At 44.3% G+C, this 143682-nt stretch overlaps 3 protein-coding genes across 6 annotated transcripts in view; 2 read left to right on the top strand and 1 right to left on the bottom strand.

Moving 5' to 3' along the window:
• Nucleotides 1-4996, top strand: part of MDH1 (malate dehydrogenase 1) — a 12041-nt gene extending 7045 nt beyond the window's left edge. The window contains 7 exon segments of the mRNA XM_068425358.1: nt 4-179; nt 1556-1678; nt 1811-1987; nt 3571-3684; nt 3901-3990; nt 4360-4429; nt 4432-4996. Of these exon segments, the coding sequence (XP_068281459.1) occupies nt 4-179; nt 1556-1678; nt 1811-1987; nt 3571-3684; nt 3901-3990; nt 4360-4429; nt 4432-4484 (803 nt within the window). The 3' untranslated portion in view covers nt 4485-4996.
• Nucleotides 4997-54885: 49889 nt separating this feature from the next.
• UGP2 (UDP-glucose pyrophosphorylase 2) lies at nt 54886-82091 on the top strand. Of its 2 annotated transcripts, none has more exons than XM_068404046.1 (10): nt 54886-54958; nt 61250-61377; nt 62379-62486; nt 74765-74950; nt 76683-76816; nt 77488-77785; nt 78858-79055; nt 79242-79484; nt 79969-80073; nt 81072-82091. In XM_068404046.1, the coding sequence occupies exons 2-10, from the start codon at nt 61264-61266 to the stop codon at nt 81177-81179; spliced, it is 1494 nt and encodes a 497-aa protein (XP_068260147.1). In that variant the 5' UTR covers nt 54886-54958; nt 61250-61263; the 3' UTR covers nt 81180-82091. The 2 variants fall into 2 exon arrangements, with proteins under 2 accessions (XP_068260147.1, XP_068260140.1); XM_068404039.1 differs by lacking the exon at nt 54886-54958 and adding an exon at nt 55306-55607.
• A 794-nt stretch (nt 82092-82885) lies between these two features.
• Nucleotides 82886-138808, bottom strand: VPS54 (VPS54 subunit of GARP complex). 3 transcript variants are annotated; one of them, XM_068404010.1, is made up of 25 exons: nt 138728-138808; nt 138139-138247; nt 135841-136009; nt 127966-128035; nt 126866-127107; nt 125355-125433; nt 122273-122307; nt 120801-120932; nt 117733-118118; nt 113116-113242; nt 111946-112053; nt 108704-108759; nt 106784-106880; nt 105963-106300; nt 103941-104070; nt 103319-103500; nt 102409-102521; nt 97499-97562; nt 95638-95743; nt 92161-92248; nt 90447-90568; nt 90255-90335; nt 86496-86603; nt 85456-85550; nt 82886-83503 (listed from the first exon to the last, which is right to left on the bottom strand). In XM_068404010.1, the coding sequence occupies exons 3-25, from the start codon at nt 135940-135942 to the stop codon at nt 83398-83400; spliced, it is 2967 nt and encodes a 988-aa protein (XP_068260111.1). In that variant the 5' UTR covers nt 135943-136009; nt 138139-138247; nt 138728-138808; the 3' UTR covers nt 82886-83397. The 3 variants fall into 3 exon arrangements, with proteins under 3 accessions (XP_068260111.1, XP_068260119.1, XP_068260127.1); XM_068404018.1 differs by lacking the exon at nt 135841-136009 and having other exon boundaries at nt 127966-128127; XM_068404026.1 differs by lacking the exons at nt 138139-138247; nt 138728-138808 and having other exon boundaries at nt 127966-128127; nt 135841-135899.
• Between the last annotated feature and the right edge of the window lie 4874 nt (nt 138809-143682).

Here is a 143682-nt window from a genome sequence, read left to right as displayed (position 1 = left end):
TAGAGGTCATTTCAACAGACAAAGAAGAAGTTGCATTCAAAGACCTTGACATAGCAATTCTGGTTGGCTCCATGCCAAGGAGAGAGGGCATGGAGAGGAAGGATTTACTCAAAGCAAACGTGAAAATTTTCAAGTCTCAGGGTGCGGCCTTGGACAAGTATGCCAAAAAGACTGTCAAGGTGAATATAGAAACTGAGTTTAAAAAGTGAACTCTGAGTTATGTAGAGGTCAAAATACATTGTAGAATGATACTGTGCAAGCAGGAGCCTATTCAGTGCAGGCATGTCTTTCCTTAAGCCCTGGAAAATATACCATAGTCAAGGTTAGATGAGATACAGTATGTTAAATAGGTAGATGATTTAGTCCTTAATTTGTTTGTTGAAAAGGTAAGTCTTACATTGTATTGCTGTAGTCCACACATACTCTGAACTGGTTACCAGCAATTCTAAAAAAAAACCAAAACCAACTATATAAAAAAATAAAAAGCAGTCTTCTGCTCGTTCTGTCTCTTCCTGGGAGGACTAAATTATCTACATGCAGCTGCCTACTTCATATCCATCTGTGGCTTTAACATAATGACCCTTAACTTCAGTATCAATGTGGAATTACAGTTGCACAAAAAAATCTGCTTTATTTGGGTTGTTTGCATCTTGGTCTTTGGAGCATTGGAGGCTTTAATTGTTCTCTCTCAGATTCCTTCAGCACGGTTAATGGGATCATGTGGCTGCTCTCCTACTGCTCTTAATCTCAGACCCAGACTCCGACTGTGCTTTGTAACTGACTTTTTAATGTCTACTTCCTCTGCTGATCAACTTCCTACTGCTTCTAAAGACTTGTTTGCTTCTTTATACAGTTGGAATAAAAACTATCAATAGAATTATTGCATAGTAATGGAAAATTTACTGAACTCACTTTCAAAAGGCAAAATACAAAGGGAGGGTTGCAGATTAGCTTGCGTGATTGAGAGTATATGGAGCTTGACGTTAATCATTTGAGGCACATTAGTAGATGAAGGATGAATAACAATCAGTTTTCCATAGTAATAAATTGATCTAAGTTCAGGCAATATTTTACGTCTAACTGCCTATGATCATTGAGATAAGTAACTGTTTTGGCTTTCTTAGTTATAAAGCAATTATATAAAGCAGTGTCAGCCAGTCTAGGAACCATTTAAAAGGTGATGGTGGATTCACTGTGGCCCAACTAGTGTGTATGTATTGTGCTTTCCCTGTCTCTAGAAGCATGGGGTTTGAAGGTAGGCTGTGGGTCAGTGTGCAGATCTGCCTAGAAGTCTTGTTCTCTTTCACATTTGAATGTCAAATTATAAAGAAGATACCTAGCTAGAAAATATTTTTCTGTGCAGTTATAAAAGATACAGTGACTATGAACGACGCACATATAAAAAAAACTTGTTGAAGACAACAAAGAGATTTAGAAGGCTTTGCCTTCAAAGAAACTATCAAGAAGTTAAGCTATGTATTTCACTTGAGGGAGCTGTTTTGCAGAAACAGCTGCTTCATCTTTCCACATTCCCCTTCCCCTTTTTCGCTTTTAGGTTGTGGTAGTTGGAAATCCAGCAAATACTAACTGCCTGATTGCATCAAAGTCAGCCCCATCAATACCAAAGGAAAACTTCAGCTGCCTAACTCGTTTGGATCACAACAGAGCTAAATCTCAGGTAAAAAGAGCCTATTCAAAGTAGAATGCTTTCTGTCCTCTCTGGTAAATACAAACAAAGCAATGCTTTCAAAGCAGCCTGTGAATTGAGAGGCTGAAGTTAATACAATGGACATCTTTAATTTCCAATTAGATTGCTATGAAACTTGGTGTGACTGCTAATGATGTGAAGAATGTCATCATCTGGGGCAACCACTCCTCCACTCAATATCCAGATGTTAACCACGCGAAGGTGAATGTGAAAGGAAAGGAAGTTGGAGTTTATGAAGCCATAAAAGATGACAGCTGGCTGAAGGGAGACTTTATCCTGGTAAGATCTTGGGGTCATTCTGTGCTTATGTTTTCTTCTAACGTCATGTAAAAATTGGAAACTATGTAAATGACTGACTGACTGAAGCAGCTATTCTTCTCTCACTAGAATAAGTCATCTTCAGATAGCTTGTCTTTATCAGTTATTTGTTTTTGAAAAACTTAAGGCATTATGAAACTTACGTAAGAAAAAGCCATTTGGAGTACTAAAATGATGCAACAAAAATAATTTTGATCATAGGTGCAATTCATCTGGCACACAGGTGCCATTGACAGTTCACTATGGTGATTTTTTTGGGCTGCTTTGTAAGATGATCTTTCATTTGCTTCTCCCCACCCACCAAAAAAAGCCCAGCAGCCCTTCCCCTGCACATGTATGTGCATGCGCGCACGCACACGCTTTCCAAATCTAAATCTGTGGCCTCATCGGCAGTGTTTCTGAACAGTAATCTGAAAAATCTAGAAAACACCTGCAAATGTTTTAATGTAGGGTAGTAATTAATAATAATGTAGGGCAGTAAAACAAAATAATGGTATTAATTGATCAAGAGCACAGGCTACCTAAATGCAATATAAAGTGAAACAAGGATTACCTAAAGCCCTTGGTGAATGTGACTTCAAGTAGCGGCACTTTGCTTGGTATTGCCATGTTACTGGCATGCTGACAGCCAGGTACCGTATCTTAGCCAAGACATCTTTAGCTTGGGACTGAGGATGTGTTTTGTCACACGACCATGCTCTCTCCTGTCTTGTTTTTGGATATAGCTTATTCCAGTTCATGCTTGTTGCTACGGAATAAATGATTGTATACTGGCAACCAAAGTGCGTGAGCCAGAGTGTAAGCAGAAACCTGTCCTTGTCCTTGATGCTGCTGTATCTTACGTGGCCAAAGCAGAATACTGGTTTGGCCTTCTGGGTACATTATAATGCTGGTCTATGCTAGAATGCCTTGCCTAGATAAGGAGATTTCATAATTGCTACTTTCTAGACTGGGATCTCGTTGGCATACAGCTTTACCAAAACTTATTAATAAGAAAAAAAAAGTAAGGTTTAAGAAGCTATTCTAATTCCAAGAAATGCAATTCTTAAGTAAAAAATTTCTAAATATACACTTGACTATAAGGAGGTAGGTTCAGCTATCTTCAGAAATTAAATCAATGTTATGCATTAAATATGGTAGGATTGAGACCAGCAAGTAGTTCACGTTGGTATTCAGCAAAACCCTTAATTCCCAGTGTTTCTCTGAGACATCTGTTACTGTTGACGTACATGAAGTCTCCTGGTGGTAAAAGCTTGAAACATCTGATTGGTGTGAAAGAAGTTAGTGGGCTGCTAGCTGTAAAACAGACACTAAGAAATAAGCCAGCCTCTGAAATATTCCATTATGTTGTTGTCTTGGCAAAACTCTTCTAGATTGTATTTCTGGATTGTTATGCCATGTTCATGTAGTGATATAACTGTATCTTGACTGATGAAGTTAAGTAATGTTTGTAAGGCAGTTTTCCCTTATGGCGTTTACTAACAGTGTTTAGACCAAGCCAAGATTTTGCTGCCTTACAATTTAGGGTATTTTCTTAATTGCAGACTGTTCAGCAACGTGGAGCAGCCGTTATTAAGGCTAGGAAGCTGTCCAGTGCGATGTCAGCTGCCAAAGCTATCTGTGATCATGTGAGGGACATCTGGTTTGGCACTCCAGCGGTAAGATGTTGGTCTTGAGTAAGTGCTTGTTTGCCTAGTGCTTTGATTACATGCCAGTGTCTTTGACCTCAAGTGTGTACGTGTGTTCAAGAGCGGGAAGAATCTGTCTTTTCCTGGAATGAAGTGTGTCATAGGAGATGCAGTATATTGGAAATTAAAATTTTGCTTGCTTCTAGAAGTGAAAAATTTATTTATCCCTTTCTCTTCTGTTTTCAGGGGGAGTTTGTTTCTATGGGAGTAATTTCTGATGGCAATTCTTATGGTGTTCCTGAAGACTTGCTATATTCATTCCCTGTTGTGATCAAGGTAACTAGACTGTATTTAAATCTAAGTATCTTCTGCAAGACCTACTTGAACTGTCATATGAGCTAGTTAACAGCTGTGCTTTTAGTATGGGACTGCAGTTGCTGGGGCACGGAGATTTTAGCAGTCTTTCACACACAGGACCAATATTCACCATTTGTAGTAGTTTGTCAAATAAGTACTGATAGAAAAGTAGAATCTTACATGACTAGCTGGTGCTGGTTGTATTATTTATCTGAAAACAAAATTAACTTCTGTCTGATGTGTTTTTTAAGCCCATAAACTTTGTTTCTTACACTGCAAAGTGTTCCTTCACGCAGACTGAATGAAGCTTGTTCTCATATGGAGGGGCTTTTTGTTGTTTTCAAACAGGACAAGACTTGGAAGTTTGTTGAGGGTCTTCCTATTAATGATTTTTCTCGTGAGAAGATGGATCTGACTGCTAGGAGTTAACTGAAGAGAAGGAGACTGCTGTGGAATTCCTTTCCAGTGCATGACTAGGTGATGAGGAAATACAAAATCATTAAGAGTGGAAGAATCTAAAGTCGTCTCTAAGTCTGCTACCAAACACTATTACTGTATTCAAGTCAACTGTCTTGTGGCAATTGTGCATTTTAAAGTTCATATGCTTATTGGTACTGTTGTGCCTATTGAGTTATTAGCAAAAAAGATTATTAAAGAAGTAAAACTAATTTGTTGACCAACTTTGTCTGTTCAATACTAGTTGCTTTCTGTGTATGATACAGAATAAATTGTTTGCCTTGGCTACTAACGCACAATCTGAGTTTTGGTTAGAATTTTGGCACTATTGGAACATGTCCTAGTTCGTGATCACTTCAGCATCCTATGGCTCAACTGAGAATGAAATTAGAATGCCAGTAGTTCTCCTTGAACCAGTAGTTCAGTGACTCAAGTCTGTCACTGGACATACTCCAAGTATATACTGTTCACTCTGGTTATGCTTACAATGTTTGTCAATAGAAATATTAAAAGATGATTAATCATATAACGGCTAAGAGTAGTCTGTTGCACTTTATTTGCATGTTTTAGTTACGTAACTAGCAGAATTTGATAGTACGACACAAAAAAAAATCCCTGAAGGCCTATTTTAAGGATGTGAGGGAAACTAGTTTTAAGAAGCCTTATTGATGACTAGCACTTCCATTTGTCTTTCCCAGGCAAAACTGCTTTATGTCAACATCAGACACAAAAGCCTAAAGGCAGATTTGTATTCCAGCGCTACAGTTCAAAAGCAGAGTTGGTACTGTAGCTCAGTACTAATTTGATTGTAGGTTCAAAGCCTTTTGTCCCAGGAGTCAAGGATGCACTTGGTTAAGACCAAGTGAGTCTAATATACTTGCTTGAGAATTTTCCTAGTGCAGCCTACAAACATTTTAACTTCAGGAAGCTATTTCAAATATATTGTACTATAATTATTCCTTTGCAAACACACAGGTGAATGTTGCTGTAACTCTTCTCTTAAATTCCTACTTTGTTCCTACTGTAGTAACCCACCTTGCACAGACATAAGGGATTTAGACTAGGTTTGTTGTTCTGGGATTTTCTTAGATGTACTACGTGTTCTGTTTGTTTTCTAAGCTCCTTAAATACTTCCCGCCCTGTTTGCAGAGTGCAAACTCTCACAATAATGGGATTTTTCCCACTTAGCACCATGTCAGTGCTAAGTTATTGTCTGCCCTGTTCCAATATAAGTGTTTCTGCCTTGTACTAAAGTAAATCTTGGGTCTGTTATATCTGGAGTCATTTCCCTTTTTTTGGTTTGCTGTCCTTAAAGAAGGATTCAAGAAGTAAAACTGTTTTGACACAAAAAAAAAAAAAGCACAAACCCAAAACCCCAAAACTTAAACTGAATTCTAAGCAAATTGAATGGTTTCTTTCATGATTTATCAACCAGAATATAAAATAAATCAGCAAACATCGATAAGCTTATCCTTAAAAATAAGTACTGTGACAGTAATGCAGCAAAGACTTACTATACCTAAATAGTTGGGAGACAAACCAAGCATTTCAGAAAATGGAAATTGCTGCAGCACAGGCCAGCTAGAGACAGGGCACAGTAAGTGAGTGCCTTGAATGTTTATGAAGTAGCTGTTGCAAGAACTTAGGCATTCATGCAGCCTTAGGAATAGACAAGAATAATATACACTGTATTTTTTCATTGTTTTTCTCATTCCTCTAAACCCCTTGGAGTTTAGCCGTGGAGAAATGATAAGAAAATTTCCTATGTCTGATTTTCACAACAGTTTGGGAACTTCTGGAGAAAGGAGGGAAGTGAGGAAAGCTTCCAGGGTGATGACTGCCTGCTGGTGTTCCATACAAAGTCAGTAAATCTCTTTTCAACATGAACCCAGGGATCAAAGGAATTAATTCTGTAATTACCATGCTAAGCTTATTTTAAGACAATGCGTTTACAGTGAATGTTACAGGAGATAGCTACAGTGCACACTGTTACTCAGTTTAAAAAGGCTACAGGCTAAGTAAAGGAATGAACACACATCTGTGCCTGAAAACCATAAATATGATACATCCTGCTGGTGTGCAGTATATTTTGTGCCATACCTCCAGAAACATCACAGTGTAGGGAAGAAGCTTTAAAAAAAAATCTGGAAGATCTGGCTCTTCAGGGTTTTTTGATGTTTGTTTTAAAGCAGCAGTCTCCAGGAGACAGCTCACTTCTTGTAAAGTGATGTTTCTAACGCTTGGTGTAGCAGAAAAATTGCATAATTAACCTCAGTACTCAATAGGCTATCTCATGATATATTTACCTCAAGCTAACCCTTGAAATCTACATTGGATTCCTCTCATATTACGAGTTTTAAGCACTGTTTGTATTTTCTACAGACTTCTGTGACACAATTCAACAGGAAATCTCACCTGCTCATTGACCACATACGTAACTGCTACCCCACTACTTGCAAACACTCAGACTAGCAAGTGGTGGATATTCTTTGTATTCATGTTTCTGAACAGTTTTGTCCTCTGTTCTACTTTCCCCAGTTTTTATGTTTCTAGGAGATTCCCTCCTGCTGCAGTTAGCTATCGTGTACTGCAGCTTGTGTTACTTTGGACAGTCTGCACTCTTTTTGCAGGGCGCTTTGCTCTTCTCTTAGTAGGTAGCATATGAAAATATGTACATGAAAGCAAAAAGACTAGCCATCAGCTTTTCCTTCTGCCTTTTAGACTGTTATAGTTTTCTAGTACAAGAGGAAACTTGCACATTGCTTCTCCAAACTTATGGTATTAAGTACTTTGCTCTTCATTGAAATGTTTCTATTCTGTGGTTTTTTTGAGTGTTCATGGGCTGAAGGACATGATGTACCAGATGATGCTGAAAGAGCTGGGAGAGCTCCTTCTTCATCCTGGAGAAGGAAATGCTCATAGGAGATTTTGTCAATGACTACCTAATGGGAGAGCACAGGGAAAGCAGAGCCAGGCTCAGTGGCACATAGTGGAAGGTCAAGAGGCAATGGACACAAGTTGGAACACCAGAAACTGGTTTATCAGATCTGAGGGTGATCATATACTGAAGCAACCAGAGAGGTTGTGGAAGCTCCATCCTTGGACCTGGCCCTGAGCAACCAGATACAGGTCAGCCCTGTGTTGAGCAGGCGTTTGCACTGAACGACTTCTGACCTATGTAATTGAAAGACACTGAATATATTCACACCAACTCCATCTTTTAAACAACTTGAAATACATAAGTATCAAAAGTTATTCTTCCTTTAGTGATGAGCATATTTTCATTACATACTTTCTGTGCAGGAAGGAATTTCACATCCACTTTTTACTAGCCAATTACTTCCCCAAGAGAATAAAAGTTAGGACTCCAAACAGCAACTCCCAAATGTGTACATACAAGCGTTCTTTGAGAAATGAGTCCTGGGGGAAATGAAGATTTGAATTGTCAGATCCACTTCTGGAAGGTTTCTAGATGGAGCAGCTGAGAATATGAGGGCTCCTGGCTGAGTCTGTGTGCTGGCAGAAAGGCTCCCAGGGAAGACTGGAAACGGTTCAGCGTGACTGGCGTGCTTTGTCATGGATGTCTGGAAAATGTAGATCCCAAATCCTCCCTTCGTGCTAGTGAAAGCTGTACAAGGCAGGCTGCTGAGCTTTCTTGAGCTGTCTGTGCTTTCTTGACAGCTTTCCATTCCCAGCAAGAATCCTTATGAGGGAGAGAAGAAATAAAGCTTTTCCCCATATGAACAAAAAATTGATTTCAAGTTTGTCTTGCATTGTCGTTCTCCTACTGCAGTTGTTCCTGCTGTTTTTTACAGTGGCTGCAGGTGAAGCTGGAAACTCTTAGCTCTTACAAATGAATCTAAATCAACAGTATGCTGATGCTCACCACAGACATTTTCACCCTGGGCATATCTATAAGGCATCATGTCATATCAAATCAATAGGATTTGAATCTCACTTTGTGCGAGGGAAGACGAGAACTTCTTGGGCAAGTAAAACAGATGCAGTGTGCTTTCAAGGCACCAGTTTTACAAAACAGGAAAGTTGTCCTGGAAGAGTTTATTAGGATTATGTCTTTTTTTCTTCTTTTTTTTTCCACCCCATTTCCTGTGGTTTGGGGACTTTTTTTACCTTTATAGACACATTTTGCATTCCAAATAGCAAATCCTAGAGGATAACTGCAGCTCAGTTGAAATGAAAGAAGAACTTATGTAAATACAACTATTTGCAACTGAAAATGCTGATACTTTGTGTTCAAATACCAAGTTTTTTTTTAAAAAACATTCCAGCAACTTTTTAAGTGGCAGCTTTGCAGAGGAGCATGACAAATGCTATTATATCAGAACAGAGGCTGAGCAGTCAACTGCTTAAAATAAAATACTGCAGGTAAATAATTTTAGATAGTGATGCAGTCTCCAGCTTAGCCAAAAATAAGCCCATTGTTTTGGTTTTTACAGACTCTTTTATCGTGCATATTAATTTATTACTAAAAATTTAATTGCACGGATGCTTTTCTTTTTCTGAATCTGCTAACCACAATCATCAAGTGGTTTGTAGCTAAATGACAAAGGGTTTGCACAGAGACCTTTGCCTCCTTTCTCTCAAAAAAACATAGTCATCGTACACCCGGGAGTGATTTGTTGCTTAAATGCCTTAAAAGCTCAACTCAAGCCGTCTCGTAGTTGAGGGTCAGAGCATTTGTTGACTCCTGATGAAATATACACTGCATGAACAAATCTGTGGCCACTCAGGACTTCTCAGTCGTGTTGACTTCACACCATAATGACTCCGTTTATCTTGGTTCCTGAAAGCCCTGAGTTCAGGCTATCCTGCATCTGCAGTACCCTCTCCATCTCTTTACCCTTGTATCGCAGCTGAAGAGCAGAGCTGGGACAGAGCAGCTCAGCAGAGGGAAGGGGTGACCGCTGCCTTCCTGGCACATGGCACTGATACATACTTTGTGGGCATCTATACGTGTGCACACACACGCTCCCCTGATCAGACCATGATGGAAAACCTGTCTGGAGTTCAAAGGAGCCACTTGGCTGTCCTTACAAGCCTAGACCTTCATGGCTATCGTTAAGCTGCACAGATCAACCATGCAAGATTTTATTGTAGCAAGCAACTTACTTAAATACTTGGGATGAAGGTGAGCTTCTGTTTATCAGCAGTACAGCAGTCAGGACACACCTGAGTGGGTAATTCCAGCCCAGCAGCTCAGGTTGGCTTCACTGAGCTGCTGGGCGGAGTTGTGCATCCTTTAGCGTTGGGATGTTCAGCAGCAGCAGGGCACACATACACGTGCAAGGGCAAAATACCGAAGCTAAGTCAAAGGCTGAGAAAAATATAAATTTCAGTTTGCTAAACTTTGGGCTCTATCTTTTAAACCAAATCAGCATTTGTAAAGCCACAGAGTTGTGCTTTCCAGATATCCAGCATCACCCTCCGTTGTGAAATCTTCACTGATTTTATTCAAATATTCAGTTTTGCTTTCTCATTCACAAGCGTTTCTCAACAAAGACAGGCGGCTTGAGTCATTTTAAAATGAGACCAACAATACACCTTGGCTGATGTGATCCTAGTTAAAAAAAAAAAAAAGATTATATTTATATGATTATTTCCTGAGCCAGTGGGAACAGAATCCTTTCAAAACTTAAATCAGAAGATTTAGGAAGCCACTAATAAACCAGCATGGGAGTTATTTCAGGAGCAATTTGAACCCCTGCTGAAAGCCCACTGATGGAGACTTAATAGTCTCGCTGAAAACTGGTTTTATAAGAAACCAAACACAGCAACAGAAGTGGATGGTTTTGGGGAAAAAACAGTTAGCTGCAAGTTTTCAGTGCTGCAGTAAATACTGCGTCGCATGGCAAGCCCAGCAAGGTCTCTCCTGCAGACAGTGGTGTTTCTCTTGGTTAGGAAGGTGGCAATAGGAAGCTCTGCTCATACCTTTGCACTTGCACATGCCTCGGAGGGGAAAAAACCCGACATTTGGGCTTTCTGCTTGAAGGAAAGAGTAATAAGTATTTTTAGCTAAATCTCTTCTGCACGCTGAGCTGACAACAGACGTGCTTTTTATATGTGAGGGTGCCTGACCAAGGAGAGCACAGTGTGAACCACTGACACCAGTGGGCTTGAACACCAGCCCAGTTGTAAGCTTGCTGCTCAGCAGGATTTTAAACAGAGGATGTGCCACTTCCTCAGCACCACGAACATGGGCACGTGGTGCTAATTCCCACTCAGACCTCCAGTTCTGGGAAAAAAAACACTTTCTTGAAGGCATTTTCTTCCTAGAAGAGCTCCATGAAGCTAAACTCAGAGGGAATCCAAAAAAGTGAAGAGCCAAGGAAGATGGGAAACAATGAGGTTTATTCCTCAGCAAAGAGGTTGTGGGAGAGAATTAACCCCTCAAAGGATCTTGATGTTTTCTAAGTTAGAAAAAAAAACTTCCTAAAGGGCAATGTTAACATTTCTTTCTGATATTAAAAGAGAGATTGACTCCAAAGTAAACATAAGCCATGAGAGGCATGGCTTTGTTGTGCACATATCCCACAGGGACATGGGGATGTGTATTAGCAATGCCCATCACTCCCAGCCAGATCAAGGATGGAGAACATATTAGACCAGTGAAAATACAGAGGTCTACTGGGGCTAAAAAACAGCGAAGACAGCTCAGGAGGAAGCAAAAGGTGAGAGTCTCCAAAGTTGCTACCTGACCCATTGGAATGTGCTCATCTCACGGATATACGCTTGTTCCAGTGATTCCCATGTTCTTGAGGTGAGGGTCCCAGGAGGGGAGCACGTCTTTGGGCTGATGACTCCTCAGCAGCTGGACAAAGAAATGGCAGCTCCAGCACAACCCAAGCAGCAACCAGCTTCACCATCACACGGAAAGCCTGAGTCCCACAAGGAGAGGCAGGAGGTCAGGAGGGGACGGCTTGCAGTTAGCCTTGGAACAAGGGTCAGGTAGCCAGGGAGAGAGGTGCCATTCCTGGTTACACTCTGCAATTGCAATGTGATAGGGAAAGGTAAAGAAGGCACGTTTGGATGATTTCAAAATAGGATTTTGCCACATCCAAATTTCGCCATCGGACATTTCAGGCGTTTCGTGACTGAAAAAGGGCAGATTGTTTCCTAAAATAGTTTAAACTAGCAGACAGGTCACCACCCAGCTGTGACATAATTTTACAATGCAAGGTTTTTTGGAGCCTCCAGATGGAGCTAGTAGAGAGGGAGTCACACTGGGAGGATTTTTTCCCTTCAACCTGTGAGCCTGGAGAATTTAAATACTGGACCAAGAGAAAACAGACAAATCTTCTTCCAATTCTGCAGTTACAAGGCTGGGGGCCCAGGAAACTCTTGGACAGGAGAGGGAAGGTGTTGGCTAGCCCTTGTCCCCACCAGGGTGGACACTTGCCTCCATCCAGCGGAGGACATGTCTACACAAAAGGCAAGGAGAATAAATGCCAGACACAAATGTCAGACACTTGGCGTTACCCCTGCCAGTGGCCCTGTCTTCCATTCCCAAGCAGGAACAGCACTTGAGATCAAGTTATAAATTCAGGAAACAAGTTCTGCTCCTGGGTCTGCAAAAGACATCCTGGCCAACAGCAGCCAGATAACCCATCTTTGCCCCTCAGCTTCTTTTAGCTGATATTTGCAAAATGAGTTGAAAGCCCCGTCTGGAGGATGCTATTAAGGGCATGGCCAGAGTTTCCTTCCAGTCACTTTGAAGAAGAGAGGGTGGCCATGCACCAGGTGACACTGGCGTGAGAGGCAAGCGGAGCAGGGAAGCTCAGCCACCTCTTAATCAACAAGCAGACCACAAAACAAGTAATCCTGACTTATTAACTTCTCCTCTCCTAACTGGAGAAGTTAAATACAGGTGTGGATTGCTATGCTACTTTTGTGGGCTTTTAAGGTGAAAACTTAAAGACTAGCAACACTCCTAGTTGTGAAATACCTTATTGCAAGAAACCCAAACGCTGTTTGGTAACACCTCTTTGCTGTGGACTGGTGGTGGTGCCCATGTTGATGCCTGCAGAGCAGAGCACCCCGCTCCACGACAAACACCTGCCTCCACTGAGAAACAGCGAAAGCCTCCCTTGAAGCTCTGCCTTCCTGCGGGGAGACAGAGGAGATGAGCTGCATGGAGACCAGCCAGAGGCCATCTCTGTGGGTTTTGGGCTTGTTGACATGGCTGAATGGAAATACCTGGAGGATGGAGGGAGCTGGCCGGAGGGTTACCAGCCATTCCCATTTCTCTCTGCAAAGCCACAGGAGATGAGCTTGCCTTTTTTTTGCAATTGCTGAGCGATTCTTCTGCACGTTGCGCAAATAGAGAATTAATACAGGCTCCACATAATCATATAATCTTAGAATCATGGAATAGTTTGGGCTGGAGCCATACTCCTACCTAGCTGCATGGCTGCAAAAGTGGACATGGGATAAATTAAGTTCCTGTTTAGTGCTCAGGCTGGTAACAGTAAAATGTGAGGAACCGTATGGTCTCAGCTGCTACAAACCAACTCCCCATAACCAAACCCCTGGCAGCAACTCCCCAGCGCCGTCCCTGCCTCCCCTGCAGGGTTGGACTGGTGTTAATGGGACTTGCCCATCCTGGCTGTCAGGAGGGAGCAGTGGCCGAGAACTGCTGTTTAAGGGCATGGTGGAGCACCTGAAAGTTTTGGGGTTTCTAACTCAGCCATTTACAATTTTCCTAGGAAGGTTTCTGTCACATATGCAACCTGTATTTATTCTGATTTAAATCCCATATCTGATGTCCATGCAGAATCCACCTGAAATTTATGTACTCCCTACGCCAAATCCATGTGAATACCTAAAAAAAGAGATTAGGATTTTATTCTGCCAGATTATCACAAGTTTCCTGAGGGGGAAAGAGCTCTGCATCAATATTTCTGAATTTTTGCATGAGCTTTCTATTACAAAAATACAATAAGGCTTTGTCATCTTGTCAGCAGCCAATTGTTCGCTCAAGTGTGTAATCATAGCACGTTTGTTTCTATTTCTCCATCTCTGTCTGTATGTGGACACCTTCCCAGCACCCCTGCAGTTGTGTGCTGTGTCGTGAAGAGGATGTTGTCCTTCTGTAGAGCAGAACCGATGTCTGCCTCTGCTGTCTTTCCATGTACAATGAGAAGTTTACAAAATGCCAGCCCTTCCTCCCTTTTTTATATCCCCCTTTCCCATGGTGAAGCAAAAGAAGGAAACCTATTTCACCATCTCCCAGGCACACATGCTCTTCACTGAAGCAGAATCAGCTGAACTGCTCCAGTTTACGCCTGGCAGCAGAATTTAGGCAAGCCTGGTACCACAACCGTGGGGACACTGATGCTTAAAGGTCTCCAAGGTTTTGATAGCTGATCTGTGAGTAAATGGACCACATCATACATCTCCTGGGGACCAGCATTGTACTGGGCAGACAGGGTGAGGGTTAGATGGAGGTAGGAGGTACAAAACACGAGGCTGGATGATATCTGAGAGTGTTTCACTGCTCCTGCCTTTGCCCTGCCGATCTGCCTGCTCAGAGCAGGGGAAGGCAACCGAGGTCCTCGACAAAGCCCTGCCACGACTAGTCCCATCTGACAGAGCAGAGCATGCCCTAATAAAACATAAAATAATATATAAATATATTAAAAATATAAAATAAGTTGCTAATGAAATATTAAAAACCAAAATGCTCTTCATAGCCTACTTAGTGTGTTTATTAACAAGCCTGAGATGGGCCAGATGTCCGAGTAGGGGGATGCTCAGCAGCTTTGCCATGCCATCGTTGGGCTCTCACAACCACTGTGAGAGTCTAGGACAGACTGGTGGACTAAGCTTTGGCACTTCAGGATCTTATCTCCACTATTTTCATCTGTTTTCTGCTTGTGTTGGAGCTTCCCACTCCTTGGCCGATTAAAGCAGGTTTGCACTAAAATGCAGACTGTGAAATGCAGTGGCCAACCTGTAAATGGAGCTGGCTGCCCTTGAAGGAGGTGTGAGGCAGACAGAGAAAGCCTCCAGGGCTGCTCAGGCTTAGCTGTCAGCACTCAGAGAGTTTTGGGTGTACGCTGATTGCTGAATAATTAATTACCTGCTCATTTCTTCCTCACGCTCCGGCTCCTGGGGCTGTCTACCAGCAACACTGCTGAGGCTGTGTAAGCATATGAGCAGATATGTGTACATGTATATGAGTGTCTCTGTGTATCAGACGACTTTTGGCAGCATCCAAGCAAGATCGTTATCATGAGTCCTGTTTGATGGAGCTCGTTCATGGTTGTCTGGGTGAACGTTTTCACCGCAGCTGCAAAACGCAACATTTCCCCTATTTTCTAGTCTGTGACATTTTGTAATGAATGAGAAACACCTACTTAGCTGCAAATAGTGGTAGAAGTCAACACATTTTGCTCATGTTCAGCTTCTCTGCTTGGGAAAATAGAAAATTTTGCACAAAGTGTCACTCACTGGGGTTGCTTTTGACTCTCCCCCTGGGAAGGGAACACTTTCCTAGTATGCCGTTATCGGTTTTGTATGAGGAGCTGGCTGTCCACTAGACCTCCTTCTGCTGAGAAGAAATCCTCTTTGATTTGCAGCCCCTTGGGAAAGCAGCTCATCAGGATAGCTTTTTCAAGGCTTTCTTCTTCTCCCTCCCCAGCCTCCCATCCCTTTGCTCTCAATCAGACTTCCAAGGTCTTGCTCTCAGAGCTTTGTTTTCTTTAATAGCAGGGTGCTGTCTGTCTGCTTGTCTTTCCGTCATCCCACACACTCTCCTGGCTCTGTTTCTGCATCGCTTCCCACATATGTGGGTCTGGCACTCAGGTCTTCTGCATTGTGCACCAGCAGAGTTATCTGAGTCAACAAAGACCAAGTTTCTCCCCCTAGATCCTTGCTGGCATCCTGGGACTCACTTGGGTTGTGTCACTCCTTGCTCCCTGCTTTTGAGTCATCTTGAGGGCTTTGCCACTTGAACAGGGTGTTGCTGTGGCCAACATGCCTGGATCCAGGTCCTTCCACATCTCCTCCACCTTCTTAGGTGCCACTTTCTCATGTGGGGAGGTGGGGTGCAGAACAACCTGCACCCCTCCTTTTGTTCCTCCATCCCTTTTCAGTTTCCCTCCTTTCAGCTGGTGAGCAGTAGATCAGAAGAAACCACATCCTCTACTAATCCCATGGAGGTTTCTTAGCGTGCTGGCAACTTGTGGCAACTTCACAGGGCTGCAAGGGGCCCTAAAGGCCTGCAGAACATGGGAGGTGTAGGAGAAGGAGCCTTGTGGTTTCCAGCTGTATGCCTGCACTGATGTGGTGCACGTGTCACTCTGTTCGAATGTGCATGGAGACCATCATGCAAGCACTTGATGATTTATTTAACTAAGCTAGAAATGCTGGAAGTTGCTTTGAGTGGAGAGGACACTGTCAGGTTGGATGTGATGGATAAAGACTTGAAATCTATGTTTTTTAGCTGCACCATGCTGTTGACATCCAGGTCTTCGCACTCATTGTACCTCTACCACAATAGCATTGTGCTAATGGTGAAAGCTGAAAAGCCATGTGCTTGAAGAGTTTCTAGTCACAAAACAAGAGGAAAACAGGACAGCACCCATGTACTGAGGTCAGGCAGCCAGTGCCTCCAGCGCTGGGGTGCACAGGGAGTAGGGAACCCCGCAGTCCAGCCATGGTGAGACACCTGCCCTCTCCACAGTGGTGATAACCAATGTGTGTGTGTTGCCACTTGGTCTTTGCGCTGAACATGGTGATCTGTCCTGTTGTCATGCCCACAATGAAAGCAGCAAAAAGCAAGGGTAGCATGGGAGGGTGGTGAGGCCCAAGGTGCAGACAAGCTCCTTGTCCTTTTGCCATCACTGCATGTCTGCTGGAGCTTGTCTTCATTCAGCAAAAAAGACACAAGCTGCTTTACAGCATGGGAGGGAAGCTAGTCCTTGTTGCACGCTGCTTTTGCCTTTTCTGAGCCTTTCTTACTCTGAGGCCACCTGGGCACCTTGGTGAGGAGGTCATTTCTGGATGTTCCTGTAGAAGCACTCAGTTAAATTACTTATGCATTACAAACAGGCATAAGAACCAAAGTAAACAATGACAAAAATAGTTGCTGTTTTTCTATTTGGGTGTCCAGCAGTCCAGGCAGTATCTAAGGCTGTAGGTGAAGCAAAATCTGCAAGAAGGGACAACATCTTTTATTATACCCACTGATGCATTTGGGAAAATCAGATTCACATGCAGGTCTTCGCAGAAAAGAAGAAATCCTTGTTTTTTCCAATAAATCACTTGGTTTAATTAAAAAAAAAAAGTAAATCTTTGAGGAAGAAACAGCAAGAACAGAAAAACTTTGAGGTCATGCAGAGGGAGGGAATGCAACCTCCCCTGCAAAGGCTGGGTTTACACGTACATCACCTGGCTAGGCCACCTCCTTGACTAGTGCTGATGCTCTTGATGTGTATAACAGATCAACTGCAGATGTGTGGGTTGACTACTCTGGTCCTCATCATCAGAAGGTTAGTTTATGAGCAAGATGGTTCCTTAATGCCTTGGATGATCACAGACTGCACTTCTGGTTGACTCAGGTTAAGGTCCATCAGACACCTGCGACCTGCCTTGGACCCGTCTGTCTTCTCTGAAGCCAGTAAGGAGCCTCACACTGCACCTAACTTGATCATGCGATGCTATGCCCATGAGAAAAATGGCTGTGAAGGCTTAGCTGTTAAAGAGGTTTTGTGAAGGGAGCAGAGACATCTTATAAAAACGTGTGGTCCCATATGATTAGTCTCTCTCATGCTAAAGAAAGCAGTGAGAAGAGTTCGGACAGATGGGCTTTCCACTAGGAGGTCAGCATGACAAACACACCAGAAATGAATAGCATGTCACCTCTCTTCAGTGTAAAAAATAAACTGGATTTCTTTCCTGTAGGTCATCCCAACCTTTTCTTCATACTCAGCATGACAACAGTGAGTCTTTCACAGGTCTTCATCCTGATTGTATCATACCCTTGTCCACAGTCAGCCAGCAACAAACACTTGTGCCATTGCTATGGGGTATTTTACAGAGACAAGACATTACTGCAGAACATGGCTCCTGTTGCTGCTACCATCTCAGGAAAAGGAGAGTCTGCTGTTAGAAGCAGGACCTTTCTGTGTTAGAGGCCAGCCTTTATCACAAACACATGGCAGGCACAGCTCCAGGGAAGGAAAAATGTCTATAGACACGCACACGCATCGGTGGTGCTGGAGGGACTAGTGCCTTCTGTAAACCCTTGAAGGAAGGGAATGTGTTTTGCAGGAAGAATACCGAGGGTTGTTCTTCCAGAAGGACAAAATGAGCACTGGGAGAGCTGGGATACGAGTTTTAAACACATGCAGCAAGGGGATAAGAAAGCAAAAATATTTTCCCCTCAGTGCCTAATAGACAGGTGTTAGACTAATTAACTTCATTTTCAAATTTCCATCAGTGAAGAGCCCATGTCCTGGTCTGTTTTTGATTCTCTCTGTCCTAATTGCCCATTTCTCAAAGATGTGTGTTTTAAAACCTCAGGAATTTGAAAATAATGGGTTCATGGCCTTATTATCCAGCACTGGGCCCATTTGCCATGTAGCTGTAAATCACCCATGTTGGAAGGAACCTTGGGAGGTCCCTTGTCTAATCCCTGCTCAGAGCAAGGCTGACAGCAAGATCAGACCTGTCAGGTCTTAAAACCAAGAACGGACACTGAACAGCCTTTCTGAGCAACCTGCTCTGGTACTTACTTAACTTAATTGTGATTTTTTTTCCTCTAATACCTAGTGAGAAACTCCCCTCTTTCAATTCATGTCTGTAATCTCTCATCTGCTGTGCACCAGTGTGAAAAGCCTGGCTCTGTCTTCTCAGCAACCTCCTTGTAGGTGTTGGAAGACCATATTTAGGTTCCCCTGAAGCCTCCTCTTCTCCATGCTGAAGAAGCCTCAGTCCCTCAGTCTCTCCTCGTACACCATCTTGGTGGTATCCTCTGAGCTCTCTCCAGTTTATCAACATTGCTGTTGTACTGGGGGCCCCAAAATTGGGTGCAGTATCCAGATGTGGGCTAACGAGTGCCAAGCAAAGGGAAAGCATCGCTTCCTCAATCTACTGGTTGTTGGTTTGATCTGAAAGTGATGAATACTCAGGTAGACCAAATCTCTCGTGCAACATTTTGGGTTTTATCTGAAATGGGCACTAGCTGCTAGAAAAATCATTAGGAGAAGAGTGAGTACTTGATGGAAATTATAGACTAGATTTATCCTCTTTAGCTCCCACCTTCAAATTTGACTTCATGTTTCACCTCCCAGCTGGCACACCGGCAGTTAAAATATTTCGCACAGATCATAGTGCAATGAAGAAGTGCTGTTTCCCTGAAGGCAGCCACCAGCACCCAAACCAAAGGTGCCACCTGAACCACGAGGTGTCCCCACAGGGCAGCTGCACGGGCTTGGGGAGGACTTGGAGGGAAGCCACAGGAGAAGACACAAACTTGCCGTGCTGGACATGAAGATCTGCCTCTTGATATTTCATACTTTTTTTTTTTTAAATGGTAAATGTTTACTCTTTGGCTTATGGCAGAAACAGTACTTCCCTTTCATTTGGAGAGAAAAAGACTCAATCTTTCCCAGTCTCCCTTGAATCCCTAACTGGAGTAGGTGCAATGTAGGTGCAGGAGAAAACAAAGTGCCATTTACCTTATCCTCCCCTATTCCCACTGCCCTGCTGTCTCAGGGTGCCTGCCAGATGGAGGCAGAGAAGTGATCTAGAGAAATTATGCTTCTTGGCCAAACAGTAACTTTACAAAAAGTGATCATTTTGGTGCAGAAAGTTTCCATGCTAGTTCCTGGTCTTTTGATCCAGAGAGCAAAAGGGTGGTGTAAGGCTATTTAAGTCCTCATGGAGATTACAGCAAATGGGTCTCGAGGGTATTGGTTCCTGCTGCCGTATGATTATTTCTACAAGGTGAGATTAGGACAAGTTCCCTTTGTGTCCCAAAATATGCAGGAGTCTGGGCATTTTTCTGAGCAGTTCAAATCCTCTCAGGCAAAGAGAACAGCAGAAGCCATAGCTCTTTGTGAAGCTCTGAGCTACTTGATAGACACAACCAAAAGCGCAACTGTGATGTGAAACTAGCCTGTCCTTTCTTCTCCTTTTCACTCAAGCATGGAAACAAAATGCTTCATTTTGGTTCACAGAGAAACATTTGATGACAGAAGAAAACCCCAGAGATTTAATTTCTTTTTGGTGAGTGGGGAAAAAAAAGGTGTCTCAGAGTTTCTACATTTACATTTCTACACTTCTACACTTCACTATCAGGACTCCCACACTTACTGCTATTAATTGAAGGAAGCTGTTATTCTAAAATATAATACAGGGTTTGGCTGATGTTGATGCTCTTCAGCACTGATTGTTTTCCCTTCCAGACTAGAGAAGTCAACAGAAGGAAAGACCTGACTGAAAAATATATGCTCAAGGGTCTCTCCAAACCTGTAAACTAGCTGATAGGGTGAGAGGAAACGGCCCCAAGTTGTGCCAGAGGAGGTTTAGATTTGATATCAGGAAAAATGTCTTCACCAAAAGGGTTATCAAACATTGGAACAGGCTGCCCAGGGAAGTGGTGGAGTCACCATCCCTGGAGGTATTTAAAAGATGTGTAGATGTGGTGCTTAGGGACATGGTTTAGTGGTGGACTTGGCAGTGCTAGGTTGATGGGTGGACCTGATGATCTTAAAGGTCCTTTCCAACCAAAACGATTCTATGATTCTATGATTTTATCATAGAATGGTTTGCGTTGGAAGGGACCTTAAAGATCATCTAGTTCCAACCCCCCTGCAATGGGCAGGGACACCTTTCCACTAGACCAGGTTGCTCAAAGCCCCATCCAACCTGGCCTTCAACACTGCCAGGGAGGGGGCATCCACAGCTTCTCTGGACAACCTGGGCCAGTGTCTCACCACCCTCACTGTCAAGAATTTCTTCCTAATATCTATTCTAAATCTCCCCTCTTTCAGTTTAAAACCGTTACCCCTCATCCTATCACTACATGCCCTTGTGAAAAGTCCCTCTCCACCTTTCCTGTAGGCCCCCTTCAGGTACTGGAAGGCTGCTATAAGGTGTCCCTGGAGCCTTCTCTTCTCCAGGCTGAACAGCCACAACTTTCTCAGCCTATCTTCATAGGAGAGGTTCTCCAGCCCTCTGATCATCCTCGTGGCCCTCCTCTGGACTCGTTCCAACAGCTCCATGTCCTTCTTATGTTGGGGCCCCCAGAGCTGGACACAGTACTCCAGGTGGGGTCTCACGAGAGCGGAGTACAGGGGCAGAATCACCTCCCTCAACCTGCTGGCCATGCTGCTTTTGATGCAGCCCAGGATACGGCTGGCCTTCTGGGCTGCAAGCACGCACTGCCGGCTCATGTTGAGCTTCTCATCAACCATCACCCCCAAGTCCTTCTTCTCAGGGCTGCTCTCAATCCATTCTCCACCCAGCCTGTATTTGTGCTTGGGATTGCCCTGACCCACGTGCAGGACCTTGCACTTGGCCTTGTTGAACTTCACACGGTTTGCACAGGCCCAGCTCTCCAGCCTGTCAAGCTCCCTCTGGATGGCATCCCTTCCCTCCAGTGTGTCAACAACACCACACAGCTTGGTGTTGTCAGCAAACTTGATGAGGGTGCACTTGATCCCACTGTCCATGTCGCTGACAAAGATGTTAAACAGGACCGGTCCCAATACCGACCCCTGAGGAATGCCACTTGTCACTGGTATCCACTTGGACATCGAGCCGTTGACTGCTACTCTTTGAGTGTGACCATCCAGCCAATTCCTTACCCACTGAGTGGTCCATCCATCAAGTCCCTGTCTCTCCAATTTAGAGACAAGGATGTCATACGGGACAGTATCAAATGCTTTGCACAAGTCCAGGTAGATGACATCAGTCACTCTTCCCCTATCCACCAGTGCTGTAACCCTGTCATAGAAGGCCACCAAATTTATCAGGCATGATTTGCCCTTAGTGAAGCCATGTTGGCTGTCACTAATCACCTCCTTGATTTCCATGTGCCTCAGTATAGTTTCCAGGAGGATCTGCTCCATGATCTTGCCAGGCACAGAGGTGAGACTCACTGGCCTGTAGTTCCCCGGGTCTTCCTTTTTTCCCTTCTTGAAAATGGGGGTTATGTTTCCCCTTTTCCAGTCGGTGGGAACTTCACCAGACTGCCATGACTTTTCAAAAATGATGGATAGCGGCTTAGCAACTTCATCCGCCAGTTCCCTCAGGACCCGTGGTTGCACCTCATCAGGTCCCATGGACTTGTGCACCTTCAGGTTCCTTAGATGGTCTCAAACCTGATCTTCTCCTACAGTGGGCAGTTATTCATCCTCCCAGTCCCTGCCTCTGCCTTCTGCGACTTGGGTGGTGAGGCTAGAGCACTTGCTGGTGAAAAATTGAGGCAAAAACCGTCATTGAGTACCTCAGCCTTCCCATATCCTGGGTACCAGGTCTGCCGTTTCCTTCTGGAGAGGGCCCACATTTTCCCTAGTCTTCCTTTTATCACTGACATACCTATAGAAGCATTTCTTGTTGCCCTTGACATCCCTGGCCAGATTTAATTCTGTCAGGGTTTTAGCTTTCTGAACATGCTCTCTGGCTGCTTGGACAATTTGCCTGTATTCCTCCCAGGCTACCTGCCCTTGCTTCCACCCTCTGTAGGCTTCCTTCTTGTGCCTGAGTTTATCCAGGAGCTCCTTGTTCATCCATGCAGGCCTCCTGGCATTTTTGCCTGCCTTCCTCTTTGTTGGGATGCATCGCTCCTGGGCCTGGAAGACCTCGACTTACTAACCAGCTTTCTTGGGCCCCTCTTCCCTCCAGGACTTTATCCCAAGGGACTCTCCCAAGCAGGTCCCTGAAGAGGCCAAAGTCTGCTCTCCTGAAGTCCAGGGTGGTGAGCTAGCTGCATGCCCTCCTTGCTGCCCTATGGATCTTGAACCCCACCATTTCATGGTCGCTGCAGCCAAGGCTGCTCTTGAGCTTCACATCCCCCTCCAGCCTCTCCTTGTTGGTAAGGTCCAGCATGGCATCTCTCCTTATCAGCTCCTCTGTCACTTGGAGAAGGAAATTATCATCAATGCATTCCAGGAACCTCCTGGATTGCTTGTGCCCAGCTGTGTTGTCCTTCCAACAGATATCGGGGTGGCTGAAGTCCCCCACGAGGACCGGGGCCTGTGAATGTGAGGCTACGTCTATCTGTCTGTAGAGGGCCTCATCCACTTGGTCTTCCTGGTCAGGTGGCCTTTAGCAGACACCTACTATAATGTCTCTCATCCCTGCCTTGCCTTTAATCCCGACCCATGAGCTCTCCATCGGCTCCTCCTCCATCCCCAGGCAGAGCTCCATGCACTTGAACTGGTCATTGACATAGAGTGCAACATCCCCTCCTCGTCTCCCCTGCCTGTCCTTCCTAAAAAGCCTGTATCCCTCCATTCCAATGCTCCAGTCATCGGAGCCATCCCACCACATCTCTGTGATGCCAATAAGGTCATAGCCTTGTAGGTATGCACACGTCTCTAGCTCCTCTTGTTTGTTCCCCATGCTCCATGAGTTTGCATAGAGGCATTTCAGTTGGGCCCCTGATGAAGCAGACTTACTGCCTGAAATTCCTTTCTGCTGCTCTTCCAGTGCTCTCCTGCTGACCTGCCATCCTTCTCCAATCTCTGGGCGCCTATTGCTGGCCCTGGCATCAGACTGGCTGAATTGGGATGGACTGAGGTTCCCCTCCCCCGTCAACTCTAGTTTAAAGCCCTCTTTACCAGCTTGGCAAGCCTATGACCCAAGATGCTCTTACCCTTCTCTGACAGATGGACCCCATCAGCTGCCAGTAGACCAGGTTTCTCAAATCGAGTCCCATGATCTAAGTAGCCAAACCCTTGGCTGTGGCACCAGTCCTGTAGCCATGTGTTGATTTGCCTAATTCGACTGTCCCTTTTAATCCCCTTCCCTTGACTGGGAGGATTGATGAGAAAACTACCTGGGCCCCAGAGTCCTTTACCACTGCTCCCAGGGCTCTGTAGTCCTCCTTGATATGCCTTGGACTGCTCTTGACTGTATCACTGGTGCCCACATGAAACAGCAGCAGTGGGCTGTACTAGGCTCGGTAGTCTCTCTGTGACATCCCTGATGCGAGCCCCCAGTAAGCAGCACAGCCCCCAGTAAGCAGCATATATGGCTCAGAGTAACCTGCTCTGAAAGTCCTTGGTCTTTCAGCCAAGTCTTTTAAGCTGGATTATGACCTTGGCCATGCGATAAGTGGGGAGTAACCTCTTATCTTGGCTTTTGGCATGGAAATCGCTGACGATGTGTTCAGTGAATGCAGGGAGCTGGACAGTGTACGCAGGGTAACTGCCTTCCCATATCGGCTGTAGGGAGGACAGAGGTACCCCAGAGCTGAAGGGTTACTGCAGCTCCTCTTCCAAATCCCAGGCTGTCTTGCTACAAGCTACCAAAGACACCACTAAAACTCTGGGAGCTGACACTTGTTCCTCTTGAAGCATCCAAGCAATATGCTTTGTTGACACATTTGTCAACACAAATAATCTTGGAAAAACTGCTTGAATTCTGTGGAAAAAAAAAGTCAGAAATATTGCCTACAAAGTTTACCTTACTATGTATCTTCATCAAAAATACCAATCATAAAAAAACCAAATACTTCATCAGTGACAGAAGGGCTGCCATGTTCTGGACCCTTACTGCAAACACCATAGTCTTTCTTCATGTCAAGAGCCATCTGGTTCCTGGTATGTCCACAAAGGAGGTGATGAAGCCCACACCTACCCAGAGATAAAATTTCTCTTGGCAATGGGAGTGATACCTGAGCAAATAAATTGTCGCCTGACTCACAGTGCCCCTACGTGGTGTTCCTTCACCCGTGACGTGGGCAGCGCTGCTGGGCTGCAGAGGCAGAGAGGGAAAGGTCAGGGAAGTGACTTCAAAAGAGCCATCCATCCACATATATCCTCAGGCACACAGTTCAACAAACAGAAGAGTGGTAAAAGAAGTAATCAATGATTACTCAAAGTTTACTTTGGTTTTTTTTTTAATTGCTCTGGAAATGTAAACATTGGGGTATCATGGCACAAAGGGGCTCCTGGATATTTTTTTAAGAATGTTGAACTGAAAAAGGTCAAGAAACGGAGTTTGAGTGACCTCAAACTGAAAATCAAAGCCACAGAGATGCAACCTGATCAAAGCTGTCTTGTGGTTTCCCAACCACTTTTGCTATTGATTTTGACTGGGGTTTGGTTATGGACTTTGATAAAAGCAGGGCCAGGCACAAAATCAATGCTGCTTCTCACCCTTATTTTCGGTCCATTATATACTATTGATAGCACCCGGTATTTTTCATCATGACAAATTTTTATCTTCCCCTGGTTAGTTCACGAGCTTTATCTTAAGATACTTTTTGCCTGTCCAGTAGGTAGACACTTATCCAGACAACTTATCTGTAACGAGATCCCTCATTTTCAGTTTTAGCATCCTTCTTTTTCTTTTTGTATCGTGTGCCATCATCTTCTGTTTACTTCAGATAAAAGGTCTGTTCTTTTTTTTTTTCCATTTTAGAATGGGTTGAGAATAATCTTTTTTGTCTGTGCTTAATAAGAAAAAGAGCTTTCCTGTTTTCTTCTCTCAACAGAAGGTGAAGTTACCCTACTTTTTGAAAGCGAAGTGAAGGAAGCTAGTCAGGAATCGCGATTAATGGTATGAATTTCAAGAGACAGGGGAAAACAAGCAGATGGGTCAAAGGAACCAGTAGCCTGAAGCTCACAAAACCATTGGCTGAACCCCAAAGAGAGGGGACAGAAAAAGGGAACGTGTGACACTGGTAGAAAGACAACCAGGCCAGGAGGACGAGGAGGTCACCCCAACTTAGGAGGAGATGATTAAGTGGAAACAAGACAAGTAGGAAGAGAGCCAGGCTGGTCTGAGGGATAATTGCAAAAGCTACCAAGTCCGGGATAAGGGGAATGCGGGCAGAAAGAGAGAGAATTTAGGGCAATGAAGAAGGAAGGATGGATTAGCCCTGAGGTAAGGAGAAAGTGGGTGAGGAGACAGGACAGAATGTGCCAGTGCGAGCTGGAAGTAGGATGGAGAAGAGGTCGGTGTGTGGAGACGTTGGGTGGATGGTATCTGTCTCAGGACCAGACCCACGGCTTGGGCAGGCGTGAGACAAGTGGCAGCACCATAACACCTGGCTCATCTTTGAAGGAAGCTGGAGGGCCACCAAGCTCCAGCAAAGGCGGCGAGGAGATAGCTGTGAGAGCACGTGGCAGGAGAAGTGTCTGTGCCGCGCGGTGCCTCTGCTGTGTTTGCTTTGGCGTTGGCGAGGCAAATGAGATTAACTGGAAAAAAAGCAGAGCACAGATGGCAGCCAGTGTGGCTCGGTGAGGTGTGTGGGGTGGGTTATCTTGCCCCACTGGTGTCACAGCATGGGAGCAGAGACAGAGGGGAAAATATTGCTCAGGCAACTCTGATCGTCACCGCCATGAAGAAGTCTGGGCAAAAGCCAGCAATCGAGGTTGCAGGAAAGGCTCAGGAGGAAATCATGTGGGTCAAAAATTAAGACCGAGGCAGCAACAGCAGGAGAGCCTGCTTGGAAATGACCCTGGGTGCATAGCTGGGGCAGGGCTTGCGAAATTTTCCAGAAGTCCCATGAAAGAGGGTATTCCTCTCACGACCTCTGAGCCAACACTTTTGGTTCAGTCAGGAGCATGGGGGGTCTGTAGTGCCCCTCTGTGCTGGAGCAGGCTCTTGTCCCTGTCCCCACTCAGACCTCGCTGCAGCAGGATCCCTCTATGGACCTAGCAGGGGTTCAACACAGCTCAAGTTGAGGGTCTGGAGGGGCAGAGGACAGTCATTTCTTCCATTTCTGGGCATAGTTTCAACAGTCAGCTGGCTTTATCTAATGGCCAATTTCACCCAGGTGTGCAGTGGCACTGAAGGCGAGCAGCAGCCAGCTGGCTCCTTCTCCAAGGAGCAAATGCATGGTGCGTCCTGCAGCAACCCCTGGAGCTGTGGCTTGTTGGAAATTCAGCCGAACACCTACCTGCAGCAAAAAGACAATGCAAGGAGAGGCAAGAGTCAAAGCTGGAGAAAATAGCATCAGGCCGATTGTGCTGCTCCCACACAATTTTCTACTAGTGCTTTTCTAAGACAGCTCGTGTCCTTGAACACCTCAGTAACTCAGAGAAATCAGGACACGCCTCACCTTTTCTCCTGACTCATATCCTGCTGTGCAATTAGGTACGTAAAAGGAAAAAGTTGCAATATTTTTCAAGTCACCGTCATTTAAACAGTTTCATCCGAGCCCATGAGCTCTCCTGCCAGAAGTCTGGAAAGCAGGTGGCTCCCAGGGTACCACGTTTCCCGAAAACGTGTGCTCATTATATCAAATGGAGGCAGCACTTTGGTACTTAGACTTAAAGGCTTTTCTTCCATTTATGCTACTTTGACAGAATCAATATTATAAAGATGAATTGTTTGGCCAAACTACTGTTTCCCTTCCAGACTCCCTGGGGTGAACATATTTGTGTTAGCTTTTGTACACGAGCACAGGTTTTTCAGAGATTTATTACATTTTTTGTGAGAGGGAGGGAAAAAAAGCAAATCGTTAATCCACATCATACCCACCTCTGTCTAGCTGTGCCACAGCAGATATGATGGGGCTGGGAGGTGAATTTGCACAATCCTATTCTGTTTGTTCTCTCTCTCTATAACTATTTTAACATCCTCCCTGTGTAGCTGTGTAATCACTACTAAATTTGAGCTCTTGATGCGGTCATCAATTTTCAACAGAGCAGAGAAATATAACGAAGGTAGAAAGGCCTTAGCTATGATTGCATCCAGTATCTACCAGCGCTGCGTATTGTCAGTGCAGCCCTCCCTTTCCAAGTGTTTTTTTCTCCTCTGTTTTTTATGACTTGATCCCAAATTTGCTTCATTTAAGAACTGACTGTTTCACAGGTGATCCAAGATTTTCTTTGCTATACATAAAACTGCAAGTGATGCTTTGGTGAAGCACATTAAAAGTGATGTAAGGGAAATCATGCCAACTGGGGAAAAAGGAGTTTCATTTAAAGGCACGTAAAAACTTTTCCCAAGCAGTCACAGAGCAGACAGAAAAGAAGAACTGCAATTACAAAAAGCATACAAATCAATCTCAAAGAGTTAAATCAGAACTGGAAGGCTAGATTAGATGTTGTTATGTTATTTATGTACCTATTCACTCTACCCAAAATGTGAGTATGGCATCAGCTTCACTGAGGGCTTTATTCATCACCAGTACTGAGCATAATAACGGAGCTCCCATGTCGTTCAGCTTACCATGACCACCGCATTCCTGGGAGAAAGAGCTTGCGTTAGATCTAGAACAAAGTGGGTGCACTGCAATGAATGTAAATATTTATTCACCTGGAGTTTGCCAGCCCTCCAGCACACGCAACGGCAGAAGCTGGAACAAGGGAGCAGCTCCTCCATTCACAGTGTGCACACACTGCCCTACTGATGCCAAGGACAAAACCTTAAACTTATCAAAGTCCCTTTGATAAGATGAACTGAGTCAGTCAACCTAGGAGATGTTGGAGCGAGCTGGAGCTGTTGGAGCGAGTCCAGAGGAGGGCCAGGCAGATGATCAGAGGACTGGAGCACCTCTCCTATGAAGACAGGCTGAGGAACTGGGGCTGTTCAGTCTGGAGAAGAGAAGGCTCCGAGGAGACCTTATAACAGCCTTCCAGTACCTGAGGGGGCCTACAGGAAAGCGGGAGAGGGACTTTTTACAAGGGCATGTAGCAATAGGATGAGGGGAAATGGTTTTAAACTGAAAGAGGGGAGATTTAGATTAGATATTAGGAAGAAATTCTATTCTGTGAGGGTGGTGAGACACTGGAACAGGTTGCCCAGAGAAGTTCTGGATGCCCGCTCCTTGGAGGTGTTCAAGGCCAGATTGGACGGGGCTTTGAGCAACCTGGTCTAGTGGAAGGTGTCCCTGCCCATTGCAGGGGGTTTGGAATTAGATGATCTTTAAGGTCCCTTCCAACCCAAACCATTCTATGATTCTATGTTGTCACCAAAAAAGCATTAAAAAAAGCATATTTTGCTTTTTGTGCAATAGTGCCACTTGATATCGAGCTGGACTCAAAGACAAAACAGGGATTTTCCCGGTTACGAAGAGCAGAAAACCTATTCCCGTGTGGGGCAGAGAGCCCAGGAGGGCAGAGGGTCCCAGCCTTGCCGCGCTCAGCTGCTGGTGCTGGGTGGCAACTTGCTGGTGGCCCTTTCTGCTGCGGGGCTGCTCTCTAAGCACAGCCTGGTTCTTGCAGGATGATCCCAAGCAAGGGCCTCTGACGGCCCCATCTGGAAATGGAGGGGGACTTTGCCGCTCACCAGGTGAGTTCTGGAAGGAAAGGCAGCCTCCTGCAAGCAGTTGAGCTGTGCTCACTTGTCCCTTGAGTGTCTCCATGCAGGTTGGGCAGCCCAAGGGAGGACATCAGCTGGAGGAGCAAGGACACGCGCTGGGCAGTGGCCTCTGGACGTGGTTCTGCGGGGACTCGGAGCCCGTGCTGCTGCCCACGGCTTGGAGGAGAGGACAGGGGCTGGGACACGCTGTCCCGGTGGCACACCGGCTCTCCGGAGCCTCTGAGCCGGAGCTGCTGAGCCTCAGCCGCGGTTCCAGCTGACGGCTCCCTGCCCATCCTGCCGCACCGCTCAGCACCTTGCTGCAGGCAGGGCAGGGCAGGCTCCGGGAGCGCTGGCCTGGCCATCTCCATTGACGGCCTCTTGCTCTGTTTTCCTTTGCAGCACGAAGGAACAGCAGCAGCAGCAGGAGGAGGAGGAGGAGGGGGCTGCCCTGGTCCTTTGCTGTGCGGCGGAGCCCGGCCGCTGCCCCGGCGCCAGGGCAGGCAGGCTCCGGCAGCGGCAGGGCACTCTTTGGGCAGCCCCTGGCAGCCCTCTGTGGGGAGGAGGGCACGCTGCCCCGGCCCATCCAGGTGAGCCAGCCTGGACAGGGGGTCCCCAGCCCTCCCTCTGAGTGCTCCAGAGAGGCGGTGGGTGTCCCCAGGAGCTCTGGGGCCGGGGGATTGGGCTCTTCACCCCCAGCAAGGAGCCAGGGCTGGGGCAGCGCTCTGGCCAGTGCTGTTGGAAGGCAGTTCCTCGGCCAAGCAAGTGTCCTCCTGCCTCTCCTGCAGGAGCTGCTGGCTGTCCTGCAGCGGTAAGGACCATCGATGGAGGGGATCTTCTGCCTAGCTGTGACCGGGACCAAGCTTCAGGAGCTGCGGGAGGCCCTGGACCGCGGGACGGACGTCGAGCTGGGCAGCCAGCCTGCGCTGCTGCTGGCCGTCATCCTGAAGGTGAACGCTCCTGACCTGCAGCTGGAGGAGCTCCTGGCTGGGCTGGGGTGTTGAGAGGCTCATCTGGAGCCCTTGGCATTGCAGGACTTCCTGCGAAGCATCCCTGCCAAGCTCTTCGTGAACAACCTGCACGAGGAGTGGATGGCAGTGATGGAGAGGCCCAGCAAGGAGGAGAAGATGGAAGAGCTGAAAGTATAAGTGTGGGCAGCAGCCTGCCCGTTGAGCAGGAGCCCTGAGCGCTGGCTGGGAGCACCTGGGAAGCTGCGCAAGGCAGCTGCTGGCTCGCGCCTGCCCTGGGCAAGCCTGGGAGATGGCCGTGGGCAACATGTGCTTTGTTAACCCTGTGTTGCTGTTCCCTCAGGGTGGCCGAGAAGTTGCCTGCGTCCAACCTCCTCCTCCTGAAGCAGCTGCTGTCCCTCCTGCAGCACATTGGCCACAGCACAGACACCAGCAGGATGAGCTGCAGCAACCTGGCCATCTGCGTTGGGCCAAACTTGCTGAGCCCACCCAACGAGGACCTTTTTGCCTTTGAGGCCATGCTGGAGGCCACTGAGAAGGTAATGCTGTATTGAGCAGCTGGCTGTAGCCTTGCCAGCCCATCAGAGCTTGGCTGCTCAGAGGTCTCTGGCTGCCTCCTCCCTTGAGCAAATGCTGGTGGGGTGGCTGCCTGGCAGAGCAGCCGCACAGCCACAGCCTTGTGCACAGAGGCAAGGCTCAGGAGTGGGAGAGGCTGCTTGGTCCATTTTCTGGCAGCTGGGTTTGAGAGCAAGGCTTTGATGTGTGCAGGTGAAGGTGCTGGTGGAGTTCCTGATTGAGAACTGCAGGGAACTCTTTGAGGAGGAGGCAAGAGACCTTTGCAGCCCAGCAGCTGAGGAGCGTCCAGCTTCCGCGGAGACATCCAGAGGTAAGAGGGGGGCCTGAGGGTTGTCACAGGCTGGGGACACCAGAAACGTCAGCGTGGTTTCTGGTGGGGCTGGGCATTGGGTGTTGTCTTCTCTGCCCCTCTTGTCCCGTGGCCTCTGTTTGGCCACTGGCTCTCGGGGCAGGAAGGGTTTGCTGTGCAAGGTGAGCTGAAGCCTGCAGACAGGGCATCAGAGGGCTGAAAGTGTCAGTGGTGTGGGGCTTCGTGTGGGTTTTGCTTGAGCTGTTTTTTACTGCCCAGAAGTGGCTTTGCTGCATGTGCTTTTTCTTTCTAGATCTGCATTTGGAAGAGCCGAGTGTCCCTGAAGAGAGAGCCGAGAGCGAGCATCAGGCAGAAGCCTTGGCGCAGGCACCCCCCTCTCTGCTCAGTGTCGACCAAGATGCTGGGGGAGATGTGGTGGGAGAGGTATGTCAGGTCCCCAAGCACCGTGACAGCGTGTCTGGTGGAGGAGGAGGGGAGTTTGTGATGAGGCCAAGTGGCTGCTGTGCCTCTCCCTGGCCGTAGAGCTGGTGTGTGTCTGGGTTACTGCTCCACCCGCCGGGATGATACATAGTGAGGAAAAGTGGAGAGGTGGTTTCTGCAATGCACTAGGCACGTGCTTAATGAAAGAGAATGTCCCCAACATGCTTACAAAGAGACGGAGGGGAGGAGCTGTCAACCCCAGAGGGGTTTTGCTCAGGTCACCTTCATTAGAGCTTCACCAAGTCCATTTTTGGGGGCGAGGGGACTGTGCGAAATGTGGCTGATGCAAAGCAGCCAAAGGGATCTCCTCTGGAGAGCTGAGGTAGCAATTTGGCAAACAAAGAGTCACTTACAGCTCCAGGTGGTCTCTTACCACCTGCCAACTCCAACATTTCTGTTGTAGGCACCTCCAGCTTTGCCTCCATGCATCCTGAGAGCGTGGCAGAGTCCCTGGGGCGCCCGGAAGAGCTGGCGAGGCTCTCGGAGGACAGAAGGTAACATGAGCTCGCTGGGGCTGAACTCAGAAGTGACTCCAGTGGGTGGTGGCTTTCCCTGACTAATCCCACTGTGGGATGGGAAGGTTTTTAGGCTTTCCCAAGGACGAGGAAGAGAGAAGACAGCGGAAGAGAAAAGAAGAAGCCTCAGAGTGAAAGCGACGTGGAGAAAGAAGAGGACTAAGAGAGGAAGAGCTTTTGGGAATGGAGCAGTGAGAAGATGCAGGATGGTGCAGAGGGTCAGGAAGCCCAGGTGTGTACCAGGCTCTGCTGCCCATCTTTCTCTATTCTCAATGCTGCTCTAAGGAGTCCAGCTCGCTGGCAAGGGATGGCGAGGGATGGTGCTGTGCAGGGTTAGGAGAGAACTCCATGGCAGCTCCCCAGGGGCTCCCCATGGAGCCCTGCTGCGTGGCACAGGGGCGCTGTGCATCTCTGTGCACACACAGGTCTCTGAGGGCATTACCCATGGGGACAAGGTGCCAGAGCCATCCCGTAGCCTATGCCAGCCATAGCTCTCTCTTCTGGGCCCTGAACAATTCCTCATAAACGGTGTTCCTCAAAGAAAGGGGAACAAAATCCTGCCTCTTCCTGCCTTGATGCATTTCTCAGAGCTTTCTGACTCTGTTGTTGCAGGTGCTGAACCAGTTTTCACCAGCTGAACCAGTGTGATTCCTGGGCCCCCCTCCACAGTTGATGTCCATAATATAAAATGCTGGTTTCTTTGTTCTGATTTCATCTGCCATAGGCTGTTGTGGAGTGGGGAGGTGTTGTTTTGGGATGAATCCTTGGGGAGGAGTTTGGGATCATCCCTTATCCCAGCATCCTTTCCAGCAGGCATGAGGGCTGAGTTGAGGTGCTTTAGGAGGGAAACCAAAGCCCAGAGTGACACAGGAGGGTGGAGGTTGGAAGAGACCTGTGGAGGTCATGTGGTCCAAGCCCTCTGCTCAAGCAGGCTCAGCTGGAGCAGGTTGCCCAGGCCCATGTCCTGGTGAGTTTTGGGTATGTGCTGGGAACAGCACCATGAGGTCAGAGCGAGGGCAAGATGTAGGCAGGGCACAGTGGCCAGGAAGGGCTGCAGGTCCTTATGCAGCTTGCTGTCCCCTGCAGCCTGCTGTCCCCTGCAGCCATCCTCCTTGTACGCTGGTTGTCAGGCAGTTTCCTCAGACCCCCCCTAACTGCTGGCAATGGGAGAGGTTCACTTCCACGCTGGGTGGGATAAATGCCTCAGCTCACCCAAAAAGCTTTTGGAGCTTCTCCAACAGCAGCCAGAGTGCTGAGGCTGTTGTGTGTCCCGGTGCAATAGAGGGGACACTGCACTGTGAGGGAGGAGGAAGGAGGAGTGCTGTCACTGTGGGCAGGTAACTCTTCTGCTTCCAGGTGGTTGTGGTTTAACCCTGGCCAGCAGCTCAGCACCACACAGCTGAGAAAACTCATGAGTTCAAGTAAAGCTGGTTTTATAACCTTGTTTGGTGTGAGTGAGCTCAGAGGAGGGCCAGGCAGATGATCAGAGGGCTGGAGCACCTCTCCTATGAAGACAGGCTGAGAGAGTTGGGGCTGTTTAGCCTGGGGAAGAGAAGGCTCCGGGGAGACCTTCTAGCAGCCTTCCTGTACCTGAGGGGGCCTCCAGGAAAGGTGGAGAGGGGCTTTTTACAAGGGCATGTAGTGACAGGATGAGGGGTGTCCTGGTTTCATGGGGATAAAATTTATAGAATCACTTTTCTGTTTCAGTTTGTGGCCAGCCATGGTATGGTGATCAAGGCCATTAGCAGTAAGCCAGGGCAGCTGAGCCAGGCTGGCCCCCAGGTGTGTTCTATAGCGTTAACATCAGGTTCCCTATAAATGGGAAAGCTTGGTAGGGATGGGGGGCTCTTTGCTCTCCTCTCTTCTCACTCCTTCTCTTCTGTTCTCAATGCTTACTGTCCCTGGAGGGACTTGCCACCACTCTATGGGCTCAGTATAATTTTGTGTATTTTGTATTAGTATCGATATTGGTTTTCTTATTTTATTAAATCTGTTTAGATTTCAACCCATGAGTCTTCTTCCTTTTCCCAATTTCCTTTCTTGATTGGGGAGGGGAGATTGTGTGAGAGAACAACTGCTTGTTGTCTAGCCCTGGGTGTGGGTTAAACAGAGAAATGGTCACAGGATGGGGTGTTGCTTTTAGGGGGTTTAGGCTGTTTTGCCAGCTCTTGTTGAGTGAATAGCTGCTGGAGTTTCTTATAGGGCTTTTTCAAGAAGATGGTGAAAGTCACAAAACAATTTTGTCATCCCATCCCCCCGCTGCAAAGCCCCTGTCTTTTCTCCTTTGCATTTACCAGCATGTGAGGATCTTTCAAGGTCTTCGTGTCTAACCTGATGCATGGCCACAGCTGCTCCCCCTTATCCCTTTTGCTCTGTTTGAGAGAGTAAAGTCAGAAAATGATTTTTTTTCCAGTGTTAGCTCTGGAAACCCCCTCTGACAGGGCTGCTCTGCATACCTGTCTCACCTGGGAACCAGCAACTAGCAGGTGTTGCACTAGAGCTGCTTACACTGGCTCAGCCGCACCAACTCAGCCCTATTTTTAGCTGGGGCTGAGTTCACAGCCAGGGCTGCAGGGCTGTGCAAAGTGATGGACGTGCTATGGGACATCAACCCCCAAGGTTTCTTACAAATCCTTGCGGTCCTCCAAAAGTCATTGAACTGCGTAAGCACAAGCAAATGCAGCCTTAGGACCTCGAATTATTGCTCTTGGCGCTCTCACAAAACCACCATGCTTTGCCTTAGGTAATACCAGGACATCTTTGGGTTTTCTCCCTGGTGGGTAGAAAGACTGTGCCAACCCATCTGAGACTCCTGCACACAGCCCAGGGGTCCCCAAGCCTGCATGATGGAGAGGTGGTCGGAGGCAATCACTAGCCCAACATGAGCCAAGCAGGATGGGCGCAAGCGAGGGCGGGTTCAGAGCTGACAGCACCCATCGGGATGTTATATACGCATCCGTATGGGGCATATCTTATTTTAGGAGAGGTGGCAGGGCTCGTTGCCACATGTCCTGGGAGCCAAGTAAAAGTCACGCCAACAAACAAGGATCTATTTTAATCGCAACCCTGACAACTGTCCCTCCTCTACAGGGGTTTGAAATGTCACCTTAATGACAGGGGTCTTGGTACGTGCTGTACAGTTTAATGAAAAAAGCCACGTGGAGCCTCGTGGATAGTGGTTTGCTGAGTTATACTACGAAAATTAGACATGAGTCACGCTCCAGCTAGGTTTTGCACCACCACGTTTATCATATTAAAATCGTTCTTCATGTGATGGTGGTGGAAGGCCAAATTCTGTCTTTGCATATCCAAGCACGTGTGCTGTCGTTGAACTGGGACTCAGGACACCAGAGATGGGTTCACTTACCTCTGCAGGAACTGCTGCTCCTTCATAGCAGAGCATGGTTCCTGAAAACAAGCTGGATGTGCTCCTCTGTGGAGCAGGTTTTGGTTAGCGTCCCTTGCACTTTTCTGTGGGTATTTGTAAATCTGGACTTGCTTAGTCCCCTAATTTCCCAGCGAAATGGCAAATCTCTCAGTGGGTCTCATTATAGTCTGCATTTACAAGCCAGTCTTGGAAAAAATATTGTATTTTACAGGAAAAATTCCGTAGAATTGTTACTAGGAAACGTACAATTCAGAGAGGCAACGAAGAGTTATGTAACTACAGCATTTTAAAACTTAAATTCCTCTTGGTGTTCAGTTTTTTTCCTTGTTTTATGCCATTTAACACCTAGGTGGCAAATGCTTATAGACAGAATTAATTATAAAGGATTTGCTTTTACAGCAGGACACAGGTTCAGTCCTAGAAGTTGCTGATATAAATACAGTTACTTGCTTATACCCTTGTTTGAAGAATTAGGAAACAAGTTGTCTCCAACGGGATAGCACTGGCCGTCTAATTTACATTTCTCAAGCAAGACTTCACAAAAACTTTACAACTGCTAAATATCAGAAGAACAATATATGGTAAGAATGAATGACATATATTTAGCATCTGCTCCCAATAAAGCGTTTGGGGAATGGTCAACTGGATAAAAAAGGAGGTCAGGGACCGCATATAATAATAGTGCTTCTTCAGAGCTGATGACAACAGATGCTCTGTCTCCTGTACTAGTGTTTTATTGCCATGTTTATTATTTAACCGCAGGACGACTCACAGCCACCGAAAATATTTCACTGAAGGCCTAGCATGCCACTGAGTCCAACAAGGGTATTTTTTAAGGGGAAAAAAAGCACAGAATTGGCTTCTCCTCTCCATCTGAAAGGGGTACAAGAAGACCAGTGCCACCGGAGCCGTGGAACTGGGAGGAGGAATGGTCGATGACCCTCCCATGTCTCTCCACAGCAGTGAGCGATGAAAAGTGCACTCGGTGTGCGGTGCTGTCAATGCAGGGATTGTAATGTGACTTTCCCTCCCTTCCCGAGGTCCATCTGCAGCCTTCCCGGCACAGGGCTGCCTTTTCAACAGCCCCTGCTATTTTCGGTGCCTTTTAATCAGCTTGGCCTCAAAACACCATGGGGGACACAGCCAGGGGCTGCTCCAGGAGAGCAAAATGGGAACGCTGGATTGACCTGGAAGATGTGGAAAGCCATGCGCAGGGAATTACAAACCATTACCTTATTGCATGTTTGAAAAAAGGTACGGAGTTCAGCTGGCCGGAGCTCCCCCCAAAACACATACAGGAAAGATTTAATGGGAGCGATGCACTGCCAAATTCCTCCCTAGCCAGCATCCCTCCTCCCTAGCCCAGTTTTTTCTAACAGCAGGGCATTAACTTCCCTTCCCACCAAGCATTATTGCCTTGTCCGGCATTTAGCTCTTAAGCATCCCATGCACTCGCAAAGGCTGCGCTCCCATGTGTGCGCCCTGAGCTAATTTATATTTGCTGTTTATGCTGGAACATTAATTTGCCTAGCAACCACAGATATTTTTTCCATGCTGGTTTACTATTATTTACGTGCATTCACGGTGAGAGCTCTGTTATATACAGGTTCTCTTAGGGTAGCGTTTTTCTTGGTTTTCCTCCACGCTGGGTCCTCCACGGCGGCTCAGCCAGGTCCTGGTGCATTTGCAGGAGCAGATGCAAATGTACAAAACCAAGCCACCTGTAAGCTCAGCACCTTGTTTGCAGTAATGAGCTGTTTGGCCCTAAAATATCAGGCAGGCAGAGGGGGATTTTGTTGGGCTGCAGATGTCTGCTCTAGGCTACAGCCCAGGTAAAAGGGTTTCTAGGAAGCATTATGCTGCAGTGCCTGGCTGCTGGTGTCCCACCAGTTCCTGGTGCATATGGGATGTGTGACTCAATTCCCCTTGAAGCCCTGCCAATGAGCCAGAGAGAGAAATGACTCTTTTCTCACTTTGCTTCTGCTCCACCTTGGCACTTGCAGGTGGGTATTTTTAAAGCATGTTTCTCTCTCTATGGCAGTCCTGGTCAGGTTCACCTTTCTCTTTAGGTGCCCCCACCGAAGGCAGAGAAGACCTTTTCTGCATGCAAGATCCCCACTCTGCTCAGACACTTCTTTGCCCATCACAGAGCTAGAAGTGGTGCTTGGGAAATGGTTTGGGACAGGGCTGGTTGGCTTGGCCAAAACTGCCCAGGGATGTGCTAACGATTTACCCACAGACAGGATCAAGATCCTTCACTTGGGAATATCCCTGGCCACCTATGCAGTGCACACACTAGTGTAAAACCAGGCTGTGAGTTCAGGGTAGAGGTTTTGGACCTTTCCCTCCTGGGATTTTGGGTCCAGACTGGGCTGACAGAACACTTCCTCCTGCAAACACATTTTCTTGTCGAGAGAGCTGGCAGCCCACATCTCCTTCCCTTGGGAAACATAAAGCTGCTGGAACATATATTTCTGTAGCTCTTTTTCTTAAGGCTTTTGTTAGACACAGCTTCACAATCATCCTGCCCAAGCTGGGAACATGCATTTGAGATGGTTTTTGGCACTGGGAGCCAACTGGCAAAGAGCAGGTTGTATGCACACTCTTAAACTCTCTTACCCCCTGACCATATCCAAACTGCCTCGGAGGAAGGTCACCAGCCAAGTGTAGACTGGGATGCTCTGAAAGGTTGGGATGAATTCACAGGGGATCAATGTCCTGTGCTGTTGAGATAATCACTGCAGAACTGCAGGATTTACAGCAGTGGCAGATACAGCCCTGATATTTTAAATTGTGTTTCCGTGTTTTCTGCTTGATAACTCACACATTGCTAGATGTCTCTGGTTTTGGTTTGGTGCGGAGTCTCCAAATGATCTAAACCCTCCTGAGCTTTGGAGGAGCTGGATCAGAAATGAGCAGTTGTGTCCTTATTTTAGAAGAACCCCAAATCAGGCTCTGAGCACTCCATGTGTGGGAAAAGTGTGGATTTGAATTTAGATGGCAACTTTGCAGCTCTGGCATTTGTCTGACCCTGCAGTTGCCATGCTGCAGAGGCTGGTATAGCTTCTGTCCTCTGCGGGGCATAATCCAGCCAGCACGAGGACTACAAGGGAGGCTTTTCTGCTTTTCCCAAAAACATTGTGCTTCCCAGAGGACTGTAGCTGTGGCAAACACTGAGACCACAGCCCACACGCTGATGCAACAGGGCTGGTGTTGAAAGCCAAGCACACTGCCGCTCATAAAGTGGAGGAGCAGATCTCCCGAGCTGAGGTCCATCTTGCTAGCGACAGCCTTCGTAGCAAAGCTGCAGCATGTCTGGAAGTACCCCCTGAGCTGCTCACGGTCCAAAATGCTCCTCTTGCATCTGGGACATGGGACAGGTTCAGGACTCTTCTCCTTCTAGCTGGTCCAGAGGAAATAGAAAGGGAAAAGGCATTGCTGCTGAAATGGATAGAGCTACCTGGGGGAACCAGAGAAGGAAAGTGGGAGAAAAAACATCAGGGCAGAAGACAGTGGTTGGGGAAAAAGCAGGTTAAGAGTGGGAAATGTCTGCAGAGAGAAGTCCTAGAAGGAAAAGTGAGGGAAGAATGAGAGAAAGTATGAAATCACATGCCACCAAAGTGATGGCAGGACGGTCTGCCGATGTGCTTTTTTTTAATATTTGCTGTGATCAGGACATGATCCAAAAGTGTTTCGAGCTCCAGCTGTGCCAGTCCTTTGCCCCACTCTGCCTCTCTATATCCTGGCACAGTATCTCTTCTGGATCACACATTTAGACAGGTGGGTGCAGCAGGAAGGTTTCAGGACATGAAGAAACCTTTACATCTTTTTATTTGTTTTAATATGAGATTGCAAAGCTTTGTGAACATGTATTTTTCTTTAAATCAGAAAATGCTTGTATACATACATACATATATTTATTTATACACAAGCATCTTTTCCCCATGCAGACACAGGTTGCTTCTTGGTTCTTCATCCTACTTAACCCACAATTTCTCCTAAAAGAGCCATGGCAGCAATCCAAGCCCTAGTTTTGCTGACGGAAGGATCCACGCTGATCCCATCCCCTCCACTAACCCGCTAGGTGTGAGGCTGCCACTGTGTTATCCCACAGCTCGTGCCTGTTCCCCAGTAAAACCTCCCATTGCAGGAGAAAGTTCCTTCCTAAGATCTCTAATCTGCCAACGAGCAAAGGTGACCACAGAGGTTTTCTGCACTCCCCCTTGCTCGAAGTGCTAGTGCTGGGGAAGGGGAGGACACTTGGGCTGAAGGAGATCCCAGTTTCCACCAGGCAGGGTCGAGCTGTTCTCCCCGATACTGCCAGCGGGGCATACTGGTTTGGCTAGATTTTCACGTTCTTTTTATGTATCACAGGTTACCATCGAGCAGCAGCGCTGCCTCTGCACAAGAGGGCTGATCTGCCCTGGGAAGTGAGTGGGAGGGAACCTGTAGTATTTTGGCTTCTCCGCATAAACTCCCGTGCGCACCCAGGTGCTGGTACCCAGGACCTTGCGGTGCCCAGGGCGAATAGAGGTGTCACTCCCGTGAGCTCAAACGCATGAGCCACCTCCCTACCTCTCTGCCCTGCAGGCTCGGGGAGCTGCTGGGGCTGGATGGAGCACGCTTGCTGGCAAAACTCTCTTCCTGCATTATTTTACTCGCAGGGAAACCTAAACCCTTGGCTGCACGTATCTGCTGACTGAAAGCCGTGACAGATGATGCTGTAAATCCAAATGTCACCGTGGCAGTAACCTTACACCGGGTGACCGGGGTCGCAGGTCTCATGACTATTGTCATATTTTTGGAGCTGTGCTTAGCCTAGAGATAAGGCTTCCCTTTGCAACTTCCTTCCTCGGCCAAGATTATTGCCATGCGTATGGGTTCCTCTGCCCTGGGACACATCACTGGTGGCTTCTGTCACCCTTTGGGTGGGGAAAGAGCAGCTCTTGGGCTGCTGGGGATGGCAGGGTGCTCTCCATTTTGGGGAGGGTGGTTCTTCCCTGTTTGGGGCAAGCACTGGCACCTTGTCTCCACATGGTCACCTCCAGGCCATGGGACCATCGTGCATCCTGGCGCTTTTGGTTCAGACGTTGTTCTGTGGATAGTGGGCTTATATCTATTGCTTTGAGTTATTTTGAAACAACACAGGAAGCTCTTTTCCTTTCTCTGTATCACTCATATGGAAAAGTTGAGCTCTCTCTTTCAGGTTTGTATTGAGTTTAAAATACGCATGAAGTTTAGGAAGAGTCCATCCATGGAAGTGCTGGCAGAATCGACCCAGAGGGGAGTTTCACTGACTTGTTAAGGTCTTAAGATACCGCTAAAGGCACCCACAAATGGACAGGGCAAGGTTTTGTTCTGCTTTTATTGGATCGATATCAGTCAGCTATTCAGGTAGTTGCCTGAATATATTTCTTTTTATTATTATTTGTTGTGAAAGACCTGTCTCTCTGTGACCAGAAAGATGCTTTCATCTCACTTAGGGGCAGATGGGGCCTTTGAGAGTCCCATCAGCCTCAGATGCTGGTGCCAGTGATGTGTGCCGGTCCCTCCAAATGCAGATGGACTCATCCCATTTGCTCTAAGAGCACTTTACATTGTCCTGGGATATTTTAAGGCCAGGTCAGTGTAAAGTGGATTTTGTATTAAAGAGTATCAGGCTCAGAGATTTTGTAACTCCACTTATTGCTATCCTCATAATCAGTTTGAAGTCTCTAAGAAGCTGCAATAATAACAGACCTGTAGACAAAGTTCAAAGCTGAAGGGTGACACGCTATAGTTGCTCCTTTTCTGGGAAAGGCTGAGATGTATTGTGCATTTTTTTTTTAAAGGAAAGACGAGCAGCTAAGAAATTTACCCTCTCCCCAGGTTTCATTAACAGCATTAAAAAGCCATTCGATATGTTCAAAAGCCATATCTGCCTCTCTTCTGATGAGATCAGGAGTCTCTCTAAATCAGCTTTAAAAGATCCAGTTGCCAAGCAGTTGGGGTCTCTGGAGGCTACCTGTTTAGTCACCCTTTCGGACACACCAGGTGAGGTCTCATTTTGCTGACAATTGTGGTTTTCCTAGGGAACTGTGATGCCCAGTGCTCAGCACGTGATCCAGGATCCCTGCCCGACTGAATCCAGCTCTGGGCTGGGCCGTGGAGGAGTGGCTTGGGAAGGAAAATATGCCCATCCTGGGCAAATTTAATTAAAACCTGACAAGAGAAAGGAGGAAGTTCTTGACAAAGGGGATTATGAAATTTGAAGGGAAGGCTGCTCCACCAGCTCTCGTTGAGTGAATAGCTGCTGGAGTTGCTTGAGTCCCCATAAATGGCTATAATTTGCTTTTCAACAGCTTCTACTAATGGTTTTGCAGAAGTCTCTCACTAAAGTTTATGGGAACTTCCAATATTCCAGGCCTCTCAAAAAGGCAAAAGTTACTCTGCACCTTCAGCTGAATTCATGAGCGGATCTCACCAAACTTCTGTCTCCAGGAAAAGTCCTGTGCTTATTTCCTGACAAGCTGTCATATTCCCAGCTGTGTGGCTTTGTGTCCCTACCTCCCAGCTGTTTGGGTGAAATCTGCTGTCCCACAGGGTTGCAACCAACAGAGAGTGATGGGGATGTTGGGAGAGACCCACGATGCTGATAAAGTACAGCACAGTCCTTGAGGTGTTGGTCACTTGGGTATTTAGCATTTTAACACCCACTGCAAGTTCCTCTGCTGCTGGGTCCTATGCCGAGCAGGTAAAAAAGGATCTGCAGCAGCAAAGGTGTTGCTGTGCTCAGCCCTGCTTGGGCTTCGGTCCTGCAGCACCATGTAAAACATCAACAGGGCAGCTCTGCGGGGCTGCAGGCAGCTTGTAGGGGCCGCAAGCTCTCACTTCCCATAAATAATGCACTTGCTATAATAGCTGCAGTCCTCATGGGAGACCCCTAAAAGAGGGACCTCAGCCAAACAGGAGCACAGGGTGGTGCTCCAGCAGCCCTGCAGGCTGCTTTTACCACCTCTTGATTTGCTGTGCCAGCTTTTGAGGCCTCTCTCCCTTGGGGACGAGCTCTCTGAAGGATCTGACATGTGGATCTCTGCAGGCTGGGGGACCGCAGCACCCTGCTGCATTCCCACGTGGTCGGAACCGGCAAAGGGTGAGCGGCCTGAAAGCAGGGAGCCGGTGGCTGTGAGGAAGCAGGGTGGTGGCTCTGCAGCTGGAGGCAGGGTTTGGCCATGCTGTGCGGCTGCTGGAGCGGAGCCACCTTTGCATTGCTACCGGGACAGAGGGCGAGGAGGACAAACTGGAATCTGCGCTAGGCTGGGAGGAGGTGCCACCAGCCGAGCAGCCGGCGGGATGTGGAGCAGCCCCTGGAGCTCCAGGCTCAGCAGGAACAGCACTGGGCAAAAATGGCACATCCTCTGGAGAGGCAGCACCTGCAGTTTAACCTCTTGCATGGCCATGTGGCTTTCTGGTCTTGATTTTTTCAGCCTATTTCCCTTTAAATGAAAAAATGCCTTTTATTTTCCCCACTTTCTTTCAGTCCCAAGCTTCCCAAAGGGGCAGAATGGAAGCCCTGCCTTAAAGCCCAGTGTGGCGATGAGTGGACAAGAGATGCCAAAGGTCAGGCTAGCTTGGTCATACTATGCATGTAGCCCATATAAAGCACTTTCAGCTGCTGCCTGGCCCAGCATGGGGTCAAATCTGCGTGGCTGACAAATACAACAGCATCGTCCCCTCGCTGCTGACACAGGAATGCGGCCCAGCATGTTCACCATTGCAGTAAATCAACTTGTTACTTTCCTTATTAGAGGCTTCCAGCTGGCAATCCCACAAACCCTGCAGTTTGCCCTTCCTAACGAATCATTTTCCAAGCTTTTTTACTGAAGGCTGCAGGATTTGGCGCCTCCGAGCAATTTGCAACCAGTGAGAGCCTCTCACTCCCGCCTGCTCCTTGCCACCCTGGGATGCGGTGGTCCCGTTGCAGTCTCTCCGGAGCCTGATCTTGGCATGTGAGGTCATTTCCCACAGCTACAGATAAAGCTCGGGGACCCAGAAGGGAGAACCTGCTCATGTTGTAAAGCTAGTCCTCCACCCGTATAGCCAAACTCCTGTGAAAGCGTCTTCACTCAAGCAGAGAACATTTATTGCCCTTGATAAGCCTGTAAAACATTTCTGGTTGTTTCTGGATTTATCTGGCGAAGTTATGTAGTAGAAGATTAAACTCGCTCACGTTTCACCACACAGCTTAAGGAAACTAGGGCAAAAAAAAAGAAAGTGCTCGGACAGATCAGGTGTGTATGAAGTGGGAAGCCTGGCTTTGAAGCAACCACTCTCATATGATCAAGACCCAATTGCAGAACAGCAAATGCTGTTGGCTTTTATCAGCTGTTGATGGGGCAAAACACAGCTCTTGGAGCACATTGCACTATATGCTCCCAGTTATAAGTGTAGCCCAAGGCAGTGGAGGCACCCCAGTACTCCTGTGCTTCGGTAGCTCTGGCTCTCTCTGATGGCCAGCATGAGGTTGTTCGCTCAGGCTGCTCACTGGCCCCATGTTGTCCAGAAGTCACATGTTCAGAGACCTGGTTTCCAATCCTGCACTCTATTTCTGAGGTACTGAGTGATGATCCTTAGCAATCATTGATTGCGCTTACCTTGACAAGGGGCTTTTTGGGGTAAGGAATGCTGCTTCTGGGCTTGTTGTGTGCCTACACCAGGCAAGGTTTACATTGGATATTAGGGAAAATTTATTCACCGAAAGGGTTATTAAGCACTGGAACACGCTGCCCAGAGAAGTGGTTGGGTCACCATCCCTAGAGGTATTTAAAAGACATGTAGACGTGGTGCTTAGGGACATGGTTTAGTGGTGGACCTGGCAGTGCTGGGTTAACGGTTGGACTTGATGATCTTAAAGGTCCTTTCCAACCAAAATGATTTTATGATTCTACCCCAATAGCAACTTGATCAGGATTGAAAATTTTAGGAGCCTCCATGAAAATGTACTGGGAACAAAAAGGTCTGCCTTTATGTTTGTGATGTTTCATTCTTCACAGCTGCAATCAAAGCACAGTTTCACTGCTGGGTAAGAAGCTTAGCCAGGACCCCAGGATTTAGCTGTTGTTGCTGCTCCTGCAAATACAGCCTCCATTAGGACTTCCTCGTGGACACCCACTCCCGAATTTGGGCCATGGAGGTGTGGATGGCTTTGGAGAGGACGCTTACAATGCTTCCTACAAGCTGCTAGAGGTCTGCTATGGCCAGATGAGGAAGATCTTCCTGAGACAATTCTTCCCCCGCCAAGGAGGACACAGACTGGAGCGCAAACCTAATCTGTGTCTGGCTGGGTTTTAGAGTCTCTTACTCACACGCTATGTTAGGCAGCAAATCAGTCGGGAGTCCTGCGGAAAACCAAAACATGTGTGCACTGGGACCATCCACTTCTGCAGAAGAAAACATCGCTGTGCAGTAAGTGATTAATGGAAAAAATATTGCACCGCTCCCCTCCCAGCCTCCTCCAGCAGTGCTGATGCCCTCCCAGACATGATGCTGCTCAGCAAACAGGGCGCAGACGTCGTTCCCTTCCTTGCTGCCCACCGTGCAGGCAGCCCAGACAAGCATGGGAGGGACTCACAAGCCTTGGAGTCACTATTTCTGATGAAGAAATGGAAAATCCTTTCTCTGGGGAGGTGCTGTCATGTCTTCTCCAGAAGTTTCAAGGTGCAGCCATGGCTCAGTCTCACCCATTTTTGCTGGACACCTCCTGTACGGCTTTGGTCTGGAGAAGAGACTCCCCTCTGTGGAGTGAGGCTGTTCGCTGGTCCCTCCACAGTCCTTTTCTCTGCTGGTGCTGTGTCCTACAGCCATCGCCTGGCCCACCAGGAGGGACCATGATTGCCCTCAGGAAGCCTCCAGGACCTTGCCGAAGGCATGGTTTGTACTTCAGTAAGCGTCTCCTTGAAAACAGCTAAAACACAAGTAAATGTGATGTATAATCAACAGACAGATTTATCACCCAACAGATTTATAATCCAACGTTTAAAGAACAGTACTGCGGGCAAATTTTAACCCACTCCACCCTGAGCTTGGGTGGAAAGGACGGCGGCTGATGGTGCTCCAAAACGCTTTGTGCTGCCACTAGTAAAGCCTAAGCAGCTGTAACATGTCATCCAAATGCATCTGAGACTCCATGTTTACCACCAAAATGAGATTATGGTGGTAACATGTGGTGTGGGCACTAGAAATAAATTGTTTGCTAACTTTTTGTCTGGCTTCTCCATGACTATTTAGTACCGTGAAGAAAAGATTTTAGCAGGGATTCCAGCTGAAGTCTTTTGTTCCTCTGTAACTAGGGGATGCAAACAAGGCCTTAATTAAAAGGATTTACTAAGCACTCTTTCTAGGGAGAGTCTGTGAAACAGGATTCTTTCAGTGGAAACAGAGCAGGGAAGTCTGGTGTGGAGCAAGTGAGAACTAAAAGGATGAAATCCACTGATTTCCATCAGAGAAGGGGGAAAAGAGCAGGGCAGGCTTTGTGGGGAGTCACTGTCCCACCACAAAGATCCTCATGAGCATGCCCCAGGGGCTCCCAGGAGCTTGCCTGGTGACAGACAACTTGGCTAAAAAATGCAAGACATGGAAGAGATGAGAAACGTGCTCATTTATAGCAATAAATACATGATTTTCTCCTTTTTATTATAGACTTCATTTTCAGAGAACGCGCCCAAACCCAGCAGATCTAAAATTAAAATGAAACAAAAGCAGTAAGTCAATGATAACATTACTATTACTTGAAATGTGTTAGCAGCTGGCATTTCTTGCTTTCCTCCTATATCTCCTCAAATATAAGTACCCGAAGGGACATTGGGGACCCAAAGGGACAACACATTCTTTGCAGATTTCTCCCAGGGGTAGGACGTCCTCGTCGAGCCGTGGCTCCAGGCTTGAGGCCATCCTGACTTCTGGTCCGGCAAGAGCCTGCCAAATCTCTGCAAGGATGCCTCATTCCTCCGCTGTGAAATTACTGCAGCGTGACCTCATGAAGGCGGTATTTACACCATGTGTTATGTCTATGAGAAGCAGCTGTGGAGAGGCGTTCGGCTGTCAGGAAGCTTCGTGTCGCCAATGAAGTTTTGGGATGCAGTGGCTTCGGTCATATCTTTCTGTTGGATCTTCCTGATCCTGTCACCCCAACCTGCAGCCCACTAATACAAAGCAAACCAGTGGGTCCAGGGTTTCTCAGCTGGCTCCCCCAAAGGCAGCACTGAGGACATGGCACATCTACAAACCTGGAGCTCAGCACTGGCCCTTTGGGCTGCTCCATCCCCTGGGTGCTCAGCAGCACCACCACCATGGGATACGCTTCCTTCAGTCAAACCGCAGGGGCCCAGAAAAGATCAGGTGGCCTGGAGAATTTATTTTATGCTTGAGAATGGGTGATACTTGGTTCCTTACCCCAACAGTGATGTATATACTCCTGCACATGTCAGGGAACAAGGGTGGTGATCTGTCAGTAAGGTACTGGCTTGGCACAACCATTGCAAGAAATAAAATGCAAATGGATTTATTTTATGCATTTCAGGGGAAAAAAGGGTCACTTGGACAAACAGGGGTTGGTCTTCTAGTTGGTTTTGCAGCGCTGCAGGACTAGGAGTTGGCTGATGAGCATCGTTCCCTCTCTGGGACACACTCCATTGTGCTTCTGCATGTGGGCTTGTGAGCACAGGCTTTGTTTTCCCTCAGAAACCAGCTGCTTGGGTAAACATGCAAAAAAAAAAATTTTAAAAATGTGCAGATTTGGAAAAAAAATGGTCACCTCTTTGGAAGGGACATTTGGTGGGAAGCCAGTTGTGCAGAGCCAGGGCTGGTGCAGAAGCCCAGGTCACGGTCCCTGGTACGCTGGAGGGCAGGGCTGCTGCGCAGGTGTGGGCTGCTAGACAAACACAGTGTTAAATGATGCAAGTAGGTCTTTCCTGTGTGTGTCTTTTCCTTATTTAACTCAAGGATTATTGTGTGTGTTATGAAACTCGGCAGCAGTTGGAAGGAAGCTAAGATTTTGTTTTGTGGGGTTTTTTTTCCCTCTTTAAATTTGACAGCACGTGGTTAATACGGTATTGCTGATGGAAGAAATAGATACAGAAGTGGTTGTTAAGCAAGTATACAGCAGATTATTTTTTTTATGGTGGGTGGGGATAAGAGATGGACGTTTTTAGCATAGATAAATTTACTGTTCTAATTTGTGCTTAAATTTCCCTATAACTAAGGATTATCCCTCTGTTTCACCTTAAGCCTCTGCTTCTGTCCACCTCCGTTAGAATATTGTGTATTCCCCTTCTCGTTCAGATTCTGCTACCTTAAATTAAACTTATCTTTAAAATAAATACTCAAATTCTATGAATCTTATTGCACGAAGCATAAACTACTGTATTTAGGCATATATCTCTTAACTACTTGAAGGCATTCCATGTTGTCATAGCCTGGGATTTTGTGTTAAAACATGTCAGTAGTTTCAGTATCTCCCACATGAATGAGAGAACAGGAGCTATCCAGAGAGGAGATCAGATGACTTCAGACCTAAGAAATGGCCCGTCAGGAACATCACGAAGCCCAGCAAAGGCAAATGCCGTAGCAGAGATGGAGATGGAGCCTGGCTCCTCTCAGAGGTTGCACAGGGGAAGGATGAGGCGCAATGGGCACAAGGTGGAAGACAAATGCCAGTTGGATATTAGGAAAAAATGTGTTCTCCATGAGGGTGATCCAACACTGGAGACCAGCAAGGCTGTGGGGTCTCTGTTCTGGGAGATGCAAACCTTGGCCCTGAGCAACTTGATCTAGCAGGGTTTGGAGGAGGAACCTTCAGAGGTTCCAGCTCCAGAGGCCCCCACCAGCCTCTGTTCTTCTACAGATGTATGACTCATCAGGAAAAAAAACACTGTCTATTGGTGGAGAAACTGGAGAAGTTATAATCACTCCTTTATTCTTGTTCTTAATGAACGTGTTTGTTTTTTCATTGCCAAGTTCACCATGCCCCAGTGCACGTCCTTTCTTTCTGCAGGTCCAACATTTAAGACCTAATTACCTGCCAGCAAACGTCTCTTCATGCTCTGCTTGGCCAGGTGGAGCAAAAGAGGACTGGGCAACCATCTCCCTCGCCTTACCTCCAGCTACCAGTCAGTCACCAAAATCCTCCTGAGATGTTTCACCAAACCCACAGGAGGAGTCACCAGCAGGGCTAGTCCTAGTCCTCTAGAAACTTTAATCAAAGTTTCTGCGCTGACCTGATTAAGCCAATGGGCCCAAACAGGGCCCTGAATGGTTCATCATTAAAAAGAATGAGTTGTAGGTTCTGACAATGGGCTACCAGGTCTGATAAAATCACTCATTACGTAGGGGATCCGCGAGGCTACTGTGACCCTACAGATGCGGTTGTGTTGGCCCATGGGGTGTCATGCCGAGCCTTGGGCTGGGTCAGGCCACCCGGGGCTCCGGGACGAGCTGTGCTTGGTAGCACAGCTGTGTAATTTCCCATCCTGGAGGACCGCTGAGGTTTGTGTTCCTTGCTGTACCTCCTGTGTGCCCAGAGTGGGTCTGCTGGTGTGGAGGGAGAAGCTACAGCCATCAAGTGTGGACTCAGGGCAAGGAAGGTTACTGCCTCCTCCATTCCTCCCCATCCTGATACTGGGAGGGATCATGACATCTCTGTTTTACTTCCCTGTTGCATCTCTCTTGTTGGCATGGAAATACCAACTGCCTGGTCTCGATGCCTCTTTGACAGAGCCTCCTCGCCCTCCTGGCTTCACCTACAACCCCAGAGCAGGACATTTTGATGTTAGCATCCCCAGGCAATCTCAACAGGGCAGCCAGGGATCATCAGAGAGACTCACCATCCAGTGGTTCAGCCCCGTCCCTTGCAGACACAAAGCGTTACTATCACCTCCAGACCCACGTTAGCCCCCGCAGCGTCAGCATGATGTCCCCACGCCAAGGTTCACCATGCACCTGGGTGAAGTGGACCTGCCTGATCATAGGGGCAGACACCGGGAGGTGGGTGAGCCCGGCACGGCACTGCGAGGCTCTCCCCACCTGGGATCTCTGGGCGGGCACACAGATGTCCAACCAGAGACATCTTGTCTGAACTAGGTCCTGGGTCCAGCCTTGAGCTCATGGAGGAAAACAGGGAAGGCTCTCACCCTGCTGTGGCCATAACGAGCTGTTTTCCTCCCATCTCTCCAGCGCTTGGCTTCCAGCCCTGAAAGGAAGAGTGCCGTGCCAAGAATTTCTACGGCTGTGTCCAATGAGGCGAGCTGACACCTGATGTGCCCTTAATTACAGCGGTGGGAATAGGCCCCGGAGGCAAATGTGAAAGGGTGACGACTGGGTGGTGATAAGGACAAGGCTCGCCTGTCATTTGCCATAAGGGTTTGTCCCGAGAGCTTTATTTCCTATGAAAAATCAGCAGAAAGATTTCCAGTGTGCAGAGAAGCAGCTCACGGGACAGGACTTATAGAAACCCTCCCTTCTCCTCTGCTGCGTGAACATCTTCAGACCAGAAAAGGCTTTGTTATCCCAAGCGAAGCCCCCTCACAGCCTTGCATCAGGAGCAACGTGCGTGCCGTTTGCGTGCCGACATGCCACGAGGCGCCAGGCGACGCAAAATCACTGCAAGAGGGGAGTTAAAAATAGACGCTGAATTATCCCAGAGCTTTCGTCCAGCCTATTTGTGGCGAAAATAACCCCCATTACCTTGTGACCCCTGAGCAGCTCCAGCCATTCCCACCACCACCAAAACCACCCCCAAACCAGAAGACCCTGCCCTTGCTGCCTCCGTTGTGTTCCTGGGTTGCTACGTTACAAAAACACTTGTGAAGAGTGCCACAGCTCCAAGAGGGAACACCCGAAACCTCCAGACGATCTCCCCTGAAGTTGTTAACAGGGGATTTTTAGGTGCCACCAGGATTGTTTCTGATCCAGTGGCTTTCAGCTGTTGCCCCAAAGGTGTGCTGTGTGTTCTTGCTTTAAACATGTAAAAGAGATAGAGAAAGACACAGAATTAAAAAAAAAAAAAAAAAATTATTATTTTATTTTATTTTAATCTATTTTATTTTATTATTTTATTTTATTTTAATCTATTTTATTTTATTTTATTTTATTGTATTGTATTCTATTTTATTTTATTTTATTTTAATTTTATTTATTTTATTTTAATTCATTTTATTTCATTTTATTTTTTAAAAAAATTAAAAGGAAAAGCCCGCACAACGATGGGCTGAAGCACCTCAACAGTTTGCCTGGGATGCTCAGCCCCGCTTACAGGTCTCTCCCTGCCCCGCACCCTGCTTGCACAGCCCTCGCTCAACTTCACCTGGTTCAACACTGGAGCCGCCTTATGCTGCTGGCCATAGATCATGGATTTTTGTACCTTTTTAAACGCTTGGGAAAGACTTCAGAAGAATGTAGTCGCAGGTTTCTGCACCCCATGTTGGAGTCCTGGGGTATCACAGCCTGGTACCCAAGAGGGATATTTTTTAATGATGCAGTTTGAAAGCTTTGATCTGTTTGGGGCTATTAAATTTGTTAATGCAAAATGCTTTACATCCTCCTGGGCTTATGCCTGAGCACATATCGTTTTAACTCGGCTGCTCTCCAGCCAGCAGAGGCAGTTCAAAGGGGAAACTGGAGTGGGACAGTGCTCGCTGATGAGCCTCTTCTGTTTATGAAATATTAAAAATGGGTGTTGGTCACGGGAAAGGAGTCTCCAGAGCAACCCGGGAATCCGTCAGGTGGGTGTTTGCACTCGCCGGACAAACAGGAGGCGGCGGAGCTCAGGTGGAGTGCGCCCTGCGTGCCCCAGCCAAGGGGGCTGAGAGGGCGATCTTTACTGTTTCCCAGCCACTCACTGTCTCTTCCTGCCAAAAACCTGATTTAAAAAAAAAAATAAATTAATATATAAAATTATATATAGTCTACATATCTTATAGATTTATATAACTTAAATATTTATTTACATATACATATTTACATTATAGATACATATATTTATATAATATATTAAAATCTAGAAAATATATATTCTATATAGAATTATATAAAATTATATAGAATTATATATATAATACATAAAAACGTATTTTATATAGTATAGAATATATTGAATATATCGAATATATATTCTATAATATATATTGTATAATTACATATTATATATAATTATATCTAGAATATATATTTATATGATAAATATATAAATACATGTTTATAGAAAAATATATATACATACATCCTTGGGGATCCATGTGTGTAGCATGTCTGCTTTGCTGGATGCCCGGATGCATCTCCTGGGATTATATGTCTATAATATAAATATACATATATAAATTCCTGGATTTATATATGTATATTTATATTATAAATAAGTATATAAGTATATATTTAAATTATCTAGAAAAATATGTAATCTATATAGAATATATATAATTATATATATTTTTATATACACACACATACATATCCAGGAATATCAAACAGTGCTTTTACTAAGTGCAAGACTCAGGGGCAACAAAAATGGGAGCAGACCATTTCGGAGGAAGGGCAGACCTATAAAATTAGGAAAAATATTAAATTCCGCAACCTTCACCCCTCTTTTCTCAGCCTCAGGTGCACACCAGGCCCTGCCAGGGTGGCCAGGACTTTCTCGTGGCAGAGCCAAGCCCTCAGGCTGTTCCTTACGCTAGAAATAAGGCTCAAGCCCCTGCTCTGAAATGGCCTCGGGAGGGGGTTCCTGGGGAGAAGGGCTTGGGTGTGATGGGGAAGGGGTGTCCCCAATGGGGTTGGGGATGCTGCTTCACCTTGCAGGGCAAAAAAAGAAACATAGCTGGGACATCACCTTTCAGCTTAACAGAGAAATAGATGTAAAACATCTGCGTTACTATTTATATTGTTTGGAGAACAAGAAATAAAGGATTTTTTTCTATTATTCCCTAGTCAGTAAATTAAAATGTTCACACCTTGGCTTTCCAAGTGTCTCATGGCCACATTTCCCTGGCATTCGCGCTGTGTCTTTTCTTCCATAAACACCCAGATTTCCATTATCTGCTGACCCTGCTCAGCTCGGGTGAGTCAGTTAATTGGCAATAAATTAAGTGGCTGAAAACCAGGCAGAGGGTAGAGGGAAAATAAATGTCCTCAGTGGGAAACTTAATAGGGACAGCTAAGGAAGAAAGAAAGGAGAGGGAGAAGAAGGGATGATGCTGGGTACCCAGAAGGGCTTTTTCACCCCCCCTTGCCACCGCCTGCTTGCGTGCCAGAAATGAGCCCATCCAAAAGGCGACTGTCCCAGCCAAAACCCACCGGCGCTGAGCCAAAAGCGAGATGGGGAGAAGGGATGGAGTAAGGTGAGGATGGGACCAGCTCTTTTGGCAGCATCTCGCATTGGCGTCGGCTTCTTAGTTGATTAAACCAAAGCAAATCACTATTATTGTATTTATTTATTTTATTTATGAGGTGTATTTACGAGGCATTTCATTTATGAGGCATAGAATCCAGGCAGTGGTTTGGGTTTGGCGTTTTTTTCCCATTGTTGCTTACTCTTACGTTCGCTACGCGGTCCAGCCCAATGTTCCTGGAAGACGCTGAACGCCCGGGGTGAGACGGTGACATCAGGCACGGGGGGAGCAAAAGCTTATTTCTTATTCGGGCCATTTTGCCCCCCTGTTGTTGGCGTTTCTATGGCTACTCAACCTGAAACGTCGGCGCAGACAGGCTGCTGGCATGTCGCTCCCTGCGCATCCCCGGTTGGTGTTTGTGGGAGCAGCGGCATCGGGAGGCTGTACGCATCAGCTCGCATGCGTCCTGCGAGAAAAACCTCTCATTTTAATCTAGCAATTAAGGATTTTTTTAAATAAGGCCACGGACATGTGCTGTACAGCCTCTGCTTCATCCGTCCTTCAGCTGACAGCCACCGAAGGAATTGGGAGGAATTGCTGGGGGAAGACAAGACAGACAGACCCTATCAGCCTCAACAGCTTAATTTCCTTCATCTTCCTAAAAAGCTGCTGCCAGAGCTCTGGGCACTCAGATTTTTACCAAAATTTGCTGAAAGTGCAAAGGGATGCTCCCAGGTCAAGTGGATCGGGATATAAAACTCATGGAACACATTAAGCCTTTGCATTTTTGGTTTTCTTTAGAGCCGAGAGGCAGAAACGGGCAGATCCAGATGGGAGTCATCTCCACCCCAAAATGAACTGCCTGGCTCATCCTGGGGGTTGCCTGCTTTTTCCCACAGACCTTACAGGGAGCTTCAACCAGGAGGGATGAAGCCCACCCTGCCCGTCCCAGGCACCACTGCCTGTGTCTCCCACCCATCCACCTCTTGAAAGTGGGGTTCAGCAGTACCCTGCCAACTCCCATACCCCTCTCCTTGTGGCAAGGGGGCACTGGTCTTGTTTCCAGATCAACTCGGTGTGGATACAAGGGGCTGTCCAAGCGTGTGCTGGTTTCCTTACTGACACAAAGGGTTGCGCTGAATGATTCCATCATATATTTTGTTTTTATTACAAGCATATACATATAAGCCCATATAGAGCTGGTGCACCCGCCTCCCCAAAACAGGGCAAAGCCAGGCGCAGCGACCCACACCACCAGCAAAGGTGGCCTTAGGCCAACACGTTGGTCTGCAGAGGGGCACGGGAGGCATTTCCCTTCTGCAGGCGCTGCTGTGGGGCGATGCTCCGGCACGGCGCAGCCAGGCCCTATCGCACCTTAGCTTCTGCAGGCGAAGCTGCTGATCCTGGTGTTTGCTGGATCCCAGTTTCTCTTTCTGTTCCTTGAGACCATAGTCGGTATCTGCTCCCACTCGTTCACCTGCTGGACTCTGCACTGTTGGCTTCTGCCCACCGACAAAAAAAAGGTGCTGCTATTTACCCGTGGGGTGCTGGGGAGTGTTTATGGTGTGCAGGTGCACAGGCTTTTCTGCCATAATTGGGAGTCAACACCTTAAAGGTGGAAGCCCAGGCCCTGCCGGGAAGCATGTTCAAGCGAAAATGGGGAAAATACTACACAACGAGGGAAATTACAGGTGAAGCCAGAAGCGACGCTCTGCCTTTGGCACCCCCTTGTTCGCTAAAGACGCTCCACTGGCGCGGGACCTCCCCGGCATTAAATGTTGCAGGGACTGAACAGCCTTTCAGCCATGAGTGAGGGTGCTTAAATTCACGATAAATCACGAACATGACAGACATCTCGCGCTACATTTTCTTTAGTCTCGGCTTCAAGCCCCGTTTTGCCGAAGCTCCCACCCTCGAACCACGGATGTCACGACAGAACAGCAATCGCGATGGATTTCCACGCGCCTCCCGCGAGGCTGAAGGCCCTCAGGGGGAGAGCGGGGCGCGTTACGATCGGCCTTCGCAGGAGAGGCCCCGCGCTACCGCTCCCGCTGCGAACTCCCGCGGGGAAGCGCCCGTGTTCTGCCGCCCCCCGCGGCCTCGCACCGTCCCCCGGGGAAGGCGCTGGCCAGGGTAAGGCGGAGCGCCGCCGCCCGCACCCCTCGAGGGGCCCTGGCCCCTGCCTGAGGCCGCGGGGGAGCCACAGGGTGCCGCGCCGCCATCGCGGCCCTGCGCGCTCCGCCCACGCCGGGCGCCCCGCCCCGCCTCTCCCCGCCCACTTCCGCCGCCGCCGCCGCGAGGGGCCCGCCGGGAAGGCGGCGGGACCCCGCCCTCGCCGGAGGGGGAGGGAATTGGGGGGTGGGCGGGGGCGCGCGCGCGGCACGCGGGTCTCCGCTCCGCCGCCCCGCCCCTTCCCGCCCCCCCCAGCGGTGCCGGTCAGCGACGAGGTGGGTACGGCGGGACAGCTGCCCCCCCCCAGCCCCCCCATCTCCTCCCCGGAGCAGCGGCTGCGGGGAGGCCCCTCGCGGCCCTCCCGCCGCCTGAAGGAGAGGCGGGGCCGCCCTCAGGCCTGACGGCCGCGGGGGGCACGCGGAGCGGGGGGCGGCCGTGCCGGCCTGGCGCGGCCCGGCCTGTCCCGTCCCGTCCGCGGGAGCGGGGAGGAGCCGTGTGGGGAGCCCCGGGGAGGCGGGCGGCCCAGCCCGGCGGGGAGGGGAGAGGAGGGGAGGGTTTGGGGGTGGCGAAAGCCGGGGCGCGGCGGGTCCGCCTCTTTCATTGATGAAATTTAAATTCCTCGGGGTTTGCCTCCCGCCCGCCGGCCCGGGAGGGACTGCTCGGCTGAGGGGGCCAGCGCGGCGGGCGGGCTGCTCCCAGCGGGGCCGGGGCCGCCGTCTCTCTCGCTTCCCCGCCGCCGCCGCGCAGCTTGCTCGCCCGCCGACGGCCAGCCCTCCCTCCGCAGGGCGCGGGGAGGCAGCCTGCTCTCCCGGCCTTTCCCTTCCCAGCCTTGGGGTACAAAAAACCCCAAAACAACTCAGTCTGTATTTATAAGAGAAAAGTATTTATTTTAGTAAAGAGCGAAAATGTCGTCTTTTGTGACAGGTAAGCTGACGTGCTTTGTAATTTTTTTTTCTTGACTTTTCAGCTGTATATGTATGGATCTCTGGGTTTGTGGTTTTTTTTTTTGCCGTTCTCTCCTTTCCAGCAGCCTGGTAGAGCGCAGGCAGCGGTAGGTGTAACAGCCCGATCGGCAGCCGAATTGCGATGTTCAAGGGCTTCCTCAAAAGTGTTATTCGTTATTTGGCAGCGGGGCCTCCGCCGGTTCTGCTCTGCTCGGTTCGCTTCCCTCGGGGACGCGTGGCTCTCCCGTGTGGTACAGGCAGGGCTCCTGTCCACGGCTGATGCACGGGCAGGATCTGGACTGTAACAGGGGGGTCTTGCCAGCACAAATGTCCCCTCTCCGCTAAGCGGTCTGTTAAACTTGGAGGAGGAGGAGTGCTGAGGTCAAACGTCTTACTTTTTTTCAGAGGCTTGAGTGTATTTTGGCATTTTCTGATCCCCATAGGCTCCGGCACTCTCCTTTGCTCTCCACATGTGTGAGCGTGTGTGTACGTGGTCTGAGTTTCAGATTCCTTTATTGCGAAACAGGGAACCAGGCAACAAGAGGTCATTTCGGGAAGAAAAATGACTTTGGTGCATTGCTGTGGCAGTTTTTTTCCCTGTCTCTCTGATATTCCTAATAGTGCGTGTGTGCTTTTTGTAATGAAATCCGTGCCTGTAGGTTTCCTTAACATAAATCCATGCAAGCCTCTCAACAAATGTAACGCTGCCTGTCGAAAGAACATGAGTAGGTTTTTTGCTATATGAACTTGGACGTTGCAGGCAACCGAGAGCCTTCGCAGGCTTTGGGAAATCACTGTTGCTCACCCAGTGGATGTCTAGGACTGTGCAACACTTGCTGTGTAAATGCATCAACTGTCTGTGAATGTCCTGTGGCACCTGGGCAAAATGCAGAGACCTGAAGGGGGGGAAGCGTTACAGCCACGTTGCTCAACCGGCCGCTCTGAAAGTTACCAAGATAAGCCCCCTCTTGCTGTGAAACAAATTACGAAAATAAGTTCTGAATTGTTATTTTTAAATGGTATTGGATTTTCTCAGCCTACTGCTGAAGGTAGCCATCTTGCAGGCAAAGTGATATTATTTATGAAACTGAAAGCTGGAGAAACCAGTGTAAAGATCATAACCAGTTTTTAAAATATTACCACAGAATTGACAATCCTAAAAGCTTTTGAAAAAAGCATGCGCCATTTAAGTACTCTTTTATCGGGCCAATAGTACTAAAACATGTTGCCAATGTCAAGTGATATTTTTAGCCTGAGGATTGGCTGCTAGACTGAGAAATCCAGCTGCGTCTGGCTGTAACACCTGAACTCTTGGTGCGCGCAGCTGGCAAGAGCGGCTTCCTAGGTTGCAAACTTCTGAGTTAGCTCAGGCTAACGTGCTCATCCGTTAAGGAGAGAGCGAGCCTATAGGTTTCGCTTCCTGTATGCTTCAGTCCAGCATACGTTCACAAATTTGCCACAAATTTGTAGGAAAAGAAAAATGTTTGTGAAGGCTGAGTGGGTATGTTCAGTTCGAAAAATCAAACGAAATAATATTTATTAGCATTGCGCATTATAGTGCGAGTATTTAAAGAGATTTTTATCCTTGTCAGGGACAAAAATTGCCTTGAGCTTTCAGCGGAGTTAGTGGAAGTTAAGGCATTCACTCTGTACCCTCAGCACAGGGTTCAAGGGTAGAGCATTTGAAGTTCAGCTGCGTGTTTTAACTTACTGGCCATGCTTCTTGATTTTTATGCAAGTAGTCTGGCTCCAAGGAAACCTAAATAATTTTCTGCTGTAAGTCTTCCTGTATACTTACTTGCATTGCAAAAATGATTACAATTCATAACCCTCAGCCCAAAAGATTTCCAGTTTTTTAATGAGAGAGGGGAGTTCTTGCTTCATTTGTCCCATGACTCCCTTCTGTGCTGGGTCCTTGTATACTAAGTACCAAGGCAGTGAAGTTCTCTTCTGTGTGAATTAATGAACAAAACTAATCAATCTTTATGCATTCTCTGCTTTTAATGTAGAATAAGAGGAGGGACAGCAGAAAGGAAATACGTGCAGACCCCTAAGTAAGGGGTTATTGTGCTGTTCTGTTCTTGTTAAGTTTTCCTGTCCCTTATTTTCTTTCTGATAATGTACAAAGATCTCCTTTTTATTAGCTTGATCTGATTGATCATACTTTGTTTTTTCATATGTCAGTTATAAAGTTATATATCATAAACCTGCAAATAATCTGCTGTATGCTGTAGTTCATGCTGTGAGGGCAGGGGCCAGGTTAGCAGTGAGAAGAGGGCACAAAAGCACGCTAGAAATAGCTGTGGGGGCAGGAGGGTTTGGGTGAAACTCCACGTCAGACGCCACTGCAAACTCTTAAAGAGCTGTCCTTTCTCTACGACTTGAGAGGAAGCGCTTTCTACTGAAGATGTTACAATAAGGTATCCTGGGTGGTCATTTTTGCAAAGCCCGGTGTTTTCTGAAGCGTCAACTATTTAGTCATGCTCTTCTGTTCTGTGCTAATTTCCTGCGTGGGCCGGTCCCCCGAGAGTCTTCTACTACCTTATCCCACCCTTTTCTTCCTTTAGATGAGTGTTCAAGATTGCTGGTCCCGTAAAAAGGGGCTTAGGCTGAAATCTGAGGCATTGGTTGCAAAATAGCTTGGAAGAGGCACTTCTTTTTAAAAATAGTTTGGGATTTTATGGCTACATGTACCCTTGGAAATCTCTTCCTGCAATTATCCAACACCCCTGCCTCCCATCTGATTTTTAGAGGCACAGTAACTACTTTTCATTATAGCCTTAGGAAATTTGACTTGCTTGTAGGAAATAATTGCTTTCAGATATGCAGTTGCACTGGCCTTTCTACTTCCTTGTTGCTGCTAGAGGGTGAAAAGGGAAATCAGCCTTCACCTTGGCTGTTAAATGTAACAGTAGCTCATGTTAAAGGACTGCAGTTGTCTTTCTGCTAGCAGTAGGCTGAGGTGCATAAATAACCAGCTTCTTCCCAAAAACTCTGAGGGGCAGCGACACAGGAACAACTAGTGTTGAGTTCGTTCGTTTGGAGCGGATGCACCGACGCTGCTGTTTTGGTCCTGCTTTGGGGAGCCTTTAGAGAGTGCTGTAGATCCCCATCCAGTCCAAATCCTGGTGGACATCTCTTAAGATAAATGCTTAAAAACCTCTGCTGTGCGATGGCACGTTAAAAGCAGAAAAGCTTTGTGTTGCTGTTTCTCTTGGCTGCTTAGCTACAGTATTCAAATTCTTACAGATGCAGAATAGATACTTTTCCTGCACCAGGCAGACACATGTTTTTATGGACTCCAGCCGTGTCCTTCCTCTCTCTTTTCTGAAACTAATAATAATAGTACTAATAGCACTAATAATGCTCTCCCCAGGCAGCCGTGCCCTGGCATGTTGAATCTGGATGAGACCGAGTGCTTGCAGTAGTTGTTAAATGGTCAACATAAAGGCTAAATGTTCTCTGTTGCCAATGAAGGGTGCAGCCAATAGCACCGGTAGCGTTGGCAGTCTGGGTTTCGGTAAGAGATGTCCCATCTAGCTGGCTGGTCTGCGTGCCTGATGCTTGGTGTTTGGAAAAAGCAACAGGTTTGCTTTGCTTCTCTGCGAGGACATTGGTGATGAAGTGCATTTAGCATTTGCTTATTAAGTTGTGGAGAATTTATAGTATTATTAAAGAAAAAAACAAACTAGGACATTATCATGCATTTACTTTTATGATGCCTTTTTCTTTTGATTTGTTTATGATGTTACTTAATCTCTAAATGCTACTGGCTGGTAGATACAAGTCTTTTGGCTAATATGAGAGAACAAGATTTTCCTACTTACATGGCAGCCCGGGAAAGTTGCTAGCTGGCTTTGCCTTACTTAGCCTCAATGTGTTTAACAGCACAAATGACGGTCTCTGTTGAACACTTGATATTTGCAGAGTTTCTTCCGAGATGCATTGCGTCATATTGGGAGGTTCACATGTTTTACAGGCTGATGAACTGTGAGAAATGGCCACTGTTGTTGTTGCTGTAACAGAAATCATTTATTACAACATGTTGCAGGGAGGATTACAAATGTGGGCAAGTATCTCCTAGCAGTTGTTTCTCTGGAAGTTTTAAACAGTGTTTCAGTAAGCACCAACCCAAAATGTGTGAATGAAAAAACAGTACATGTAGCAGTTCGATAGGAAAGTATTAAGCTGGTATAGACCTCCTTGTTTTTCTGCAGGAGGAGGTGCTTTGTAATGAAGAGGTGTCAGTTTTTTTACATATTTGACCTGGAAAGATACGCTTAACAGGCTTTCAACTATTATTTTTACTATTAAATGAATCATTTGATTAAAAAAAGAACCTATTGTGCCTTGTACTGTTCATCTTGAGCTGGCGTTTCCCCTGTGTTGCACCACACACAGTGTGTGCACTGCAGCACTTGTCTGTCCCTTTTTTTTTTTTTTCCTCCCCTACCTGCAAAACAGTGCAGTCAGGAAAATGGCTTCTGTGGGCTTCAAAGCAAGGATTAGATACTGTCACTGAGTCTGAGGCTGTGGAATACTTTGCTTAAAAAAAATAAAATCAAATCAAAATTGTATTAAAATGAACTGCCTCTGGCTTTCTTAGACATTCTCGATAGAATAGCCTTTTAATGCATGTTCTAAATAAGTAAACTTTAAACGCAGGTTCCTCTTCTAACGATGTTTTCTGGCAGTATCACTCTGTTCGCTTGCAAAGTTTCCTCATGTCCCTTTTTGCACTAGTATTCAGGGTGTTTCTAAAATCCAGCTATATTTGGCAACACATCACACTGTGTTACAGAGAAGTGATTACTCAAGGGATTTGGCAGAAATTAAATTAACTGAGGTCTTTAGAGAACATACTCAGAATGTCTTTTGAGAACGCACTTGCTTCAGATGCTTTCTGTTGGAAATTAAAGTCGTGTTATCTCCCGTTTCTTTCTGCGATGTGGACTTCACTGTATAGAACATTTGTGTATTTACTTTTTTCACATTTATGGAGCTTATCACTTTCAAAAGAAAAACAAATGCTGAAGTGATAGACGGACTAATTTTCTAGGTTGCTTAGTAACTGAAGTGCGTGCTGTAGTGTGAAAATACTCGTATGATAAAGTAAGGGAATATTTACTGGAGCAAACTGAAGATCATGTGAAAGCGCACTGTAAAAATAATTAAAGCATATGTTTTTATTTGCTTGTGTGAACAGAAGAATACCCTCGATCACAATGTTCTACATAAAGAATTTTTTTTAGTGAAAAGCTTTTTCACACTTTTACTTGCTGAAGTATGTTGATGCGGTAGGCTGAGAGTTCTTTGGCTCTCTAGCAAACAAGTGTACTGCTGTGGGTTTTAGGACATCTCTTGAGATGGATCATTGGTCTTTTGGGACTCTTGAGTTTTGGGAGAAGGTCTGTTCTCCAAGTTACTAAACAAAAATGTTTCAGATGCTTCACACACCCCCCCCCCCCCCGCCTCCTATTCCTGGAGCATTAGCACAGTAATAAAATGAGACGAGATTATGAGAGTTTATTAATTTTTCAAAGAAAATTGAAGGCTATTTATAGTCTAATTAAGCTAGTTTTCTTCTTTTCCTTTTAACCCGGGCTTTTGTTTTTATTTAAGATTTCAGCAAAGCAATGTCTCAAGCTGGCACTTCACAGTTTCAGGAAGTCATTCGACAAGAGCTGGAGTATTCAATGAAAGTAGAACTTGATAAGATACTTGCGACTGCATCTTCAAATGAGCTAGAGGTAAGGAGCACAATGTGGACGCAACTCAAAGCATGAGAAATTAGATGCAGGAAACTGAGGCAAATATTATACAGGGAGACAAATCACAGAATACCGCGATCCTTTAGGACGTGCTCTGATCTTGTGTGGAAGAGTAGCCTGGATACACTGTCAGCAGGAGACTTTCAGTTCCGTATAAACTGGGTGGCAGAGTTATTAAGTGTTTAATCATCTTTGGTTATTAAAGTTTCTGTGTAATCTTTAATGGATTATAGAAAGGGAGGGTAAAGCTGTTGTCCTAAAAATTGGGCCAAATTCTAATGGGTATGGTTTTGACTAAAGACTTGTCTTTTAGGTATCCAAGTTGGTTTTGTACCTTGAGTTTTAGTGGAAATGAGCTTTTGGTACCTTTTAGAATTTTATTTAAATTTTAGCGTGTCTCTACTTCAGTGCTGATAAAATTACTCTTGCGAATAGATTGTTGTCTTTTTTTAGCCCACACCCAGGGCTAAACACTAAACAGTTGTTCTCTCACCCAGTGTCGCTTCCCTGACTGAGGAAGGGAATTGGGAAAAGGAGGGAGACTTGTGGGTTACATTTAAACAGATTTAATAAAAGTAAAGAAACCAATATCAATAGTAATACAAAACACACGAAATTATACTTAGCCACAGAGTGCTGGTAGGTTGCTCCAGGGATAGCAATCGTTGAGAAGGAGAAAAAGGGAAGAGAGGAGAACAAAAAGAGCCCCCCCTCCGCAGCAAGCTTTCCCTTTTATATAATGATATAGAACACACCTGTGGGCCAGCCTGGCTCAGCTGCCCTGGATTTAACTGCTAATGGCCTTGATCACCATACCATGGCTGGCCACAGACTGAAACAAAATGGAACAGAAAATTGATTCTGTAAATTTTATCCCTGCAAAACCAGGACAATTGTACATGAAGTTTGTAGAAATGCTTTTGTGATTGAATAGGTATGCATTAAATACCAGCATTAAATAATGCATTTCTTCTTTGTAGCATGCTAAAAAGGACCTGGAAGGATTTAAGAAGCTATTTCATAGATTCCTACAAGAAAAGGGACCATCTGTGGACTGGGGGAAGATTCAGAGACCTCCAGAAGATTCTGTAAGTTGTGATGAAGTGACAGTCTGTAGGAACATAAAACTGATAACTGCTGCCTGTAGCAAATAATGTAGTCGCCCATAGAATGGATGCGGCTGCTGTGGTTCTGTAAAATCACGTAGGACAACACTTTGGGTTCTAACTGAAAAGTAATTATTTATTAACATATGTTGTATGTGTTCCTGAACATCAGGTCCTGCTTAACATATGTATCAAGTTCTTCGCTGTCATTTTGTTAGCTGTTCTTTGAGCAGGAGAACAAAATGGGACAGATGCTATCTTACCATTTGGTACCTTCTCTGGAGTAAATGGTAACTTGTGTTAGAGAAGTAGGTAGGACCCTTGTTCTCCTTTCCTGCCCCTGAAAGAAGGTTGCATATCTCAGATGAGGCTCTTTCCAGCAATCCATTCTGCTAAATAATTTGAAAGGGACATATGGCAAGTGGGCTGCGTTATATAGCTCATTTAGCAACTTCTGTAATCTACAGCAGCTCAATAAAAGCAAGGAATCTGAAACAAGTAATTGACTGTGGGGGTTTTTTGAGCGTAATTTTCTAATGTCATCTATGTTGTTACAACTTATAACCTGCCACTTGATCTGCTGCTGAAAAAGCACTAAATATTTTTTTCAGCATTGTTTAGTACTGAAATAAACACTTCCTATTAAACCTAGCCTCATTTTATTGATTCATCTGTGGCCCTAGGCTGTCTTTTGACTCTTCCGTAACTAACAGTATAGTTGTGCTACGAATTCTTGCTTTTCCCGGTGTAGCAATCTTGGCATATTGCAGGACTTCTGTGTCCTCACACATTTGTGGTTTCTCTTAGCCTCTCTGTGGTGATTCAATCGAGGCTCTGTTTGCAACTGAAAGGCCAGTTACTTCCAGAAGAGATGCAGTACTGCTCTCTAAAGTGTTGAAGAATGACGCTGTTTTAGAGCAAGTCTAGGGTTTTTCCGAGGTTGAGTGTTTTCTTTTAACTTCAAAAACATGTGATGTCTCTCTCTTCTGTATGATATCACTGAAGTGTTGCTTTGGGGAGAAAAATTCATCTTCAATAAAGCAGCCAAGGTGAGAAATTTGAGTTTGAGATTACATGACTTACAAGGAAGGCTGAAGAAAAGGGGGTTGCTTTTAGTCTAGAGGGGGTGAGACTCTGGGGAGTGATATGTCTTTTAAATATGTAAAAGGGTAGTTGCAACAATGAAAGGAATAAACTGTTCTCTGTCTCAAGATAAGGCCTGGGATTAAATGACAGCAATTTGATGCAAGTGAATGGGCTGCTTTGTGGAGAGGGAGAGCTATTGTCTATTTTTAAAGTTTTGCTCACCTTCAGCAGAAAAACTTCCAAGTTCTGTAAAGTACTGAAAATTACTGGGTAGGACATTGTGAGCAACTGTCAAACAGGAGAGTTATGATAAGACACTGAAATAGGCTGATGGGAGATTCCCAGGCAAGGCAAGCTGTTTAAAAAAAAAAAAAAAAAAAAAAAGTTAGCCAAAGGTCTAACTTAAGGTCACAGAGGGCTGGAAGGAGGGCAAGATTAGAAAGAGTCTCTCTCTTCTTCCTTACGGCCTGCACTAGCTCACTTTCATCTGTGTCCCTTAGCTATGTAGTAACTTTTGACCAAAAAGGAAAAAAACAAACCCAAACCAGTAAGATTCCTGCAAAATCAGGTCAGTTTGGCTTAGGTGAGATGCATGCATGATCTTGGAGGAAATTTTGCTTCCTAGCACAAACTCCAAATCAAATAATCATACTTGATAAATGTCACGGAAGAAAACTAGGGAAAAATACCTGCAAACAAACATCCTTCTATACCTTCTTCACTTCATAATAAATCTCTCTTCTTTTAGGATTCCGTGGATAAGTTCATAGAGACCTCCTGATCTGGCAGGAGGTGGGTTGAGCGCTCTTAAAAACTGAGAGCAAACTTAATGTTCTTGAGTATTTTTTTTTTCTTTCTTTTTTTTTGCGGACCATGAGAGTTCCATTTTCCTGCCAACCTCAGACCCTGCTTGTATTTATCCCGCCTCCATCACCTTTTTTTTTATGTCATGTAGGGGACATACCATGGAAAGTGAAAGGTGTCTGACATGAAATGTTTTTCAGGTGACCTGTAGTGTAACTTCTCCCAAATTATACTTTCCTGGGGGGTATGAGTTATGGAATTATTAGACAAAAATTAATTTATTCAGGACCAGAATTCCAGAATTATCAGTGTAACTACTACAGGTAGGAATACTAGGAGGTTTTAGAACGGGTAAAGAGTGATAATTTTAGAAGGGCTTCAGAATAAAAACTGCAGTACTGAGTTCTTTGGGACATCCATCTGTGACTATATGCAGTTTTCCTCTGAGTGCTTTTGTTCAGCTCTATTTGAGCTTTTTCTTTTCCTAGCTATAAAACCTCACAGTGTACTCTCCTGCTGGTCTTGTTAGAACAGCACAGAGGATGGTGCACACAAGACTCGTTTGGAAAGTTGGTTGGTAGTCTTGCAAGTGATGTATAATTGCCTGTTCAGACAACCTTGTTTTATGAGGTGGTGGGGTGCTCGGCTGCTTTTGAGAGTCTTGCACTCCCAAGTGTCATGGCCTAGAAAGCAACGACCTACTCTCCCCAGTGTGAATTTATTTGCGTGTGATTGTTTTGGAGAGTTGATTTGCTGCCTGATCAGTCCAAAGCAGTGAGGATTCTGGCATGTGTGATCTTCAGCTGATATGTAGAGCTCAAAGTATCTATTTAGGTTTTTATGTGTGTATATACATACATACACACAGGTGTGTTTGTCTATATATTTATATATATCTAAAAAAAATAAAAGCACCCAAAAAATGTGACAAAGTTGGCTGTGGGGTTTTTTTTCTTAACAGCTTAAAAATGTTCATGAATAGTTTATTGCACTTATAGGCTTTGTCTTTTTATTTTCTATTTTACATAAGGTACTTCTGAATTTCAGGTTAGGTGGGAAGGGTGTTTCAGGCTTTTGCCCAATGCCATGGGACTGCGCTATGCAGGAGCAGAACTTCTGATCAGACTTCTTTGGGTCATCTGATGTGTTATCCGTTGTACTTGTTCTTTGAATGTAGTTTTCTGCTCTATCCTGAAGCATCTGCTGACAAGTAAAAGCTCCTGTCAATAAATAGAAACAGAAATTATTGTCTTGTAATATTCCTCCATTTTTCTCTGCAATGGGACATTTCATCCCTGACCTCCATGTTTTCAGTGTAACAACTAATACCAATGGGCAAGCAAATTGTAAGCTCCAGACAACGATAACAGAAGATTGAACCCATTTCACACTATATTGATGAACTTCTGACTTGTTTTTTCCTTACAGATGCTTTTGCTTCCATGTGTCCAAAGGCTTACAATGATAGCTGGCATAGTTAGGACCCATTACTGTTAAAGTCTTCAGAGAAGAAAGTTCTTAGAGTGCTGGTTAACAAGGAGATGAGGTAAAGAATGTGGGCATGGCAAGGGTAATGTAATCCAGTTGATGCAGATTGCGGTGATCTGTTTGTTTGAGTTGGAAGCAATAGCAAAGTCCTGCTGGGAGGCCTCTGAGGAAACTGCAGTGATCAAGTTAACCTCAGAATAGCATGCAAAACCTCATCTAGGATGTAGAGAGAGCATCCAAAGCAATGTGAGTGTGAAAGGAGCTTGGTTCTAAGAGGTTTTGTTTCCCCAGCGGTCGGATTCTTGTCTGCAGTTCAAGTTATCGTCTCAATGAACTATATCATGAAAGAAAAGAATGTCATGCTCTTACTCAGAAGCAAAATGTCTTCCTAAGATTCAGGCCTGGAAAAAGGTTGCTAAGGGTTCACTTGGTGCTATTTCTGTAACTGTCCCTTGGTGCTGAGTAAATATTTCCTTGTTCTGTAAGTACATATTGACTAACATGGGTGTATTCCTTTCCAGTCTACTCATGATGACAGCTCTGATACTCATTTTGTCTGTCTCTGACAAACTCTTCCAAACCTTCTTGCAGTAGGAGTATGCTTCTGAAATCTGTTAGTCAAACTCCCAACATTGCCTCATGCAAACTGTTCTGAGAAATCACTTCTGTGACTTTGTCTGCAAAACCAAAAGAAGCTGGATATGTCATCTTAGAACAATCCCAAGCCACAGTTCTGAGACGTGTCTCAAATGAGTAACTCTGTAGTCATGCATCTGTAAGCCATGTCATTCCTGCCCGTTTTTGTTCCTGAAGTATTTCCCCATCAGTGCTTACTTGTCAAGTCCACTGTTCCAAACCCTTAGAGCAAGAATTGATTTTATTACTGTGGAGTACTTCTTATGCTTGTGTGTACGCTCATAGGTGATGAGGTAGTTCTGTGTATTAGTGCCTACACATGACTGGAACTGCTAAGATGACAGCACTGGCATCCAGCAGTCCTGATACTGCAAGGATCCTGCTTGAATTTGAGTTCTTGACATTTATTATTCTCTGAATTAAAGACCCGTCAAGATCCAGGGCTTCATTGCCAAGTTGTCATTTCCGATGCCTATGCCAAAAGAAACTGAAATGTTTAGCGAGGCTGAGTTATAAATTTTGTGTTGCAGCTGATGCAACATGCAATGAACTAAATTCTTGATGGAGGGCCTGGATGGAACCGTTAATTTCATCAGGATTTTACTCTGAGCTTTCTGCATAAGCTAGTTTCAGGCATGGTAGTGAAGGCATAAAAGGGTAGTTGGCACTTTAGCAAAAGATTTCAAGGCAGTCTGGCCCTGAACTGAGCGGCAGACTTTCTTCTCTTTGGAGACCTATATTGTGAGAGATGCAAGAAGAACGTACTGAGACTTGAAAGTTGAAATAATTTTTTTGGCAGTTCAGACAGCGTCTGAACATTGTGGATGTGACTTGCATACCACCCAGCTAAAGCTCAAACCTAAGTGTTTTAAATCCATTTCCAGTCTAATACAGAGTGGTATTGACCTTAGAGTGGATGGGAAGTGATGGCAGGGAGTGAGGATCTAGTCACATTCTCTCCCAAACTGCCCAGCACCAAGTGTAAATCTCTGTAGATCCTGCTGGAGGTGAATCGTTCATTAAGCTTTCTGATGTACCTTCAGTGCATTAAAATCAGTGTTTATCATCTCTTTGTTAATGAGAAGAATGGTTGTTTTTCAGGGTGTCTGCCTAGCCTGAACACGACCTCTGTTCTTGACAAAACACAGCAAGATTCTGCTTGTTGCACACTTCTGTTCCTGAAAAGTTCTAGGCTGCCCTGACCCTTGAGTAACTAATTTCCATATTGACCTTTGGGAAGTAAGGGTCTGTGGGTACGGGGATCATAAGGATCAGTGTAATTACAGAGTAAAAAAAAGTGCTTAGTAGTTCAGGCAACAGTCTCTTAAGAACTGAGAGAACGTGTGCATATGTGTTAATTCTTCTCAGTGTGCACTTGGAATTGGATATCTGCCGTCAGTTCCTACACTCATGACCTCTTGTGCTGTATCAGCTGTCCCTGCCTTTCTGTGACAAATCCATGCTGGTAACCTTCAGGATCTTTTACCTTCTATAGTTTGTTCAGATGCATCCTGCAGCGCTGAAATGCTATATCCATGTCCTGCCCCTCTCATTTATTCTGCATGTTTCCTTTTGAAAATACAGCACAATAAATGAACTGTGGATAGAATAAACTAACTATGAACAGATGGTATTCCTGAACAGATATGCATTTGGAATAAGAGAGGGATTGCAGTAGATCAAAAAGCTCCAGTTCTGTTTGATTTTTTGCATACTAACATTCTGCAAACCTGCTTATATCAAAGATCCTTGCATAGTATCTAGAGGATTGTTAAAGGATTTTCTTGTAAGTAGTCTTCTTTTTAATGGAAAGGAAGGGTAAAAGGAAAGAAAGGGATGCATGAGATGCAAAGGGCTTTGTTCTCCTGCATGAAAATCATTTTACCTCGAGGTTATAGAATGTGCCTCTGTTATTCTTGTCTAGCACGGCCATAGCTGTTGTAAGGTAGTGCTTAAGGTCCTAAATTCTCTTTGTGAGAGCTTGGCATGACTGGTGAAAATGGTGCCATTTCCAGTTGGAACCGGAATAGTGCAATTCTTTGTATCCTTCCTTTCTCCATCCTCCCCCAGCTTCCACTTAGTAATAAATCTCAAATGAAGAAAGTCTCATTCTGTTAAAGGTTCCTTTGACTTGTTCTATTCTCTGGATCTGCAATGAGTAAATGACCAGATCTGACATGCAAACCTGTTGCTACAGCTCAGCTTGAAGCTGTGGTTTTCATCCAGGCGTTACTGGCCACGGTGACCTTCAGATTCTCTCCCTCGCACCTGCTTCATTCCTAATAGCCTCAGAAAATGTTCATGGCAGTCTGTGAGCGTGTGTGGCAGTATAGTGCCCATGCAGCTACCATCCTGTTCAGGATTGCGTGAGGCAATGATCTGTGGGAACAGATGAAGTCGTTTTATTTGCCACACAGTCCTGTTAAGGGAGTGCTAAAGCCTTCACACAGAAAGTGTGGTGGATGCTGTTTTAATAGATGACTTCCTGATAGATGCAGGCAGTGCTGCTGCCCTGGCTTTGGTTTGTGTTATTTCAGTCATGCTGATGTGCTCTGTTGCATGAACACAAACATCTGGGGATGCTAAGGCATCGCTGATGCAAGACCAGTCTAGCGTGTGCCTCTTTTTGGTTGCAGAACCCCTTGCTGATAACTAATTGCTAGAGCTGCTGTTGCTGCTGTCGTTGTGCAGCGTTTTGCTTAGGTCAGTTGCTTCTGTTTTATGGAGGGCACGCTATGCAGGAACTTGGGTTTATTGGCAACAAGCTCCATAAACCTCCAGCGTTTAGTGATATTTTCAGGTCAGCTGTAGCTGATTGGCAATCCCTTGAGGCACGGTTACACGAGTGATAAAGTTTTTATTTGTTTGTCGTGAAGATTGCTATACAAGCTTCCTTTTGAGTAGACTTCATAATCTGGCCTTTTGTCCAACTAAGGAAAGATACTGTATGTATAATCTGTTTTCCCACTTCCTCATACCCGAAGCGGCTGACTTATGTAGTCCTTATTTACTGTCACCTTCTAATATTTTCAAAAGAGCCTGCTCCAGTTCAAAGAGCATGCTTGTGTGTGTACACACAGCACATGCATATATGGTAAGCCCTGTGTGTATATGTTCTGTTTTCTTTTTTTTTTTCCCCCTAAATATTAGTCTCCTAGTTCTCTGCATTGCACTTCCTGGAAGAAATGAGCTTCTCAGCTAAGTTATAAATAAAACAACACTGCAGAATGAAAGCTTTCTCTGTCTTAATTTAGCTGAATAACTCTATTGCCGGTCATAAGTTTCCTGGTGAAGGGCTGTAGTGTTCCTCTGTAACATAAAGTGCTTGTGTGGGCAATCTGAAATGGTCCTTTTTGGTATAGGTAGATGTGAGTATTTAGGAAGTGGCTTCGACACGATGTTTATCTAGTTTGCTATGGCTGCCCCAGCTTAGTAACTTTCTCACCCTGCTATTCTTTCAACAGTTGTTTATGCATGTGGTAGAATTATGTTGGAAACCAGGACAGATGCAAGTGACAAGCATTAGTAGCTTAGTAACCTTTGGATGATGTGAACACAGCTCAGGGCCCTGGAGAGCAAGCTCCACTTGCAGAGGAGGAAGAACAATATTTGAGAATGCCTGGAGAAACGTAGGTGCCTGCCATCACTAAATGGAGAAGAAACAGGAGGGATATTTCCTTCAGACCTCACAGGTGGAGAGGTCCAGTTTCTCACCTTACAGCTAGTCTTGAGTATTAAGCTGCTATTGTTGATTTGACTTTTCCAGTTGTCCACCTGCCACTGCTTCTGGTGGGGTGGAAGGAAGAGTACAAGCCCTGTGGAAATAGGGTAACCATTACTAGGTTGGTCCTGATTTTGTTTCCTCTTCACCCCTTTAAGGAGCAGGAAACATCAAGGCTGATGTGTTGTGCATCTTTGATGCAGAGAACATGCAACTTCAAAACCAAGCAAATCAACAGCTACTGGTTTGTTTCAAGATGTTTTACATCTTCCCCGTGTAACATTACAACTTAATATGAATGTAGATGTTGCTGTTTATTTACCAAAAGTCTGAGTACAGCTAAACTTTTTAAAAATATTGTGAGTTGTTTAGACTTTTATGAATGAATCTTCCGCATTACAAAGAGGCACAACAACAGATAGCTGCCTAAACACCCAAACTCATTTTGTAGATCTCCCAGGATGCTGAGCTCCCACCTTTATAGACACAACCCCCCAAAAAAAAAAATCTCTTAAAAGCCTTACCTCAGAGAGACCTAAGGGCAGATGCTGCTGGAGGAGCTGATGGTTAGGAACTGGTGCCTGCTCCCCAGAGTGCAGCACTGCAGGGCAGGCTTGGCATGGGGCAGACCTGGGTATAGGGCTGGATCCCATCACAGCCCTCCTGGGAGCTGCTGCCAGGCTGTTGCCTTCCAGGGAACTGGGCTGCACCGTGATGGGGCTTTTATCCCCGGGCTCTGTCATAACTGAACTGCTCTGGAGCCACGTTTGGCTGCTCCCAATTTTACTTATCTTGGGTTACGCATCTTTTAAGCCTTTGCCGAAGCAGGACTGTGGAGATGTTTCTGAAATGCTGCTGTTAAATTTAAAATGTGAAGAAGAATGTTTTGATAAGATGTACTGGTTTGACATTTGTGTTACTGGGCATTAACTGTTATCTTCTGCAAAGTCTCACGCCTGAGCCCGGTGGTAGAGTTTTGTACTGGAAAACTGGCAGTTTGCTTGGTGTTTTATTCCCTGTTATTTCAGGTCTGGTTTAGGGTCTTTTGCCCCTCTGCCCTGGGACTCCATTAATTTCTAGCTGTCACCTTATCTTCCACCTTCTTCCCTCTTATCAACCTCGTCTGTCTCTTTCCTTACTTATTTCAACCTTCTGTCATCTTTGAATGATGCAATTGAGCGGAAATGGTGCTGGGCCATCTTGTCTAGACCATGCTTTTGCCAAGAAAGCTTGGACCAGATGATCTTTGAGATCCCTTCCAACCTGGTATTCTATGAATGTATAACCCGGAGGCAGGAAGCTGCGCCAGGGTTTGGGGTAGAAAAGGGAGAGTGGGAAAAGGCTGCAGTTGGTCAGAGATCGTAACCAGCAAATCTGAGGGAAGCCACAGAGAAATAAGCAAGGCAAAAATGGATGAATATTTCCCTTCTGATCACAACATTTTGTACCCTGTCTGTGCTTCTTGAAGGAATATATATGGCACAATCCTGTTATCTCTAGGCACTGTGTGACTAATTGTGAAGACATGTTTGTGATTAGAACAGTTGTTTAATTTCGTGATACTGCTAGATAGAGAACCTTTTTGCCTGAAATGAATGCTGTCACACCCTCACATGAGAAAGCTGGGCTGGGAAGACTTTACCATATTGCTTTGCTAGCAAAGTGGTCCAGCTAAGATACCTTTCAGTAACATATTTGGTCTATAATAGGAATTAGCATAAATTATGCAGGAATCCAGAGCAATCATTTTGATTTAGTATACTTTTTACGTGGGTCACTTGAGCAATGCACTTATGCATTATTGTCATAAGTGTTGTGCTTGATTTCATAATCTTATGATACAAAGTCGAAACTGAGACACTGGCTGTCAAAATGCTGGGACCCCCCGAAACCTTGTTTGAAAACTGTCTCTCTTAGATATGTGACTGAAATTGTGGCGACGCAGGTAAATTTCTAGGGATCAAAGTTCTGGTTGTCCGAAGGTTAGCGTTCAAGTTAAAGCTTTGGCTGGCAAATTTCCACTCCCTGGTCCTTTATTGATCCACACAGATTTTAGTGACAAAACTGTGTGCTTGTCAATGACTAAAATGGCTTGTTGTTTCTATGGCTAGCATTCTCTGCAGATTAAATGGGAAATAGCATGCCAACATCACTGGCTTTTGTTTAATCAATTCATTTCTTTCTCTAAGGAGAACTTATTATTAGCAGATGACTGCAGCAGTGATTGTGTTACTGCTCGCTGCCTGAGCGATAATAACTCCACGTTTACCTTCTAGCCTGCTGAAAAGAGTGAAATAAAAACTGCTTAACTACCATGTCTGTGACTGTGACTTAGCTGGGAAGTGGTAGCTTAAATACGTAAGATTTTCCTTCTAATTCGTACTCTTACAAGCTAAATTGTATTTATCTTGAATGCGACGCTAACTTTACACTTAGGATAGTCTGTGCATTACTCCTAAAGCCCCTTACCTGCATATGCTCGCTGAGGGTTTTTTGGCATAGGGAACCTCTACTGGTTTTGAAACATGAAGTACAGTTAAGTCTGAACTTACTTGGTAGGTAGGAATGCAAGAACTTTGTTAGAAATGTTTCCATCTACATGCTCTTATCTTTGACGTGCTGGTTAGATCTTAGTATAGAGTCACAAGCAAGTCTGGGTGTTACCTCTTCTCCTGGGAACAGTATAGTCTGGGGGTGCCTGTACTGGGGTACCTGCTAGAAACAAGCAGCAAAGTTCCTGGCATTTTTGCAGAATGTAGCTTTAAAAAATTGCATTAAAAAAAAGTAATTACTAGGCTTACTTGTCAAGCCTCATCATTTTAGTTGCGTATCTTTGTTTTGATGGGTACGTATCACAAAACTATCAAAATTTGTCTTGTTCCCCAGTAACATTGCCCACTGAGCCAAAAATCAAGTCACAACATTGACATATATTTTTAATGTTCAACAGCTAGAGTGTTTCAACAAGGAATCTGGTGCTATTTGTATATTTAAAGTTTTCATATTAGTTAAAAATGTTGTAGTGAGAAAGTAGGACTTTCAAGTTAAGTTAATTGCATGCTTTTTTGGGGTACGTATCTTACGCATTGGGAAATTTTTCTAAAGGGTATGAGTTTAAGCAGTTGCATCGAGATGTTCTTCCTGGGCCAGTTTCCACTGTTTGAGTAATAAGAGTTTAGTTAGTCATTATGCTGTAACTTGTGGAGTGATCTTATCTTTAAATACATACCATGAGCTTTCCAGATCCTGTGTAAGGCAGAATTTCCCTAATGTGAGGGATCTGCTCTAATCTGCTGCCTGTGGCGTACTGGAATGCTGGAACTGTGCAAACTCTCCTCTCTACCCCCACACATCCGAGTAAGAAATATGACTCTTGTTCCAGTGCAATGTGAATTTCCATTTGAGCTCCAGCCCGACTTGCCCAAAGCAAACACTGTTCTGAAAACTACTCTGTATGTATTTGTTTTTGGAAATCAGCTGTGGATCTTACACACCCCTTATCAGAACTAAAATCATTTTCTTGCTGCTAGAATACACACAGCACTGAAACACCAAGGCTTTTCTTCAAAAGAAAATCTCTAGAAGGGCAGGCTAAAGGATAATTGTATTGGTTTTGCTCTAACAGTTTTGGCATGATACTTATCGTTGCATTGTTACCTTTGTTTCTTTGATTTAGGTGCTTTGGATGAGGACACAAGCAATGCCTAATGCAAGGCGTACTGTCACTACAAGCCTGATTTTGCTCTCCATCAGTAGCCCCAAATGTAGCCCATAGGATATATCTGTCAGCAAGGTAGAAGACTTTCTGCAGGGTGTAATGTGAGCCAGATGAACACATCCTAGCAGGATAAGAACTGGGAACTCTCTTCCAATTTGTAGCACACTACCGGGAGAGATGAATTATTACATTGGACCAGTAGTTGGAATAAAAATTGGTTTAGACTGAGTCAAAGAACCAACCGTTTGCCAAGAACGTTGCCTCTGACAACCTCAGTGCAAAGTATCAAAAAAATCTGCAAGTTTAAGCTGCTCGGGGAAGAAAAGTTTTATGTCCTGCGTGTAGGGCCTGTGTTCTTAAATTGTGGTCTGGCTAAGGGGGGCATCTTACTGGAGAATTGAGTTAGATGGCTCACAAGGAGACCCCCTCTCCTCCTGCAAGGCAAGAGGAAGATGATAAGTAGCATAACTGGCCTGACTTCTTCCTTACTATTGAGTAAGTTTCCTCTACCTGGAAGAGCAGACAGAGACGTTTTTTCATCTGGACAAAGCTGATTGTGACTGGTGTCACAAAGTCTAGAGAACTTCTCAAGAGAAGAGGTGATTGTAGTAACAAATTGAGTTGTTTGTATTGTAACAAATCAGGTTATGGTAGACTCATTTTGCAGGTATTCTTTAGTGTCATAAATCATACAAACAAATGTGGGTATTTTTTGCTAAATTTTAAGTTTTGCAGGGTTTTTGGAGAAAGCAATTTCCTTCCAAATATGTGACCACTGCGTTTGGTTGTTTGGGGTTTTTTTGACAGATCCAGCCCTATGAGAAGATAAAGGCCAGAGGACTGCCCGATAACATTGCTTCTGTCTTGAACAAGCTGGTGGTCGTGAAGCTAAATGGCGGCTTGGGCACAAGCATGGGTTGTAAAGGCCCAAAAAGTCTTATCGGGGTGCGGAACGAGAACACCTTCTTGGATCTGACAGTTCAGCAGATTGAGGTAACCTTTGGCGGGCTTTGAAGAGTTGTTGTGGACTCTTCAAGGGATCTGGGCACTGGGACCTAATCTGAAATCCACCTAGAGCTGGAATTCTTGCCAATACAGAAACGCTTTCCCTGACTAATCTGAGGGGAAGTTGGGATCCAGATCTTGTTTGGCGTTATATGCTATGGCCACTGAGTATGCTGGGATTCAGAGTTGTACTTTGGAATAAAGCATTCCTTTTCTTTCTACGTCAGAGGAAGTGAGAGACACTGAGCTTCTCCTGTATAACCCTTTAAGAGATGTCACAGCAGAGGCTTGCCAAAAGGTGGAGGAGAGGGAAACGAGGCCTGGTCACAGTGCTAGTCGTGGAGAATTGCTTTGGAAAGAGTGGGCGTTAGTGATGTGCACAGGCGTGGATAAAAGGGATGGAGCAACTGGCGATTGAACTCTGTCCACTCCACGCATGTTAGCACGAGTGTAATTCAGCCTGTGCACACCCACCCGGACAGTGGTGGCTGTGTCCAGAAACACAAGCAATCCCATTGTAGAGCTGGCCTGGTGTGGCTGACTCCTGGGCTTGTTTCCGACTCTTCCAGGTGCAAGTCTTAAGTTTAGCTTTTTAAAAACTTTTTAAATGTGCGTTAGAACAAAGCTCTTCACAGCAGCTCTGAGCTCCTTGTCGAATTAAAACTCATGCTGGAAGTGATTGCTGGCATTTTCCTCTGAAGAAAGAAGAGTAAAAGAAAGTAACAGCTGTTGGTGTTGAGAGAGGACATTTCAGCTTGTGTTTTTAATGCAGAATATTCCTCAGAATATTCCTCTTACAGCAGATAGTTAAGATGGTCATTAGAGTAGGAAATTAGGTATGCCTGTTCCAGAGTTTCTGGAGCTCCAGTGATTTTTGCCTCAGTGTGGTGTTTGTGTGGAGTGACTTTCCCATGTATGTTAGTTCTATAGCAGACTCAAGTTTATATCCAGCTAATGTGGTCCTAATCCTTTGGTGCTGCGAGCGCTTTCTCAAAAGGGTGATTGCGGAAGTCTCCGACGCCACCAGAGGTTAATGATCCCAAACGCTCCCCAGCAGACGAGGGCGATCTGATACACAAAGCTTTGAACTCATTGAAGTATCTTTTTTTTTCTGCACACTCTATTTTTGATGGAACACTGTTGTGTTTTCTGATTCTTGCCTTTGCTGTGCTGTCCACATGGAAATGCCCTTGTGTATTTCAGCTCCACTTTACAGATGCCCAAATAATTAACGTTGTGACATTTCCTTATGTACTCTTGATACCATTGTCCGTCTCGTAGCCTGCCAAAAAGGCTTAAAAGTGCTTACTGTGCAGAAAAGGTTTTGAAACCTTACCCTGACAGACTGTAGTAATTTGGGGAAAAACATGCCTTTTGTAGTCAATGATAGCCTAAATTTAAAATAATCATTTTATGGTGTCATGCTTTTCAAATTTCGAATCTCAGTGTGGATTTAAAAACAAAGATTATATATTAATTAATATATATAATATATTAATTATATATTTATTAATGTGGGCCTTATCTTTACTACTTAGAAGGATTTGTTTTCCTTTACGTGATTTAGTATCCATTCTGTTGGCATAAGCATCTGTCTTTTATCTCATGCATTTATTATTTCCAGTCTGTTTTATTTAATAATCTATTTCTCCCAAAATCTTAGGTGTCAGAGTTAAAGCTAATAATACATGCTGAATTTACCATTTCTTTCCCATCTCAGCATTTAAACAAATCCTACAACACTGACGTTCCTCTTGTTCTCATGAATTCCTTCAACACTGATGACGACACAAAGAAAATCTTGCAGAAATACAGTCACAGCCGGGTGAAGATATATACTTTTAATCAAAGCAGGTATCAAAAAACTTCTCCCCTTGGGGTGAAAGGAAAAACTAGCTTGCATTTCTCTGTATTCTAAATGGTGTAGGGTTTTAGTTTGAGATGGTATTTGAGATGCTGAGGTAGCAATGGTGTCTTCTGTACCCATGTTCAGTCTCTACTTTGGGCCTCTTTGAAAGACTGAAATGTCAGGGTGTTAAGCAGAGTCAAAGGCAATGTATTAAAATTAAGGGGAGAGGTGTGGGAGGGTCCCAAATGTAAGAATAATGGTGTACTGGATGCTGGCTGCTTGATTCCTGAATTTGCTTTTAGGGTACCTGGGCTCTGGAGGAAGACAGAACATGGCTTCCTTATCAAAACCAAACTCTCATCTAAAGTGGCCGATGATGTCAGGGGTGTGCTTGGCATGCTCTGAACCTGTGTGTCAGAGGAAAGCTGTTTTACAGCACAGTCAGAGAACTGTGGCTTTAAATTCTTGAATGAGAGACTGCATTCTGCAGCTTCTCAGTGATAGCTCAGTATTTGGATGGGTCTTCCCATTCAGAGTGCCTACACTAACCTAGAAAGCAGAGCTTCAAAAGCTGTATGAAAAAGCCCACGTGGTTGCACCTTTACTGTTGTGTTTTGTTTTTCTTTACACGAGTCTGACATCGGTGAGAACTTAACATAATCCGTTATCTTCCCAGGTATCCTAGAATTAACAAGGAAACTCTGCTGCCAATAGCCAAGGACGTGTCTCACTCAGGAGAGAATACGGAGTGCTGGTATCCCCCAGGCCACGGAGATATCTACGCCAGTTTCTACAACTCTGGTCTGCTGGATAACCTGATCGGAGAGGGGAAGGAATATATTTTTGTATCCAATATAGATAACTTGGGTGCCACTGTGGACCTTTACATTCTTAATCATCTTATGAACCCACCCAATGGAAAACGCTGTGAATTTGTCATGGAAGTCACAAACAAAACCAGGGCGGACGTGAAGGTAAAGGGAAATAGTTGTGCAAGGCTGTCCGAATGCCTGGCGTGTTGGTGAAAATCTCAGCCTCTTGTCTCTTCTGTATGCCTGAATTCAGACATACATTAAATCATCTTATAGCTATTTCAGGCACCGTTTAACACATCAGCTGTGATCTAATTTGAGATGCACAAAATCAGCAAGTTTATGAAGATCTAATTCATGGAACAAATTGGATCTAGGTTCTGGGCAACAACGGACAAGGACAGCTTGGATTTAACTGATCCCTGAAAACACAAGTGATTGCTGCAGGGTGCAGGTCACAACCTTCTCCAGACTGTCACACAGGGGTGAAGTTCAGGGATGGTAAAAGCAGAGCACTGAGGGGTGGGATACAGCAGTTGTAGCTCTGCTGACTGAAACTGCCCGAGCTGCTTACCCAGCTGTCGAGGTGTGCCTCGCACAACTCAGCTGGGCACGGCTGCCAGTCTGCTCCTGCCCTAACTGCTGGACTTTGTATAAAGTCCAGGTTTGACAACTTGTCAGATGTTTATGGCACTATCAAACATTTCCATCATGCAGTAATTTGTCACGTAACTGTACTTTGCCTTTATTCTTTTTAAATATGAGGAGGGGGAGGAAACGTGATTTTCCTTGTGTGCATTAGATAGATACTAAGAAAGCTCTGACTATCCTGTAAAACCACAGAAATGCACTGTAAGAACACAGTTCAGGTTACCGAAGTACCACTTGTTTCTCCAGTAAGTGCCACAAATACGGAACTATTAGATTCAATTTAGATTTTTCTCTGTAATCTAGCAAAGTGCTGCTGAAGGTGATTTTTTGACAACAGCAGCACTTGTAAAAGATTCTCCACAAAAAGAGTTAACTGTCTTGGAGTGCTGAAACGTGATCGTTTGACAGTTCTGACTGTACTTTAAACATACTCTATAATTAGTAACCTGGTAGCTGAATGCAAGCAACGTGTTTTCACTGAGGTTCAACTTTAAATGCCCACAAAACAGTGCGCCTGTTTGAGGGGAGGGTTTCTCTGGCATCTCATGAAGAGGACTTAAAACTTCTTCTTTGACCCTTGCAGGGTGGCACGCTTACGCAATATGAAAACAAGCTGAGGCTGGTGGAGATAGCTCAGGTCCCCAAAGCACACGTGGATGAATTCAAGTCCGTGTCAAAATTCAAAATATTCAATACCAACAATTTGTGGATTGCTCTGTCTGCGATTAAAAGGCTGCAAGAGAAAAACGCTATTGACATGGAGATCATTGTTAACCCAAAGGTAATCAGCTAGGAAGAGTTTAGAGGAAACGGGCTCAAAAGAAACTGTTCGTTTCTAAGTAACTAGACAGACTGCTGCCTTCAAAAAGGAGCCAGTCTGTTGGTAAATACAGAGCTCTGACTTCCACTCGTCTCTAGTTCCGAGTGCCATTACCTGTCGGTTGTGTTTATGTGTTTTCTCTTCCAGACTCTGGATGGAGGCTTGAATGTTATCCAGTTGGAGACTGCAGTTGGTGCTGCTATTAAGAGTTTTGAGAACTCTCTAGGGATAAACGTACCTCGTAGTCGCTTTCTGCCTGTTAAGACCACGTCAGATCTCTTGCTTGTGATGTCTAATTTGTATAGCCTTAACGCTGGATCTCTAACGATGAGTGAGAAGCGTGAATTTCCAACAGTGCCTCTTGTCAAACTGGGAAGTTCTTTCACAAAGGTAAACTCCTATAATTATACTTTGTTTTTATCTCTTTGAATGACAATACAGTCCCTAGCAATAGATAAGTAAGTTAAAAGGGAGGTTTACTTTATCTGCCTCTGCCCATCTGGGCATTCCCTTTTGCTCTTTGTGAAGAACTATTAGGCTGTTAGGATACAAACTACTTAACCTGTGTATGGTGTCATACTGCTGTTGGGTGCTCCTTTACTCTGTCAGCTGAGGAGACAGAAGGTGAATTGGGGGGTGTGTGTGTGTGCTCTCTAGAGCTCGCCCAACTTCAGTAGGATGCTGCCCTTACTGTTTCTCATAGTTATCACTGATGGAAATGACAATACTATGTTGCTTTCCAAGTAGCAACTCTTATGTTTGTCAGATGTTGATTCCAGAAAGATCCCTGGAAGGAGTTTTCAAGAAGCTCCCACACTTGTCTTAATCCACACATGGATTTAAAACTGTCTCTGTTCTTTCCTCTCTCCAAAAGGTTCAAGATTACCTGCGGAGGTTTGAAAGTATTCCAGATATGCTGGAGCTGGATCATCTCACGGTTTCCGGTGATGTGACATTTGGGAAGAATGTTTCATTAAAGGTGAGTGTGTAATTGGGATGCTCCTGCAATCAACATGACTGATCTCTGTTCCTCAGTAATTGATCCTGCTTAAATCAGTGCCTTTACGCACAGAAGCACTCCTAGGAATTAAGTAACTGGCCCAAGGATTGCAAGGCTGAACAGCGACCCATATGAATGAGTGCAAGGTGTTACCGCTATAGCTGCTTCTCTGTGCAGCCCCAGCGAGAGCTGAGGTTTGTCTATCAATCTTGAAAATACCCCAGACCTCACAACTCAAACGACCTGTTCAAAACAACACTTACATCTTTGTCCTTTACAAGGCATGTACCACCTCGCCTCCCAGGCTGGCACAACAGCCACAGGCTGTTTCTCATCATTTTTGGGATTCTTGATTTATTAGTAAATGTTGGAGCTGAGCAAATCAGTTTCTCCCTCAAATTCTTCCTTAGGACCTGGCCAATCCTGGCAGAACACTGTCGTGCTCCTGTAACAGTCCAGGCCTGTTTAGCTGCTGACACAGATCGGTGCAAGGTGGGGGCTGCAACAACCAGCACCTGACCTGGCTTAGGCTGTTACAGCCTGCACACTCACACATGTGTAGCTGTTCCCAGCTCCTTCTGTGTATTCACCTGATAGCTGTAATGGGGAGCTGTGCCGTGACACACTGATGTGGGTAATGTTTTTCCACCTAAAAGCAAACAGAGGTGATAAGAGTGCTTAACAGCAAGCACCTGTCTTCAAAGAAGGCATCAGCTCTGCTTGTAAGCTGATAGTATCTATATAGTATGCTGGTAATTACAGTGTTTCCAATATTGCTTGTTTAAAACCTTTGTTGTGGGGCCAAAAAATAAAAAAACAACCAAAACCCCAAACCAATTCAGTCTAAATGCATCCAGGACCTGGCTGTGTTACAGCTGACACCTAACTGGTCCTCCAGCACACACTACTCTTGCTCATTCCAAGCCAACAGGAAATATAAAGTTTCTAATCACTCGCTTTCTTTTCTGTAAATCCAGGGAACAGTTATCATCATTGCAAATCACGGTGACAGAATTGACATCCCAGCTGGAGCTCTACTAGAAAACAAAATTGTATCTGGCAATCTTCGCATCCTGGACCACTGAGTGGGTGAAAGGGCACGGTCGGTCCCGTAGGCTGCTGTACTAAACCAGCCTCGCGAGGGAAGAACCTTTTAAGCATTAGCTATACAAGTACAGAGAGGGCCTATGCTTTGTAATCTTCACAGTACCCTGCAGTATTAATTTAAAATTAATTTCTCTTGCTTATCTTTTTTAAGCAGACACATAGCGCAATGGATGTGCGTAAGTAATGCTTCAGTCCTTAAAGAGATTCTGTAACTCAGTTACTATAACCTTGAAGTGCAATACTGTTTGTCTTGAGGTAAGATGGACAGATCTTCTTCGATAAGAAGGTGAGAGGCTTGCCTCTAACACTTAGGAGTTTTGAATTGCTTGTAACTGCAGAAGTAAAAGCTGTGAAGCAATACATGTGGGACAACACAGTTAGTTAGCTACTCATGGGCCTTTTTAATGAAGTATAAGTTGAAAACCAAAAGTTTCACTACTGCTAAATGGGCTGTTAAAACCCTGTATTATTTCATGTGCTCACACACATTGCAACCTCGAGCCCGCTTTGACCCCCCCCCCCCCAAATGACAACTGGGATGTCCTGTCTCAACTGTATGTTGAGACACGGGGGTCGGGCTGTCAATACCTCCATTTCTGTCTTGTGAGAGTGGGAAGCGTTGGTGTTCCAAACTCGCCCAAAGAATCGAATACCTGAGGTAATGCCTTGGTATCCACGTGTGGTGTTTGCTTTTTCACATCCCATTTAAGACTGGATCTCCTGTTACTATCTGAATCCTTGATCTGCCCTCTTTTTTTTTTTTTTTTTCAATAAATGGATCATGTTGACTACACCTGTGTTCATGTTGTCACAGCCATGTATGTTAATTTATCTTCTCTTGAGTCATTTCTAAATTTGTACAGGAAATAAAATCCCTGTCTTAATCACTATTGATTTCTTAATGTTTCTCTTGTATTTACATGCAGACAACTTTATTTTATAAGCTTAGTATAACACTGGTATGTATCATTAAAGAAGTTGGTCTTTAAAAAAAACAACTGTGATTTTATAGCTTTATTTTGACTGACAATTAATGACATCTGTTGTGGTACCAGATAAGCATGCCTGTCTGAAGCAACCGTAGGCACACACACGCTGTAGACCATTCCATTGTACATCATCGTCACAGGGTTAGGCACTCAGACTAGGGTTAGGTAAAGAGGTGTGAGGTGAAATACACAGGCACTTTTACTTAGTACTAGCAGCCTCCAGTCTTAAAAGGTAGTATTAAAAATTCTTCAATAAATTAAGTTGCAGTTGCACTGTCTTAGCCGTGCAACTTTGTATAAGCAGCCTAAAAGCTTTAAAATTCTTCCTGTCCTGTTTTCTGTGTCCTGCTCTGACTTCAGACACACAGCTTTGTGTCTTTAGAAGTGTGGAGCAATTGGCAAAGTCCTGAAACAGTCCCTCTCCTTACCCCCCTGTCAGGGGCTCTGCCTAGCCCAGGGTTGGGGAGCTGCAGGAAACCATCCCCACACCAGCCTTTCTCCCACCTTCAAATTCCACCCGAAGCCCATGGTTACGTTGTCACTGCTAACGCTGGTTCTTTCACAACTCTGTTCTGTAGGTAACGCTTCAGTGAACTGACAGGTTGTTAAAGTCGTCTCTTCAGATGGCCAGTTAGAGCCCACCTGTGAGAAATCCCCTGAAACAGGACTGCTCCCTAACAAATGTGAATCCTATATGCAAGCAATCAAAAGACATTTATTTATATAAAGTTCTGTAAAAAAATAAATTTTAGAACAGCATAGTTTCATCGAGAAAAAAACATTTTCTACAGAGTTCCAACTGCAAGATTTTTATGTTGTACCGTCATTAAATAAGGTGGGACACCATGTGAATTTCATTGCACTAGAAGAAATGCAAAGCATCTTTTTTTTTTTTTTAATATAAAGATATACAGAGCAGTCTAGACAACTACAGCTGTGTTACAGCTATGTGTTCTTTTGGATTTGGTCCAAAGAAACCTGAGTCTGTTTCCAGAGAGAATGAAAAAAAAAACATTGCACAGACAGCTTGATCACGTGTTTCTTGCTGAAGGATCACTCCCTGCAGCTCACTCCCAGTCTAGTTTCCCCGACTATCAATAACGTCCTTTCTTGGACTCCGGTCTTAAGTATTCACCTCACAGTCGACACACCGCTTCGAAGAAAGTCGGTCTGTTGTCAGAGCCATGTGACTGCTCCCAGGGGATTATCACCTCTTCTGCTCCCAAATTTCAGTCATGTTTAGGTCTAAGTTGTTAAGGCCTTTCAGAGCTTGAAGGTTTCCAGTGTAAAAAGCTACATCTGAAGTAACCAGGCTGCAGGGAAACATACGGTAAGATCAGCATCAGAAAACCAACCAGGGTTATTTACAAACAATGACAACAATGCATGTTCAAATATGATGCCTGGATGAGACATTTTAAATATCAGTTCAAAACTCAATGCTACGGAGGTGGTTTATGTTACAGAAGTGACAGTACCTGATCACTGCTAGGTGTAAAACTAGTTATAGGGAAGGGAGATGAAACGACGAGTTCAGAACTGAGCAGGAATTGAGCATTAAAACTTCTATTCTCTTGCTGTAATCCCAGGTTTATCTTGACTTAAACCCCCAATTCCATTGCAACTTAGAATATTAATTATTGCAACAGCTTCTGTATTCTAGAAGGTTAATGTAAAAGCAACCAAACAGCACTATTGTTTGTAAGTTTATACAGAGTTAAAATCCCTCATACGTTGTTGAAACGTATGCAGGGCGTGACAGAAACATGATCATGGTGTTTCCAGTTAGAAAGCAGCAAGATGTAGGCATAAAAATTGTGTTTGCTTAGTAAGAAATTAACCAGGATTCACAGACCTCGATTTTTACTATTATTACAGAAATGAGCAGTTTAAAATAGGATGAGGATCAGAAACGCATGTTGAAAACTAGGTCAAGGAAAACTGCTGGAACAGCAGCAAGTGAAATCCAGCATTTGGTGTTTCCCTTTGAGAAGGGCCCAGACGACACGCTCCCAGAGAGCTGCATTCTACAGTAAGTAACCGCTGCCCTGAAAGAAACAGACTCAGGGCATTACTGTTTCCAGCTGCAGCTGAGTGCCCCCTCTGCCAGTAAGGATGACTGTGCTGGGAAATAACACCACCAGTATGTCACCAGGAACACCTGCCCCGACCCTCTTGTCAAAAAGGGATCCATTTAGGGACGTCCAACCACAACCATCAAACAAAACCCAGAAGAGCAGGATGACAACAGCACAGCACACCGTTTAGGACTAGAAACCCCAGTGGGAAACACGGACACGCTCTGGGTGCTCTCAGTTCAGCTGGGGCTGCTGCAGCCTCGCTCCCATTCAGTAAGCTTGTTGGCTTACAAATGCCTTACTAAGTACCCAAGGCAACTGGGTGTTACCTTGCGAATACACCACAAGTACAGAAAACTATTTCAGATCAACTCTTTCACAGAGTCCAAGGATGAATAAATAAGCAGGACAAGTAAGAAGAAATTGGGCAGGACCAAAACTCTTCTTCAGTCCAGCAACATTTGAAACATTTATAAACTGCCTTCTCTGGCTTCTTCAACCCCAGACAATGCTTTCTTGCATGTGGGTAGGCCGACTGAATTTCACCCTTACTACACCACAAATAAACACCCTCAGGTCATTAAGAATGATTATAAAACCCACCGTTTCAGGGGACAATCCAATTTACAATAGGATTCAGCCTGCAAGAGGCTGTACGCTTTCCTGGGAGGTGTGGGACAGCAGGCACAGCCTGACCTGTTTTGATGATGGAGGGTTAGGCTGGAGCAGGACAGGGGAAAAGCTCTGTGAGCATAATCTCATTTCAAATCTAGTTCTGCCATAAAAACCATTTCTGTACAGAATCTGCCCGTTGCACAGATGAAATACCACTTTTTCCTATTTTTACTTCGCTAGCGCCATGAGTCACCATCCGCGTTTCAAAACTGCTTCACGAATCACGCCAAATCTTGGGAATTAAACTGTGGCTACTGCTGTCACATGAGGAGAAAAACTGAGGAACACCTACAGCAGAGTTTCAGTAGGACAATGCCCAACTATTACCAAGCTGATTGCACTCCTAGTTCCCACAGAAAGCCACAAGTCATGTCCTTTACTGTAAGAAAGCTCCAAACGGGACATACTAAAGCCCAGAGCGTGGCTGCATGCTGAAATCACAACTTTCTTGCAGAAGACAAAGCCTGCTTATTTAAATTAAGCAGTAAAAAAAAAAAAGTGCCCAAACATACCCATTCAGAGGTCCTCCATCATTGACTACGTTTAGGTGGGCCAGCTGCCTCTTCAGGTGAAGTTTGTAGCTTGCGTTAATTCGCAAGAACAACGTCTAGAAGAAACCACAGAACCAGAGTAAGGACCCGTCCCCTTGCTCGTGTCACTGCCTACAGTGAGGAAATACATTGCGAACCCCTTAAACCACTAAATTTCCGTTTTGTTTTCGCAATTCAAGTGATTTTTCCCTTCTGCCAGTCCTTCCACCTCCTAATCTTTCTGGCCACATACAATATATAACATACAGGACAGTACACACCCTCCCTTCTTTGTTACTTGTTGCCCTTAGAGAACACATTCTTTGGAGCATGAATTTTTCTTCCCTGTTGTCTGAAGCATCTAGCAACTTGTATTAAGGCTAGAAGGTAACAAATCTCTTTCCTGTACTATAACCACTTAAGTGTCTTTTTTTTTTTTCCAAAAGAAAGCGTGAAAAAGAGTTGGAAGGGACCGTTTAATTTAGTGGAAAAGAGAAACTACAACTCAGTGTATTCAGTGACTGGATCAGTCCTTCTTGTCTTTAGATTTACAGCTCTGTGGTAGCAATAACTGCAGCAAAATACTGAAAAAGCACATCTGGTACAATTTGGCTGCAAAATACATTTTGGGACCTTCAGAAGCCACTAAGTTTGAGTAGTGTTAGAGAAGAATCCCCTAAAAGGGCCGTACTCAAGCCCCAAAGCATTGCCATTTGTATAGTATTTCAGCACTGACTCCTGAATTGAAGATTCACTTCTCTAGACATTAAAATGCAGCTCAAAATGCTGGAATCAGTCAGTTCTTTTCACGTGTCTCATCATTCCCCCTGCACATCCCAACGCTTACTTCAGTTCAGACCGAGCTGCCTGCATGACTGCTGCCAACCCCTTTAATGTGTGGGCTTCACAAAGACTCAGAAAAGAATTTTTTCCCCCCAAGATAAAACAGAAGTCTCTCTTGTTACCAAGTTCTCGTGCATTTGCAAGGGAGGTATTACATCAATCTCAAAAATAACATTCACCTGAGTTTGCTCCTCGGGCAGGAGATCGTATATAGCTTCGTGCATCTTTGCCATTTGCTTGCAGATATTCCTGAAGCACACTGAAGGAACAGGAGCTTTCACTTCATACTGGAAAGAAAAACACAACCAGTTACTCCTTTCTACCACTTTCAAATGGTTTATACAGGAGAGGTTCCAACAGCCATCTGAAGCCCTGTGTTGCCAATGACGTCATGAATCAAGGTTCATTTAGCATATCACGAATTAAAACGGCTGCTGGGCGTGATCTGATTCAGCCAAGGACTCACATACAATCTTTTAGCACTTCCTGCTTTATAAGCCAACAGTAATATTCAAGGCAGTAGGAAACCTGAGAATTTCCCAACTTCATCTCTTCGTCTGTGTTAGTCTGAATTGCTTCTCTTTGCTCATTACTTTCTTTTGGCTTCCATTACCCCATGAATTACCGATGCAGAGAGAATAATCACAGATTATATCACGGCTACACAGCTGCACACCATGTGGGCTTCTAGCTGGCCCTCTCCTTCAGATTTGTCTGAGTCAATGACAGACAAACAATTCTACCTCTGATGAATACGCCCCTCAAGTACTTCATGAAAGAAAGCTACTTCTCTAAGATCAGATACATCCAAATTTCTGAAGAAACAAGGAAAGGAAAGCGTAAAGAAATGGAAGCTCCTGAAAACTCAACATTGGCCGTAAAAAAACCCAAAACAAACCCCACAAAAATGTTGCAGAAGCGCCCTGGAAAACAAAGTAGCAAATGTCCCTTCTCCCAGTGACTGAAATCCAAGAAACAAGACACTGGAAACCACCAGACGGCAGGAGATTTGCTACAAAGGGAATGAAATTCTTATGTCCTTACCCTGGGCAGGGAAGATCTGAATGGGATTTCAGAAGCACTTTGAAAAAAACTGTCCCAGGAACAGCGAAGCCAGCTCTTCGGTTCCTGGTGGAGAGGCTGTGCTAGCACAGGCCTGGGTTAAACACGGGTAGGTCGCCTTTGGTAGGGTGACACTTCCCCACAGAGCCTTGCACAATTCGGTGGAAGAACTGAATCATTATAACTAAATTATTTAATAAACACGTGAGAACAGATGCTCTCTCTTATGCTAGCCTGAATTGTGAAAGAGACCAAAGCTTGCCTGAGTGCAAGAGGAAAAAAAGAAGTGGGGAGTTTTGAGAAACTCTTCATGGAAAAGCCAAACCAATGACCTAATTCTGATAGGAGAAGTAGCAGCAAAATAGTGCTCACTGCTCCAGAAGCCCTGCTCCCTGCGTGGGGCAACCGCACAGCGTACAGGATTGTGCCTCAAGCCATATGAGTTAGGCAGCTTAGGTAAATTTACAATTTACCAGTATGTTGTAAAGCCAAAGGGAACTGGCAAGCTTCAACAGTGGCTCTTGCATGACTACAGACAAATCAAACTCTACATCGTGACGGGGGAAAAGCAACAGCACCAGAAAGAAACATGAGCTCCAGCCCTGCAAGGTGCTGGCCGTTTTTATCTCCAGCTAAGGTCAACAGCGTGTAATACCACGAGGGATCAGACAAAGATTTACTGCTCTTCTGTCCAAACAGTCACAAGACAGCAAGCTCCAAGAGAAGCTAAGAACTCGAACTGGATTTTTTCCACGAACATGTATCCCTTTTTAAAAACCTACGACTTTTTCACTTGTTAATTACCTCTGTTAAATGCCTCCATTCCCATTTTATCTCCCTGCCAAAGTTCACAGACAGATGCTGCGATCTGTCCGTGCTCTTGTGAAATGCCCCGCTGAGCACGAGGCCTCGTCACGGTGGCACTGTGTGATGCCAGCTCTTGTTCCACAGAGCTCCCAGGGGGAAGGAGAGCCTGGAATCACAAAAGTAACTTGTCCACGTTACCCAAGTGCCAGGTCAAGGTCCCTTCTGCAGGACCAAACCGTTTGTCTCCTACAAAGCAGGTTTGTAGACCGTGCGATACTTGTTTTTAAAGCATGCTCTGCTATGAAACTTGCTTGCTTACTTACTCAGATTTACAGGCTTTAAAGCAGGTGACCACTTTATGCACAAGGCACTGAAATATTTGGACGCTCACAAAAACACGTAAAACAAAGAACACACTGACATGGTTGCACTGACATGCCCATTTGCAAAATTTCCTGGTTTTATGTTCTTCACAGCCTCCAGTGCCAAGATTTCGTTATTTCAGGAACAAGATGAGACAAATTACAGGGTATGTTAGGAACAGAGGCAAATCAACACGGTCTCCTCTTCTCCTGTACTCTGTGGGTTACATCCACGTGAGGCAGACACTTTCACTCAAGCCTTTAAGAGCTCTAAAGGACAGGAATATTCTCAGTTTATCTCTCGTAACAGCTCACAAGGGGAGAATGGGCTGTAAAGATGGAAGGACAGTAAGGGATGGATACATAACTAACTACCATCAAGAACATCAACTGTGTTACTGGTTTGTTGTGGGCTAACTTGTTTAATATCAATAATCAAAATTCTTGCATTTGTCTTTTATTTTCAAGAGATAAGAGGTAAAGTGACCAAAAAGCCATGTTACTTCATAAAACAGGTATTTTTATGCAGGGCAAAAAAACCCAAGAAAGCAGCAGACCGCTATATTTGGATCTTTAGAAAAGGGCATAAACATGTTTTAAAAAGTGTAAAAACAACAGGGGGCGGGGAATCCTAATTTAAACGCTTTGGCTTTTTTTTCCCCCCTAAGTTTAGGTAATATGAAGAAACAAATGAAAAGAAAAAGCACAATATAAAATAAACAATAAAATAATAGAAACAGCAAGGAAGATAGAAATGCTGCCGGTTGCAGCTGCCTCAGTGCAGCCCCATCAGCCTGTTCCCCAACCTGGGCTCCGCCAGAGAGATGCTGTGCTTCTCATGAGCTCCTAACAAGGAAGAGGTTGGACCAGGCAAATCAATCAAATCTCTCAGTAAAGAATTAATTTTTCTCTCTCATGGAACAACAACTTCTTTTTTTTTTTTTTTTAAAGAGCATAAGATCCAAAACAAAACAGTAAGCTTTAAAAGCTCAAGCACTTTTGATCTATGGGCCCAGGAGGTCCCATCTTGGGGCAGTCTCTGTCAGTGTATTCCACCTTGAGGTGAGTCAGTGTGAGTGGATCCAGCCCAGGACCAACCTGTTCTGCTGTACAAACACTAAAAAACACCACGAGCACTTCATGGAACAGCTATTAATGCTGCTACACAGCAGGATCTGCAAAGCGCAGACCTCTAGTCCCCAGGCCTGCAGCCCAGTAGATGGGCTGGTCCTTCCCCTCCAAAAACTCTTCCTCCTCAGCAGTTTTTTGCTGTTTCCTCAGGAAATGACACACTTCCCACTTCCAAAAAGGCACCACCAGGAAGAACAGGAAACGGGAACTGGCTCAGCCTGACTGCAGACAAGACCTGTCAGTGGAGAAAACTGCTGAGGGTAGGAGAGCACTTCAGTTTCTAAACACCAGAGCATCTGCGCCACCCAAAGCATTTCTGTTAGTGCTGAAGGAATAAACGAATAGTATTTTATTTTTTTTTTGTGGAGGTGAGGGCGAATGACACCCCCATGGCAAACGTTACGACAAAACACATTCACAAGTACAGCACTGAGCTTTGTGTTTATACAGTTTAAAGAAGTTCAAACAAGTCCTGATTAGGAAAGTTTAAGACTCCGTTTCAAACGTCTAGACTGTACACAATGAGACTTCCAATTGCAATTTAGAGAATGTATAATTATTTCCATAAATCATTACCTTGGATAATAGTTTGTCAAATAAGCTATCCATTATGGCAACGAGCTTTGCTGAAATTTCAGCTATGTGGTCGTGATAATCCTGTAATGGAAGAAAGCAGGTTTTATTTACTATCTAATAGCATTCATATTCTTCAGAGCATAGTTGAAAAGCAGAACTTCACATTTAATTAGGAAATGCCAAAAGAATTACCTTGGTAATGTGGTCAAAATGCCTGAGCATGCTAAACTGCTTCGGCTGCAGTCGAGCTTCAAAATGAGCCCTGATAATAGGAATGTAGTGTACGATTAGCTGTAGGCAACGTGAAGAAAGGGCTGTAAATCCAGAAGCGAGAGAGGGAAAGAAAAATAACTTAATTACTACACAGAAAGAGTCATTTTGTATAGACTGTATCTCCTTTAACATAAATAACAGATCTGACAATTTAACATGCCTTTTCTTTTTTTTTAAAAAAAAAAGGAGGAAAGCATTTGTTTCCACTGGGAAACCCCACCCAGTGAAGATGCCAGACTGGTACCTGGCTATTCACACCCAGACATGGGATAAGGGACTAATTTTACAAGAGGCTTTAAGTGTCTACTTGACATTTTGAGCCCTGAGCACATGCAGACATCAGAGAGATCTCAAAAGACCTGACTCATCAGCTACCTAACCTCAGCAGCCACATTCTCAAGGCATCAATGTTTCTTCCACAGGAGGTGGACATAAACACCCTGCCCTGCCAGTACTGAGCTGCCCAGAGCCTGCTCCTGCCTGCAGTGCCAGTAGGATTCCCAAAACTGAGCTTCTATGTCCAACAGGGGACAGCCAGCAGCAGGACACATGGTGGTGCCAGCGTGGTCACCACACTGGCCAAGCCTTCTGGAGCAAAGACCCAACCCCGCTTTTCTCTGCTCACTTGTGTCTGCTCCAACACTATATGGCCCATGGCCCCTTGGGGGGAAACCTCTCGACCCATCCTCCTCAAGCTATTCCCTTTTAAAAAGGGAAATGCAGACTGGTAATCAGGACACCCTGAAACATGGGAACTGCAAGTTCAACCCATCAACCAAAGACTCTTAATTTCAAGAGACAGTTTAAAACTGGGGTCTCGAGTAGCATGTCAGACTTTTCTCTATCAGGGAACTGGGCACCTAGTTCTCCCCAGCTTTCCAGAGCAGCTAAAGCAGTCCAGGTGGGTAACCTGTGGCTGGCAATTCAGCTAAATAGCTGCACACTGAAAATGAGAAACTCTAAAGCCCAAATCATAGTTTGGATTCAGCACACAAAGAGCCCTAAGTTACCTGACCACGCCGGGACATTCAGCCACATAAAGACTAACTCTTCGATTCAGAGCCACCCACAGAAATCATTTTGCGCGTTACTGACACGCGGTTATAACCCGCAGGAGCTGTACATGGACACGGCGTTACAGAATACAGCACCACGGGGCAGATGGGACAGCACAGCTCAGCAAAATGCACGGGGAGACAGGGGTTTGGCTGCGTTCCTCTACCTACTTACCTCCAGTCTCAAGATCTGAACACTAAGCAGCTCCCAAGCATGCCAAAGTCACCACTGAAAACTGCGCCTTCCCGCAGTCAAAACATTTTCATGGAAAACTTGTTAGCCTGTGTATTTGTTCTTATGTTTCCTTCAGTAACACAGTGAAACTTTACATTTAAAGTGACCCAGTAGACAGCAAAGGAATTTGATGGATTTTAGTGCACCCCTTAATCAGACAATTCACTAGCTTTTATGCATGTTTTACCCCCTATCCAGCAAGGTCTTGTCACCCTCTGTGTTCCATCACAGCACCACAACACAAACATATCTTATCATAAATGTTTAGGGGTTTTTTTTTGTGTTTGTTATTTTTAACAGGCAGGAGAACAAGCTTTCACATTTTAAATATAGAAATCCATACCTAGGTTTTTTGTAGTGATTGTTTTCAAACCAACAACTTGTAATGCACCAGCTCCGAGCACTAGTTGGCAACTTCTAGAGTTAAAATACTGTGAGAAAGAAAAAAGATAGTGAAAAAGCATGCTGACTCTTTAACAACCACACATAACCACTGTTTAGAAATACCATCAATAGAATTTTGAAAGATTAAATAGATTACTATGAAGGCCAGTACCAGAGTTTCACATACTCCTTATTACAGAGGAGTCCACGACTGTTAACTAGTAAGACAAAAGGAACTTGTTCACCACTCTCAGTAGTTACTGGCCCATAGTATTTTTTGACTCAGTTTATGCTAAAGCACTCAAGGCAGCCTTTCAGCAAAGGGAAGCAGAAATACTGCTACTAAAAACACAGTTAGCTACTCAGTTATTTCAATTCAGGGGCTAATTTCTGCTTCTCTATGAGACCTTTGAGTGAGGCTTCTCTCAGTGTGAAAGAAAAGCAGCAAGTCAGACTTGCTGCAGATGAGCTATGCTCAGCCTTACTTTGAAAGCTGTAAACAAGAACAGCTTTGTACTAGAAATCTATAAAACATACTTCGCAAACCAGGACCTGGGATGGAGTGAAGGCTAAGGATCTCACTAGTTTTGCTAAGTAGACAAGTGTAATATCAGAATGGAAGATATCAAAAGAGCAAGTTTCTATTCTGGCTCTAGACCTTCCCCACTGCTGATGTTAAAACTTGAAAGCACTGACACTCAGTGCTGCTGAGGTGGCTGAACCTGTGTTGGTAACACTATAAAATACCGAGATTAAGAAATGATGCACAGAAGATGTTAAGCCATGTCAAAAACCAATTCTGTAAGAATTCCAGGTACAGTGGACAACTCATTACTTGATCTTCTTCACTTAGTTCCAGGAGAAAAGAAGTTATCATTAAATGCACACAGGCCAGCGAAGTCCCCGGACAGTTCCTGTTAGCATATTCTGTCTTATTTTGGAATTCTGCTCCATCACCCAGCTTGAGACACCAGATATTCTAGAGTGACTTGGATGATGCAGTAGAGACAGAGGAGCCATTGCTGTTGTCCCCGATTCCTGCACTGAATGGAGAGCAGAAGTTCCAGGGTTCATGTTTGAACAGAACTGTCCTGTTGACACTGGGGTGGAAACTGGGAGGCAAAACTTACAGAGAGCTGCCCCTTTCTCATGCACCTGAAGACAGATTCACAAGAAATTGTGACAAGGTTGCCCTGCAGATTGTGTCCGCAACAGAGAGGATCTCTCTCACATAGAGCTCTTTTTTTGGGGGGGGGCACAATCCTGCTTCACAGGTCTTGCTTCACGATAATGCAAGAACAAACCCAAAATTTCAACCCTCGAGTAAAAACAGGAAACAATTTTTCTGGCTATTGCCTGGAGTCAGTCACAAAACTCAGGACCACAGACGATACACTGTGAACCCCACACCCCTTCTCTGGGTTGCCAGCATGGTGTATCTGGGGCCAGAAAAACAACCCAGACCTAGCGCCACAAGTGAACCTGAGCTACATGTGGTCCCTGACCTGAGAGAGGCATAATCTGCTCTGCTCTCAGACAGAAGTCAGGGTCTGAAACTGTCTGGCACTCACTTCGTCTCCACCTCCTCCTGACAAGGAAGACCTTTTCTTATGCCTCCTGGTGGACTTCAGAAGTAGATCCACTGAGCCAAAGCCACATATATCCTACACAGCCTAAGCTCCTCTGAGGTATTTAGCTCAGGTTCGTGCCAACTCATCGACTGTGTGGCAGACCATTAAAAACATGCTGTATAAAGGATGATAGACACTCGTATTCTCCCCCTGCCTTTTGCAGATATCACTGTTACCGGATGGCCTTGCAGAGAAAGCAGCATGCCTGAAACATCAAAAGAGCAATACCCCCTCCTTGTGACTGCTTGGAGGAAAGCATTTCTGCCTTCTGGCACTGTGGCTGGAAGCCTTCTCTTGTCTGCACCAACTAAACAACTCCTGTAATCCTGATCGTGTTTTTGTCCATACACAGGTGTCATTTCACTCTGGTTACAGCCACAGTTCAAAACAGCCTGGAATTTCACTACCTGGGAACACTTTGCAGTTTCCATCACAATAAAGACTAGCTCTTGCTACCTCCAAACCTTGCTAGCTCTGACAGTTGTCAAACAAAAAGCATAGTGACCTGCAAAATCACTTTGAGTGGCTCTTATTTTGTTCAAAGTGTAATAAATGAGCTTTTGTTTTTGGTAGCTCTTCTTATCTCCCCAACTGATGGCACCTTGCTGCCAGATAGGAAATACAATAATTAAATTGCACATGTTTGAATACCAAGGAATAAAACAGAAATGACAGAGCTAGAGCAAGATATGGTAGGGAAAGAGAAGTAACACAGAGATGCAAATCTGGCCAAGTTTGAGGCATCTGCTGCTATTCAGCCTGCCTGCAAAAAGGTGCTGCAAGACTTGAGTGAAACAGCAGCTGGAGAATGAGATGTGAAGAGGGGCATCCCCAGTCCCAGACTGACTGATTTGCCTTGGATAGCACTTTCAAAGGGGAAGGCTGGTGGATGAATCTGAATGATGACTGCAGGGAGGAGTGTTCCTGCATCTGGTTATTCAGATAAGAACTACCAACAGGAAGATTATTTAAAGGTCCATCTCCTAGGGTGTGTTTTCCCTCCCCTATCCCCAGCCTTACATAAAATATACTTCTGGAGAGTAGAATCTGTTCATCTTTTATACATTATGCTTATGTTCAGAACTCTAATACCTGACATAACCTTTGTGGGCAAAGACAAGCAAAAACCTTGAAATAAATTAACTGCTAGGCTTTGGAGCCCATATATATATATATAAATCTATATCTATCTATCTATATATATATATACGACAGTTTTAAGGTGCATTCATGTGCTCCTTTTATTATTGTTTACTTATATTACCTTGCAGTATCTGTGCTTTACCAGCTTTCCTCTTCTCTAGTGAGAAACAAATGACAAAAAGGTCCTGGTCTTTCATCATCTTTACAGTTTACAACAGAAGCTTCATCCCATACTATTTTTCATGCTTCTACTGACTATACCTCTACTGACCTGTAAAAACCAAGGGACTTGTTTCCTTCCTGAATACAGATATATCTCTGTGGCAACTGGGATCAAATTGCTTTTTCTTCAGCAGCATTAATCCTACACCCAGCCTGAAGGACAGGCAGCTATGACAAACATTACGAGATGGCATTTCCAATATTCCAGGTGAACAAGAGGAAAGGCAGCTTTCCCGAAGTTAAGTCACACAACAAATTGCATCTTTAATGCCCTTAGCTTAAAAGGCTACCTTATGGCACAGTACAAAATGCAGTAATTTCTAGACAATTTGTATCATTTATATGAAATCATAAAAGCACACAAAGCACTACAGAGAATAAGACATGTTCTCTGCCCTGAATACCCCTGATTAGCACAGATGGTACATTTGGAGTCATACCTTCAGTAAATCAGACAGGCGGGTAAGCATGTCGGTGGTGATGGAAGGAATGTTATCCACACACTGGCAGTACTCAAGGATTATTCTTATTAACAGCAATACTGTCCTACAAGAGAGGAAACAGCCAAAATATGTCATCTCAGCGCACAGAAGATGTTGAAAAATCAAACACAGGCCAGTCATGTTGATAGAAAGCTACCTAATGCTAGAGATTATAGCATTAAATAAACTCACTAACTGATCTGTAGTAGAAGTAAAACATAAAAGAAGATATACATAAAGATGGTTATAAGGAATACCTATTCCACAGGGTGGCATGTGGAAAAAGTACTTAACATATATGAGAGAATCTCTAAGGCTCATTGGTATAACTTTTGAATCTCCAAAAAAGCTACTGTGGAACTAGAAGTCTCCACGTAGATGCTGGCAGTGGACAAAAAATCCGAAGCTTCTTTCTTATACTACTGCATAATTCTGGCCAACTTTGAGCAATTATAAAAATCCACAGAACGTTAAACGACCACCATTGAAAAGGATGTAGTGAATGCTAAGGAGTCACAAGCAGAGAAGGCAGCTGTGTAGAAACAGCACCAAATATTCAAAGATGCTCAACACCTGTAATTTCCCCTGAATTCAACAGGCACTGGAGAATTTGGGAGCTACTGGATGGAATAAGGCTCCACAAAGAGCAGGTACACTCCTTTGCATTCAAACACACAGAAGGCAGGAAAACTAAGGCAAGATCAAATGTTCAGAGTAGATATTCTAACATTTCAAAAAGTCAAATCTCTTTTTTCCTTTAGGCAGTAGAGTGCAGAAAGATGATGAACAATCAACTGAAAATAAACACCTGGAGAATTTTTGGGGAACATGTAGGCTTTTTTTCGTGAATGCATTTTATTTGATTAAATACAATGAAACTGTATGTAGAAGTGTGTGGAACCGAAACAAATATTTGCACCAACATGAAGCTGAGAGTTGCTTCACAGAGATAAATATAACAAGTTTCAAATGAGCAGAGATGGATTATCAAACACATTGCCTATTAAGTAAATTTTATCCTTTAAAGCATGTTCAAATGCTCCTACTTGACCTGAAACGCACTTTTGCAGTGATATCAGCTGGCTGGCACAGAAGTTCGGAGCCATCAGCTTCTCTTTCTAATCAAACAATGACGCATCATCATGAAGCAACTCATAAAACGACAGCTGGTCAAAGACATTATGTAAATCAGAACTTTTAAGTTTGGGGTAAATTGATGTTAGGACTCTGAGGAGTGAGATCTCCAGGTTTTACTCCCTCCCCAAAAACACTCTCATGTATATTTAATGCTTAAGCCTCACTGTCTTTGGAAACACAGCATGCTTTTAAATGAAAGTAGTGAGTGAGGATTATATATTTTCAAATGTCTTTGATATAACCAGCTTTAAGAAATTACTTTCCAATCCAAAGCAATCAGGATACCAAGAAATTGCATATGCAGCTTCTGAGATAGCCCATATCTCATTTCTTTTTCTGAATAAGATAAGCAATCATTCAGTAGTCGACTCATGTATTTTGCCAGAGATAACCTATATTGCAAGAAATAACAACAGTGTGCTATGAAGACAAACCTGTATTTTCATGACTATGTGTTTTCATGAAATAATTGAAATTCAGAGAAGAAACAGCTTTTTAATGTACAGAAGAGCTTGCAATGTTTTATAACTGTTTGGGAACTGAAGAGAAACTAGTCTGTGGAAGGAGAGGTTTTTTTTTTTTTAATTTAAATGAGATTGCTAAAGGTGTTAGTATTCATCACAGCTCTACTCAAAAGTTCTTGCCAGCTAACCCACTGCTAAGAGAAAAGAGTGCATCTTACCCAACTGTTGCATACTTTTGTCCTTCAACAATAAGGAATTCAGTTGGCTTTCTTTCTTCAGTAGCTAGATATTGTAGCAAGAAAGGAAAAGGGATGAGTTGAACTAAAAATAACAGAAAATGCTGCTTTCTAAAATTTAGTGTTCACTTGCTAAGGCTTGAAAAAAATGACAATAAATCTTTGGAGCACTGCTCGCTTTTACAATATTTATTATATAGTTGGTCACCTATCATAATTATTACAACCCATAAAGATAATAAAGTATCTGCTGGGATTTTTAGATCAAAAATCCCCCAAAGTCCCACAGTCATTATGGACTTAGAAACTTCAAATACAACAGGTTACAAATAGAAGAAGAAAAGCAGAAAAAGTCACTAGGTTTTCTACTATACATTCTCAAATGGTTTGCTGTGTATATTAATATTTTAGCTTCAAACCACTTTTTCACCAGGCTTCATAGCAGAAGCTCTTACTGATGCAGTTTTTCATGCTAAATTTGATGCCACTAGTTTCCTATCTTCTCGAACGAGCCTGCAAGAGCTTTTTTTAAGAGCAATGGTCAATGGCAATTCTTGGTGGCACAACTCAAGGAGGAGGTGGAAAGGTTAAGGAGCACAAGAGCATCCCAGGAAGAGACTGGCAGGCAGTGCTGTTCCCTGCCTGCCCTGGGGAAAACAGACAGGCCTAATGCTCCCCGGGAAGTGGAGGATTCTCTTCCTCCTCCACAAGGAACAGGAGGAGACCTAGGGGATGGGGGGTAATGGAGGTAGGTCCCTGCTCGGGGTGGTAGGTGAATCCCATCCCGACCTTTCTCCCCTCCCCGCGTCCCCCTGAAAAATAGGTATGAGGTGCTGGAACCTGAGCATCTTCCTGAGTGTCAGGAAGACACGAATCTAGGTGAAGGACCTTCTAAGGGGCTACGTAAACAGCAGCAACCAACTAGGAGGGTTGCAACCAGCTCCAAAAAGGAGAAAAGTAATTGTTGTAGGTGACTCCCTGCTAAGGGGAATGGAGGGCCCCATATGCAGGCCAGACCCAGCTCACAGGGAAGTCTGCTGCCTCCCTGGGGCTCGGGTACGGGATGTTGCCAGGAGACTTCCTGAACTGGTGAGGCCCTCTGACTACTACCCACTATTAGTATTCCAGGTGGGTAGGGATGAGATTGAAGGGAGAAGTCCTAGGGCTATCAAAAGGGACTTCAGGGCCCTGGGGCGTTTGGTGAAGGGGGTAGGTGCACAGGTGAAATTCTCTTCAATTCCTTCGGTGTTGTTTGAAAATAGGGAAAGGACTATGAAAATACAACAGATTAATATGTGGCTAAGAGACTGGTGCTGTAGGTGGTATTTTGGGTTCTTTGACCACAGGGTGGCTTTCATGGCACCAGGCCTGCTTATGCCAGATGGGGAACACCTGAGTCAGAAGGGGAAAAGGGTTGTGGCCCAGAAGTTGGCAGGGCTGGTCAAGAGGTCTTTAAACTAGGTTCGATGGGGGAGGGGGATGAGACCAGGGCAACCACAAATGAACCTAGGGGCGACAGGCCTGCACTGGGGGCAAGACCATTAGCACAGCTGAAGTGCATTTACACCAATGCACGCAGTATGGGCAACAAACAGGAAGAGCTAGAAGCCACTGTACAGCAGGAAGGTTATGATGTGGTTGCCATCACAGAAACGTGGTGGGATGACTCTTATGACTAGAATGTGTGGAGGACAACTGCCTCATGCAAGTGGTAAATGAGCCCACTAGAGGAGGGGCCCTGCTTGACCTGTTGTTTGTGAACAGAGAAGGAGTAGTGGGAGATGTGAGGGTTGGTGGCCGTCTTGGGAATAGTGACCATGAAATGTTAGAGTTTTTGATAGTGGGGGAAGTAAGGAGGGGCCAGAGCAGAACTTCTGCCTTAGCTTTCCGTCTGGCTGACTTTAGCCTGTTTTAAGAGGTTGGTGGACAGAGTCCCTTGGGAGTCGGTCCTGAAGGGCAAAGGAGTCCAGGAAGGCTGCACATGCTTCAAAAGGGAATTGCTAAATATTCAGGAGCAGGCTGTCCCGGTGTGTAGGAAGACAAGCCGTCGGGAAAGAAGACTGGCCTGGTTAAACAGAGAACTTAGGCTAGAACTTAAGGAAAAAAAGAGAGCCTACTTGCTCTGGAAGAAGGGTCGGGTAACTTGGGAGGTCTATAGGGATGTTGCCAGGTCATGTAGGGAGAAGATTAGAAGGGCCAAAGCTCAATTAGAGCTTGATTTGGCTGCTACAGTCAAAGATAACAAAAAAAGTTTCTACAAATCAACAGCAAAAGGAGGGTCAAGGAGAGCCTCCACCACTTGCTGAATGAGGAGGGTAGTGTAGTGTCAGGGGATGAGGAAAAGGCAGAGGTGCTCAATGCCTTCTTTGCCTCAGTCTTTAATGTCAGGACCGGTTGTCCTCAGGAGACTTGGCCCCCAGAGCCTGAAGTTAGGGATGGGGGGACTGTGTGAACCCCCCATAATCCAAGAGGAGACAGTTAGTGACCTGCTGTGCCAATTGGACACCCACAAGGCTATGGGCCCGGATGGGATTGACCCCAGAGTAATGAAGGAACTGGCAAGTGAACTTGCCAAACCACTCTCTATTATCTACCGGCAGTCCTGGTTAACTGGAGAAGTTCCAGCTGACCGGAAATTAGCAAATGTAACACCCATCTACAAGAAGGGCCGGAAGGATGATCCAGGGAACTATAGGCCTGTCAGCCTGACCTCGGTGCCAGGCAAGGTGATGGAACAGATCATCCTGAGTGCCATTACACGGCACATGCAGGACAATCGGGACATCGGGGCCAGCCAACATGGATTCATGAAAGGCAGGTCCTGCTTGACCAACCTGATCTCCTTCTATGACAAAGTGACCTGCTTAGTAGATGAGGGCAGGGCTCTGGATGTGGTCTATCTAGACTTCAGTAAGGCATTCAACACGGTCTCCCACAGCATCCTCCTAGACAAACTGGCTGCCCGGGGCTTGGATGGGTGGACTCTTCGATGGGTTAAAAACTGTCTGGATGGCCGAGCCCAGAGAGTGGTGGTGAATGGGGCAAAGTCCAACTGGCGGCCAGTCACTAGAGGTGTTCCCCAGGGCTCAGTTCTGGGCCGGTGCTGTTCAATATCTTTATAGATGACCTAGACGTAGGGCTTGAGTGCACCCTCAGCAAATTTGCAGATGACACCAAGCTGGGTGGGAGTGTCCATCTGCTGGAGGGTAGGAAGGCCCTACAGAGGGATCTGGACAGGTTAGATAGATGGACTGAGACCAACGGCATGAGGTTCAACAAGAACAAGTGCCGGGTCTTACACTTTGGCCACAACAACCCCATGCAGCGCTACAGGCTGGGGGAAGAGTGGTTAGAAAGCGGCCCGGCGGAAAGAGACCTGGGGGTGCTGATCGACAGCCGGCTAAACATGAGCCAGCAGTGTGCCCAGGTAACCAAGAAGGCCAATGGCATCCTGGCCTCTGTTAGGAATAGTGTAGCCAGCCAGTCTAGGGAAGTGATCGTCCCTCTGTACTCGGCACTGGTAAGGCCGCACCTTGAATACTGTGTCCAGTTCTGGGCCCTGCACTTCAAGGAAGATGTTGAGGTGTTGGAGCGAGTCCAGAGGAGGGCGACCAAGATGGTAAAAGGTCTGGAGGGTCTGACCTATGAGGAATGGCTGAGGGAGCTGGGGTTGTTTAGCCTGGAGAAGAGGAGGCTCAGAGGTGACCTTATTGCAGTCTACAACTACCTGAAGGGAGGTTGTAGCGGAGTGGGAGTCGGCCTCTTCTCCCAGGCAACTAGCGACAGGACAAGAGGACATAGCCTCAAGCTTTGCCAGGGGAGGTTCAGGTTGGACATCAGGAAGAATTTCTTCTCAGAAAGGGTTATTAGACATTGGAACGGGCTGCCCAGGGAGGTGGTGGATTCACCATCTCTGGACGTGTTTAAGAAAAGACTGGACGTGGCACTTAGTGCCATGGTCTAGTTGACATGGTGGTGTCAGGGCAATGGTTGGACTCGATGATCCCAGAGGTCTCTTCCAACCTGATTGATTCCGTGATTCTGTAATTAGCATATTTTGGTGTCGGGTTCCATAATTGGAGTGATTCTTGTCTAATATACTCCCTGTATCTGCTATATTCCTTTTGGGGGGTCAGGGTTTCTCCACTATGACATTACAGTATTTTCTTCCTTCTCATCTATTGCCATTTTCCTTCCCCTCTATGTATATTTTCTTCCTCTTCTAGCTGTTCACACACATTCATCACTGCAATATTGGATGAGTATCCCCACAACGTAAAGAACGCATTTTGCATTCCCATTTTGCACACAGGGGGAAATGGGGCATGAGGAGAAAAAAAGTGACTTGTCCGAGGTCAAATGAGGTTTCTGTGGGAAGGTAAATAAGTGAACGTACATGAGTTTTCACTTCCATGAGCAGCCATATAACATGCTGCCTTTCAATTGAACAACTGTGAGATGAAGTAGTGGCAAGGAGCAAGCTTTGTTTAACACGAGAGGGGCTGAGCACACACACACACTCCTCGGTCTCTTGCAACACTTCAGTGGTATGTTCCAGGGAAAGATTGAATTTGTGCAAAAAGCTTAAGCCTCTACACTGGGAATACTTGTATAAAAAAGTAGCTTCCCTCCTTGTGCTAACACTTAAATGTTATTTCATTTCAAAATTCATATTTCAAAAAATAATCTTTTAAGGTCAGCACAAGAAGTTTAAACACTGGTAACAGAAAAAAAGAAAAACAAAAAAAAGAGGTATCAACTTCCTTCTGATCCTCCTAGAAGACAGCAAGCTAACACAGATCAAGAGTGACATCAGAATATGTCCATCAACATTCAACAGCAGCATTTGCTGATAATAAATTCAGTTAACAGTGGGACTGCAAGATACAGACCTGCTGATTTTTTTTCAGGGAGAGAAATTCTGCCATCTGACACCGAATCGACAAGATCCTGAAACTCAGCAGGAACTTCAGCTTGCTTCCAGCGCTCATTGTCCAAAAGTAGGCTAGTTAGAAACACAAAAGAGGAGGCTGAGAAAATGAAATGCCTTGTTTTGACACTTCTTCTACCTGTAATGCCATGGAATCAAAACTACAGTAATTTAGAAAAAGCCAGTGGCCCAAAATGTTATGTTATTCATCTTCATTACAAAAAGGTGCCCAACAATTGGCAGTAGCAAAACAGAAAAACACCATATTGGCCTAGAGATCTCAAAACTTGTTCATTCAATCTATCATAGAGGACAAAAGACTACACTAGGCAATGAAGATCCTTATGAGATCACTGCCACTGAAGCAATGTGTAAATAAATTTTAAGAGCTTTTCATGGAGAAGAGCAAAAAGACTTTATGTATGTTACTGGGAAGGCTGGTCCCCATGTGGCTTGGGGTTTTTTTTAATTGTTGTTTTTGTTGGAGGTTTTTTGGGTTGGGGTTTTTTTGGGGTTTGTTTTTGTTCGTTTGTTTTTTTAAAAACCAGTTGGAATTCAAATATCATGAAGTCACTTAACCCCTGAGACAGAGCAATTCTGCCCTTCAGCGTCAGTCTTGAGTACTTCCTGTAGCTATCACTGGCCTTATTTAAGTAACTGTAGACCAATACAGTTTGAAGAAATTAAGTTATGAAAACAGTAGAAGTCTAAACCAATTGAAAATAATTGGGATTTAATATAGATTTTTCACCCTCTGCTCCTAAGTACAACTGGCTTATTAGTGTTCTAGGCAACAAAAGATTGTGTTTGCCTGGCATATGATTGATAAAATTATTCATGTAAGAACACAAAGATCTTCCACCCAGAGATACCTCAGTTTTGTCTTCCTCTCCTCATGGAATCTGTTCACAAATCTATTGGCTTGACTCTGAAGTGCTCCTCGCAAGGACATACTTTTCCTGCCGCAGATCTGCTCAGTATCTAAGATAAAGCCTTCCATCAAGCGAGAAAGAGCAACAAACTCGTTGGAATTCAGCTTCTCTAGGAAGCCATCCTATATGCAAAGAAAACCACTGTAAGGAGACATAACACCACAAAAATTCAGAGGTGTAAAGAAATAACTAGTCAGCATGCCTGAGGTCTACCAGTGTTTTAAGAGGCACATTTATTTAATCAGAGAAGGCAGATTGCCGTGCAAGCAGCTACCTTGTCACAGATACACATTCTCTTCATGGAGCTTCAAAGACAGCAAGTCAGATTATTAAAAAGGAAAAAAAAAAAGGCAGCTGAAACCCACATTGCCTTAAAAGGACATGATATGTTAATACTTGTGTGCTCTGGGCATTAACATCAAGTGCCTGTGGCAGCAGGAACAGTTAACTTAATTTCAATTGAGAATGCCATTTCAGAACTCTCACTCATTAAACCAGTAACTTGGGAGTAAATGCTCATTAAGGATGAGACACCAACAGCGGTCTGACCCAAGCTCCTTACCTTTGCTCTTGCCATGAGGAACTTGACTGAGCGATCATGGCAGATATCAGAGGCATTATAAAGTACCTCTTGAATATTGTTTGCCAGCCTGACCAGTTCCAGGTCAGTCAGCTTCATGTCATCACTGATCCTACAAACGACAGAACCAGTTGGTTGAACATTAATTTATAAAAACCCCAGTATTTCTGTTCATAGGTTGAAGGAGGACAGAGCCTTGCAGCAATTGTCAAATGCAGACAGTTAATCACCAAAGTTGCTTTGTACATATGGGGTCTTCTAAGCTGCTGTCAATGTCATGTCAATCCCTGTAACAAGGAAATGCACAACTGCACATCCTCATATTTTGTTTCAAATCCACATTCTAATTGCTATTAATGGTCTACGAGAAAACACGATATAGCCATTACTAATACAATAATTGTTAACATTTACTGAGCTAAGATTTACCCAGCTCCTGTAACACTTGAGCATAACAAGCATATGACAGATAAAACACAGCATTTTTCTCCCAATGCAAGCGTAAAGCCTAAAATAGATACTCTGTACTCCCCACCACCTCAATCTATAGGCTGTCATTCTATTGGCTCTTTAGACTTCAGGCTCTGAAGTTGGTGCTTTTTAAAAAAAACTTTTGTGATTTGTCTACTGTTTTGGGACTAGCCCATAGCACAGCTCTGCATTCATGTAATTAGTTAAAATAACAATCTTTTGGTACAGTGTGGCTGCTGAAGGGACTGACTTATGAGAGAGAAAACCCAGGATGCTACAGAGCAGCAACTGGGCTAACATTGTTGTAACTGTGTAATTTTATTAGCCTGTTCCAAACACAGAGTGGAGGTGCAAAGAAAAACAGAAGAGGGATGAAGCAAGTTCATTTTAGAACAAAGTTATGCAACCAGCCTCAGAAACAGCTTAATTGCTTGAGAGCTCTAGCTGGGTGGTATATTTTTAGCAAACTTGACAAAGTGCTCCAGACCAGTTCAGATACAACCCCCTTCTCCTTCACTGTTCCTCACTGTAACCCTGGACTCCTCTTCACATTGCACTTCTCTTCCAGCATACAGCAGATGTTTGGAAATACAGAGGCCTGAATTTGTTTTATTCACAGCATATTTATTTTAGATCTATCTCCCTCAGCCAGCACTGTGATTTGAGGGGGAAGGTCTCTATCAAAACTGACAGTTGCTTAAACACACAAGTACAGACACTTGAGTACCCACCAGCTCAAGCAAGCAGGCCGCTTGCTACCTTCCATCTTCCAGCAGGGTAACAAGTGGTATTTCGATTTTGCTTCATAGAACTTTGTACCCAGACATGCTGGCTTTTGAAGTGGCTCATGCCTGAGTCCCACACACACTATGCCTCGTTCTTTTAAAAAGGCAGCGCTGACTTCCAGCCATAAATAAGGTATGCATAAAAGGATGCCAAAAAGGTTACAACTATCGAGTCTGGAGCACCACAGGGCAGCACTGCCTATGTTACCGAAGCACTGAGATGGATCTATTTAACCATCCAAGTCAAATAGTTGACAATGAACAGCAGATTTTTCTCTAGAATTTATCAAGGTGTACTCCATGAAGCCAGCTTAAAAAAAACCCAGAAAAAATAGCCATAGGGAACACGAAAAGGGAACAGAGATGCTTCTGCCTGCTAAAGACATGACAAAATCTCTCTTTCCTGTAGGGTAGACTTGCATCTCTCCTGCTCTCTAGAGAAGTGGGCTCCCCAGCACAACAGACAGAGAAGGGGCCCTTTTCTGTAAGAAGTGACATAATCAGTACCCATACCATGACACAGAGAGGTGAAAGCAAGGCAAATAAATGACACAAAGGTGAGCTGTGGACAGCGCAGTCTGATGGCAGTCTCTAGGGGTGACAGTGGAGAGCCATTCCACCTCACTTACCTAGAAAAGCACATTCCTCCAAAGTAATTTTTGTACTGTATCATCAGAAACAACTGCCTTCACCTAACACCTTGTTTCTGTCTTGTTGCAAAGCTGAGACACGCAGCACGTTTACTTACATCATCTCTACTCGCCCTGGAGTAACAGAAGACGATGTTTGCTCTTTGCTGGATGAGGAATCGGTAGTGCACTCTGGTTCAGAGACCGAATCGCTGCTACAGGGCTCACTGTTTGGGGAAGTGTTTCTTTGAGAGGTAGTGTCAGCTGCTACAGGCGGGAGGTCCCCTTCGCTGAACGCATCACTTATAAACATGCCTTCGTGAGTCAGGTAAGCCACTTCTGTGTCCACCATACTGTCTTTTGCAGAGTTCTTTTGTAAGGTGTCCTCCAGATCTCTGGTTTTTTGGTTCTTGTCTAGAACCAAGAAAACCACGCTACGGATAGTATTTAATGTTGCCTAGAATCAAATATAACTTTTATTACAAAAAAAAAAACAAAACCCTGTGCCACAAGCTTGCGCTAGAAAGAGATTTTCTTTTACCCACAAAATTAAACTAAATCCTGGCTTCATTTTCTATTGTGTAATTAGCATTCGGAGGCAGACCCATTCGTCTTTGACAGTAACCAGTATCAGATGTTTCTGAGAATGGTGAAAGAAACCTCATTTGGAGCAATCTAACAGATACAAAAGTTCTGTCCTAATCCTTAGCAGCCTGGAATGGACATAATCATGCAACAAGAGGTATTATCTCCTCCCCACTGCTCTCTTTGTTAGCAATAATCTTTTTTTGCCCTGGATACCAATATTCACATACCCTTCGTTCAATCAAAAGTTTGAACTCTATAAGCAAAACCAACACCTTAAGACTTCAAATAGAAAGTAACTTCATTCCATTTCATGTCTGAACTACATGAAGCTCTTGGTAAATGAATGCCTTACCTTTATTCTCTTGAGGAAGATGGTAAACTTAGAAAAAATATTCTTCAGTAAATCAAACCACTGAGGAAAATTCATCATCCTCATCTGGTCCGCGAGCCTAAAAAAGGAGTAGTGTTCATTAAACAGCACGTGTTTACTGGCCATGATGCCTACTAGCACATAAATTAAAAAAACATGCTTTAAATGGAATTCTAAATACAAGGAAAACTGTGTAGACTTTTATCTGGCAGAACAACAGACATCGCCTGAACTACAGTCACGATCAACACAATGTATGCTAGTGGAACGGGGAAGGAGGTATATAAAAATAGATCAGACTAAAAAAATGAAAGCGTCACATTTACCATTTAGTTTTTTGCAGGGCATAATGCTCTTTTCCCCGGGATAATTATTTATTACCAACAATTACATTTTCAGAAATCATGTGAAAAAAAATTACAAAAAAATTAAATGAAAATATTTTGCAAGTGTTACAAAAGCCATGTTATTAAGCCCATTTTGTTGCATTGCAATTAGACCACTTCTACTATTAAAGTGCAAGTCAGCTGTTTGTGGCAAAGGGCACAAAAGTCATTGATAGAACAAAAGTTAAGCTCTGTAACACACAGTTAGGATTCAATTGCAGAACAGTAAAATTGGAGAATGGTGACCAAATATCCAATGTTTAAATACGACCCCATGCCCAGTCTTTTCCCAGCCTGAGTATGAATCCCATGCAGATTCTGCCACTCATTTTGCTTTATCAGCTGCTCTGGTTTTCTTATCTTGGGGTAACCTTTTCCTGAGCCAAATGAATCATAGAGCCACAGAAAAACAGAAGCTGATGTGGGCCTCTGGAACTGGGACCTCTGCAGGTGCCTTGTCCAACTCCTGCTCAACGCAGGCCCAACTAGATCGGGTTGCTCAGAGCCCTGCCCAGTCAAGGCTTGATTATGTCCCAGGACAGAGATCCCACAACCTCTCTGGGCCCCTGTGCCAGTGTTTGACCATCCTCATCGGGAACACATTTTTCCTAAGATTCAACTAGCATTTCTCTCTTCCATCTTGTGCCCATTGCCCCTCGTCCTGCCCCTGCACAGCTCTGAGAGGAGCCTGGCTGTGTCTACAGCTCCGCTACAACCTTCCCATGGGGTAGCTGTGGGGCAGTTCTCCCCTGAGTTTTCCCCTCCCCAGCCTGGAGGGGGACCCAACTTCCTTGTCTGCTCCTCCTACACTCCGTGCTTCAAGCCCCCCACCAACCCAGTGGCCTCTGCTGGATTTCAATGTCTTTCTTGTTCCTCGACCTGCTGGTTATGCTAACATGGCGCAGACTGCGGCTGCAAGGACACACTGCTAGTTCATGGCCAACCAGTTCTGCACCAGGACCCCCAGGTCATGCCCTACAAAGCTGCTCTGAAGCCAGCCAGCTCTCGCCTCTCCTCTTGCAAGGGGTTGCTCCTTCCAAGACACAGGATTTGGCATTTGCCTTTGTTGGGCTTCGTTAGGTTCCTGCTGACCCATTTCTTGGGTCTGAAGTTGTCTGATCTCCTCTCTGGATAGCTCCTACTCTTGTTCATGTGGGGAGTACTGAAACTACTGATGTTTTAATACAAAATCCCAGATTACGACTCAGGGATTGCCTTCAAGTAGTTAAGAGATATATGCCTATAGTTCATGCTTCATGTAGTGAGATTCACAGAATTTTAGTATTTATTTTAAAGGTAAGTTTAAGGTAACATTAGAATCTGAATGAGAAGCAGAATACACAATACTGTCACAGAGGTGGACAGAAGCAGAGGCTTAAGGTGAAACAGAAGGATAATCCTTAATTACAGGGAAAATTAAGCACAAATTAGAACGGTAAATTTATCTATGCTAAAAAGCATCCATCTCCTATCCCCACCCACCACCAAAAAAAAAAAAATCTGGCTGTATACTTACTTAACAACCACTTCTGTATCTATTTCTTCTATCTGCGATACCGTATTAACCACACACTGTCAAATTTAAAGGGGAAAAAACAAAACAAAAAAGATCTTAGCTTCCTTCTAACTGCTGCTGAGTTTCATAACATACACAATAATCCTCAATTTAAATGAGGAAAAGTAAAATAATAAATGAAAGACATATTTGTATGATTTAACAACTTGTTTCTCTAAAACCAACCAAACAAAAAATCCAAAAGAAACCCCCAAAACCAACCCCCCAAACATCTATTTGCAAAATACAGATGATCAAAACGTTCTCAACTGTGTACTAAGCTCTGGAGGACACACTGGCTCCATCTCAAAGGGTCCTGCTTTTCTGAGCATGGGTACTAAGCACCATTTCAAAAATGTCTTCCAGGTCAGGTACTTGAGAATAGCAGCCATATTCTTCCCCTTTCCAAAGTAACTGACTTTGGAAAATGTTGGTTGACTCCTGCTTTAAATGCAGGACTTGGGAACTAACTACACTGGAAGGAACAGCACCAGGGAAGTGTGGAAGCACAGACCTACAGCCCTGTGCTTTCAAGGGTTAGACTTGATGATCTTAAAGGTCCCTTCCAACCAAAACGACTCTATGATTCTATAACTGTTTAGGCAGACCCAGTTTCAACTGCTCTCCTAGCAGACATTGTATTTGCTGTCTGTCTGTCCTCCTCTTCACCTCCAGGGCACCGCCTGCCTCTGTCCCTAGATTTCTCCACATCTTTATTGCTACGCTGTGGCCTGTCCTCAAAGGCCAGTTTCTTCAGGTCTCCAAAACGATCGATTTTCATTCCAAACATATCTATTGTTTTACAGCTTTTGTTCACTCATCTCTTTTCACATTACTTGTAAGCCATGGGTACAAATCAACTCCATTTAGACTGAATTAGGGGTTTATTCCCAAATGCCAATCAATGACCTGATCAAACGAGTCAGTAGCGTACTAACTCATCTTGCCTTTAAGTGAATATGTACAATCCAAATGGTGACTGACGGCTGCCAGCTCAAGCTACATGGATTTTACCTGCGTTTTGAATAACAGTGGTCAGTACAGAAGCTTCTTAAAAACACACCTTGTTCTTGAACTATGCAAGTGTGTTCAGTGCATACAAACATCTGCTCTTTCGCCTGCCTGGCAACAAAGAGCTACTAAAGTACTGACCAAAACAGCCCAGCAATGCATTTGAACAGGAAGCACATTTGAGACATGGGAAGGAAACAGTTTCCTTTATTAAGGAAAAATATCTCTAAGAGTTGAGACAACAGGCCACAATGCAAACATGTTCTAGAAACCACACAGAAATATTCTGATCCTATTTTCCCTATTTAATAGAAACTTACATTGGAAGTTGACTAAACTTCATCTATTAGTGAGCAGAGGTGACACCTGAAAAATCACAACATAAAGACAAATACTCCCAGCAGAATGGGAAAAGCACTTTATGATCAAAAACGCGCAGGAAAACAGGGAGTGCTACCTGCCGACTATCTAACTAAAAAGAGAATTTAAAGGAAAAAATGTCTCCTCATGACTGCCACCACAGGCAAGTGAAAAGCCAGTGGAGACTGATGGGCAGATGAACAATTTCATCCTGGTGTTATTCATTCATGGGTGTGGGTTTTTTTTGCGTTAAGCCTTATGTGAAGGCCCAGAGCAGCTGCACACAGCTGCATGCCCTTGTTTTTCCAGGCTTCCAGTAATACAGCATGACTAGAAAGTAGTGCTCACCCCCACGCTGAGCTTTCAGCAAGTAGGGCAGTGACCCAGCCCAGCATCCCACTGTTTTCAAGCGGGGAGAGAACAAGCAGCTAGGGGCAGGGGTGCTTAACCCAATTTAAATTGTATTGGTGTCAAGTGAGAAAGGACTTGCATCATAGCCAAGTCCTTACAAGAAGTGGTGGTGCAGTCGCACACATCACTGTCTGTCTTCTAATTCTGCCACAATACTTACTAGCAACATCGGCCTGTGTTACCGATACCCACCCTGCACAATCAGATCAACAGAACCATGGGGCTGCAATGTGAAGTGGATTTAGGGAGCCAATCTGGCTTAAAACAAAATACTTAAAAAAAATTAAAAATTCCAAACTTAAAAGCTGGGTTCCCAGTCTGGTTCACAACACAGCTCTGAACAGCATGCTATACTACGAGGACAGGAGAGACTGTCTTCATCTGATGGCAAACCCACCAACTGACTCTCTCAGCCTTTGAGATACAAATCAGAGGTGGCTCGTAACACATCAGAACATGACTCCTAAAATAGTCACATACCTTTAGGGAACAAAAACATCCCTTACACAATATTCTCACATATGCATGAAAACAAACAAGATGAGTAAAATTAAAAGTACCAAACACATGCTCAAAGTTCAGTCTAAGTTTTTGTTTGTAAACAAAAGCCACCATGTCACTGTCCAAAATATTCCTTATATTTTTCCCCAAAGAAGTCATGTGAACTTTGTTCATTTGTTGGTTTTAGCTGGTTTTATCTACAAAGATTTTTGGTTTGAAAATACAGAGACACTACCCTAAATGGCAAACAACCACAGCAATGCAGACAAGGATTAATTTTTTTAAATAATTTTTTACAGGCAAGTACTTCTACCTTCTTCATTACTTCACCTTGCTCTCTTAGAAAAGGGCAAGGATGTTTTCCAACCTTTTATCATGCGCCTATACTAGGTCCATGCTAACATTCAGGCAAGTAACATTTTCTTGTAGCATTTGCTGGGGATTTTTTTGTTTCAGTTGGGAAGTTTTTTTGATTCTCTTATGTATTTATGCCAAGAACTTGGTTTTTTTTGTTTGTTTGGGGGGAGCTGGGGGGTTTGTTGATATGGGGTTTGGTGGGGTTTTTTTGTAATTTGAAACAGATCATTGTGGCACAACTATACTATTCGGGAAAGCCGTGTGAAAGAAAAAAATTAAGAATGAAAAAAAATAAGCTAAAATCAGAGGATTCAGAACAATGGTAACTATACAGAGAAAGCTGTGATCTGCTGTACTTGTGCTACCTACTCCTTCCAGAAGGTCTTCTCTGCAAACAGACCTCTGTGCTTCAGGAAGTCCTTAGTGTTTGCAAGCCCAGCTGCTCTAAATGAGAGACCACCAGCCACCAAAAAACTTCATCAGAGCTGTTCTTAACTACTTAAAAAATAATTTGTAAGGGGTTGAGGCAACCTTGTCAGATACATTACAAGTGTTTGGCTTACCTGTTTAATTACGTTCTTTGCGGTAATAATCATTTCATCTCCATATATTTCATAAAAATTTAGCTTTCTTTGCTTTAAAAGTCCAAATACTACTGATACAAGTCTCTCCTATCAAGAAGAAAAAAGAAAATAAAAAAACACACTAAAAATATCAAGGTGAGGACAAGAAACCATTTTAAGAAATTGCACAGCGGTAAGAAAGTTCATGTGTCAAACAAATGGTGAACAGGATCTAGGTCAGTCCAGAGTCTTGAGACTAATGCCATGATTTGACTATACAAAGTTTCCTGTGGCAATACCAGCTAAAGGAGTCCCTTCCTCCCAGCCCCTTTTGTGCCTGTTCCTCAGTTGTGCTCATTCACTTGTGCTTAAAAACATGGATATTTCTAAAGATTATCGAGATTCCTTACCCTGAGCAAGAATGACACTAAATGTAATTGTACCAGCACAAGTGAGAGGCTATCACATTGCAGCACAGAGGTGGGAAGAAACTACAGGGCAGAAATGGGAATATTTAAGTGTTATTGCCATTCACTATATTCATGAAACCCATGGATGAAACAAGACTAAACAGTTAATACGGTCTAGCAATTACTGAAGAATAGTACAGGCAAAATCCAGAAAAAAAAAAAAATCTTTTCCTGGCTAGAAAGCAATCACAGTAGCTTAATCTTTAGACATCTCTGATCTTCAGAGGAATAAGGAATATATACATATATACTGCATATGAAGAATGTATTCAGGGCAACCATATGCTTGATATAAACACCCATAAATGCATAGGGAGACAGAATGAGAACAACATGCAACTATCAGCTTTCATTGCAAAACTGAGATTTTACAGTCAAGTAGATATGAGAGTCCATGTTCTTTTCCATTTACATGCTGAGGTTCACAAAGTGAACTCAGTATACATTTAATCAGAGAAAAGAGAACTGATTATTCTGGAAAAATAAAGTAGGACCAGATTACAGTTCCGTGAGTTTAGTTACAATTATTTAATTCTATGAAGCACAAAAAAAGGGGGCAGGGGGAGGTGTAGATGAGAAGAGAAATAGTATAAAATTATAATGTTGCTACTAGGGTCCTGAGTGAATTAGTTGGTGCTAATTAAGTATGTTAAAGATGCAAAGATATTCATCAGACAGTTTATTTCAATAACAGACATACCTCTTCTAGAATTTGGCAATCATCTTCTAGGGGTCTATTTAAATCATTGCGAGCATAAGTTGAAAACTCTGCAATCATCATTTTATCTATCAGCTTTTCCAGTTCACAAAGCTGTGAGCCAAGATGCCTAAGAAAAACAGCCATTGAGATATGAGCTAAATAATCAACCTGAAAATGAATCATTAGTTCACAGTTGAAGAAAATAACCACCCAGCAGGTAATTTGCATGCGATCAACACTGGCTTAATGGGAGGCTGAAATCTTTCACTTCTCAGAGCATTTTTCAGAGGCACCGTCACCTTGCAGCAAAACATATGGACTTGAATATTGATGGAGGATAAAAATTGAATGTAGGGCTTTTCTTTTTTTATGGAAGGTGCCGAGTACCTCTCTTCCCAATGAAGTGAACCAGAACCAAGAATATTCAGTGCTTCTAAGTATATAGGTGTTAAAAAGAAGGAATGTTTCTTTCCTCCGCTCATCAGTCCGCAAGTTCTTCCACTTCAAACACTGGAGCTTTTGATGTGGTCACAGATTTAATGCACATGACTGAGATACAGTAATAGCTTTACATTACAGGATGGCTTTCAGAGAACAGAAGAGTTTTCAAATTTGCCACTTTTATGCTACTCAAAATTAAAACTTTTTTTCCCATGTATTGCAGATTTTAAACCATATTTTGCAGACTGTTGTCATACAGAACCACAGGGGAATTTCTCACATCAGAAATGTCAACCAGTCTTGAAAAGTTGTGCAGCTAAAGAAACTTTTAGCAGAGTAGAATTAAAAGTGGGAATTTCAGAGATGCCAAACACTCCAGGCTTCCAAACTTCCACTGACAGCTGAGAGCACCAAGTAAAAATCAGACTGCTTTTTCTTTTCTTTTTTTTTTTAAAAAAAAAAAAAAGAAAAGAAAAAGACACTTTGCCAATGAAAATTAACAGGAGCTGGGATATTTTAGATAAACCTGGATACAAAATTGGGAAGATGAACCTGCGTGGCTCACTGGTTTTAATTCAGTGGTGTTGTAGCTGGACTGTTAGCTTACATAGAGCAGCAAAAATGTCTTAGCACTCCCTGGTAGGAGCACAGCTGTATCAATGCAAAGCCCACAGGATCCAGCCTCACAGCCTGTGTAGGTGAAAGTCAGCATCAGGGTGCAAGGAAGCACGATGCCAGGGTAGCTCCTCCATACAGAAGCCACATGGCCAGTGCTGAGCTGAACAAATCTTGCTGGATCTGCATTAAGTAGATTAATTTTTTTTTAATTTTACGATGCCCAGGGGCATGTCTGCTTTTGAAGTTGTTTGTCAAGAATTGGCTGGGATGGACAAAGTGGACACATTTCAAATATCTAATTAAAGCACAAATGGCCTCTAGAAAATCCAAGCCAGTTGCATCACGGACATTTCAAAACAAATCCAAAAGAAAAAATTAAAGATTATTATTTGCAGGGTAATGAAGAGTTGCAAAACTTACTGCAGGACTAACACCCACAACACAAAGGCTCTTACTTAGGTCAGCACAAAGATGCTCTTTGGTAAATCATTTCTGTAACTGTGCTTAACTACGCTGAAACACAACGTGACCTACCCTCTCAAACCTCAGGTATGGAAATACCCAACAAGAGATCCCAGCACTTGCTGCCACCACTTCACCCGAGATGTTCTACCCCCTAACAACAAAAATATCACTCCACCCTGAAACACACAGGAGTAAGTCAAACCTTAATCCATACCACCTTGGCAATGGTATCAGTCACACAACAGGCACTTTCAATGACCGAATACTACAATTCTCTTATGTAAAATTATGAGTGCAGGGTAAAAATTCTTTTAAAATACACAGACGAGAACTATTTTAGCAGGCACCTGTGGTGTGCAAGCATGCCAGTGCAAAAACATCATCAGATCTCCAATACCTCAGCAAGGATTGTGAAAACAATGTAAAAACTGGCAGTACTGATCTGTAATTTAGTTAACACGTAAGGGTTTTTTTTTTTTGTAAAATTAAAAAGATTAACTTAAAAGGTTAAAGAGCTCTAAAACTTTAATTCTATCCTATAGCAGTAGCAAGCAATAATACAGTTATGACTGATACATATAATCAGTGGGGATATTAACCTAGATTAAAGACACCAATTTATTACTTCACAGCAGCATTAAGGTGCTTTCATTTTTTGCTATAACTAGAATCAAATTACACTTATTGCAGCATGACAAGAAGAGAATAATTTTTGTATATGGGTGATGTGAATAGTTTTCTTACTGCTATACATTGAATGATTCTGCGACATGACTTAATTTAATGCTGTCTGTTCAAATGCAAATTCTACAAGCTGCCACGCACAACACTAAAGCAACAAGGTTTTTTTTTAATAAGATACAAATTATTTAGGGGAAAAAAGAGATACTAAGTATTTAGAAAAATGAGATACTGATTTAGAAGTTAATCTCTTCTTAAAATAAATCAGGTATTGAACTCACTCGACAATTGCAGCATTCTTGCTCAGAACAAAGCAAGAACATCCGTTTGGTATTTCTTGGAAAAAGCTGAAGTATTTGTGTATGGCATCGATTTTTTTTATTTTATCTATTTTTAAAAACACAACATTCTACTGAGAAGTTTTATCAAGGTCTCCGTCTTTCCATTGCACATTATTTCTCCAGACACGCTATACACAAAGGCCACTGTGAGACCTGGGAACAATTGTGCTTGGCTTCTCAACTGCACCTGCATCTCTGGGGAGGGTGAGGACTTAGGCTGCATTTAACTCACCTTTCTGAACTTCTAATATCCAAAGCAGAGGGGACATTTCCCACTCCCATCACTATCTTTAACTCTACCAAACCAACCAACTGAGCACTATTCACAGAAATCACTTTTTACAGACAAGATGAATATTAATCTGCAAATATGTTCCGCATCCGAGTGTAATTTTAAAATAATGGCACCTTCTTGGGACATCACGTATACTAATCACTATGACAACAGAACTGCAGTCTCTGCTGATGTAGCACGGAAGTTTCTTGATTGTAAAACACAACTAACTCTGACTGATGTTGGCACAGGGTTGTAGAAGTACACTCATTATCATCAAGGTAAATACAAATGTGACTCAGTCAAGGGCTGTGCACCATAATCAAGTGGTTGAGAGCAGGAACAGTAAAGAGGAAAGAAACTGCACTGAGGTGTCTGAAGATGGACCATCTAAACGAAAAGAAAAAGACTAACAGCTTCTAACAACTTTCCTCCCAATAGTTTATTAGCTCTTTAAAAAAAAAACAATTTTTTAAAATGTAATGTTTCCTTAAAAAATACTTTGTCTGAGATCTTTTCTACATAAAATTTGAGTCTTTTTCCAAACCAGCTATAAGGGGTGTTAGAAATGGAGCTCATCTGAACAGACAGACAAGAGTAGTAACCGTATAAAGTTCTGAACATTCATGTTACAGTTATTGAGCAACAGCAATGTTTTTATTATGCAAGCTGGGAACCACCAGGGTGCAAGAACCACATAACCTCTAAACAAAACAAACCCCACCCCCCAGCATCAACTTATAAAAGTACATGTACAGCTCCTCAGCTGGCTCAGGCAAGTCTCAGAACTGATTTAACATACATGACTTCTGCCAGCACCGTACCACATTGGCAGCTTTGTATGTAACACTTTTGTCCTGTATATGACCATTATGATAGCTTATTTTACACCAGCTAAAAGGATTCTATTGTAGTAATACTCTTGCATATCACAGAGGACCTTGCCCAGTGCAGCAGGATCTCCCAAGCGGAGCTCTAAGCATCCAGTTAACAGAAGCAGCCAGCATGGGACCTTGGACTCACAAATTCCCATCACTGCAGCAAACACGTGAAAAAAATAGAAGCAACAGAAGCTTGGGCAGCACCTTCCTAATGTTTCTTCCCTTCCCAACTTCAGCAGCTCACAGAACTGGATTTCTCAGTCGGATGAAGCAAGAGGAAGCACCTCCCGGCCACTGTAAATACAGCTCTCCACAAGAGCAGATATGGCTGAACACGTCCCATCTGACCAGCTGTCAACCTCAAACCACATTTGGAGCCATGGTTTGATAGCTTTGCACTGGGTTTTGCTTGCAAAGCTTCTTCCAGCACAAGCACAGGCTGGAGGCTGACCTACTCAACACACGGTCTGTGAATATTCCTGTAACACCACATGCCTAGGTCAGTCACTAAAGACAGTGGCCCAGAGAGGAGCTGTGTAGCAAGAACTGTATCTCTGGGGTGCTGCATGGATGAGGATTGCAGACCACTGCTTGGAAACCATCTCTCAGCTGTGGGCTACAAGTCCTGCAAGATGAAGGTCCAGCCACTGCTTGGCTCTCATCTCTGCACCCCTAAACCACCTGTAGAAAGCACCCAGATGTTAAAAATTCATCCCCTCCTCACCCCCCCCGCCAAAATATTATCTCTGGCGCGTGCATTAGTCACACTCTTTATGCCACACTTACATTTTGTACCTTTTGTACTATGTCCTCCAAGAATGAGCAAACAAAGCTAAAACAAAGCCCTTCAGCCAACATAATGTGCTCCACACATTCTAGCTCTTGTGTTTTATTAATTTCCTAGACAGTTACCTACCGGAAACTGTGAATGCCTTGAAGCTCTTGCTGTAACACCTCCTGTGTTGTTGCTATTAAGTCCAAAGCTCCAACAAACTCAGAAGTAGATAGCAGCAACTGTACCGTGGGTTGTGTCTGGTGTACAGTAGCCATTAACTTCAGTTTATTGTATACTTTTATACAGTTATTTCTGGTGAGTGACAGTCTTAAAACTCGAAGTGATCCTTCACACATTACTTTATCAATTTTGGAGATTTTCTCTCTAAGTAATTTTACAGCCTGGGAGGTTTTCCTGAGGTAGTCCTGCAACTCATGCTGAGAGGTCATTGCATGAAAAAATGCTTCTGAGCGCAGAGAAATCTGATGAGCAATATTGACTTCCACAATGTCCAGATAATGGCTCAGCTAGAAAGAGGACGGAAGAGGAAAAAACAAACAGTGTTGTTATGACTTGGCGAGTTTATCACCATGCAAATCTGCTTTCAGGGTATTTGTCTTACTGTATCATGAGGAAATTTTCCTAATAAAAATTAAAACCCTTTGTCAGATTAGCAAGAAAATAACTACCCATTGTGGTTTGATCATGTTTTTACATGAGCTCAAAATGACTTTGGGAAGGCTGACATGATGCCTCTCCTGCTTGAAAACAGCAAGGTAGAAAGGTAAATAATTTTCAAGTACCCAAGCTTTTGTACCACATGGTTGCACGCTGGCACTGTTACAACACGGCCATTAACTAGGAGACAGCTCTGGATACTGGCTTGCAAGTAAGAACAGTATACACACACAAATATGCTATGTACTTTAGGTCATTGAAGCTGCTAAAGATGCAGCCCAAATATACTTGATGACACAGTTTTGGAATGGCTCTGTTCATTTCAAAGGCTGTAGCACCTTCTTTGTAGAAAAATCCTCAGGATATCTCTGGCTGCAGTTGTTTTCTGCCAGCCAGCTGGAGTTCCTATTAAACATATTTCATATGCACTGGCACTGTGGGATTCCCAGAGACAGTGTATGCCTACATGTTTAGAACCTGAAATCCAAATTCTCTATGTCAAACAGTTACCAGATCACTGGGTTGGCCTGATTATTTGAGCTGTAAAAGCTCTGTGTCTGGCTTATGCTGAATATAAAAACTCAAAGGACTGAGGCATTAGGATGCTCATCTGAATGCTAATATTCAGATGACGTGGTTTCTAAGAAGTGCCAAGCACTCAAACCTCATGCTGAATTTCAAAAGGCCCATCCAGAAATGGAAAGAAAATCAGCTGGAGAATGCTTCCTTCTTATAGTTATTTTTATCCTGCATGTATTTAACACTGGGGATTTACACAATATGTAAACCCATCTTTTTTGTAATACGTTTAATCAAAAACATCCTCCACCAAACAGCTGTGACACACGTAGCCCACAGGAAAAGCCGAGACAGACCGTGACACAGGGATCACAGAAAGGCTTATTATGATCATTTATTTATGTGATTGCACCAACCAGATGCCCCAGGTCCCTTCACTATGCTAAGCGAGGTAGAATAAACAGAACAAAATGATAGCACCTGCCTTAAAGAGCTTACAGTTCCAATGTAGCGTAAGACATGGAAGGAGGTAAGGGGGAAAAAATGTCAGGAGGAAATTGTTCAAGTATATCAGCAGCAGTCCAAAAGCACTAATAGCCTAAGTACATGTGCTTAAGGCAGATTTTTCCAAATCTTGTAGAAAAATAGTGCCTGAAGCTAAGGATAATTATGGCAGCAGAGTGCCTATTTACACATGGTAAGTGTAAACCTTGTGCAGTTCAGAGCCTTAAAAGTAGAACAAAAAATTTGGGCCCATTTCAGCAACATGAAGCAGTGTAATGATTTGTTTATCAGGCACGTGGCTTTGGAGGCAACAGAACTTTTTATACTCTTCAGGTATTTGTATCACCTCTCCAAAGAACCATGGCTCATGGCTATTCAAAGTCTTATTTTCACTCCACTGCATCAGAGAGCATTCTGGGTCTCCTTCGCCCAGTCCATGTTGAGTGTCCATCCTGTTGCTCCCAGGCTCACTTTACGAGTTAAAGCATATGCCAGACACTGCTTTTGCATCTTCAGACAGCAACTGCCACAAGAAACTCCAAAGAAGTATTCCTCCAACTTTAGGTGTGGAGGACAACCCAACGAAGGATCTAGTTAGCCTTCTGAAGAGCCTGTCTCCTCCTCCTGACCTAGAGGGAGAGCGGAAGACTAACTCCTGGAAATTTGGAAACATCTTCCAGAAGATCTCATGTTATGTTTCTTAAGGTACCTCACTAATTTTTTTTTTTATTATTTTTTCCCCCCAGCTCCCAGAAGCCTTAGTAGGTTAAACAGGAGGGAAAATTAAAGTTAGAAAACAGACTCCAAAATTATGTAGGTTTTCTATAGGCATTTTGTAGGTATTTGTACCATAAAAATGATTCATTATGGGATTTTCTACACTATGACTACAAAACTCACAAAAAAAAGTAGACTTCTGTTTCCAATATGAAAGAAGCAGTTCTGCTTTCATGCTCTCCAATGCACTCAAGTCCTTTGTGAAATGCAAAAATGGATCAGTGCAGATGACATGACAATAAAAAGTATGAGGAAGCTCCCAACATACAAAACCTTAGGATTTAGTATTTCTTTTAGCACAGAAACCACAGTGCCTTGAATCTGCAGTTTTCCTGAGATGTGAGAAAGCAATGGTTTCAAATAGTGTACAGCCTCTAGCTTTCCCTTCTCATGGAATTGCTCTTCCTCCCTAACAAACAGCTCCACATCTCTGAAGCTCTCAATATATCCCTGCTTCACTAAGTTTTAGTGGTCATGAAAAGCCATTTATTATGCATATACAAATTCTTTTTTCCAGATTTGATAGATACATTTATTTAGCAGGCGAAAAAAGTTATCTTTCAATAAGATGTTTCCTGCATTGTTTACTAACAATCTGCAGCCTGATATAAAATGAGAGATAACAAAGCCCACAGCAGTGATGTCTCAACAAATGGTATAGAACAGCAGTGATGGAGTTTCTCTCTAGTAACAGTTGTGATGGATAATGACATCTTGTATCAAAATTGTACCTTTTCTTGAAGTAACTTGGAGGAAGCTGCGTCACGATTTCCTTTTCCACCAGCAGTACTAAAATGAGACCATGGTAAAACGGCATTAAATGTTAAGGAATCTTCCAAGGCAAAATCTGGTTTCATAAAAATCTGAAACAGAAAAACAAAAGAAATAAATGCACCTTTCTCATCCCTACATTTTCCTCCCCAGTTGAACACATCTCCTGTCTCATGAAGCTAACAAGGACCTTATTTGTTGATTTTTCAAAAACCAGAATTTTATTTATCCAGGCAAACAGATTCATTCCAGACCTTATAACCGATTTACTTTACATCTTAAGAGCTTGTCTAATTTGTCAAAGTCTTATCTTCCTAAAAGTGGAAGTCACAGCTTCAAAATTACACAGGTTATCAAGCACCCAAGATGACCTAAACATGCTGAGTGTGAAAATGTAGGCAGCATTAAACTGCAGGTGGGTCCTCTAAAGGATCAGAGAAAATGTTCTTCAATAGAAGGGGCATCCTACTGCCAATATGCTCATTTCTGGGGCCACAGCTTCTACCAGACTGAGGATCCAGCCAGCTGTCAGGGTGCACGAAGTGTTGCCTGGGAGGAAACAGAGCCTCAAGCTGATCTCCTTTAGCACAGTGCAGCAAACGTGCTGGTCACAGAAAGAGTAATGTGTAACATTGACTCTACACATCTCGGAGAACTATTCATTTAAACTTCTCTCCGATAACGTTATTTTTACTTGACAAAACTGGTACAAACCCTGAGCTTCCAGGCAGACAGCAGTACCCTTTTCCCTATATTTATGAAGTGCAATTTTAAAAGGTTCAACATAGACCAAAGCATCACACCACACTCAAACGTTCTTGTTTCCTGGACTTTAAACATTACAATGACAGCTATTCAAGTAACAGCCTACAGGACTGGCACAGAGATCCTGACCCATATTAACACTCTGACTTCTTAATGTACCTAGAAAAAACTATTCAGACTGAAATGGAATCTGCAGTTGTGTCTTTTGGCAGCCTGTCACAAAAAACCCACATCATATACCCTGCAAGCATATACGCAAGAGGGCTTTGCTCAAGGATTCAAGGAGTTAAACCTAATGCCAAGTTGTACGCTATGTAATATTCAAGCTTCTATCAAACTCTTCAGTTTCCCTTTCCTCCTAGGACACAGAGTGGCTAATTTCACACAGCTCTGAGGTTTTAACTATTAAACATGAAAAAAACAATGGCATTTGTATTCTATGTTAAGTAACAGAAAAATCAAAACCACGGGAAACAACAACAAAAAAAAAGAAAGAAAAAGCAGATTGTTCTTAGTCTTTTTAAATTCTGACCTCTGCAGATTCTCTTGAGAATCAGCTCAAGCAATCAGCTTGGACAAAATTTCTACAAAGAAGAGAGTACATTCATATATTCAAGACTATATGTGAGAAATCCTTATAAAAGCTTACAGTGCACACGAACCATACCTTAGGTACTTGTTCCAGATCTGTCCTGGATTTATCTAAAATTAAAAAAAATACAACTAGTCATTCATGAGCAAACAATGGAAAACAATAACCTTAAACATTATTAAACCCTATGAGGAAGTTTTCAAGACAACAATGCCAGGTTCCTCATAGAGGGCGGACAGAGAATGGTGGTTATAAATTGAAATGAAACGTTCTGACTGAACAAGGAAAACCTTTTTCACCATGAGGACAACCAAGCACTGGAGCAGGCTGCCCAGAGGGGCTAGGTACTCTCCATCCTTGAAGATTTTCAAGGACTGACTAGATAAAGCCCTGAACAGCTTGGCCTGACCTCACAGCTGAACTGGCTTCGAGATGGCAGTTGCAGTAAAGACCTTCTGAAGTCCCTTCCAACCTGAAATATTCTGATTCATTGAAACACTCTGTTGTCCTTTGTAGTTTAGGTCTCAGGCTCAGAGTATTCAAAAGTGCTCACACTTGGCTGATTTGACAGCGAAAACGTTAGTCATGCAAAGCAATCTACTTAGCACTTCACATTCCTTAACGTTCACATTCCTTAAGTTCAATCAACTGGCAAGGGCCAGTAAAACATCCCTTTAACATCACCTCAATTTTAATGCTCCAGATTTAAGCTGCCCATATAATCACTTCTGCACAGCACTTGGAGGATGGATGCACAAAGGCTGGCAAGAAGGATGAACAAGGGTGCAGGACAGACTATCAAGCACACTGAGCAAGTAGCTCAGAAGCAACCCTTCCCTTGAAGTAAGCTGACCTGACAATTGCAGAGGGTGAGAGAGTTGAGCTGGGAAAAGAGAAGCACTGTTATACCCCAGCAGAACTTGAAGAAAAGGCAAATTCAGACTTCTGAGGTTCGGCCAAAACCTCCTTTTCCTCCCCTGCTCATTAACTTAGTGTGCATTATGAAGAGGGGGCACACTGGAGGCCAAAAAAGGTGAGGAATTTAAAAGCAACAAGCCTATACCTCAGCTGGACGGTCTCCTTGTCCCTGACAAAAATGTTATGTGCCACATCAGCATTATCTCCCACCTTTCTCTCACCTCTTTGGTTCTTACTTGATTTTTTTCTTACTTTATTTGTACTGAAATACAAAAGGCAACCTAGGACTCATCCCGCTGTCCTCAGTCTTTGGACAGACCTACTCTTATGGCCAAGTCTTGTGGGCTGGAGTTAGAGGAAGACAGGCAACACCAACAAAGAAATTATAGAAAATAAAGAGTTTCAGTTTACCAAATGATGCTTCTACTAGGAACTGTCTATCTACCCAAGAAGCTCCCAGTTACTTCAGTGACACAGTAATCTTCTGTTTTTAAAAACAAAAGACTCTTTCAAATTGGATTAAGCTAAGCCTGAAGAAGGAACTTTTACTTTGCAGTATGCACTACAGACAGACTCATTCAGGAACAGCTATTCCAAAATAACACCAATCACAGCGAAATCCTACAGAAGGGCTTCCTTTTGCATGGAAAAGGAAAAAGCAAGCCGATTGAAAGAACTTGATCAAAAGGAGTAAACTACTGAATGCTTCTTGCTGCATTACCTGTAGACACTGATATAGACAAGCCTGATCAAACAGTGATTGGCAAATGAACCCTTTTATACTAACGTTTTTGAGAGAATAAATTAAAATAAATTAAATATTAAAAGCTTGCTCTAGGTTATGAGTGTTTCTTTTCCTTTTGCTTGTCTTTTCTTTTTCATTTTGCCTCTCGCCTTCCTTTGTCCAGTTTTATATTAGCTCAACTATTTCCATAAAATCTTGAAATTCAGCCTTGCTACAGCTGCGGACACCAAGAAGTATGCCAGGTAGTCTTTGCTAACAGCAACCAGAGAAATACTAAGCAGAGGACTGGCCAGAATGGAACTTCATTAAGTTCAACACAGGAAAAGCAAAGTCCTGCACCTGGAGAGGAATAACCCCAGGCACCATTACATGCTAGGGGTCTAGCAGCTGGAAAGCATCCCTGCAGAGAAGGACCTGGGGTCCTGGAAGACACCAAACTGACCATGAGCCAGCAGTGCACTCTTGCGGCAAAGCATCCTGGGTTGCATTAGGCAGAGCACTGCCAGCAGGTTGAGGGAAGGTGGTGCTCCCTCTCCACTCAGCACTGGTGAGACATCTGGAGTAGTGGGCCCAGTTCTGAGCACCACAGTACAAGACAGACCTAGACGTACTGGTGCGAGTCCAGTGAAGGGCACAGAGATGATTAAGAGACCAGGACATTTTTCATAGAAGAGGCTGAGAGAGCTGAGACTGTTTAGCCTGGAAAAGTTCAGGGGGGATCTTATCAATGTTTTAAAATATCTGATGAGAGGGTGCAAAGAAGACAGAGCAGGCTCTTCTCAGTGGTGCCCTGTGACAGGACAAGAGGCACTGGGCAGAAACTGATACATGAAAAATTCCATCTGAACATAAGGAAACACTTTTACTGTGAGGGTAGTCAAACACTGAAAAAAGCTGCCCAGAGAGGTTGTGTAATCTCCATCTGTGGATAAATTCAAAACCCAACTGGACACTGTCCTCCCATAAGTGACCCTGCTTGAGGAGATGCTTTGTACTAGACCATCTTGAGATGTCACTTCCCACCTCAGCCATTCCATGATCCTCATGGCAGAGAGACAGGAATGGTCCAGCACTGCCATTCTTCATTGCAAAGTCAACAGCTGCTAGAAACTTGATACTACAGTTTCAACAGATCTTAAACAAAAGGAAGGTAAAGAAAACACTGTCAGGGACATAACGACCTGCCATGAACGCAAACACGCCAAGGAAAAGTTTAAGAGCAGGTATCAGAAGTATTTTGACCTATAAAATATCAGCAGTGGTCATGAATACTTCTAGTCAACCATGTCTGGGTTTTCAATTATTGTTACAAAGAAATCATTAGCAGCTATTATTGCACATGAAGCCCTCAAGCAAGTAAAGGAGATGACCAGTATGTTATAGCATTCATTACTGAATGCTATAATGAATTCAATGATTCAATAATGAATGCTATAACATACTGATACAAAAAGAAATTACTTTTTAACGATTAAAGGAAGGCTTTCACTGTACCATGGGTGTGTAATAGAGTCCTGTCAAAGGTATCTTTAGGAGTACAAATATTCTTGCATCTTTCATGAACCTTCTCTCTCTGTAAAAGAGAAAATATATTAAAGAATTATTCTCAGGCTTAAAAAAAAGAATTTTTTCTTTGAAACAGAACATGCAGAACATAACTGTGTTACACCAAATAATTCTGAAAAGTTCACAACAGTATTTTTTTCCTTTTAAAAGCTCAGACGATGTTTGTCCAGGTGAAAGGTACCAAAAATTTCAATGTGTAGTCGATACCTTTACATTTCAAGAGAAAATGAACACAAAAGTTATTGAAGAGGTATAATAACTACTCTACATAATGAAATATAACCCCAGATCGGTTGTAATTACATATCTAAACATTTATTTGCTGTCTAATCCAGAAATCACACTAACACAAAATGAATGCTTTTCCCTTGCTAAATTAAATCAGATCAAAGTAGAAATTGCTTCCACATCTTACTAAAGAGCACCTTGCTGAAACCACGTATCTTGTTTTGTCATGCTGAGCTTCAAATTTTAACTACAGGTGTAAACAACACCAGAAATCACAGCAGTGAGAAATCACATTTCTGAAGCACACCGACATTAGCTAGATCTCTACTAGAAGCTACATCACAAGTCAGTTCCCTCTTCCCAAAACCTTCTTTCATTTAGCAGTCACTGCATTACTCCTTAACGGATAAGCTCTTAAACATTTTAAATGTCGAATGTGTGAACTAATGGCAATAGTTCAGTTACAGACAATTCACTTTCACATAATTTACCTATGATTTACACAGGTAACACTTCCTGCAGCCAACTCTGTACCAGCAACAAAGTAAGTAAGTTACAAACCAAGGAAGCAGAAAACAGTGGGAGACTTCTACATGTTCTTTCAGTTAAACAAAAAAAAGAATACTACGTACTTACTGAAACCTGTATTTTAAGAGTTTGTAGAAGTCTCCTACTGGTCCTGGTGTCCTTAGATATAGCTTAAACTTCCCTGTTACAAAAGAAATCATTGAGATAACAGGCCTATTTAAAGTTTAAGAACTTCAGGTATAAATGTTTAAATTAGAGACTCTTAAAAAATATCTCCAATCCTTGCAGCACATAGCATTTTCAGACCTTTGGATCAAATATAAAACATGACTATGTTGCACTGTAGAGCCCAATCATTAAACAATCGTTACAGAAAAAGGATTAACAATCAGAAAGAATAAATATGAACTGTAAGCCCTGGTGCAGAGCTCAGTACTCAGAAATACAAATGAAAAAAAATATGAAATTGCCTAGAGAGATTTCAGACAGCATTTTCTACACTATGAATACTGAGAGTATAAAACAAGAAATGCCTAATGAAGAGTCAACAAGTACTGAAGAGCAAATTAATTATCAGCTAACTGTATGATGGACTACTAGTAGGGACAATGTCTAATTAGAAGAAGGATCTCAAATCTCTTTCTGGTCCCTAGTACTACTTGCATCTAATTTTGGGTTCTTACCGGAGTGATTTCCTGTTGGTATAATGCAAAATCTTCCTTGGTGATCTGTGGGAGGTAGAATGAAGGCGTGACTTCAGTGTCCACAAAGTCCACTCCCCATGTTTTTGTAAAGAAATCAGATTCCCTTTTTGCTAACCTAGGATCATTTAGTGCTGCTGGGAGATTGACTTTGGAATGATAAATAGTCCATTTGTGCTGATCCACAACTAGAGATGGGCTGTCACATAAATTATTGGGATCGCCTGCAGCACAAAAAACAAGACAGTTTGTTAAGGTGAGAAACTGAAAGTTGTATTTTTGCTAAAATGTGGTTCTTAAGCAAACCATGTCTGATCCATTACATAGTGGATCAGAATTATCTATGAAAAAGACATGATATCCCCCTTCTGCAACACTTTAACTTGCATTTCCCCTATCAGATTAACCAACACAAGTTTTGAACAAAGTGGTGTATTCACACTTATTAAATATATTTAGCTCAACAACACCAGCTTCTACCGAAAAGAAAAAAATTCCAACCACAAATATATTTGTAGTAATCTGAACTCGATCAGAATGAAAATCCATTAGCATTATATTTTGTAATCCTTAAGATCCCACCCCACCTACTCCTTTTTATAAACTAAGCTTTAGTATACCACAGCAGCTTTAACTGTGACCAAAACCTGGTTTTATGATAGCACTAGAGACTTATGACAATGCTAGAGACAGGTCTTGGTCTCTTGCTTCCTACCACAAGATGGCTGGAAGGTTTCACAGATGTAATGCAGCTAAACTCCAAGCACACTGGACAGGTCTGTTACAGGCTCTGACTGAATATACTCTCTTCTTGTACATAGTATGGATCATAGCTATAATGTGGAATCACAAAAGCAAGATCCCATCTATAATGTGAACATCTGAAAACAAGCTGCAAATAGGAAGGTTCTCCCATTGCTCCAAAGAGACACTGGGTGGTATAAAGCAAAATTACAGCATACTTTGAAATAAGACTACAGCTTACTACACTACACCCAGTATACAAGAAAATTTGACTGAACAATTGTAAATGGATTAGCAAATTTAACTGCATTGTCACTCTCCTTGCGCACCAACATTACCTGTAGGTTCCTTGGGACACACATCAGGCAGCGACTGCACAGGTCGAAAGCGTTTCGTGGCGTCCATTTCCTTTTTAAAGAAAGCATCACTGCTCTTTGACTGAGGCACTGGTGAAGAACTGTGGCTTGATGCCATTGCATAAAATCACCACTTGATAAAAGCTAAATAAGAAACAATAACTATCAAGGCTTTAATAAAGTTCTGGTTACAGATTGTATCAAAACAATGACACTCCATCAGCTACATAGTATCTTTTTAACTGCAACACTTTAACTGACACATTTCAACAGCGGCAGGGGAAAGTTTATTTTAAGCACAAAAACAAAAGGCAGAAGGTAACTTCATAGTCTGTTTCCTCCCACACCTCTAGGTTTGGAGGATAGCTTGTTCTTGCACACAGCACCAATAAAAACATATATTAAAAAAAAAAAAAGTCTTTCAGGCACTTCTTCCTTTCTATGGCCATAACTATTGCAGCCATAGGGCACACAGTCACAGCAGAACTTCCTCACAGGTATCAGGAAACTTGAGTAGACAAATGTAGAGCCTTCCACCTCCTCTGCCCTCCTCCCTCCTATCCTCAGTGACTGCAGGGAGCAGATCACTTTTTGCATGTGGTCCCTACCGTGCTTCGACTGCCCTGGGGTCTGCACTCCACAACCACCACGACAGCACAGGCAGGGCAAGGACAGAGAGACAAACGATCTCAGTCTTCAAAGAACTGCTTCGTAGACCAGCAACTAGCAGCAGCGAGACGATCCTCAGAAAATCTACCCCATCTGCATGATGGGCTTAAGCCAGGACTGAATGCCTGAAAACTGGTGCATCACCACAGCGGAGGGAGCTGACAAAAGCTGCCCGTGCCCACCTCCATATAGGCTTCCTGCAACTGCTCTACTCAAGAGACAGGCAGAGCACCCTGCGAGATGTCTGCAAAGGCATGCCACGCTCAGCGAGGTTTAACCACAGAGCGTTACGTGCTGCAGGGAAAAAGGCAATGCGTGCAGGTGAGGTATTCTGCACCCTACTTTGCTGGGCTGCCTTAATGTTAGGACCTCAGCAAAAGGAGATGGACTGTTTTTTCCAAAGGAGGAGGTCTGCAACCTACGTTTGTGATTCAGACAAGCCCGGCAACAGCTACTCAGTGTATCATTAATGATTTACAGTAATTGAAATCATCGGATTTTAGACAAATCAGAACCTGAAGAATACAAGCATACCAGAAAAGCACGAGCACATACTATGCATAGAACATAGACATCTTTTATCACTTGAATCAGGAAAAATGGCAATTCAACTTTTCATGGCTGCCTAGTAAAGTAAACTACAGTTTATTTCAGCATAAAAAGTACTTGCAGAGAGGAGACAATTAAAACAGATCAAAAAGCTCCAGAGTAAGGAAAGTCCCACTAATTTTCAGCTGAATTTTAAGCTCCCAATTTGAAAATTGAGAGCCTTAAAAATTTTACACCAGCGCTGAACAACATAATGAGTTCTTTCCACCTGTAAACAAAGCTGCATTTCCATCAAAGTGTTGTTTGAGTCAGTGGTAAACTGCAGAACTATTAGAGGCTTGAGAGTTTATTAAAACATCCCCATAATGTACAGCTCAAAGAGTGCCCGTTCAAAGGGACCGATCTGAATTCTCGCCTTTAAGGAGAAATAAACACATCTAGCAAGATCTTAGTGTTTAACTACCAACCCTTAAGGGACACCTAAATTACTTACTACCCTGTGAAGGAGCACAAAAAGATAAAAGGCCTGTTTTATCTTCAATCGCTGAAGCAGGTACCAAGGGATGACTGTACGTCACTGTGTCAGCTTCTAACAGCATCACATATATTACAGCAAATCTCTTTTGGAAAAGAAAAAAAAAAGTTCTACTTTTAAACGAGGTTGGAAGTGTCCTAGAAAACAATTCTAAAGACAAGTCAAGATATGTACAGCTGTAACAGAGCACCCCAATAACAACTAACAAACACATTCTGGCCAAAAACTCTGTCCGTCGGGTACCGTTCCTGATGTTCACTTGCCTCTCTCCCTCTCTATCCGACAACGCAGCAAGACAAGGAGGATAACGTGCTTCCACTGTCATTTTTAGTAGTGATTTTTAAAAGGGGTGAAAATAGACCACCAGAACCCTTTCTAAAAACGCTGCAAAAAGACTGAAAAATCTGTCTCCATGTTTTTCTTGGGAGGGGATTTCCCTCTTTCTTACAGGAGAAAAACTTACTAGTTGAGATAGAGAATTAGAACACTAATGGAAAACTGGAAGTAGTCAGAAAGGGCAAAAACCTTCCCAGACGTCTGACAGACCTTCCTTAAATATCATAAAGCACCAGTCTCTCTCTCCAAAACGCCCCAAAGAAAACTTTCACTACTACTTCTGTTACATGTTCATATTCTTATGTTCTTCCCTTGACATTTCCAAAGCAACTTCGTTCTTTATGAAGCTCTTCCCTAACGTTTTGAGGTGTTTTTGTGAAAAATCTAGTTTATGACAATGACAGAACTCTAGCATTTTAGCATTCTTAATAAAAAAATCCAGTGCTAAGTTATAACGATCAAGCCTCCTAAAGGCATACAGTAAATTTATCTACACTTGGAACTGCTTCAAAGTTCTGTATTTGCAGTTTTTCTCCTGAAAAACCCTCTGTAAAATGACACACATTCTGCTCTAGCCAGATGTATGAGCAACCAAGACAATTTGTAAAAAGCACTGAAATCTTGTACTCTTGCTAGCAAGTCTTTCATTAAGCCTCTTTCCTTTCCCCATAATGAGGTCTCGCCTAAAAGTATATTCTAAGATGTGAATGGTCTCAAGTATATAAATCTCAGCGGAGAAAATGCTAACTGCATTATGCCAGTGTAAGATTTAAAAAAAATTTGAAAGACAATTTAACACTGAAGACTGGTTCAATACCTCAACTTTTCAAAAACAAACTGTACCTACTCTTGCAAAGGTATTTTTATTACTTATCAACATAAAATATTCACGTTGTCTTTGTACACTGACAAATCTTAAAATTGAATTAAAACGTACAATAAAATATCAATGCAAGCAGTAACCTTCGTACTATCGAGTGCATTTCAACAAGATAGAAGGATTCACAGGCAGAGGCCTTTTTAAGTGGCATGCAATATGATGCTGTACTAAATTATTCATAGTTAACAGCTATTCTAGTAGCCTCATACATCAGGACCTTATGGATAATTAACCTCAGTGAGCAGCCACATTTGCACAGGAATAAACCCATCTGTACTGCCCAAAACCACGCATTCCTCAAAGTGCAGTCTTTAAATTAGTCAAACAAGTATAGCTTCAGAGAGAGAAAGACAACTGGACAGAATTACCTGAATTAAATTCAGATTACAAACAAATATGTGACAAGTCTATATGAAGACAAAAATCCTGTTATACACCTGAGCCCTTCTGTGTAACGCTAAGCTTGCAGACAACAGGAAAATAGTTTCATTCATTCACCAACACGTCATTCATTGTGCTACACTACTGAACATTTTATAGACAAATTAATCTATAACCAGCCTTCTGCATCAGCATTTTAAAATATGCAACGATATATAAATTTGCTGATTTAAACATACTGAAAAAATGAAACTCAGTGTTAACACAGAACAAAACTGCTGCAGAATATTTTAACTCATTCAACTTTAAAAGCAAGTGAAACGCAGGCAAATGTAGTTACCTGCACAAGCTGTGCAGAATGAATTATGAAATGGTGAGTCCCCTGAGCCTCCTACTTAGAAGAGCATATGTGCAGCAATAAGAATATGTAACTGTGTAACTTAATGACATCAATATTTAAATTATATACAGTTAAAACTGGGTTAGATCGACTCTGTTCTCTCCAGTAATCACCATAATTTACTTACATTTTTTCTAGCAATGTGTATAAAACTAAGAATAAAAAAAAATGTAGGGGTTAGATACAAGAGTAATGATGGAAATACAGGAATATGGCTATATTTGCAACATGCCTTCAATATATTAAACCTATTTTGTACACACTGTATTCATTTCCATAGTTTAAAAAATGGCATTAAATTACACTGTCACTGTAATGACTTAATAACACTGAAGTTAACCATTAAAAAACAATTTAAAAATCAACCATTCCAACAATGAAAACAGATTCAATTATTTGAATTTATGGTATTCTTACAGTCTGAACACATGAAAATTAATATTTCATATTTAACAACCTTACAGCTTCCTCTTTAAAAAAAATCCTTGTTCAATAACATGCTTAGCAACTATGATATGACACAGTTGTACGACATACAGCACGGAATAAAATGACTGCGATGACAAATGTAATAACCACATGCTTGGATACTGTACAGTCAGCAAAGCCGAAGATCTGTGCAGTCAGTAATGTATTAATCACGTGAATTTTAATAAGTTATTTGTGTGATGACTACTCTCTGACTCTTGAGTTTCACACCCGAGGCTTCAGCAGCTAGAAGAGCAGCACAGCAAACAACAAAGCGTATTACTCAGAAGTAATTGCACAGGACGGTTATAACTCTTAAGCATGTGCTTGTTTTTGTTATTAAGACTTGCACAAACTTCTTCAGAAACCACCTTTCCATATTCTGAATGTTATTCACATGCTTTGTTTTTCAGATGGTAAGTCTTTGCTACCAAAACATCCAGTATTATCTCTATATAAACACAATATTAGAGAAGGTGCCAACTAAACCTCACCTAGTCATGGATATTAACTTTATATTTCCTCATTTTGGGGCAGTTTTCCACTAGCATTATCAACCAATTTTCTATTTCCTACTTAAAGTAGCAGTTTTACATGAGTTAATAATTTTTACTGGGAATTTTCATGTGCACACACTTCAGTTTGTAAAGCTGTAATCTGTATTAACAATACAAATTAGAATTTATGAAGCCAGCACAATCCCTGCAAGGTGCCTGAAGTAAGTCTCATTTTATGCACTAAAGAAACTCACATTTCTCCTTTCTCTGCACTCTCCCTCCCAAATGAAAATAAATCTGCAACCTACTAGTAATAACTTCAACATAAATTGGTAGCTTTGATAAGTTAGCTGGTACTACAAGGGGCACGCAGGAACATGGAGTTTATTAGCTCCAGCCCTTCATACAATTCATGGAATCTGCTTTCCAACCTCGGCTTTGGCTTCAAAAATAGTGACATCTGAGAAGAGACACTAAGCACCCAGGCGAAAGAGCCCAGGGCTTCCACCTGACCACACAACACTGAGCAAGTTCTCCTTTAAGTATTCCACATTGTCACGATGAGCCACACCTGGACACCACCAGGTACTTTTCAAGAGGTACACTCTGCATCCCAGAAGTAAGGAGAGAAGAAATTTCTCCATGAACACAAACAGCATGCTAAAGTCCCTGCTGCTATTCATGGCTTTGTCTGGCAGCAACAGAGTGAAATCAAAACATTTTAAAGTACTGTTCTGGTTACCCAAGACCCTCTGGAATAGAAAACCATCAGAAGTCACCCACAAGTCACGCTAAAGCAAAATATTTCATCATTTCTAGAAGAAGTGATAAATACCGGAGACACTTACTGAGGAAAAGGATACCTGAAACATAACTAAAAGAGAAAAACGCACAAGGGATCCCTTCCAGGACCCCAACAGTCAACAACATGCCTGTAACTGGTCTAACATATTTGTCCTCAAAATTTTAGGTTTCCCACTCTATTATTATAGAGCTCTTTTTACTAAATCAGCAGGATTTAACCCTCTAACAAGGAAACCAAGGTATAAGCAAAGTACACACCACCTTTGTAAGACGATGTGAATCAGCCTGGACTAATGCAAGCTTTCAATGTCTTTCAAGCAGCTAATTCCTCAGGCTGAAATTTCCACGCTTGCCCCTGTGCCCCAAGACAGACATCCCTCTTTCAGCGGGGGAGCCAAGTGCCAAAAAGGTTAGCTTTCAGCAGAAATGTTTAAGCAGTTTCAGAGAATGAGGTTAAGGCTGCAGAAGCTGTTCTGCTAACTCAAGCTCTTTCTGAACCCCTATTTCCATCCTGGGGTTTTAGAGTAGGAAGCAGATGATTGTCAGGGGGATGATGAGGCTAGAGTCAGAGGAGAGCTGTGACTTGTCCCCACGGTGAGCCATCTACATTTGGTGCACACTCCAACATGAAACCTCCTTACACAACTTGGAGAGGAGCCTGCGTAAGCCCGGCCTTTCTGAAAGCCTAATAAATATACATATATTTGTATCCTTAAACACACATGTATTTTAGTGCATTCCGCACATCTTTTGATAGTATCCCAAATCTCATGTTCCCACACTGAGGGTATACCTTCTCTGCAAAGTTAGCACGAGTGATGACCGCTCAGATTAGCCTTGCTGGGATGAAAGCAACCTGACAAGGAAGCTATTTATGAGTTATCTGCACTTCTCATTAGCCCTGCTTAGCCATGTGTCCTGTTACGATCCAGCATATTCTGTAATTCCTTGGACGGTGCTGAGCTGAGCCAGACTGTGCTACTTCCTCAGCAAACTGCATAACAGGGACTGTGGAAAAGCAAGAGAACTTGAAGAGCTTAAAGAATAATGCCACCACCCTCCCCTTAAATCGTCTCTTTCATAATGCCATGTCAAAATGTTCTTCTCACATGGGGAATTTGAGGATCTGACTACAAAGAAATGACAGCTGCATCCCCACTGCAAAGCACCGTCGGCAGACTACAAGGCCAGGGTAAAACAGCACCAGATTTTCATATCATTATATTTTGTACCAGTTTCTTTTGCCCTCCCCAGCTGAAGTCACCTGAACAGTAAATTTAAAAAAAAAATAAAGGAAAAAAAAAAGGCTTTAGTTGAGCTTCACTTCTTTAAATACAAGAATAAGATCCTCTGAAAAAAATTACCCCAAAATGCCACATCAATGAATAATGTATTGTTATTTGAATGTTTAGAATAATACACAAGTGTAAACATTTTGTCAAAAATTGGAAAGCAATTTATCTCCCTATAGAAAAACTATCTGAAAAGTAATAGTTCACTTTTATTCAGGTAGTGAATAAAAAAATTAAATGAAACATCTGTGATATACCCAATGTACCAAACGCACTTCCTCTCATCCGGAAACCTAACTTCCCGATGTTGAACACTAATTCGAAATCGGAAGGCAGTTTCTGTGCTGGAGGAACAGACCTTCCTACAGCTATTTAGGTCCTTATGCGTCAAGTTCTTCCATGCCAGGGGTGGTAGAATCATTCAGAAACAATTAACAAAGCAGTAAAAATATATGCCAGGAAAAAAAAGGCCTTGTGGTTAGTTGCCCACACTATCACACAAGATGAGAGTGAAATCTCTTTGTACTCATTTTTTCAGGCATCAGCATTACAGTGTGCATTATTGCCTTGGAAAATGGTGAAATATGAGCATCTCGTATAGCTCTACCATAGAGGTATATGCAGCTGAACAAAGATCAAGGAGCCCTGGCAGGCATTCCAGCTAGAGGTCTGTCAAAGGCAGAGACTGCAGGGCACTGACATTTTGAGGAAAGGCAGAACAACTGCAACAGCCACAGCAAAAATTGTAACACTAAGGTCCTGACTTCTACAAAAGGAGTTTGACAGAAGCTCACGGCAACCTGCATCAACAGCAAGTTTCCCTGCCCAGGCTCTCCACTTGTTATCTTCAGCAGGGTTAGACTCAATTTTGTTAATCTGATTTTCTAAAAATGTGATTTTTCATGAGAATCAAGTCTTTCCAAAGCCTTACCAAAGCCCTGAAATACTGCAAGTAGCTATGAAAGAGCGAAATAAAAATATTTAATAGTTTTGACATTATGCAAAAAGCTGAGACCAGGGATTATCCAAAGGCAGGTACAGCATACCTCAGAGCAAGTCTTTTCGAGCAGTCTTGACAGAGGATGCCAGTCCACTAGCGGGAGGCAGTAAGTCACTCTGTAGGGCAAGTACTCAGCAAACGAGACCATCCAAACTTTACGTTGGTGAGCAACAGAGAGCGTCACCCATGTTTGATAGTTCTTGTGGTGTTAATACCTGCCCAACAGAAGATCAAATGAAACAGATCACCTCTATTAACATCACCTCCTTTTAATCCCTCAGAGAGCTTCAATTTACAAAAAGAATAAATACTTCTACAAATGTAAAAACCAGCATGGTTATGCTACGTTTAGAATGCCAAAAAATAAAAGCAAGGTCTTACATTGCTGCTTACAGTAACTGTATAAAACTTATGGGAACTCTTTGCCATATTGCAGAGATACGCTACTCCAACTCTAATAACCGATGTTAAACACACACACTCCCATGTCCAAAGCGCCTCCTTTCTTTGTTTTAAGAACCAGACCAATAGTTGAAATATCCTAGCTTTTTCTCTAGCCAAAGGTGAGTATTTTGGAACATCTGATCAGTAAATGGATCTGCCATTTTTGACTATGAGGGAAACACATTAAGGATGCTTTGCCTTTTGAAAAGAACACTCAGATCTTTTTTTGAAACCTAGGTGTGGTGGGTACAAAAAGGTAAAAATATGGGGAAGAGAAATCTTAAGACGTGCTGGTAAATATTTCTTTGGACTTAATCATATGAGGCCCCAGAAATACATATGTAGAACATCTATTCATGCTCACCCTTTCTCTCTTTATGCTACATTCATAAAACAAGATGAGGAATAAAAAAAAATAAAGAGGAAAAAAAAGGAAAAAAAAGACACAGAAACCAAAAGAAAACTGAGCCTCCCAACTGGAAGGATGATAAGATGTTCGTGGCCCTTCACGTTTCTTCTTGAGAAACTCGCAGCTCCTCATTTCCCCAAAAGCCTGAGGAAGGAAAGCAGAAGTGGCTTCTACACAGAGTTGCTGCCCCAAAAGAAGAAACGATACCAACATGATTCCATTTCCCAACTTCTTCCCACTCAAACTGCCAAAACGCAAGTCTGCGGTCTGCTTCCTCCACTCTCTCTAGTGGCTCCTCACATTTCTCAAGCAAACAATATTCCTGCTCAACCTTGGAAATGTATGTCCCCTTCTCCTCCTGTGAAGTTCGTGCTGACAACAGGAAGGCAAAATTCCTCCACACACATGCCAGACTCCTACTACAGAGAAAGACAGTATTGAAGACACAGGGCCACCCAGGACAGATCCTATTACTGGCAAATGGGATGGAAAAGGTAGAGCTGCTGCTCACTGTGCCTTCAGACCTTGCTAGCAAGGCTGCCCACACAATGCACAGCAGCTTTTGCTTAGACAGCGGTAGATCTCCTGTCAGTTAGTTCATTTTAGGCATTGTTTTCCTACCCAACAGAAGCACCATCCTATGCCCAGAGGATTTCAAGGGAACTATAGCTTTTGTCTATATTACAGTTTGGGAAAGATTCACACTGGCTCTCAGGCTAAAGTAGCAATTACTGCAGCCACCACAACAATTCACGTGCTGCAATCAGGTTTTTTAGCAAGAGTATTTTTTCACAGGGCCACAAAGCAGCTGTGGCTGCACAGGGCCACAGCTGCACAGAAGTCCACAGGACTTCTTCTTGCTTAGGACTCCATCCTATAGGGTATAAGTAAGACACTAAAGTCAATCCACCACCTGTGCTTTAAAACTCTCAAAAACATACATGCAAATCTGTAATCAAGTAAATATTTTTATGTACTTTAAAACAGGTACTTTACACATTCAGGATCGCTCGATGGTCTGTAACAGAAATCCTAAGTACTTAGAGAATATAAGAAAAATAGAGAAGGAAAGGAGAATCAATAAAATACTAAGGTCAAAACTGCGTAGTCAAAGAGAGAGGAAGTTAATTTTTTGCTGAAAGTGCAGGCGGTCAGTATTTTACACACACGTGCGGATATTTCTCTCAACAGGACACAGAGCGTTTGAAAAATTATGGTAAGGAGAGGTAAGAAACGATGTTTGTCTAACGCACACAATCTTATGATCATCTACAAACCCATGAACCATTGCAACCCTGAATGGTTTTTGGAACCAACAAATCCTTTAGCTCTCCACATCCCAGTTACCATTAACACAGGTGTCACGTGCCAGCGTTACAGAGAAAAACCCCAAATACTTGCTCCGTGCATTACATCCCCGAGCCGGCGTCTATCGATTACAAGAGCCGTGCCAGGCGAGCGTGGCATCACCGTGCAAGGAGCCGGCCGTACCTTAGCGAGAACACGCCGGGGGTATCTCGAGGAGGCCGTCGTCATATCTCTCCCCGTCGCATCGTACGGAAAACCGCCCGATCTCGGAGCTCGGGGACGTGTCCGTGACCTGCAGGAGAGAGCCCACATCAGAGAGGGCCGCCACGGCCGTGCTCAGGCCGGCCCAGGAAAGCCCGGCTTAACGCTGACACTTCCACACACTCAACGCCTCCCCGCCGGCACCGGGAACCGATTTCAGCCACCGCCCGTTTCCCACTGGGGCTGTTACCATGGAAATACAAACCGTAAATTGGCGGAAAAAGGGGAGAACCGGGCGGCAGCCGCCGCTCCCCACGCCTCGAAGCTGGAGCCCCTTCCCTCACGCCCTCCTCTCCCAACACAGCCCCAGGCCGCCCCCCCCCCCCGCCCAGGCCCTCACCCCCGCGGAAGGGCCCGGCCGCAAAGACAAAAGGCACCCGGGAAAATTCAACTTTCCCGGCCGCTCTCCGGGAGAGCCCCTCGGCGGCGGGCGGAGGCGGGGAGGCACCTGCGCCGGCGGCCTGGCGGCGGGCGGGCCGGGCGGGCGGCCGGGGAGCTCCCCGCTGCCTACCTGCGGCGCCGGGCGGGCGGCGCGGCCTAGCGCGGCGCCGGCGCCTCCACGGCGACACGTCGCTCCCCTCCCGCCTCCCCGCGGCGTAAGAAGCGGCCCGGGCGGGCGGCGGCGGCGGTAGCGGCGGGAGGGGCTGAAGCACCGCCTCTCCCCGGCGCCCGGAGGAGGAGCCGCCGCGGCGGCCGGCGGAAGGGGCTGCGCCTGCCCGGGCGCGGGGGGGTGGTGGTTCCGTCCGCTCGGGAGCGGCTGTGGCTTCTTGGCGCGGGGCACGGCCTTCGGGAGGCTGCGGGGCTGAGGTGCCGATGTCCCACCCGGAGTGGGGCGGGACGACCCGCAGTGCCCGCCGCTGTCCCGGGGGGTGAGGGGCCCCGCAGTGCCCTACGGCCCAGGCGCCGCCATTTGAGAGGCCCTACAAGAGCCCCACAGGTACAGCACCGCTATCCTGGGGTGTGAGAGGCTCCATGAGTGACTCACAGCCGAAGTGCTGCCACTTGAGAGGCCCCACGTGCACCCCACGGCTGATGCGCTGCTATTTGAGAGGCCCCACAAGTGCCCCATGGCTGAGGTGCCACCATTTGAAAGGCCCCACAAGTGCCCTACAGCTATAGCACCACCATCCTGGGGTGTGAGAGGCTCTATGAGTGACTCCCAGCCAAGGTGCCGCCATTTGAGAGGCCCCACAACCACCATGTGGCCAAGTCACTGCCATTAGAGAGGCCCCACAAGTGCCCCACGGCTACAGTGCTGCCACCTGGGGCTGTGAGAGGCCCCATGAGTGACTCATGGCCAAGGTGCCATCATTTAAGAGGCACCATGAGTGCCCGATGGCTGAGGCACCATTGTTTGAGAGGACCCACAAGTGCCCCACAGCCAAGGTGCTGCCACTTGAGAATTTCCACAAGTGTCTCACAGCTACAGCACTGCCATCCCAGGGTGTGAGAGGCCCCATGAGTGCACCATGGCCAAGGTGCCACCATTTGATAGGCCCAACGGACAAGGTGCTGCCATTTGAGGGTCTGCAAAAGTGCCCCACAGCTCCAGCTCTGCCATTTGAGAGGCCTCACAAGTGCCCCACAGCTACAGCATCACCATGCCAGGGGGTGAGAGGCCCCATGAGTGACTCATGGCCGTCATGCTGCCATTTGAGAGGCCGCAAGAGTGCCCCATGGCTAAGGTGCCATGATTTGAGAGCGCTCACAAGTGCCCCACTGCTACAGCACCACCATCCCAGGGTGTGGGCCATGAGTGCCCCATGGCCAAGGCACCACCATTTGACAGGCCCTATGGACAAGGTGCTGCCATTTGAGGGTCTACGTAAGTGCCCCACAGTTACAGCACTGCCATCCTGGGGTGTTAGAGGCCCCATGAGTGCACCACAGCCAACCCACTGCCATTTGAGAGACCCCATGGCTGAGGTGCCACGATCTGAGAGGCCCCACAACCATCCATGGCCAAGCCACCACCATTTGAGAGGCCCCACAAGTGCCCCACAGCCAAGCTGCCGCCATCCTGGAGTGCAAGGGGGTCCCACAAATGCACCCCAGCTGTGCCCCCAGTGAGGGGAGCAGGGTCTCCTCAGTGCCATGGAGGCCTCGTGGCTTCCCTCCATGCCAGCAGTGAGCAGGGGAGGGAAGCTGCAGCAGCCAGGCTCTGTGATGGTGACTGCTCCTGCACAGGTTTTGGCCATGGCTGCCACTCTACACAGCAGTGGGAAATCATGCCAGGTGGCCATGGTCACGCTCAGAGACTTTAATCAGGCGTCATATGCCCGATTGTGCCTTAAACACACTGAAATCCTCAGCCATAGTCCTGCAGCACTCAACAAAAGGTATCAAAATACAGGGAGGCTCTGATTATTAATAAGAGTAACTCCATTTGTGTTAACGAGCAGAGGCACGTGAGCACATGGCTACAGGCTGCATAGATGCATGTATGTGGAAATCCATGGGTTCACACCCTGGCTTGCAGCTTACTAACTCATTTCTATGTCTGCCCCTGTGCTGACACCAGACAGACTGGTGTCACCCCAACTGGGCTGAAGATGGTTTTTTGCTCCTCGTTTAGTCGACGTTGACAGACCTGTGTTGGGTACAATTTGTTTTGCAGACTCTGGACTGATAAATCCTGAACAGCCGTAACTGGGATCAGGTGCCTGGGAGTCACAGGGACTCTTCGATGGCCTCCTTGAGAGATGGGTCTGACCTGATCCGTGTTCACCCTTTGGCTCGGGACGCTCCTTTGTCAGGGAGCAGGCTCCTGTCTTCAGCTTTTCTCTTGTCACTAATGTACTAATGGCAGCAGAAAGCTGCTGACACCTGTAACAACCCCATGCCAGTCACTGGTGCAGCAGGCTGAGATTTTTGCAAGAGAAGGACTGAGCTGTAGATACAGAAGAGAGAAATACATACGTACACACATGAATAAATAGCAGGAAGAAAAGATAAGAGAATTGTGGACACACTTTGTTCCCCACACAACCCCGCATTAAGGACATTATTTGCTCTGTTCCAGACACTGGCTGTCTTGGGGAGGCTGCATGTTGTGGTTGCAGTATCCCATTTCATTCCTCCCATCATTTTTCAACATGGCAAAAGGCTGCATCAGGCTGAAGATAGGCACTAGCATCACTGCCACAGGCTGTGAAAAGCTTGTCTCAAAGGATAACCAAATTTGGTACCTTTAAAGCACAGACCCATCAGCAAGCAAGCCGTTGTACATCCCACAGCAGAGTCTGTGGTTTCAGGTGTGCGGATGTTGTGCTCACAGGGAGAACTGCATGCCTCTGTCACTTCAAGGCTGTGTTTTGCTACTGCTTTGTCTCCAGCAGCAAGACTGACACAAGTAGTCACACCTGAGTATTGCTGCTGGTGTCACACACTTGGGGTGCCATTTCCAGTGGGCCTACTCTCCTGCCTCGCATTAGCACGGACTTAAGAGCTAGGCTAAGTCACAGCTTTTGGACCCAGGCATGGAACCTCCTGGATCACAACTATTTGTTGGACCAGCTGTCCCATTCAGCACGCGGCTGTTTTCCTGTGGCGTTGTGGAGCTCAAGTCAGCTGTTAGCTCTGCAGACTTTAGGACACCCCAGAAAAGAACACCTGAGAGAAGCAGGTGGGAGGATTTCATTAGCGTTTACCCTCAGAGGCCAGTGGAAATTTGTGGCTGCAGTTTTCCTGCTTTCACTGTTTAATTTCACTCTCTCAGGCCGCCACACATCTGGATGCACTCATGGGTACCCGGGTTTCAGACTGTGAAATACTGAGTAATGCCACAGAGCAAAAATAAGGATCTTAAGATGCCTACCTTGCAATTGCTTCCCTCTCACTTTGCTATCTTCAAGGCCCCAGCTGGCCTCATGCTACAAAGCCAAACAAACTCATCCACAGTCCACAAGGAAGTGTGTGAATATGCTGAAGATCAGTCCAGGACCCTTCCCTGAGATAATCACAGCCCCAGCCTGCACATCTGGCAGCCCTAGTTGTGCAACATCACAATTTGTCAAGGGCATGGGGAGCTCCTTTGACTCCCTTTTACTTACAGTATGAGTACAACTGTTTTCCAATAAGCAAAACATCCCAGCCCTGTTTGGAAGCCATCATTTCATGTCCAGGTGGAGGTTTGGGTGTTTTTGTTGTTGTTGCTATTGTTGGCTCATGTTAACACCCTAAAGCTGCAATGACTGGAGAGTGAAACCTGCTGTGGATCCCAAGCTTTTTGCACCTGAATACTCCTGGCAGTTTTACAATGTCTTTGTGGCTCACAACTCACACGGTGCCGAAGTTTTCATTGCAAAGCTTATTGAAAGCACAGCTTAACGTGCTCCTACATGGTCTGAAGTGCTGGCTACTCAGCCCAGCCTGCTGATTGCCACTCACCTGTGCATGACAGTCTGGGAGACACTGACGTAGGCTGAAATAGCACTGTTTGCTGCTTTGCACGTGAAGGTACAACGAAATCTGATCTCTTGTGTTACCCTGCAAGAGGTAACTGGTTTATACAATGAGTTTAAAGAGCAGAAAATGTGGCACTACCAGAAAGAAATACGACTTTAAGATTACTATTACTTCATAACTGTTGGCTTCAGTGTCAGTGGTCATCACAACCACTGGTGCACCCTCTTTACATCCATTACACCTTTCCTAGACATGCTGTAGAAAATAAAGATGTACCTTTGCATGCTTCGATATACCATCCTTGGCTTTCTGAGGTGCTTGGAATTAATATCAGCTCAGCACAGCTCAAACAGGCTTTATTGCAAGCTGGAACAGCAACAGCAGTAAAAAACCCCATGTTAAATATTAAATGCTTGTTAGGAAGCCAACGGGAATTTCCCTCCAGCAACCTGTAAATGTCACTCACAATATTTTCATAGCATCTTTTCCACTACCTGGCAGAAATCTCTTTGTCCCTAACAGCCTCAGCACAGACTGCAGGCACATGTTTGACACACTCCTTGTGGGGAAGATATGCTCTTTTTTTTTTTGGTTGAGGATCACATTGGTTGGAGTCTACCTATCTTTTAATCCCTAAAATACGACACAGTTGCAATAAAGTGAGTAATCATAAGCATAATGTATACCAATTGCTGTATATAGATCCAGACTGCAGAAAGACTCATTTTGCAGATTTTACTCATGTGGTAAAGTCAATGAAATCAGAGAGGCTGTGGGAGAGACAGAGGCCGTGTTAGCCCTGTCCTCCGCTGTGGTTCTACTTTGTGTTACTTACTGTTGTCTCAGAGGAATGTCCTCAGCCGTGTGGGTTGAAGATGGCATTCCTGCCTCGCTGCCTCGTCATTGCTGGCAGCTGCCTGGGGGTGTCTTGCAAGTGAGACGGAAAGTTTGGGTTTGCCCAAATCGTGTTCATTGTTTTCTTTCAGTGGTCTGACTTTCTGTAAGGAAGATGTGGGAATATCTACATAACCATTTTCCACTGGCAAAGAGATGGATAGG

Source organism: Nyctibius grandis, chromosome 1 (assembly GCF_013368605.1).
Source record: "Nyctibius grandis isolate bNycGra1 chromosome 1, bNycGra1.pri, whole genome shotgun sequence".
Taxonomy (NCBI): domain Eukaryota; kingdom Metazoa; phylum Chordata; class Aves; order Nyctibiiformes; family Nyctibiidae; genus Nyctibius; species Nyctibius grandis.
Note: the sequence above shows the minus strand (reverse complement) of the source record. Positions and strands in the feature narration are given on the sequence as shown.

Bases quoted from the DNA above. Each gene is read 5' to 3' on its own strand.
- UGP2 (XM_068404039.1), top strand. The intron at 79,056-79,241 runs GTAATCAGCTAG...TTTCTCTTCCAG, and splicing joins AGATCATTGTTAACCCAAAG to ACTCTGGATGGAGGCTTGAA. The intron at 79,485-79,968 runs GTAAACTCCTAT...TCTCTCCAAAAG, and splicing joins TGGGAAGTTCTTTCACAAAG to GTTCAAGATTACCTGCGGAG.
- VPS54 (XM_068404010.1), bottom strand. From the start codon at position 135,942: ATGGTCTCGTTTGCTGAGTACTTGCCCTACAGAGTGACTTACTGCCTC. The intron at 108,760-111,945 runs GTAAGCCAAACA...TAAATTTGACAG, and splicing joins CAAAGAACGTAATTAAACAG to TGTGTGGTTAATACGGTATC. The intron at 86,604-90,254 runs GTAATGATTTAT...TTTTCTTTCCAG, and splicing joins TTGACAAACTATTATCCAAG to TATGAAGTGAAAGCTCCTGT.